General features: G+C 45.9%; 5 protein-coding genes, 3 long non-coding RNA genes and 1 pseudogene across 16 annotated transcripts; 5 read left to right on the forward strand and 4 right to left on the reverse strand.

The window, feature by feature from the left end:
- Positions 1–17,281: 17,281 nt before the first annotated feature.
- LOC112879883 (UDP-glycosyltransferase 85A1-like) lies at positions 17,282–19,043 on the reverse strand. Its single transcript, XM_025944345.1, has 2 exons — positions 18,401–19,043; positions 17,282–18,331 (listed from the first exon to the last, which is right to left on the reverse strand). Exons 1-2 carry the CDS (start codon positions 18,891–18,893, stop codon positions 17,385–17,387), a joined length of 1,440 nt encoding a protein of 479 aa, XP_025800130.1. The 5' UTR covers positions 18,894–19,043; the 3' UTR covers positions 17,282–17,384.
- An 18,175-nt stretch (positions 19,044–37,218) lies between these two features.
- On the forward strand, positions 37,219–39,792 carry LOC112894859 (7-deoxyloganetin glucosyltransferase-like). 2 transcript variants are annotated; one of them, XM_025962697.1, is made up of 3 exons: positions 37,219–37,894; positions 37,971–38,930; positions 39,165–39,792. In XM_025962697.1, exons 1-2 carry the CDS (start codon positions 37,402–37,404, stop codon positions 38,915–38,917), a joined length of 1,440 nt encoding a protein of 479 aa, XP_025818482.1. In that variant the 5' UTR covers positions 37,219–37,401; the 3' UTR covers positions 38,918–38,930; positions 39,165–39,792. The 2 variants fall into 2 exon arrangements, with proteins under 2 accessions (XP_025818482.1, XP_025818474.1); XM_025962689.1 differs by lacking the exon at positions 39,165–39,792 and having other exon boundaries at positions 37,223–37,894; positions 37,971–39,086.
- Positions 39,793–58,667: 18,875 nt separating this feature from the next.
- On the forward strand, positions 58,668–60,587 carry LOC112901162. Of its 2 annotated transcripts, XR_003230257.1 has the most exons (4): positions 58,668–58,965; positions 59,051–59,149; positions 59,555–59,631; positions 60,214–60,587. It is a non-coding gene; the product is annotated as an uncharacterized LOC112901162 (long non-coding RNA). The 2 variants fall into 2 exon arrangements; XR_003230256.1 differs by lacking the exon at positions 59,051–59,149 and having other exon boundaries at positions 58,675–58,965.
- Positions 60,588–90,368: 29,781 nt separating this feature from the next.
- Positions 90,369–92,122, forward strand: LOC112886853 (annotated as a pseudogene).
- A 318-nt stretch (positions 92,123–92,440) lies between these two features.
- LOC112886862 (microfibrillar-associated protein 1-like) lies at positions 92,441–99,606 on the reverse strand. Of its 6 annotated transcripts, none has more exons than XR_003227451.1 (7): positions 99,450–99,606; positions 97,800–99,017; positions 97,286–97,425; positions 95,923–96,047; positions 93,689–94,500; positions 93,352–93,458; positions 92,441–92,825 (listed from the first exon to the last, which is right to left on the reverse strand). XR_003227451.1 is itself a non-coding variant. In XM_025952899.1 (4 exons), exons 2-3 carry the CDS (start codon positions 98,969–98,971, stop codon positions 97,311–97,313), a joined length of 1,287 nt encoding a protein of 428 aa, XP_025808684.1. In that variant the 5' UTR covers positions 98,972–99,017; positions 99,450–99,606; the 3' UTR covers positions 92,441–92,825; positions 97,286–97,310. The 6 variants fall into 6 exon arrangements, 2 of the variants coding, with proteins under 2 accessions (XP_025808684.1, XP_025808663.1); XR_003227450.1 differs by having other exon boundaries at positions 93,352–93,512; XR_003227449.1 differs by lacking the exons at positions 93,689–94,500; positions 95,923–96,047.
- A 3,857-nt stretch (positions 99,607–103,463) lies between these two features.
- On the reverse strand, positions 103,464–106,902 carry LOC112872444. The gene is made up of 4 exons (XR_003224665.1): positions 106,619–106,902; positions 104,659–105,567; positions 104,028–104,207; positions 103,464–103,890 (listed from the first exon to the last, which is right to left on the reverse strand). It is a non-coding gene; the product is annotated as an uncharacterized LOC112872444 (long non-coding RNA).
- Positions 106,903–111,224: 4,322 nt separating this feature from the next.
- On the reverse strand, positions 111,225–111,704 carry LOC112879128. Of its 2 annotated transcripts, XR_003225964.1 has the most exons (3): positions 111,671–111,704; positions 111,479–111,544; positions 111,225–111,333 (listed from the first exon to the last, which is right to left on the reverse strand). It is a non-coding gene; the product is annotated as an uncharacterized LOC112879128 (long non-coding RNA). The 2 variants fall into 2 exon arrangements; XR_003225958.1 differs by having other exon boundaries at positions 111,286–111,544.
- Positions 111,705–112,830: 1,126 nt separating this feature from the next.
- LOC112895761 lies at positions 112,831–115,943 on the forward strand. Its single transcript, XM_025963755.1, has 4 exons — positions 112,831–112,917; positions 114,234–114,766; positions 115,238–115,318; positions 115,887–115,943. The coding sequence occupies exons 1-4, from the start codon at positions 112,881–112,883 to the stop codon at positions 115,941–115,943; spliced, it is 708 nt and encodes a 235-aa protein (XP_025819540.1). The 5' UTR covers positions 112,831–112,880.
- Positions 115,944–122,104: 6,161 nt separating this feature from the next.
- Positions 122,105–123,636, forward strand: LOC112874459 (probable xyloglucan endotransglucosylase/hydrolase protein 12). The gene is made up of 4 exons (XM_025937784.1): positions 122,105–122,388; positions 122,521–122,621; positions 122,765–122,958; positions 123,039–123,636. Exons 1-4 carry the CDS (start codon positions 122,211–122,213, stop codon positions 123,439–123,441), a joined length of 876 nt encoding a protein of 291 aa, XP_025793569.1. The 5' UTR covers positions 122,105–122,210; the 3' UTR covers positions 123,442–123,636.
- The last annotated feature ends 20,188 nt before the right edge of the window (positions 123,637–143,824 follow it).

The raw sequence follows: 143,824 nt of genomic DNA on the forward strand, positions 1-143,824 counted from the left end.
CGGAGTGAACGAGGAAGGTCTCGACTGTGACCAAACGAACGAGGACCAGTTCTGCGTGGAAGGGAGATATCCATCTTGTCACCCCTAAGGACCGAGTTGATGTGTCATCTCACCTAGCTTCCTGTCGTGCAAACCACTTGACCGTTGTATGGGCAACGGCTTAGCATAAATCCCACTAGTTAGTCTGGTAGCCATCAGGAGAGCTGAGAGCAACGGGTGATCAAGGAGAAGGGATAAGCTCTGTGTGACTTATGCCCTGGTTAAACCTCGGAGGTAGGTCGAATGACCCCTTGACGGATCCCGTGATGGCTAGTCAGGTCTAGCTAAGGTGGGTAATGGCTTTGATGGGGTCTGCACCAGCACTAAGGTGTTCGTGCTGTGGTACCCCACCTGTGGGTAAAGTTGCACACCTCTGCAGAGTTAAAATCTATTCGAATAGCCGTGCCCACGGTATTGGGCAAGTTATGGTGTGGTCACGTAACTAGTGTTTCTCTCTGGGAATGGATGGGCTGGTGTGAGTTGTTTGGAAAGTGTCCGGCAGTTGTGCCGTGTGCTACGGCGGACGGGGAGTCCGGTAGCATTTTCAAACCTGGATCCTGTGTGGATCAACACTGTGTGCTCCTTGGTATAAGAAATCCTGTTTTGAAAAGTGCTTTTAAAACGAACCCCTGCATATAACTGTGTTTTCCGCAAATGAACCGTAACCTTATCCTTGGATTATCCTGTGCATTAAATTCTATTATACCCCCCCCTTCCGTGGGTGTGATTGGACTTGCTGAGTACGTTTGTACTCACCCCATTCTTACTTTTACAGTGGAAGACCCAGACTACGTCCCCGAAGACAACGAGTAGGGTTTCGTCCTGCACCCAGTCTTGCCTGTGGTTGAGGCCACCGTTGGATTCCGCATGGCGCAAGACTCTGATGATCCTCTTTTCGTAACGAGTGTAGTGGTGTGGGTTTTAGTTGTAATCCTCGCGATAGTGGCGCTTCACTGCCCATTACCGCGAAGAGTTGTACGGTGATGTACCACCTGTTGTAATAAAAGTGTTATCAGCCTCCTGGGACTGATAAATTAACGCTTTTAAGTCTTCCCTGATGGGGGGGGACGCTTCAGGTGGTATCAGAGCCGTAGGCTGGCCGTAGGACGTGACCCTAGGAGCGAAACCCCATTTCAGACCCTAGAACTTGTCCCGGTTTAGAAACTTTCTGCACAAACACTCACCACTGGTCTTTGCCTTGTTCCATATGGCTAGCAATGGATGGGTTAGCGGAATCTGCCACGCAGAGCCCGGCCTCCCCAAGTTACTATTGCTCAACCTGGAACGCGTTGGGATTATGGAACCACCGGAGTATGCCTACCGTGAGTACATCGCCGGAGGCACCCTTCGGTGCGACATGATGGTTTTTGTGGAGAAAAGCACCCGCTACCCTGACGTGGATCCTTGGTTTATCTCCACCACTGGCTTTCGCTTCCCCGATACCTATCGAAAGGCCGCCCGTAAAGCCCTGCGACGGCTGCGTGTGCTCTACAGGCGCCACCTTCAGCGGACCCCTATGGGATTTTTCCCACCCGCTGAGGGAAGAGGACGCACTTGGATTGCACGGATGAGAGGACTTGGACGAGAAGAAGAAGACCTAGAAGATACGGTCTCCCACCTGTCCATCTACCTTGCTGGCTTGGATGCACTCTACCGCGAACAGGCGGCACAACTGAAGCAGCTAATCCATGGGATCGAAAAGATAACCCAGGAGCTGGAGGAACAACGGACAAGAGCCGCAAGCGCCGAGTATTCCTTAGCCGCCCTCCAAGCCCAGATGCAAGAATACGAGAACCGCAACGGAATAGGTGGATGGATCGAGGAAGAAGAAGAAGAACCCATGGAAACCCATTGGGATAAGGGTACTCAGACCGAAAACGAGATGGATCGGTTCCTTCCAATAAAGAAGCGCTCTATCAGGGCCGAGGAAGAATCCCCATGATAGGATTAGCACCCCTAGCTAAAACCCTACCCTAATGACCACGCATCTATGAAAACTGTACCACCCCTGTTGTAATAATAAATATCGTCCACTCCCTTTTGCACCTGTACCAGGTTGTTTACCCTGTTTCTGTTTCAGATGGCTGGGGAAGGATGGACCCAGGGCGATTGCCAAGCTGCACCTGGATTTCCCAGCCTCTTAATCAACACCCTGGAGAACCTTGGCGTTACAGAACGTCCAAGGTACTACAGCCGAGAGTACGAGCACCATGGTACCCTCCGCTGCAGGGTGATCCTGGTCATCGCCAGGAGCAACCGCTACCCCGACATCCAGCCTTGGCGAGCGACCGCCACAGGATTTAGACACCAAGATACCTACCCCCTGGCCATCAGAAAAGCACTCCGTTATTTGTGCCGGATTTTTGAAGAACATCTCGCCCCCACGCCAGCGAAGTTCTTCCCGCCGGCCATCAGGACCCCAGTCTGGGAAGCACGCATGAGAAACCTGGAGCGACGTCGCAACGAAGAAGGCCCCCTGTACCAAGTGGCTACTTACCTAGCCGCCCTGGACCAACTCTTTGATGAGCAAGCTAACCTTCTGAGGGAGCAGACCCATCGAGCCGAGCAAGCAGAGCTCGCAGTGAGACTGCAGCAGATCCGAGCCGCCCATGCTGAGGCAAGAGCCGCAGCCACGGTTAGCAGCGAAGCAGTAGCCCAAGAGAGCCTCAGACAAGCACGAGACTGGCGTATGCAAGATTGGACCCGAAGTGGAACGCCAGTCCCGGCAATTGGGGAAGACCATGTTTTACTCGGGACACCCATCATAGGATGGGGGACACTCTTCAGAAACACACAAGCCCCACCCGAGAACCCTGAAAGTTCCGCTGCTGCCGCCGAAGAAGATGCTGCAGCGCAACCCTCGACCAATGGAAACCCAGAGGACGGCGAGCAAGGATCACTCACGCTCCCTGCCCCAGAAGAAGGCTTGCCCCGCGAGTGAAATGACCGGCGCCACCCTAGTAATGTGTCCCCAGCCACTTTTGTTGTGGTACCTGATCCCAGACGAGTAGTACGATACCTAGCCTTACCCTAAGTTGTAACCCCCTTGCAGTAATAAAATGGTTTGTGCTTGTTGTTTGTGATGTTGTGTGCTGGTTTGTTGTGTGCTGATTATTTATATGAGTACCGGCAGGAGGTAGATTCTGCCTTATATATATACGAATTAAACAACTTAAACATCACATAATCGTAACCCTAGTTTACCCAATCAACAGGTGACCCCCCGGAACGTCGCGAGGGCCTCTCGTGGCCGGAACCCCGTAGCCGCTAGTGTCGGAGCACATCCCGTTGAACAAGATCTTCCCCAAGGAGAACAAGAAGTAAGCCAGAACCAAGGGGGAAGTCAAGAAGGAGAACAACTACCACCACCCCCACCCCTCGGAGACCTGGCGCAGATCATCCATAACCAGACCCTCATACTGGAGACTCTGGCGAATGCCCTCATTAACCGGCAGCCACGAGGGCAGAATATGAACGACAAGCTGACGGCCTTTCTAAGGACCAAGCCACCTACCTTCGCCGGATCCTGCAACCCGTTGGATGCTGACGACTGGTTGCGAGTAATTCAGAGGAAGCTCAAACCATTCGAATGCCAGGACCGGGATAAAGTCCTTCTGGCAGCCCACCAGCTCACCGGAACAGCATTATCCTGGTGGGAAAACTATTGTGCCGCAGCCGAAGATGCCTCTACCATCACCTGGGGAGAATTTGTAAGGGAGTTCCGCCGCTACCACATCCCTTCGGCCACTATGAAGCGCAAGGCGGATGAATTCCGCGCACTACAACAAGGAAGCATGTCGGTGGAAGAGTACACCCACCGGTTCATAGAATTGGCCCGGTACGCGCCGGAAGAAGTGAATGACGACGATAAGAAGCAAGACATGTTCAAGAAGGGGTTAAGCCCAGAACTTCGGACCTTGCTTACTCCCCAGATCTATCCGGACTTCAACACCCTGATGAACAAGGCTATCCTCACAGAAAGGGCCAAAGCTGAAGAGAGAAAGGATAATAAACGCAAATTCCTGGAAAGTAAGGCCCGCCAACAGGACCGCTTCCAAAAGCCGAGGAACACCAACTACACTGCACCAAGATCTCAGGCCCCAATGCAGTATAGGACTCAGTCCCAAGTGACAGGATCACAGGCCCCGCCTAGGAGTCAGAATACCATGAGGGCCCCGAAGAGCAATGCAAGTCAGGCCGCTCCCGACAACAACAATGTTAGGTCATGCTTCAACTGCCGTGAGACAGGACATTACATTGCCAATTGCCCTTATGCCAAGAACAAGCCGGCTACATCAGCCTTCTCCAACTCGGTGAATGGACCCAGACCAGCCCTGTCCGGCGCCAACCGAGTGCCCGTCCGCAACAATGACAACAGTCAGCAGACGAAGCAATCCCAGCAATCATTTGGACGAGCCCGCGTCAATCACATCGATGCGCAGGAGGCTCAGGAAGCTCAGGGAGTAGTGCTCGGTGAGTACCTAGTTAACTCAGCCCTGGCAACAGTACTATTTGATTCGGGAGCATCGCACTCGTTTATATCCTCAAGCTTTGTGGATAAACACAGAATACCTACAGTACTACTAAAAACACCCCTATTAACCCGGACGCCTGGAGGCGACATCAATTGTCAGTTAGGATGCCCACGGGTAAGGATCAACTTAAGTGGGGTAGAATTCCTAGCAGATTTGGTAGTACTTAAGTCTGGGGGAATAGACGTAATCCTTGGGATGGACTGGTTAAGCCGACACAATGGTCTCATAGGCTGTACTGACAAAGTGGTACACCTAACAAACCCCGAAGGAATACAAGTGATCTGTCATACCCGGGATAGTAAGTTTGACCCAATGGTGTTTAGCATGGAAGCCGAGCCCTTAGAAGGAGTCCCGGTAGTAAACGAGTACCCAGATGTTTTTCCCGAGGAACTTCCCGGTATGCCACCAGACAGGGATATAGAATTCGTCATCGACCTTATTCTTGGAACCTCCCCCATAGCTAAGAGACCCTATAGGATGGCAGCCTCTGAGTTAACAGAATTAAAGAAGCAACTAGAAGAACTGCAATGAATTGGCTTCATTAGACCAAGCTCATCGCCATGGGGAGCCCCAGTCCAATTTGTCAAGAAGAAAGATGGGAGTATGAGGTTGTGTGTAGATTACCGGGCACTTAACGAGGTCACCATTAAGAACAAGTACCCCCTCCCCAGGATTGATGACCTGTTCGATCAGCTAAAAGGAGCCAAGTACTTTTCCAAGATCGATCTAAGGTCAGGATATTTTCAGCTTAAGATTAGAGAAAGTGACATCCCTAAGACAGCTTTTGTCACCCGCTACGGGCAGTTCGAGTTCACCGTAATGTCCTTCGGACTAACCAATGCCCCTGCCTATTTTATGAACCTCATGAACAAAGTATTTATGGATGAGCTGGATAAGTTTGTCGTAGTCTTTATCGACGACATACTTATATACTCCAAGAGTATTCAGGAACATGAGCAACATCTGCGGGTAGTATTGGAAAAGCTGAGGGCACATAGGTTATATGCCAAGTTCAGCAAGTGTGAATTCTGGCTGGAGAGAGTAGCTTTCCTTGGTCACATTTTGACCGCGGAAGGCGTAGCAGTGGACCCAGAGAAGGTCGAAGCAGTTTCCAACTGGCAGCGACCGACTAACGTTAGTGAAATCAGAAGTTTTCTTGGATTAGCCGGGTACTACCGGAGATTTATTGAGGGATTCTCCAAGATAGCCCGACCCATGACGGAACTTCTTAAGAAGGAGAAGAAGTTCGCCTGGATAGAAAGTTGTGAAAGAAGTTTTCAAGAATTGAAACAAAGGTTGACAACCGCCCCAGTGCTGACCCTACCGGACATTCATCGGGATTTTGTCATTTATTGTGATGCATCCCGACAAGGATTAGGGTGTGTACTGATGCAAGACGGGAAAGTCATTGCATATGCTTCCCGTCAACTCAGGACTCATGAGCAGAATTATCCGACCCATGATTTGGAATTAGCAGCCGTAGTGCATGCCCTTAAGATTTGGAGACATTACCTGATTGGAAATAAGTGTGAGGTTTACACCGACCACAAGAGTCTGAAGTATATCTTTACCCAGCCGGATTTAAACTTAAGGCAAAGAAGATGGTTGGAGTTGGTCAAGGACTATGACTTGGAAATTCATTCTCACCCCGGGAAAGAAAACGTAGTAGCCGATGCCTTAAGTCGGAAAAGCTATGGACCCGAGGATGACCATCTACGCGAGGAAATGGCACGATTAAACGTGCACATTGTTCCTCGAGGTTCCAGCCAAGTGCTAAACGTTCAATCGACACTAGAGGATAGGATTAGAGAAGCCCAAAGCTCGGATCAGGAGTTAATGAAGATCCGCAAGCAAACTGCAGAAAACAAAGCGCCAGGTTTTAGAGTGGACGATAAGGGAACGTTGTGGTACGAGGATAGGATTTGTGTACCCCAGGGTGGAGATTTCCAGCAGTTAATCATGGACGAAGCCCATAACTCGGCTTACTCCATCCACCCAGGATCCACCAAAATGTATATGGACATAAAGCAAAAATATTGGTGGAATGGAATGAAAGCGGATATTGCCCAATTTGTGGCTCATTGTGACACCTGCCAAAGGATCAAGGCTGAACATCAAAAGCCGGCAGGATTATTGCAACCCTTGCCTATTCCGGTTTGGAAATGGGATGAGATAGGAATGGACTTCGTAGTGGGTCTACCCCGAACACAGAAGGGACACGATTCCATATGGGTAATAGTGGATCGACTCACTAAGTCGGCTCATTTCATACCCGTACGAACTAATTACGGTGGAGAAAAGCTGGCAAAGCTTTATGTGGAAAACATAGTAAAGTTACATGGAGTGCCTAGCAGAATTGTCTCAGATAGAGGAACCCAATTCACCTCTAGATTTTGGAAAAGCCTGCATAAAGCCATGGGCACTAAGTTGGATTTTAGCTCCGCATACCACCCCCAGACGGATGGTCAAACCGAAAGGGTAAACCAGGTCATGGAAGATATGCTGAGAGCATGTGTCCTGACCTATGAAAATGATTGGGAACAGAGTCTACCTTATGCAGAATTCTCGTATAACAATAGTTACCAAGCCAGCTTGGGCATGTCGCCATTCGAAGCTCTCTATGGAAGGAAGTGCAAAACTCCCCTGATGTGGTCAGAAGTTGGAGAACGTGCCCTAGTAGGACCCGCACTTATAAAAGAGGCAGAAGAAAAAGTAGCGGAGATCCGCGAGAAATTGAAAGCAGCTCAGTCCCGACAAAAGAGCCATGCAGACAAGAAGAGGCGGGAAATAAGTTTCGACACAGGCGATTTTGTTTATCTCAAGGTCTCACCCATTCGAGGAACACGAAGGTTTCAAGTACAAGGAAAATTGGCCCCTCGATACATTGGACCGTATCGAGTTTTGAAGAGAGTCGGAGCCGTGGCATACCGACTAGAGTTACCAGAAGAAATGTCAGATATACACCCAGTGTTCCATGTTTCGCAATTGAGAAGGTGTTTAAGAGTACCCGAGGGAGAATATGTGCCAGTGGAAACAATAGACCTACAGCCGGATTTGCGATACCAGGAAGTGCCGGTCAGGATTCTAGACACTGTCACTAGGAGGACCAGAAACTCCGAAGTACGGATATGCAGAGTTCAATGGAGCAGACACGGAGTAGAGGAAGCAACCTGGGAACGCGAGGAGGCTCTAAAGAAGGAATTTCCCCATTTGTTCGGGAGCCAGCCGAATCTCGAGGACGAGATTCATTTAAGTGGGGTAGGTTTGTGACGCCCCAGAAATTTCAAATTTAAAACTACGCGTTAAAGTGTCCCGACTAAAAATTTATTCGTCATAAAACCCTAACCCTAACCGGAACGCTGTCCCGTTCCGCATCGCTCGCTGACTTGCCGCTCACGCGCGACCGCCCGCCGCGATTAGCGCCGGCGCTCCTCGGCACCCCGCGCGCACACCCCGGCCGCGCGCTAGCCCCTGCCGTGCCACGCACGAGCCCTCGCCGCGCCGCGCGCGAGCTCCTGCCCGGCCGCGCCGCGACGCACGCACGCGCGACGCGTGACCGTGCGCCGCGACGCACGCACGCGCGACGCGTGACCGTGCGCCGCGCCGTGCCGACCGCCAGCCGCACCACGCCCCTGGCCCGCGCCAAGTCGCGCCACCCGCGCACGCGCGCGCCCGCGCGTGCCCCGCGTGCCGCGCCGCCCGCCGTGCCGCACGTCGCCTGCACACGCACGCCGAGCTGCGACGACGCGCCGCCCGCCGTGCCGCATTCCGCCCCACCGCGCACGCCATCGCTTCCTTGCTCCTGTGCCGGCACAGCTCCACGTACGGTACCTCAGCGCCCTCGCCACCACGCCGCTCCACGACGTCCACGAACGGCCAAGCGCCATTAATGGCCGTCCCGAAGCCGCTCCGCCGGCCACCACCCACCCGCCCGCTCGGCCGCCTATAAATAGGCCCCGAGCAGCCGCCACCTCCCCTACGGCCTGCACTGCCACCGCCCGCCCCTCCCCTAGCTCACAGCACCGCCGCCGCAAACGCCTCCGCCCGCCGCCGCTTGCTCCCGTGGGCGCGCTCCCTCGCTCCACCTCGGCCCAAGGTGAGGCCGGGGAAAGGATACCCGTGCCCCCCCCCTCTCTCTTTTCCCCCACCCCCGGACCGCCGCCGTGCCCTGACCGGCCGGATTGGGCCGCCGCCGGCGCCCTGCCCTCCCCTCCTCTGTTTTGCACGGGGGAGAGGAAGGAGAAGGGCATTTTGCCCATAGCCCCTCCCTTTTCCCTGTTTTTCCCCAAAAACCCCTCCTTTCCCATGAACACTCCCCTATTCATTCCCCTTTTGCAAAAGAGACCTCGTTCTTCCTATTAATTCAAATTGAACCCTCCAATACTGGAACCTAGATACATTTGACACTCTTTAGCATGCCCCGAGAATTTCTGCGATTTACAAAAAGGTCCCTGTTATTTCCAGATACCTACGAATAAACCCCTAGAGCCCTGTTCAACCACCCGAACCCTCTTTAGCTCGTCATTTTGTGTGCGAAACAACCTCCGATCGACCCGAAACTTTATCACGCCCTTTCTAGCATAGTTTTGGCCATGCCATTAAGAAACCACCCAAAAATATTACCCCTAACTCCGTAACTAAACTATTTCCGATTCGAGCTCAACGATGAAAGCTTTTAATTCTTTCGCTTGATTGTGTGTCTGTTTGTTTGCGTCGTAGGACACGGAGTGAACGAGGAAGGTCTCGACTGTGACCAAACGAACGAGGACCAGTTCTGCGACCCCGAGCCCGAGGGACAGTGCTTCGATCGGGACCTCCCGCAAGGGTTTGACGATGGCAAGTTCAATTCCGCCCTTTGATGCATGTTTTTGTCCTATTTTTTATAAACACAACCCGATGGCCTGCTTTATAAAATTGCATGGTTTTGCGTACCGTAACCATGGTAGGATAGCCACCCTTGTTGTGACAACCATACCTTGACCACCTGATTTTATAAAGAAAATGCGTGTGTGTGGGGAAGGGTAAAATGTGGATTTGAGAAACGAGTCGGACGGGATGGATGGCATTTCTGTGTGAATTGCCGTTGGTGTGCTCGTACCTGTGTGGTTGAGCGTGGAAGGGAGATATCCATCTTGTCACCCCTAAGGACCGAGTTGATGTGTCATCTCACCTAGCTTCCTGTCGTGCAAACCACTTGACCATTGTATGGGCAACGGCTTAGCATAAATCCCACTAGTTAGTCTGGTAGCCATCAGGAGAGCTGAGAGCAACGGGTGATCAAGGAGAAGGGATAAGCTCTGTGTGACTTATGCCCTGGTTAAACCTCGGAGGTAGGTCGAATGACCCCTTGACGGATCCCGTGATGGCTAGTCAGGTCTAGCTAAGGTGGGTAATGGCTTTGATGGGGTCTGCACCGGCACTAAGGTGTTCGTGCTGTGGTACCCCACCTGTGGGTAAAGTTGCACACCTCTGTAGAGTTAAAATCTATTCGAATAGCCGTGCCCACGGTATTGGGCAAGTTATGGTGTGGTCACGTAACTAGTGTTTCTCTCTGGGAATGGATGGGCTGGTGTGAGTTGTTTGGAAAGTGTCCGGCAGTTGTGCCGTGTGCTACGGCGGACGGGGAGTCCGGTAGCATTTTCAAACCTGGATCCTGTGTGGATCAACACTGTGTGCTCCTTGGTATAAGAAAACCTGTTTTGAAAAGTGCTTTTAAAACGAACCCCTGCATATAACTGTGTTTTCCGCAAATGAACCGTAACCTTATCCTTGGATTATCCTGTGCATTAAATTCTATTATACCCCCCCCTTCCGTGGGTGTGATTGGACTTGCTGAGTACGTTTGTACTCACCCCATTCTTACTTTTACAGTGGAAGACCCAGACTACGTCCCCGAAGACAACGAGTAGGGTTTCGTCCTGCACCCAGTCTTGCCTGTGGTTGAGGCCACCGTTGGATTCCGCATGGCGCAAGACTCTGATGATCCTCTTTTCGTAACGAGTGTAGTGGTGTGGGTTTTAGTTGTAATCCTCGCGATAGTGGCGCTTCACTGCCCATTACCGCGAAGAGTTGTACGGTGATGTACCACCTGTTGTAATAAAAGTGTTATCAGCCTCCTGGGACTGATAAATTAACGCTTTTAAGTCTTCCCTGATGGGGGGGACGCTTCACATGTGATGGTGGGGCATCTTGGGTCCTTCTTCTTCTCCGGGAGAGAATCGAGTATAGCTGCGCTACCCTCCTCTGTAAGCTGCACGACCTCGATGGTCGGCAGGCACCTCTTGTTTCCAAGGATATCCTTAAGATACTTGGCGTACGTGGGAACCTGCATAGCATTAAGAAGCGGTATGTTGACATAAAGCTTCTTAATTACCTCGACAAACTTGCCAAATTGCTTGTCGGCCACCGGCCTCCTTCTCCGTTCCGAAAATAGTAAGGTGGTTGTATCGTGGTACTCTTGGAAGCCCTTGGGACTTCCTCGATTTCTTCGTGGTTAGCAGTGGTGTTGGGCTCTTCGGCCTCCTCCTTACACTCGTCTTTAGCGTCGGTATCCTTGGTGGTTACGGTCTTCCACCGTGTACCTGCATCCTGCGGATAGGGTGGATCCTGCATGGACTTTCCAGTCCGCGTAGTCACTGCATTCACACTTTCCTTGGGATTTACTTCCGGTTGCCCAGGTAGCTTTCCCTCGTTATGGTTAGGGCAAGATGAGGCTAGCTAGGCCACTTGAGTTTCTATGATTTTATTGAAACTCAACTAATTTTTAATAACAGAGTAAAAGCTCTCCATTTGTGCAACCAGAGACTCCGAAATTTTATCATTAGCTTGAAACTTCTTGGTAATGTTATCAGTAATTTATTTCTGGCCATACACTAAGTCTTTAAGTGAGGGCTTAAAATTGTTACCTTGTTGTTGGCCAAAGGGGAGGTTGGGCTTGGAGTTCCAAACTTGCTGAGGATGGTAACCTGAGTTATTAGGATTATTGTTCCCAATGAAATTCACATTCTCTTGAGTCAACGGGCAAGTGTTGCCACATGTCTCAAATGTGATCCGAGACTCCATGATCTAGTTGACCTCCTGGTGTGGAGACTCCAGCTTTTTCATGAGAAGATCCATCTTAGCTGCCAGCATATCTACACCATCGATCTGGTGTACTCCTTTAGCACGGGCTGGCTGCCTATCTCCCTTTCAACTCTGGTTGGAGGCAATCTTGTCAACGAGCGCCTTAGCTCTTGCAACGTCGAGAGAGAGAGAAATGCTCCTCCCGCTGCTGCGTCTATGTGGTCTTGCGCTCACTGGCTCAGGCCATGAAAGAAGTTCTGAATGATCAGCCACTCTTCAATGCCGTGGTGTGGGTATGCTGTAATGTATTCCTAGAGATGTTTCCAGGCTTCTGGGATTGTCTCATCCTGGAGTTATTGAAAACTGGAAATCCTTTTCCCATAGGTGTTGGTTTTGCCCACCGGAAAGTACTTGACCAGGAGCATTAGAACAAGCATCCCAGGTGGTGAATGCATCCTTGTTGGTGTAGAACCACGTCTTTACTTTTCCAAGAAAAGAGAATGGGAATAGATGAAGTCGAATATTATCCATCGTAGTGCCTTTGGGGTTGATTGTACTACTCACTTCTAGAAAGATCTGAAGGTGAGCGTTAGCATCCTCCGATGCCTTACCATAGAAGGGACTTGCTTGGACCATGTTGACAAGTCCAGTCTTCAGCTCAAAGCCTTTAGTACCTTGGTCGATGTTCAGTCGTCCAGTAGGAATATGGCTGCTGGACGGGGCTAAAAACTGACGGAGTGTCTTCAGAGCCATGGGTGATGAAGCTGGTGTTGTTGAACCTTGGCCTAAGGAAAGTTTCTTCTAAGGTGGGGCGACTCTGCGTCGGATAATTCTCCCAATTCTTTCTAGATTCGGGTTGAAGTTATATGGTAGATCGAAACCGGTCATGCGCTGCTCTACATATATCACAAAGAAAAAGAGAGCAATGGTAAGCCCGCTAAAATTAACGGTGATAAATTAGTAAATTTTATCAAACTATTAAACGACATCATTAGCCAATTGCTTCCCTGGTAACTGTGCCAGAAATGCTTGTCAGGCGTTTCTTATCCCTAAGGCTAATCACAGTGGGGGGTTTCATATCCCTGTTTCCAAGAACGCCACATCATCTTGAGGGATGAATGAAACACTATGCCTCAGTGGAGAGTTTCATTTCACTGTTTCCAAAGCTAACCAGTGTAATTAAATGCTAGTTGATCTATTAGCACACGGGATCCCCCATGAAACAACGGCGGTCACAGTGATCGTTTCACGCCATTTCCAACATCTTGAAAATGAGTTAGCAGAGTGTTATGGGGATGAAACTGGTTCCTTCTCTTTCCTCATTAAATCAGTGCCACATCATCAAAAATGCTGATGTGTCATGATAATTAATGCCATAAAACTCTCCATGAAACCCCCATTGTGATTAGCCTAATAGAATATGTATTCCACAAGCGCACAGAATCACCGTTGTAGCATTCACCTTGGAGTATTCCAGGGTATCGTAAATTTCCTCGGGGAAGCACTATGGTTAAAGAGTATCGAAGAAGCGAATGATAAATTTTACCAGAGATATCAACCAACTAACTTAGTAGGGATAAACTAGATATGATAGATAAGATAATGGCCAAGCAATGATCGTCTAACATAGGAGACTCTAGACCTTAGAGCGGTAAGCAGCTGGGAGGACAACTAGCGAGAAAGACTCTTAAAACACTTCTAAACTAACGAGCTAGCCTCACTAGATTAAACCTTATTTCTGACTAGTTATTAGGAACAAGAGCTTACTTCAGCGCTAGAGAGAGGAAGGACTGCAGAAAGGGGTGGAGGGGAGTCCAACGGCAAACAACAACTACTGCTATGAAAACATCTGAACGTGATGGACTACAAGAAACGGACAGAGCTATCACCACCTGCCGCCTACCACACTGTTCTGTGGGTGGAACACACTTCCTAGCTAATACTAAGTCAAACACCACGTCTGAACTCGGTGTTAGGATTTCTCTTGAGGCCTTCAAGAGAAATTCCCTTCAACCTAGGGAACTGACTTGAGCCCCCTAGTCTGGGCGAGAAAACCTGCAAGGTAAGATTCTGATAAACAAGAAAGATAACAAAGCCTAAACTAGAGGAAAGGTCCTCCGCACATAAGCTGAATAACTTGGAAAGATAAATAAATGCGGAAAGTAAAGCTGACTCGAAATATAAAGAAGATAACTTATATGGATAAAATATCAAAGGGAAAGGTACAAGAGCTATACCAGACTTCCGATGACGACTCCGGAATCCCGAGACAAGCTCGACTTGACTCCAACTCCCAGACTACTAAACCTAACTCTAGAAAGTGAAATGAGTGAAGAGAACTCCTTCGGTATCCTTTACAAGCTGATGTGCACCTCTATTTATAGTGTGGAGGTGCTGAGGTGGAGGTCGGTAAAACGGTTGTGAATTTGGCGTGATTCCTAAGCCGGCCAGCCTGGAATGGTGGCCGCGCATCACCGCCCTTCTCCTGGACACTCCTGATGCTCTCCTAGTGTCGGTGGAGGTGGCATTTTTCTAAAGCAGATGTTCTGGAGGCCGGCCGGCCTGGTCAAGGCCGATCAGCTTGACTCCAGCACGTCTCGTCCCTCTGTTGCACCGATTTGATGATCAACGCTTGCATGTCATCTGGGAGGCGGTTCTCAGATCTTTACCCGAGTCTTGCATGCAGGTGGGCCCTTCAATCCATGGGTGAAGCCTTTCGGGTCATTGGATCAAACCGTCTTCAAGTGCACGATTCAGGAGCAAGGTAGGTGTGTTTCCTCACCCCTGGATCAGTGACCATGGCAATTCAAAGAGGTGCCAGGCCGGCTGGCCTAGGTGAGGCCGGTCAGCCTGAGATTCTTTCCTATTTTATCTCATTTTTGTTCATCTGTTCCTGCATTCACAACTCATTCAAAACTTATGGAACTTGTTAGAAATAAACAAAATATGTATGAAACATGGTGCAAAGCTCTATTTATTGTTGAAAAGTTGACAGTCACAATGTGTTTCAATGGCCGTCAACAATCACCTCTAGGTCTACCTGGATTATTTCCGGCTATAAACCAATAGCTACTTAAGATTTAAAATTGCCTTGATGTAGATTGAAAAAATTCTCCCTAAAAACTCTATTTGATTATATAGGTCATGTATTTGGCCTTCATATGATTTTTAAAAATCTCTAAATTTTTTAGTAGTTAATCTAAATCAAGTGCAAATCATTTTGTTTGGATCTGGCATCACATCTACCTAGTATCTCAAAATAAAAATTCTTCTTAAAAAGCTATATTTGATTTTTCACATAAGCTGATTACCCGTAAGATGATTCCAAAGTTCATAAACTATTTTGAGTATATGACCTAAAACAGTAGAGACGCAATGGAAAGAAATTGGTTCTACTGCACCGGTTTAGCAGTCACTTTATTTCCGAACTAGCGATGAAAATAGGACTTCAGTGCTGGTTCGAGCCATGAACCGGTTCGAGTCATGAACTGGGCGGGGATAGCCATGGAGAAAATAATATTAAAATTTTATATGGAAGTGACTACCGCATGATCAGCCAATGTGATTTTTAAATGAAATATGCAAAATGTGCATTCGCGATTTGAACCCACACCTTATAGGTCGGGCAAGACCTCTATATCCATTCACTATATAGTTACTTGTGATTACCCAACTGATGTTGTTCTTTATTTCATACTAACTTCTCCAAATCTTATATTACGTATTTGATATTTAGACATCGAAACAATCTAAATAAAAAGGTTGTCAACTAAAGAGCTTTAGATCTTGTCCAGCGCTACAACTTTGACGTTCACCTTGTTTTCATTTGAGGTCATTTTATAGGTGTGAGAATCTATATTGAATATTTAGAGATCTAAATAATCTCAGATAAAAAGTTGTGGTAGTCGAACTCTATAATTTTAGAATAAACTAAAGTTTATCTTCATTCTACTTAGTATGAAAACTCACATATAATCAACATATACCTACTTATACTTATCCCTATGAGCACCTTCGAGAGAGACGGAGCCGGTAGTTAAATTTTAAATTAAATCTAGAAAAATATGAGCATCCGTGCCAAGTCTAAGACTCGAATCCGGATAGATAGGCTGCACCACAAAGAACCTTACCACATGAGCTACCTTAAATTCGTCTGTCTACCTTCACCTTAACGAGGTTCAATAGTGATAGACGTCATACTCCATATATGTGAAGCAGGTTATTAGCTCAAGAATTTAGTAACTTTGCATTGGGATTCACCACACCATGATGCATGTGGTTGGATTCCTCCAAGCATATTTCGGAACTGTACAGCTGTTAAAATTGTCAGGGGCCAAATGCGTAAAAAAATATGGCATGAAAGTCATAGGCAGGAGCGCTGCCAAACCATTGAGAAGAGCAGGCTCGCCAGGGGGGCCGGCAGGGGCCATGGCCTCTCCTAACACGTAAGAAAATGTCTCATCGTCCCTATACGTGTTCTGCAAAATAGTTGCATGCTTCAAGGCAAATATGGTCAGGCATTTGAGTAGATTGATTAGCTCTTTAAGTGGTCAAGCCTCGAGAGTGTCTAGACTAAGGTCCTGTTTAGTATGGTTTTATTTAGTATGGTTTTAGCTTCTTTTATAATAGCTTCGGAAGCAGCTCCTCTGGTGAAGGTGGAACTGTTTTCAAAATCGATTGGTGAAATAGTTTATTCCGGTCGAAACTGGTTGAGGCCACGATTTCTAGCTTCTCCTCCCAAGTGTAAACCAAAATGAGCTTCACCGAGTGCTTTGTGTATGAAGCTGCTAGCAAAATATCTGTTGGGCACAGCTTCAAGTGAAGCTATCTACAAAGCTGTGCCAAAGAGGATCTAAATCAATGTATAGCATGCAGGAACCAAATATGCATTGCACATATACAATTCAGAATAGTAAGCAATTGTTATTTCTAAATCTCAAATTCAGTTTGTTTTGTCTTCTCAAGCACATATTGAATATGTGTAACGTGGGTAACATAAATTATGTGTTAATTTTAGAAGTATGATAAAATCTGAAAATAAGACATCTGTTCTTCCTTTTACAAGAACATAGGGGATCTTTTGACAAGCGAAGCTTTACTGATCTTAGAAGATTATTACATCAATCGTCAGTTTTGTGCACCATAATACACACCAGAACTGCGAGAAAAGGCTTTCAAAGACAACACAAACAAGAAATGGCACACCTGCACGTTGCCAATACAGCCAGTCAATTCTACCGGGAGTTGAGGAGGAATCGATTCCCAACTGAGACCACCAATTCGAAGTCTTCTAGTGCTAATCTTCCCTCTCTCTGATCCAATGCCACCATACCACCAAATCTTGACCGATTATAATAATCGGCCACAAACTTAATAACTCGCAAATCATATTTAGTCACGTTACTCACAATGATCTTGTCGCAAATTAGCCAGTAGGAGACATACAGAAAGCCTGCAGACTCCATCTGAAGATGAGCGTAATTATTGTGTAATTTCTTGATTTGCTCTTGCGGCCAGCTACGTCGTTTATAGTTCGTGTTCGGCCTCCTATACTAATTCCTGGCTCTGCCTCTGAGCAGGCTCAGCGGCGAACGTGTGTAGTATACTAATATGGGTCATGGGTGTAGTGCGGCTATCACGGTTCTAAATCGCCGAATTATGTGTATATTGCTAAAATTCCAATAGCTTTATTGGCGTTAACAAACACTTCTGCGTTGTACATGTTCCAGACTCGTCCAAACCCAACAATTACTTCTTCACCTCTTCATTGTTGCCGCTGCTGAGTTCTCTCACCATGCTCAGCAGGTTCTCAGACGAAGAGCCGCCGGGGCTGGTGGCCGTCTCCGCCTCCTCCTTCCTCTTGGCCGCCGCCCTCCTCATCACCTCGCTCCCCATGGCCTCCCTGACGTGCGCGGCGACCTGCTCCCTCCTGACCTCCTCGTCCAGCCGGACGCCGACGCCCCACACCTCGCAGGCGTACTTGCAGTTGGTGTACTGGTCCGAGAACCCCGGCCAGCACACCATTGGCACGCCGGCGGACAGGCTCTCGCACGTCGAGTTCCACCCGCTGTGCGTCAGGAAGCAGCCCACGGCCGGGTGCCGCAGCACCTGCTCCTGCGGGCACCACGCGGTCACGTGGCACCTCCCCGCCGCCGCAGCCGTGAAGTCCGGCGGCAGCACGGCCGGGCCGCCGCCGCGGACGAGGTTGTCCCTGACGCACCATAGGATCAGGTGGCCGCACGCCGAGAGGCCCCACGCGAACTCGGCCAGCTGCTCCGGCGTCAGCACCGTGTGGCTGCCGAAGTTGACGTACACGACGGAGCGCTGCTCCTGCGCTTCCAGCCACGCCAGGCACCCGGCGTCCTGCTTCCAGAGGCTTAGGCCGGTCGAGTCGGCGGCGGCGCTGTCGAGGTTCTGGCGGAGGAGGGAGCCCAGAGGGCCGACGGTGTACATGCGCGGGTACTCGGCCCGGAGAGCGGCGAGGACGTCGGCCTCGAGGCCGTCGAAGGTGTTGAGAATGAGGGCGCCGGCCGTGGTGCACTTGTTGGCCTCTGACTCGTTGAAGCGGAGGCCGAAGTCGTTCGGGTCGGTGGTGCGGAGGAAGCTGGAGAAGTCGCCGAGGCAGATCGGTGGCATGCCGGGGATCCAGTCGATGACCGTCTTCTCGAGGTAGCCGTTCGTCAAGTAGCTCTCATCTGCAACCGGAATCGATGAGTGATAAACCGGCCGAGTATGCTCATGGGAGCTAGTGAAAATGTGCTTACCCTTGAGTGGCAGGTATCCTCGTTCCTCGAGCTCCTGGAGCCTCATGTGCGTCATGAGCGCTGCGGCGCTGCCGGTCCAGAACACCATGGTCGGGATGCCGAGCTCCCGCGCCACGCCCAGCGCGAAGCTCATCAGCATCGTGGGCAGCACGCAACTGACCGGCGGCACGCCGGGCGTGGCGTTGAGCCGCGCGATGAGGTCCCGGAGCGGCGCCGCGCAGCGCGTGCTCGTGGACACGGCCAGGCCGCGGAGGTAGTCCTGCTTGCCGCGGTCGGCCTCGGAGAGCCCGTCCGGAATGGCCTCGAAGCGGAACCCCTCGCGGCCCCGCACGGCGCCGGCGCCCTCGGTGGCCTGCACGCGGCGGTGGTTGTGCTCGGTGTTGACGAAGGTGACGTAGACGCCGTGGCGGTGCAGCAGCTTGGCGAGCTGCAGCGCCGGGTTGATGTTGCCGGAGCCCGGGTACGGCACAACCACGACGTGCGGCCTCGCCATGGCCGCAAGGGATGTTGCACGCTTGATGACAAATTTTGGGCTCAATCGGATCGGATCGGGTCTGATCTTAATATCTTGCGGAGGATATAAAAATCGAAAGAGGTGGATAATAAAGCCGACGAGGAAATGGCCGTTCACGGTGCAGACGAGTGCGCTTACGCCATCGAAAGATGCTCTTGGGCTAACTTTTCGTTCGTCGCCGGCCGGACGCCTGGTTTTTAGTCTTTGGGCAAGATGGTGACGTCAAAAACGTCAGTGCATCGGCACGGCCGGCCGGGAAAACAACTGTAGGCGCCTCTATCTTCAGGGGCAACTTCTTCTGAGTGCTGAACAATATTTGATTATCAAAAATTTGAGTCGAGAGTACGTAATACGTGAGAATGTATCGAAGCATAGGTAATTAATTTCCTATCGATCTCCCATCGACCGCAGGGGATTGGCATTCCCCTCGCCAAGGATGGTACCTGCAGGTATTCTTGAGGCCAAATTGCACACTAGTCGTAGCAACTACACATGACATCTTTTAAGAAAGTGAACATTCAATTAATATTAAAAATTATATTAATACTATTAGGATCCAAAACTTTTAGAAACAACTCCCACTCAAAAAATTCCTGTGAACCCCTCGAACGGTCCTACTTGATAGCTAGATGGAGACAAAAGTTTTCAAATGTTGAAAAATAGCGCTCTTTCTAAAATACTGCTACCTTTCTAGCGCTATTTTTTTTAACTGTAAAAAATCATCCGCCTGTCCGTTTACCCAATGGCCACTCCCAATCTTGTTCGCCAATCTCGAGTGCTTGGCCCCTACCTAATTCTCATCAATCATGCAGAGTCGCAGACCTTTCTCCTCTGCCTCCCGCAGCCCCATCTTCTCAATGGGGGTGAGGTTGTATGTCACCATAGGCGACAATTCTACCATCACAAGACTCCAATTCCACCAACCTTCTTTAATGGATCGTCAGCCCAGTAGTCCGGTGCATGAACTATTTGCACGCATAGTGTGCTGCCATATTTTATTGACTGTTTTCTTTTAGTGTTGATCGTTCTGTGCAGGTGTTGATCCGAGGTGATCCGTTTTCCGCACAGGTGTTATCCGGAAGATATTAACCACTCCATCCAGTGTTTCTCAAACAAAAAATCAACATATTTTTGGATTGTTACGATGAACATAACAATTAATACCTTGGAACATTAACTGTTAGGGTTCAATGTTCTGTTCATTGGTGTCATTGTTTGTCAAACAAAATGCACACCTACAATAAAGTTGCTCGAATGAAACATAATAATTAATATCCTCTGGACCAATGAATATAACAATAATTTATCAGCCTTTATAGAGAAACCAAACGATGGAGCTGTTAACTCATGGAAAATCAATGAACGCATGTTGAAGAAGCAAGGAACATCATCAAATCAACTTCATGATGGAGCGATTGGCAGAAACAATTTTAGATGTATAGAGCAGAGAATTCAGTTGCCTACATTTAAAACTCAATTAGTATAAAATCTCACGGAAATGTATGAAACATTGAATCAAAATTACACCAAATGTTGATTCTTTTACAAGAAAGAAATTTACAAATTAAAACTTAAGTGTTTTTGATGAAAACTTCTCACAAAGTTTGAATTTGCCTTGTTGAATTTGCTGGTTACCAATTGAAATAGAAATTGCATGAAGAGCAATAACATCATACTGTAAAAATAAACATTTAATCATATGTTAGTTTTTTGTTCAAGGTTATATATAATATGTTCGTAGGTGTTATACAATATGTTCTATGATAAAAATTTTAGAACAAACTTACAGTTAAGAATACAACAATATTTGTACCATTAAATGTCTGCATAAGTTGAATAACGAAGATTCCATAATCCTAAGAATGAAGAAAACAAACAACTTCAACAAATGATTTATTTACCAAAAAAACTTTAAGGCTTATAAGAAAGTTTATTAACTTGACATGTATGAATCAGAATGAAAAACTCACCTGAACGAATGCTTTGAAACAGTAACATAGTTGACACCAAATTCAATGATGTTGTAGCTTAGAGAGTTATCATAGTTGTTGTTGAAGAATTTTCTGAAGTTGTAAATAACTAAATGGCAATTGATTTTGCCGACTCTGAATTAAAATCTGAATTAAGACTCATTGACTGTTGAAGAGAATTGAATCATTTGTTTATAAAAAGCATAAAAGGAGGACTATTTTGGAGGATCATAAGAATGAATATAAAGAAAAAGTTAATTACCAATCTAACATTATGGAATTGAAAGCCAACTGAATCAAGAAAATTGACCTTCTAAATATCAAAATTTAAAGATTCTTTCATAAAAATAGTCTGCAATATGACAATCCAAGTAATTATCAGTACTAATTGTTTTCAAATGCAAGACAAAATAAGACTAAAAATAATATATCCATGCAAACATTACTTTACTCAATGAATACGTTCATTGAGAGACAGCCCTCACCTCTGTTCGCGTCCCTCTCCTTTTCATCAAGAATATTGTATGTGTTGTAAACCTCTCAAATACGCAGTTTTAGTAACACTTTCATTTAGGCGTTAAACAATGAGAGGTTTTCATTAGAATTCTTTTCTAGAAGGATGTAGCATATTTGCTCACAAACTGGGGTACGAAGAAGCCCAGAAATACCTAAGCATTCAGTAAACAGCCCGAGAAAGAATGAGCTGATTTTGACTTTAAGAAAAATTCATGTTAATGCTCAGAACTCTTAGGATAACTTTTTTCTACAGTACAAGTTGAAATTCTATATGACAAACACATGTTTTTTCACTCATTTATAAATAAGGATTATTATATTCTCATATGGTCAAGATGAGCTCAAGAAGTCCAAGAATGAAAAGCAGCTTATGCTTATACTTGTGGACTCGTTAAGGGTGCCTTGGTAGCCATGTTCATGTGAAAAAGAACGACTTCCAACCACAAGTCTTTAATGATTCTTTATTTGCTAAATAGGAGTTGAGCTTGAAGCAAGTCAACGGTCATTGATATAATCGTTTTAAAAATATGTGGCTGAGTTTCATAGATTTGAGTCACTAGTCATTATAAAGAAAATAGTACGAACTACAGACCAACACCAGTTACTGGTTGTGCCTTTTGAGAAACCGTAGAGTAACTGGCCATTTGTTTTCATTATGATTTTTTTATGGTTGAAAGCGGTGTGTGCATCTTCCAAACTAAGAAACATGGTTTCATCTCAGTGAAGTGCAAGACATAGATTGTGGGCAAGTTCATATTGATGCAACATTGAATAAAAAGCAATAATATCTCCAAAAACATAGAGATACATGTCCAGTTTCTCGGAATAAATCTATTAGCACGTTGTTAACTAAGGAAAGACCAATATATTGTGAACTTTGTTAATTGTGGAAGCTATTAGAAGTAGCTTCAAAGATATGGGTTTAAGATAAATATCTAGGTGTAATTTGTTGAAATATCAAGCCCATTTAGAAAACATGGTATTTCCAAGGGAAAATTGGATGAAGCATACAACAATGCAAAGAAGTCAACAAAAAATACTTGAATTACAATAAAATTATCTGCATTTATCTATGATACCATTTTAATTCTGTATTTATACTTCTTAAATTTTCCATCAGTGAATTAGAGCCTAGACATCATAGTAGAAAGAAGGGTGAACATGTTTTGTTTCTAGTACGAGTGTTGACATCTTGAGTGTGAAAGCTAGAGATTTGTGACTGCGATGCAGCTGAATTCCAGAGTGAATGATTCTACATCCTGAGTTTGAAACGTATTGTTGTAAATGTATTTTGCTTCTTGGGAGCTGTTCATGAGCAATGTAAATGTATTTCTAGTGTGATATGCTATTGTTGATCAATGTAACAATTAATTATTGTATTTCTCTATATTTATCTAAAATGGTCTAAGATTGTTATGATCAATACACAATGGGTTCGACCAAGAGATAATTGGGCCCGGAAATAGGCTATGATTAAACTAAACTAGGCCTCAAAATGTGCTAGGCCCACATTACTTCGACTTAGCAATATATGTAGACCAAGCAAACACATGGTCTTTCGATAAATTATGATGATAAAATTTGTCGCAACAATAAAAAAAATGATAGATTTTTTATGACATATCTCTTGGACATAAAGAATTTCATACCCTATGTTTCGTGTGCTCTTCTTTTGATGAGGTCTTTTTTTTCTAAAAAAGGTGAGATTTCATGGTTCAAGGGATTTGTGGCCTGTGAATATAAATGGATGTCTAGGATTGTCCAAGGGAGGCAGTGAGGGCACCACCGAGCACAAGCATCAAAGGACCGGCAAATGAACAGGGATGGCAACTGGCATTACTATTGTGGGTGGAGGTCGGCTGTGGTGTCAGATATCCACAGATAGGGCAAAGACAACGGAGGGAAGTGGGCGTCTCGATAGAGTTCGAATAGTGTTAGTGCTGGATAGAAAAGAACAAGGCTCGGGGTAGACTGTCTGTGTTAGGAGAATGATTATTTTCGGAGAGTTTTGAATGGAGGTCACGGTGCCGTGGTGTTTGTTACTCCCTCCATTTCAAAATGTAGAACGTTTTAGCAAATTTAGATATATAGATTTTGCAATGCATCTAAATATATATTGTGTCTAGATTCATAGAAAAATTATACATCTAAATTTGCTAAATCGATCTACAATTAGAACGGAGGAAGTACATATTGGTTAGTGGGCGTTCTGTTTAAGAGTCAATTCCGTTCATGCCACTGAGAAAGTTCTCTGAACCCTCGTCTGCCATCGAAAATCTTAATGTGACCTCCATGCCACTGCTTCAAAATTTCGGACCCCTTCATGCCACCGTCGTCAACTGCACATGTAAGTACGTGGGTCCCACCGGACTTACATGTGGGCCCACGCTCATCCTGCGTAATCAGGCCTTTCCTTATAAGGTGCTGTTGTGTGAACTCAATCTCCTGTTTATCTATTCGTTCTCCTTTTAAGTAACCTTTCTGATGATTCTAAGTCAGGGCAAACAAGAGCTCCGTAGCATTTTCCATGAAAAGAGTTCACGATGGCATGCAGGGAATGTTAGAAACATAGGCAATTTCGGTCACATTTTAATTCTAAAACTATAAAAATAATTCAGCAATATTTTGATGACTACGGTGTTCATGTTAAAACCACTAAATAACACGAACAAGAAAATAAACGAGTTGATTTAGAATATACCCCAAGATGAGACCCTAGGCACCAGGTGCGCCGTTCCCGTAATTGGACATTATATCGGTTAGGGCTGTTCGATGTAACCGAACTAATTCGTTGCAGTGCATATGGCCGTCGGGAAGTAGTCGGGATGAACTTGATGTTCACTTGCGGAACACAACTACGGCAACCAGAAAGTAGACGAAGTAGTCGTTCAGCCACCGGGATGTAGACGTAGCAGCAGGAGGACGATGGCCACTAGGAAGTAGTCGTTCAGGAGCGAGCAGTCGTATGAAGATGCTCCCCAAAAACCCGATTGCTCGCTATCCCATGCAGGACCTTCAGCATGCTAAGGTTTCGGAGGCCTGCTCTCGCCAGTACTTTGCGCAATGCCAGTGATGGGAATGCAGAGAAACAGCTGAGGGAGAAGACAGAGGTCTCGTGAGCAAGGAGTACCTTGGGGTGTTCAGATGTGTATGGAATAAGAGGAGGGGCTAGTTTATATAGGCGCAGAGGTGCCTCAGGTTCAACGAACCTGGACACTCTAATGGCTTTGATGATTCAATTGCTGGTGCTATGAATCATAGTAACTGCCAAGGTTAATTCGTTGCCATTATTTACCAGTAACTGTCAAGATTTTATGTCTTAGAATAATCGCATTCAACAACTTCCTCATCGCATCGCATCGCATCGCAACGTAACGGCCGGACGAGCCGAGCCAAGCCAAGCCAAGCCCGAGCCCGAGCCCTCGGCCTAGCGAGGCGAGCGAGAGCGCGCAAACGTGTGGCTCGCCAATTCCCTTTTACTGGCTTCACAAGCGGTGTACTCATGGTCCACCATTTAAGTCGGTTGAGATCCTCCTCAAATACCCATACAATACAAGATTAAACACAAAAACTCCCTAGCATTTATTAGTGGGCTTTTAATTCTTTTTATTGTCAATGAATTAAATGAGCCAAGCCCATAAATTCCAACAATCCCCACCAAGAATTTCAAATCACATTAGAAATGCTCCCATGCCCTCTTTGATATACAAGTATTTGACAGAGACTGTTAAGTTGAACTTCCATCTAGAATAAAGGCTACACTTATTCACAATTGTACAATGAACTATACCCTGAATTGTCAGTCTTGTGCAAACAAGCTTGACCGGAACCCTACACTAGTACTAGGCTACATAAGCATCCCCGCGGTTTGGAGCTTATAAGTCATACTCCAGGTCTTTCTTAAGTTTATAGGGATCACCCACTTCTCATAGACTATGACCAATAGTCAGACTCATATAGGTGTGTTCCTTAAAGATGTTCTGTAGGACAACATCTTTGTTTCAAGAAAGCAACTCCCTTATTTGAAAGAAACCACTTGGAACATATTAAGGTATAAACCAACCTGCCATACAGATTAGAAGAGAAATGCATCTTTCAGCTCGAATGAGCCTTTTACAAAGGTTCTCTTCTCTCAGTCAGACTATGGTTTGTTTCACCATCCTACTTCACGGGATCTCCAATCATGTAGGATAGTTTACCACTATAGAATGACTCATGTGGGACTCAAGCCCAATTCTAAGGATGCATTGTCTATCATATTTCGTGAAAGACCCTTTGTGAATTGATCTGCCAGGTTCTTAGCCATCTGAACATAGTATAAGGCTATAACTCCAGAGTTTCTCAACTTCCTGATAGATTTAAAATGCCTCTTTACATGTCTTGATGACTTCATGTTGTCCTTTGAACTATTCACCTTGACAATCACAGTTTAATTATCACAGTTCATTAGGATTACGGTATCGGTTTTTCAACTATCGGCAAATCAATTAGGAGTTCACAAAGCCATTTAGCCTTAACAATGGTGGTGTCCAATGCTGTGAGTTATGCTTCAATTGTTAACCTTGTTAAGATGGTCTGCTTGCAAGACTTCCAGGAAACAGCGCCACTTCCAAGTGTGAACACATATCCACTGGTGGCTTTTATCTTATCAACATCAGAGATCCAATTTGAATCACTATACCCTTCTAATACCCTAGGGTACCCAGTGTAGTGAATTCCATAGTCCATTGTGCCTTTTAGATAGTGCATTACTCTTCCAAGAGCATTCCAATGATCATCTCCCGGGTTTGAAACAAACTGGCTCAGTTTGCTCATAGCAAACGAGACATCAGGCCTCGTGGCACTAGCTAGATACATCAACAAACCAATGATATGAGAGTATCTCAGTTGATCTCTCATTATCCTTTTGTTCTTCCTCAGAATTACGCTGGCATCGTAAGGTGTTGAGATAGGTTCAAGGTCACTATAGCCAAAGCGACTTAAAACTTTCTCCAAATAGTGAGACTGTGAAAGAGTCACCCCACCATTACTATCTCTTACCAGCTTTATATTAAGGATAACACCAGCTTCTCCCAGATCTTTCATTTCAATGTCTTTGACTTCCTTAATCACATTAAGGCTTGTCCCAAAAATCAGTATGTCATCCACATTTGTTGGGTTCGAATAGTCCTAACCAGACAGAATGATGGAAATAGGACCCAAGCTCGACGTAGTAACCTTAGAGTAATAGAGTGGAAGGAGAGCAAACCGAACAAGCAAGAGAATAAATGGCCAAAAGTCCGCTCCTCCAAGCCCTAGAGCTCTATTTATAGGAGAAGGAGGCGGTTGTTTATATTTATTTCATTGGTGGGGTCTAATATTAAAAAAAGGTCTCTAGGATTTATAAAGGAGTCCCTGAAACTTACAAACATGTCCCTGGATGTTGCAACTAAGTCCCTAGACCTCATAAACAAGCCCTTAGACCCCCTAACCCCCTAACTTAGCCTCTTTTACACAAAGGGGGATCCCTAGCCTTAGGTGATGGCCTAAGGCGCACCCCCAATAGTAGCCCCTCAGCTATTCGGTCTTGGCTGGCACAACGAGACCGAGTAGATGATGTTGTTAAAGAGGCATATCTACAATCCGGACCCCGGTTGCAAGGAATATCCTTTGTAACCTACACATGTGTGCCTCGTTAAAAACTTCATCCAAAAACTCAGTGGGAAAAAAGGGCATGGAGAAAAGAGCACGCATTGGATTTACGCAAGTGCCAACTTTATCCTATAGAGCCTTAATTGTGCGGGCAGCTTCGCTCTTGAGCTTCAACCGACAAGTGGCTCCATTTCCATGGTTTAGATAGTAGACCTTGCTTCAAAAGTTGATGTGGTCGAAGTAGTTGTAGTCGAAGGTGCTGCAACATCTTCAAGCCTTATCTCAAAAAGCACCAGACAAGACTCCGTCGTCTAGGATGGACTAGTTCAGTGCGCCCCCAGCCCCTCTTGGCTGGTGTTTGTGAGATAAGCTTAGCATGTAGCAGAAGTAGTCGTCGTAGATGATGTAGAAATTGAAGTAGTTGTAGCAGTGGCTGAAGGTGATGTAGTTGTCAAGCACTCGAGCCATTGAAGATGATGATGAGCCGGCGAGCCCCTTGAGACGGAGTAGGAGGTAAAGCCGAAGGTCCCGGTGAGCCCCTCGAGCCGAAGTAATGGCAGGGGCGACATAGGAGGTGAAACCGAAGGTTCCGGCGAGTCCCTCAAGCTGAAGTAACGTGGGGGCGACATCGGAGGTGAAGCCAAAGGTTCCAGCAAGTCCCTCGAGCCGAAGCAACATCGAGGGCGAAGTCCTTGATGATGTCGAAGGTGGAGACAAGTCAAAGTTGGGGCCGAGGGTGTCGATGTTGAGCACCTCGAGCCCAAGTGGTGGTGATCACTTTTCAACTCATCCTAGGAGCTGCCCTTCTCTACATGAGTGCGCAACCCCTTAGCCTGCAAACATAGGTTCTGATCCGGAATGTTAAGGTCCCTTTTTGGAACTCATGGTAGAACAAATTTAATTGACATCGGATTGCGATAACCGTAGACCGCCTCTTGATGAGAAGTTAGTGTTGAATCAGCGCATCACCCTCATCAAGCTCATAACCTCCTCTCGGCGATAGGCGCTCTATCGCATTCATAGCTGGAAGATTATAGGTGCACTCTGGGGGAGATAGACTAGGCGAAGGTTGGACGAGTTTCGCTACCATTGGATCAAGTCAACCAAGAACTATTTTTTCACGAGAATGTTAGTGTTGAATCAGGCCATTGCACCCATCACCCTCATAACCTTCTCTTGGAAAGAGATGCCCTATCACGCTTACAACTGGAAGTTTATGGATTCCTGAACACCGTATGACTGAACTTGAGACAATGCCTCAAATGAAGGTTAAGGAAACTTAGTTTCTTTATGAGGAGGTTACTGATGAACCATCTTGTTGCCCTCGACAAACTTATAACCTTCTCTCAATGAAATATGCTATGGCGCACTCAAGACTAGAAAATTAAGGGTGTCCCAGGTCCTTATAGCTAAATCAGAGATAGTACAAGTGATGAAGGTCTAGGAAGCTTCACTGCAATCGGACTAGGATAACCAAGATCAGCTTCATCATGAGAAGGTTATTGCTGAACCATCTTGTTGCCCTTGTCAAGTTCATGACCTTCTCTCAGCGAGAGAAGGTGCCCCAAGACCTTATAGGTGAACTCTGAAGATGATGCCCCTCACGAAGGTAAAGCAAGCTTCATATCAAAATAACCAGAAACTGCCTCTTTTCCAGGAGGTTAATGTTGAATCAACTTGTTGCACCCATTAGACTCATAACCTTCGTTTGGTGAGATAAGCTATATCACGCTCACAACTGGAAGATTATAGGCCCCCCGACACCTTACAGGCTGAACTTGAGACAGTGCACTGAACGAAGGTTAAAGAAGTTTCATTTCTTCATAGGAGGTTAGGGCAGGACCGGCTTGTTCCCCCTGTCACCCTCATAACCTTCTCTCGGCAAGAGATGCCTTATCTCACAACTGGAGGCTCCTCGACACCTTACAGGCTGAACTTGAGACAATGCACTGAACAAACGTTAAGAAAGTTTCGTTTCTTCATGAGAAGGTTAGGGTTGAATCAGCTTGTTGCACCATCACCCTCATAACCTTCTCTCAGTGAGACATGCCTTATCTCACTCACAACTGGAGGCTCCCCAACACCTTACAGGCTGAACTTGAGACAATGCACTGAATGAAGGTTAAGGAAGCTTCATTTCTTCATGAGAAGGTTAGGGCTGAATTGGCTTGTTGCCCCCATCACCCTCATAACCTTCTCTCGGTGAGAGATGCCTTATCTCACTCACAACTGGAGGCTCCCCAACACCTTACTGGCTGAACTTGAGACATGCACTGAACGAATGTTAAGGAAGCTTCGTCTCTTCATGAGAAGGTTAGGGCTGAAACATCATGTTGCCCTCAACAAACTCATAACCTTCTCTCATTAAAAGATGCCATATCGCATCAGGACACTTCTTAGTTTTAGAAGGCGAAGTCTCATTGTAGAGGTCATAAGCCTCTTAGCTCCTCGAAGCTAATCTTTTCTTTGCCATGCATGAAGATGATGTGTTTATGCAATGAGATGATTTGATGTATACTTTTGATGCGTATGAATGGAATGAATGCATTTGCATAAATAGAGCCGAAGGTTTTTTGGCCTCTTGTTACTTTCAAACCATGAGAGCCCCTTAGCTTTTTAGTGCTTATTGCACTTTTGCTTTTTAGCCGAAAGTGTTTTGGCTTCGATATCCTTAGGTTCAACAGCCACTTGGCTTTTGAGTGCTTATTGCACGTTTGCTTTTGAGACGAAGGTGTTTTGGCTTCAATACCCTTAGGTTCGACAGTCCCTTGGCTTTCGAGTGCTTATTGCACTTTGCTTTTGGGCTGAAGGTGTTTTGGCTTTGACACCCTTAAGTTCGATAGCCCCTTGGCTTTCGAGTGCTTATTGCACTTTTGCTTTTGAGCCAAAGGTGTTTTGGCTTCGAAACCTTTAGGTTCGACAGCCCATTGTCCTGCACTTTTAGATAAGTATGCAAAGTTTGCGGGGTATGGGAACTTTGCTAACTTAGTCAATCTGAGCATTCACAATACGATGGTTGATGTTTGCAACTCTTTGTTGCTTCGACCCAAGACAAACTGTGATCTTCTTCAGAGATCAATAAAGGTAGAAAGTCAATAAGGTAATAAACTTCGTTATGACCTTCTCCGAAAGCTCTGACCTTCTCTATAGATCAATGAAGGTAGAAAACCAATAAGGTTATAACCTTCTCCGAGAGTCAATAGAGATCGAAAGCCAATAAGGTGATAACCTTAATTATAACCCTCTCCGAAAGCCCTAACCTTCTCTATAAGTCAAAGAAGGTAGAAAACAAATAAGGTCATAACCTTCTTCGAGGGTCAGTAGAGATCGAAAACTAATAAGTTGATAACTTTCGTTATAACCTTCTCCGAAAGCCCTGACCTTCTTTATGGGTTAAAGGTAGAAAAACCAATAAGGTCATAACCTTCGTCATAACCTTCTCGGGGGGCAATAGAGATCGAAAACTAATAAGTTGATAACCTTTATTATAACCTTCTCCAAGAACCCTGACCTTCTCTATAGGTCAGCGAAGGTATAGAACCAATAAGGTGATAACCTTCTCTAAAAACCAAGTATGATAACTCTGCATTTTTAGAAGAGAAGTTACCCTCAAGAGAGGTGTAGTGAGTTGATTTCACTATGTAGAACAAGCTAGTTGGAGAACGATGAGCATAAGTATGCTAATACAATAATGGATAAATAATAAGCAAAGATCTTTAAAGGATACACCCTGCAGACAAGGGGTTAGAGTTCCTAACCATTGTATTGTATGTAGGTAGTAAAAATTTAATAATAATATCCCGAACATTTTGCGGATCCTCTTCTTTTCTTCATAGAGGTTTTGCTTTTGATTCAAATGAATGGATAAATGATTTAAATGCATGGTCTATATGAGTATGCTAAGGTGATAGGTAAAGAGCAAAAATAATGTTTACACAAACGAGCCATTCTTAAAAGAATTCAACGTCGCCGACCTAGGCATGCATGCACGAGCAAAATTGAATAGTCGTGTGCATTGATCACTTTATTCGTAATAACCTTCGCTCATCTCATGCGGAGGTAGCGGACGGTACCAGATGGGTGAGTGAATATATGAGAGGGTTCAAGTAAGGGAGTCCGAAGGTCCTGGTCACCTTCACAGGCTGAAGCGAAAAGGTCCCGGACACCCTTGTTACGGGAAGCCAAGTTGGACGATGAACATTTTGTCAAAGCATGTGCTGCGTAAAGTTGCCAGCGAAGGTGAAGTGCGGCCAGGTGCGAGCCGTCAATCTCATGCGGAGATAACAGACGGCGTCGGATGGACTAGCGAAGATGCTGATGATGTTCTTGTGGTTGTCTGGCACGGATGAATGATGTGCCTTTTGAAAGAGTTTGAACGTCCTTCCATGGTGTGGCGTGGATAGCTTTGCTGAGTAGTTGATGCATGGCTTATAAGTGCTGAGTAGTTTGAAAGAGTGAGTAGTTGGCCGATGGGCAGTCATCCATCCTCACGCAGAGGTAATGAGCAGCTTTGCATCGTGGGCACTGGCCAGGTTTGTTCCTGAGAGAAAAATCAGCAAAGGCCAAAGGGGACGTGCAGTTAAAAAATGGGTGCGTTCATATTGTAGCAAAGTTAAATGAGACCATTGGAGGGGATGGAGTCAAAGTTGTTTATTCGAGCTAAGATCATGGTGGGCGCCTCTGTTGGGTTCGGACGAGCCGAAACCAGATAGAATGATGGAAACGAGACTAAGCTCAATGTAGTAACCTTGGAGTAACAGAGTGGAAGGAGAGCAAGCCGAACAAGCAAGAGAACAAATGGCTAAAAGTCCTCTCCTCCAGCTCTAGGACTATATTTATAAGAAGAATGAGGTGGTTGTTTATATTTATTCCATTGATGGGGTCAAATGTTATAAAAAGATCCTTAGAATTTACAAAGCGGTCTCTAGAACTTACAAACATATCCCTGGATGCTGCAACTAAGTCCCTAGACCTTATAAACAAGCCCTTGGACCCCCTAACTTAGACTCTTTTACACAAAGGGGGTCCCTAGCCTTAGGTGATGGCTTAAGGCACACCCCCAACACATACAAGCACAGAATCACTCCTTCAACCCTACCAAAGCGATAGTACACATATTTGTCAGCTTCATTCACAACAAAACCGGCAGATATCAAAGTTCTATCAAACTTCTCATGCCATTGCTTAGGTGCTTGCTTCAATAACTTACATACCATTCCCTCTTGACCTTTTGATATAAATCCAACTGGCTAATCCATAAAAATCTCCTCCTCCAACTCTCCATTAAGGAAAGCTATCTTAACGTCCAACTGATAAACGAGAAGATCATAAGTGGTTGCCAAGGAAAGTAACACTCGAATTGTGGTCAATCGAGCAACAGGTGAATAAGTGTCCAAGAAATCCTCTCCTTCTTTATGGGATAACCCTGGACACAAGTCTAGCCTTGTACTTTTCAATAGTACCATCTGGCCTAAGCTTTTTATTAAACACCCACTTGCATCCTATAGATTTGCACCCATAAGGACGTTCAACAACTTCCTAGGTACCATTAGACATAATAGAATCCATCTCACTCCTCACTGCTTCCTTCCAATAGTCAATATTAGGAGATGAATATGCTTCTTAAATGGTTCTAGGTGTGTCATCCACGACGTATACAATGAAATTATCACCAAAAGACTTTGCACTTCTTTATCTCTTGCTCTTTCTAGGAGCCTCATTATTATCCTCCTCAAGATTTTCCACAAGTATAGGTTAATTGTGTTCTATTGCCTCAGTAGAGATATCATCCTTGATAAACTCTTGCCTAGATGAACTTGTTTCATCTCTCATGGGAAAAATATTCTAAAAATTTAGCTTCTCTGGACTTTATTATTGTACCAACATGCATGTCAGGTACTCCATATTTCACTATTAAAAACCTATAACCAACGTTGTGAATAACATAACCTAGAAAGACACAATCCACAATTTTAGATCCAAGCTTAGTTTCTGGGTTATTGGCACATTAACCTTAGCCAAACAACCCTATGTACATAAGTACGAAAGTTATAGCCTTTTCTTCTCCCATTCCTCGAATGGTGTTATCTCTTTATTCTTTGTAGGAACACGATTTAGGACATGACATCAGTCAATATAGCCTCACCCCATCATTCCTTGGAAAGTCATGCTGTATCGTGTGGTTCTTTCTTTTGGCAACCCCATTTGACTGAGGTGAATAGGGAGGCGTTCTCTCATAAATAATATCGTGTTCCTCGTAGAATGAAGTGAAAATATTTGAGAAATAGTCACCACCACAATCCGACCCAACTTGTTTGATGTTTTCTCAAGTTGATTTTCTACTTCAACTTTATGGATTTTAAATTAATGCAAATCTTCATATTTTATCTTCAACAAATAGGCGTAACAAAATCTAGTGCAATCATCGATCAAAGTCATGAAATATCTTTACCACCTTTTATCAACAAGCCATTCATCTCGCACAAATTAGAATGAGTTAATTCTAAATTTGCCAAATTTCTCGCCTTCACAGCCTCGTGAGACTTGCAAGTTTGTTTTGTCTCAACATGTAAATGAGACTTAGAATTGTTGACAAAGGTAAATTTTGGAATTAAACTCAAATTTGCTAATCGCATCATACAACCAAAAGTAACATGACAAGGCCTCGAATGCCAAACATTTGATCCATCAACGTTAACAACATTGTTCACAACTTTATTACAATCATCCGATAAAGAGAAACGGAACAAGCCTCCGCTATCATAACCTTTTCCAACAAAAGTTCCAAACTTTGATAAAATACATTTATTGGACTCAAAGACTAACTTATAACAATCTCTACACAGTAGAGAGCCGTTGACTAGATTCTTCTTAATGGTGGAGACATGCTGCATGTTCTTCAACTGCGCGCTCTTCCTCAAAGTAAGCCTCAAATTTACCGTGCCAACACCAAGAATACGCGCATGTGATCTGTTCCCCATCAACAAGGAGGAAGTCCCTCCGACCTGGTAAGAAGAAAATAAGGAAACATCAGCACACACATGAATATTAGCCCTAGTGTCAACCCACCACTCAGGTGAACAAAATACTGAAAGAACTTACCGTACCCCGATGTTCCTCCAACCTCGCTAACAACCATGTTGGCAGATTTCTTGCCTTTGCGATTCAGACACTGTGAAGCAAAGTGGTCCGGACTCTCGTACACAAAGCAAACTCCCTTCTTCTTCTTCTTCTTGAACGTGGTTGCCTGCTTAGTCTTTGTTTGGTTCTGCGGTGGCTTCTTCTTGTTCTTTTGGGAATTGTTATTTTGAACAAAATTATTGTTCTTTTGAACAAAGTTGGCACTAGAAGCTCCAACAACTCCTTTTCCACGTGTATCTTTTGCTCTCGCCTTCTCATCAACATCAAGAGTCCCAACGAGTCCATCAACGGTAAACTCCTGTCTCTTATGCTTTAGTGAAGTAGCAAAATCCCTCCAAGAAGGTGGCAACTTAGAGATAATACCTTTGGCCACAAACTTGTCGGATAACACACAAGGAGCCTATTTGCTACAATTCTTAAGATCTTTTGCCAGCGTATGTATTTCATGGGCTTGTTCTACTACAGAACGGTCTTTAACCATCCTATAGTCAAGGAACTGCTCCATTGCATACAACTCACTGCCGGTATCAGAAACTCCATATTGAGCCTGAAGAGCATGCCAAATCTTCTTGCCATTCGTGAGCCGGATATATGTATCCACAAGGTTTTCAGCAAGAACACTGATAATGCAGCCTCGGAAAAGGTTATTGGAACCATCGAATGCACTCCATTCCTCTGGAGTGAACTATTCGGGCTTCCCCTTTGTTACATGCATAAGGTTCATTGCTATCAACCATAATATAAGCCGCCCACGCCAACGTTTGAAGTTGGAACCATCAAATACATTTTGTCTAATTGATTGAGCAAAATTGGCGATCGAAAGCCTATCAACATAATCAGGTTTTTGATTGTTAGAAACTTAGGCAATTTTGAGCACATTTTAATTCCAAAACTATAAAAATAATTCAGCAATATTTCCATGACTATGGTGAGTGAAACATAGCATGTGCACGTGTTCATGTTAAAACCACTAAATAATACGAACAAGAAAATAAACCAGAGTTGGTTTAGAATGTACCCAAGCAGGACCAGTGCCGGAGACACCAGGTGCGCCGTTCAGGAGCGAGCGACATGTGAAGACGCTCCGCGCAGTGCCAGCGAGGTGTATGGAATGAGAGGAGGGACTGGTTTATATAGTCAATTGCTGGTGCCATGAATCAGTAATAACTGCCAAGGTTAATTCGCTGCCATTATTCTTCCGCATCTCAGCACGTCGCAGCACAACGCGCCCAGCGCAATGAGCAAGTGCGCGCGTGTGGCTCGCCAATTTGTACTCATGGTCCACCATTTAAGTCGATTAAAATCCTCCTCAAATACCTATACGGGATTAAACACAAAAACTCCCTAGCATTTATTAGTGGGCTTTTAATTCCTTTCATTGTCAATAAAGTAAACGGGCCAAGCCCATAAATTCCAACAGGGAAGACATCAAAACTTGTTTTCTTGTGCAACCAAGGGGTATAAGGTCGTCATTTCACGCTAACTTAACGGCACGAGACGACCAAGTTAACGACAATGCCATACATGGGTTTATGAACTTTCTCGTTTGTGAAGTAGTGGCGTAGAGGTCACATTGAGATTTTCGGTGGCAGGTGAGGGTTTGTGAACTTTCTCGCTTGTTTACCTTACATCTGAATTGGCAGCCCCTTTTTGATGTTATACTAGCTTACGCATTTGCCCTAGTAGTTAGCGATAGCTCTGCTAACTATATCCTAGTATTGTATCGGCTGAGTTGATCCTTTGGTTTAGACATTACTCCGGGAATTCCTATTCTTTTCTAGTTTAAAAGAGTAGCAATATATCTTTTCGTTTCTCTTATTTCCTTCAACAAAGCTTTTCATTCCGTTAGGACTAGACTTTGCCCAATAATTACACCATTTAGAGCATCTTCAAGAGTACCCAATATATTTAGTTCTAATAATACCGGATTGGGATCTTTCTAAAAAATTTTAGGCATAGAAGATACCACCCTCTCCAATAGTAGCCCTATATTTGGTTCCAAAATTTTGAAATATGCCACCTCGCTCATCGCAGGTGTGTCATCCTGAACTCAAATTCGTCAGGTACAGGCCGCTGCCATTGCCACTGTGAGCAGTGGATAATTTAATATGGTTCCCATTCAACGGTAATATAGCACCCATCCAACACGCACGCAATGTGTCATGCTAATTCTTGTTCATATATAAGCATTCTTGGCCAGGAGCTCTCTCTCTTCCCTGCTCTCCCTTTGTCGTGCCTTGCCTCCCTCTCTAGTATCCACGAGCTCATGTCCCTGCTGCTCCCTCTCGACGAGCTATTTATCCCTTGCTCTCCTTCTCTTGATGCGACGCAAGCTACTTCTCCATTCGAGGAAGCTAGCTAGCGGGCGCGGCCTGGAGGCGTGCATCCCGAGCGTGGCTTAGCTTGCGCCATCACGGGCATAGGACATCACGTGCAGGCGCAGGGCTCGTTGCTGGCAATGGGACCCTTGTTGTCGATGGCGTGCGCTGCGGTGTGCGACTGCCAGTTTCAGGACACAGAAGAGCAGCGCGGCCGAGACACAGAGATGAAGGTGTTGGACCAGCAGAGCGTAGGGAAGAATTCGGAGCTCGTTGTAGCGGTGGAAATATAGCTTGAGATGCGGTAGTTTTTGGGCGTACAGGAATATTGGAAGCTGGGATAGGCATATATTGGAGTTCGGATTTTTATAATTTTTCCCTAAACGAATTTTTGGCACTGTATTGGGTATTGTTGGATATACTCTTATATATCATTTATGTGATATAGGATTATAATCATAAGTATATCTCCTTCTTTATCGATGAAATAGGCACAATCCGTGCCCGTTCGTTCAAAAAAATAATTATATGTATTCATAACTGTCAATAAAATGATATTAAATGTATCAAAAACTTATTTATTAATAAAGTAACTGGGGTCAAATATTTATGCTAGCAAAATGAAAGAAGGCTTGCAATTTCAAACGGTGAAAATAGTCTAAAACAAATGGACTGATGGCTAATTTAATAATCTAACGTGCATCAGTAGCCGCCAGTGTAGTAGCACCATCTTGCCGAATGCTAATGTTACTTCGAATGAGATCTGGTGGAGTTTTTTTACAACCGCGCAATGCACCAATAGTTTTTTTTTTCCAATCTCCCAATCCAATGCACCGATAGGCCGGCAAAAAAAAATGCGAAGTGAACCTAGATAAGGATAAGCACTACGCTGTCTCAGAGTGTGATGGATCAATGGCGAGGCCGCACGCCGTGGTGGTGCCGTACCCGGGCGCCGGCAACATCAACCCGGCGCTGCAGCTCGCCAAGCTGCTCCACGGCCACGGCGTGTACATCACCTTCGTCAACACCGAGCACAACCACCGCCTGGTGCAGGAGACCGAGGGCGCGGGCGCCGTGCGCGGCCGCGACGGGTTCCGGTTCGAGGCCATCCCGGACGGCCTCTCCGACGCCGACCGCAGCAAGCAGGACTACGGGCAGAGCCTGCTGGTGTCCACGACCACGCGCTGCGCGGCGCCGCTGCGGGACCTCATCGCGCGGCTCAACGGCACGCCCGGGGTGCCGCCGGTGACGTGCGTGCTGCCCACGGGGCTGATGACCTTCGCGCTGTCCGTGGCGCGGGAGCTGGGCATCCCGACCATGGTGTTCTGGTGCGCCGGTGCGGCCTCGCTGATGGCGTACATGAGGACGCGGGAGCTCAGGGAGAGAGGCTATGTGCCACTCAAAGGTAACCACTTCCCCCAAATCATGCTTCTGTTGATCAGTGTCCACCACACACAGCAATTGACTCCGGCATACTGCAGATGAGAGCTTCCTGACGAACGGCTACCTGGACAAGACGATCATCGACTGGATCCCCGGCGTGCCGCCGATCAGTCTCGGCGACATCTCGAGCTTCGTCCGCACCACCGACCCCGATGACTTTGGCCTCAGATTCAGCGAGTCCGAGCCCAGCAACTGCACCAAGGCCGGCGCCCTCATCCTCAACACCTTCGAGGAGCTCGACGCCGACGTCCTCGCAGCGCTCCGCTCTGAGTACGCCCGTGTCTACACCGTCGGACCCCTGGGCTCCCTCCTCCAGCACAGCGCCGCCGCCGCTGACGACAGCAACGACTTGACCGGCTCAACCGGTCTAAGCCTGTGGAAGCAGGACGCCGAGTGCCTGGCGTGGCTGGACACGCAGGAGCCGCGCTCCGTCGTGTACGTCAACTTCGGCAGCCACACGCTGATGACGCCGGAGCAGCTGGCCGAGTTCGCGTGGGGCCTCGCCGCGAGCGGCCGCGCGTTCCTCTGGTCCATCAGGGACGGCGTCGTCCGCGGCAGCGGCCTGCCCCCGGCGTTCGTGGCCGAGACGGCGGGGCGCTGCCGCGTGACGGCGTGGTGCCCGCAGGAGCAGGTGGTGCACCACCCGGCCGTGGGCTGCTTCCTGACTCACAACGGGTGGAACTCGACGTGCGAGAGCCTGGCTGCCGGCGTGCCGATGGTGTGCTGGCCGGGGTTCGCGGACCAGTACACCAACTGCAAGTACGCCTGCGAGGTGTGGGGCGTCGGCGTCCGGCTGGACGCTGAGGTCAGGAGGGAGCAGGTCGCCGCGCACGTCATGGAGGCCATGGGGAGCGAGGAGATAAAGGCCTGCGCGGCGAGGTGGAAGGCGGAGGCGTCGGCGGCCATCTGCCCCGGCGGGTCGTCGTATGAGAACCTGCTGAGCTTGGTCAGAGCATTGGGCGGCTCACCCAATCCCAAAGCCTGAAGAGTCTAAGACGGTAAGACCCCAGATGTCACAAATTCACAATGTTTCTCCGCACTTGGCACCCTAAACATTAGTAATCCGTGTGACCATGATGTCATAACTAAATTAAGTATGGGTGATGCTATGCTCCTGGCGAAAATTAAGCAAATTTCTTATTACTGGATGTTCATCTGACGGCATCCGCTGCTGTTTCTTCTTCTTCCTTCTACTGGTGTGAAATGTTCACCTTCTTTTTTTTATTAAACAGGAGAGGAGTCCCTGCTGATTATATGAAAGTAATCGGTACTGGTAGCTTAAAAGGGAGGCGATGAATTAGACCAATTTAAAGCCTTAACCAATAGCTTAAACCAGTTAGCACAAAATATAAGCTAAAATATATTATCTAGATGTGCAGCTAGGGTGCTCATTCTAAAGAGTTTTGCAACCTATACCCAATCTTAACAAGATACTACACTAAGAATGTAAAGACACATAATATTACAATAAGAAATGCGGAAGCTTAAAGAAAAGGGATGAGGGGAAGTAAACTCACGACATGAAAATTTATCCCGTGGTACCAACAGGCACAAAGGCCACCTCTAGTCCACGTTGTTGAAGTACTCGCTAAGGGTATTGCTTCCCGGTTACCGAGTCTCTTCCGGGACTCTTCTTGACTCGCCACAAGGCTCTCGCTAAGTTCCCGATCAATTCGATGCCGTCTCCACTAAGGAGCTTCTCCACGAAGGAAAGGGTCTTTACGTCCTCCGCACAAAGCCGTCATTATCGGTGTTTTACCGCCTGTCCACCGAGGGGTATACCCGGGGTGGTAAGTTTTAGGTAGGGTGACGCTGAGATCTGGAACTCGAAGGTGCAAGCAACACAAGGTTTAGACAGGTTCGGACCGCGATGTGCGTAATACCCTACATCCTGTATGGTGGTTTGTATTGTCTTGGGTGTTGATGTTGTCTTTTGAGGTGGTCCCTGCCCGCCCTTATATATCCGGGTGACAATATTACATGAATCCTAGTCCGATACTAGCCTAGGAACCGTACTCGAGTACAACTCGAGTGGCTTCCTTCTGTATCGGTTAGTCCTACTTCGAATGCGAGTAGAGTACAGCATAGATAAGGTATAGGACATGTCCTATCCACTAATCCTGTATGAACTACGTTATGTACACAGTCCCGTAGTCCCGGGTCTGACAAGCCCCCGAGCTCTTCGTAGCTGAGTACTGCAGGCTCCTCGAGTACTTCCGAAGTAGTCTTCGGCTTCTTCTGAAGCTCCGTCTTGAAGTTCTTCTTCGAATACTTCCTTGGCTGCATCGAAGCTATGAGGTGCTCATGCCCCGAATTACTTCTTTGATATGGTGTGCGATGAAAAATCGCACTCCATATGGAGTAGCCCCCGAGCCTTAGATTGAATCGAAGAATCAGGCTGAGGGTCACAGTAGTCTTGAATCTTTCTTACTTACTTTTCGAATAAATTCAAAAAATAAATAGTCGATGCCACGTGTCCTGCAGCCCCGAGCCTTGAATCCAAATCTCTCAGATTTTGAAATAAGGATCCAATGGTCGTGGCATGCAGTGAAAAAATATTTCCATGATAAATAATTGGTGTAATGGTACAAATGATGGAAGTTAGATTTGGAATTCGAAAAACCCCTTTTTCGGGATAATTAACCCTGAAAAAATGGTTAATCGAATAATTTATCTAAAAAATCCACCAAATGACCCCTCGGCTTTCGAATATTCCCTGTGACGACTCTTCAGCTTCAACCGCTGGTTATTTAACCCCGCGGTAACCGGAAGTAAAAACCCGTGCTTTCAATCTTCAATCCGCCAAGAGTTTCTGAATCCCCAATCAGATCTGTGCTCCGCCTTCATCCCCTTTGTCAAGCCCCCAAACTAGCCGAATCCCTCCGCCCCTTCTCTACAGCCCCCGAGCAACTCGTGGCAAGCAGATCTAGAAATGGTGCCCAAGAGATCCAACGAGAAGGATGGGAAGGGGAAAGAGTCGCAGCCGCCATCTAGAGAGTGGACTTACAGTAAGTGCTCCAACAATGAACTCATGAATCTTGTTTCCGAGGGTTTGTTTCAGGAGAAAAGTCTTGTCAACTCGTGCCCCTCTTTTCGTGAACTTCTTCCCATGGAAAATGTGGATGAAATCGTCTCATTTTACCATTTTTCTGAATGGGGTTTGGCTCTCCCCTCTTGCTCTTTCTTCCAGGGCTTTCTTTATTTCTACGGGCTTGAGCTCCATCACCTCAACCCAAATTCTATCTGTCACATTTCTATCTTCATCCATTTTTGCAAAGCTTTTCTTGGAATTGAACCCCATTGGGATCTTTTCCGCTATCTCTTCCGGGAAAAGCTGCAACCCACCTCCAAAACTCCATCCGTTGTAGAGGGCGCCAGCATCCAGCTTAGACAACAAGCCGGCGACAGATACCTTTCCTACAAATTCCCCTCCAACATTCCTGGATGGAAGAGCCATTGGTTCTACATCGGAAACCATGTCCCCCAACTTCCTGAAAGATCTGGGAAACCCCGCGTCGTGAGGTCGGAGTGGAACACCGAACTCTCCAGAGGGGACATGGATCAGGTCGATGAGTTGCTAGCCATCATAGCAGCCCATAAAGAAATAGGAGTGACTGCCGCGTCCGTAATGTTTTTCTTCTTCAAACACCGGATCCAGCCAATCCAACAGCGCCATACGCTAGGCTTCGAGTACATAGGTGCTGAAGACCCGTCTCAGATGTGCACAGAGGAGCTGACTGACGATGCCGCGCTCATCCGGGTCAAGCGAGTGCTGCTGGACGTGAACGCAGTTCCCTACATCCCGGAGTTGTTTTCTGCACAAAATCCTCCAAAACCGGTAAGTGTTCGACTTCTTTGGAATAAGTTCTGTTTTTCTGTAGCCGCTGACTGAAAAAATCCTCTGCAGGGACACACAGAGTTGTACCAGAGTTATCCACAACAACTCGACATCCCCCGATCGGACCACCTTCTTCCCAGCGCCGCGGCTGAAGCAAAAAAAGCTCAAGCATCTGATGCTCTGCCCGGCGGTGAGACGATCGAAAGCGGGAGCCCCCTGGCAGAAAGGGTAACTGAAGGGAAGGCGAAGAAGAACAACTCCCCCGGATCATCCGTGCAGTTGGCCGAAACCTTGCCATTGGTCCCTCGGGGTCGTCGGGCAGTGCGCAAACGTAATGCGCACGTAGTCGAACCCCCCAGGTATGACGCGGCTGTTCTGTAGAGTTGTCAAATATTGGAGTTGTTGAATGCTTACATTGTCTGTTTTGCAGTCCTTCTGCTTCTCCTCCCGACCTCAAGCGCCAAAAGGTGATCGGGGCTGAATTCGTTGGGGATGATGTTCCAGCAGGTGGTGCCGCAGAAACTGCTGGGACGGACCCATCGACTACATCAGCAGGTGTTGTAACCGTTGCCATGGTGGGCACATCAACGGGACATCCCGCGCCCTCGGCTGGTGTGACCCCACCGCCAGCAACGAGTACCATGGTTGTAAAACCACGGGCACTGAGACTAAAGAAATTCGCCATGAAGAAATCTTCGCTGTAAGTGCAGATCCTTTTTCATAATGCATATTCTGTTCTTTTCGACTTGTTTAATGACATGACTGATTCTGCTTCATTAGGACTGCATCTGCCTTGGGGTTTAAGCCAAAGCCTGTCTCGGCTACTCCAGCCCTCGAGGGGGACACGATGCTATCCGACCCACCACCTCCTGAGCCCCAGTAACCCGAAGCCAGCGCCGGTGGTGATGAACAAGTCGAGGCCACTAATGCAACTCCTGCGGAATGCACAAGTAAGCGTCTGACCTCCCACGGCTAACTGCTTAGACCGCAGACTTCATGTACTGAATGCATTTCAACTTGCAGGTGCCCCACAACCATCAACTGAAGAAGCTGCGGGTACCTCAAGAAACCCTGAAGATCTGCTGGTGTCCGGAAGTGGATACAAGAACATCATCACCAAAGATCTAGTGGATGATCCTTTCCTGACGGTCAACAACATGCGATACTTCCAGAAGATCTCCAAGGAGATGTACAAATTTACCCTGGTAAAGCATGATTGCTCTTCTGCCATTATGCTTTGCCGAGTTGCTTGTCTTAGTCATTCCCCTTATGCAGGATGTGGCCAAACTCTCCCAAGAAAAATCCGAGAAGCTAAAAGCAGTCGTGAGCGGCCTCCAGGAACTCCGAGCAAAGGAACAACGTATATCAGAAGAACACCGAAAGAACATGTATCTTCATAGAGAACTCGACAAGCTGAAGCAGGAGCAGACACGAGAAACATGGCTTCTCAAGAACAATCTTCGCAATCTTGAGAAGTCCAACTCCAAGCTCCAAGAACAGCTCAAAGAGCAGAAAAAAGCGCACCAAGGCAAGTCCTTTGCTCGCTCGAGTACTTTCTCTTAGCAGTTTGTCTTGAGTTCTGAAAACTGTCTTCACCGCAGAGCTTAGGAAAATCTTAACATATAAAGAAGAGTTGCTTACTGACGTGAAGAATATGCTGTATCGCCGTACAGATGATGTCGAGAGGCTGCAGAAGGTGATCGCTGACACTGAATAACAGTTCATCGACTGCCTTCAGCAGATCAAGACGCTGGGCGAAGAAAAGGAGCAGCGCCAGAAGGAGCTGGAGGACCATAGGGTTGCCGCCCAACAGCTTGTTGATATGGTGGATCTGCAGGAAGGCGGCGAAGCAGACGGGCGATCCCTGCTGGAGCGACTCCTCGGAGCTCCGCAGAAAGTCCTCAGTTTCATCACCGAAGCCCCCACCACATGTGTGAGCCACACGCTATGTTTTGTAAAGTCCTTTTGGCCTCAGGCTCGACTAGAGGTATTTGCACAGGGTGCGGCTGCAGACTGCTCTGAAGAGCAGTTCAGCGAATACCTCCTGGAAGCTCGGCCTGTAGCTGAAAAAATAGTAGAAAGTGTAATACAGGATTGAGATATTGTAAAAACAAGTACTCTTCTTCTTGCAATATATCTGTCATTGACGTCTATACTCATATTTGCCTTGTGACTTCTGGATTGTCATGCATGTTCATAGGCTAAGTAGTAGACACTACCCCGGGTGCAACGACCCTAGAAGTAGTCGAAATAGCTCCTCATAGGAACCCATCCAACAAGTTAGATATAATCCAATCGAGCGGATCTAACCAGTTAGGAAAGAATGCGATCATCATCGTGTGACTGTCGTGCCTATGGCAAGAAGTCGAAACTACCTCGAGTGCAACGACTCTGGGCGTAGTCGAAAAAGCTCATCATGTGAGCCCGTCCAACAAGTTAGATAGAATTCGATCGAGCGGATCTAACCTGTTAGGAAAAACGAGATCATCATCGCAACGACTGTCATGCTCATGGCAAGAAGTCGATTCTTATAAAACATGAACGTGGCTACAGCCTCCGTATTTTAACAGAAAGTTTACAATCCGAATTCTGTGGCACATAGCCTCCAAATTGAATCGGAAGAAAACCGCCTAGGCGCTCGGAGAACAGCTATCCCTGCACGTCTTCTTATGGGTAAAACTTGCGCACATTCTGAACGTTCCAAGAATTTGGGACGTCCTGGCCCTCGGGGTATTGTAGTCGATAAGACCCCGGTCTTGTAATCTGCTTGACGACGAACGGTCCTTCCCATCTTGAGTTGAGCTTGTGTAAGCCGGACTCATCTTGGATGCGGCGTAGGACCAAATCGCCTATACTGAATGACCGTTCTCTGACGTTGCGGTCGTGATATCGCCGGATCCCCTGTAGGTATCATGCTGACTGAACAAGAGTGGTGCAGCGAGCCTCTTTAATAGAGTCAAGCTCTAGCTGCCTTGCTTCGTCAGCCTCGCCTTCATTGTACATTTCAACCCTTGGGGATTTCTACATGATGTCAGCTGGAAAGATTGCTTCGAAGCCTTAGACAAGAAAGAAAGGTGTTTGTCTTGTGGCTTTGGATGGCTGAGTCCTGAGCCCCCAGATGACATGTGGCAGCTCGTGTATCCACTTTCCTCCTTTCTTACTGTTTTCATCATAGAGCCCTTTCTCGAGGCCCTCGATTATCGTGCCGTTCGCCCTCTCGACTTGACCATTGGCCCTTGGGTGTGCAACAGAGACATACTTGACCTCGATGCACGCATTTTCACATAACTCCCAGAACTGGTTAGCCGTGAAATTTGATCCTACGTCCGTGGTGATGGTGTTCAGGAAGCCGAAATGATGCAAGATGTCGGAGATGAAATCAACGACTCTATCTGGCGTGAGCTTGGTTATTGGCTTGTACTCGATCCACTTGATAAACTTGTCGATAGCCACCAATATATGGGTGAAACCACCTGGCGCCATTGTAAAGGGCCCAATCATATCAAGGCTCCAACAAGCAAATGGCCAGGATGGTGGTATGGTGATAAGGTTGTGAGCTGGGACGTGAGATTGCTTGCCGAAGAATTGGCAGTTTTGGTATCTCCGCACGAGGTCCTCAGCATCGGATACTACGGTGGGACACCAGAAACCAGCTCTGTATGCTTTCCCCACTAGTGTTCTTGAAGCCGCGTGGTTGCCGCATACGCCATCATGTATCTCCCGCAATATGTCATAATCGTCTTCTCCTGTGAAGCATTTCATGAGCACACCTGATCGTGCGCCACGGCGGTAGAGTTTATTGTCGACTAGGACAAAATCTTTGCTTCTGCGTATAAGACGAGCTGCCGCTGCGCTTCTTGCATCCATCCCCACTGGTAGCCTTTGGTCCCGGATGAAGTCGATATAAGTTTCTTTCCAGTCCTCCCCAAGCATCATAACCTCCCGATCGGGCTTTTGAAGGCCCGTATCTGTGGTTATCTGATGTTTAGACTTGATAGATGGCTGCTTCAGCTCCTGAACGAAAACACCCGCTGGAACCTGTGCATGAGTGGATCTTAGCTTGGATAGTATATCTGCTCCAACATTATATTCCCGTATCACGTGATGAACCTCCAGGCCGGAACATTTATTTTCTAGCTTGCGCACTTTTTCTACATAGGCGTCCATTGTCTCCTTGTTGCAGTCCCACTCTTTGTTGACTTGCTGAACGACTAGAAGTGAATCGCCGTATACAAGTAGTCGCTTGATGCCTAGTGATATCGCCAAATGCAACCCGTGAAGCAAGGCTTCATACTCGGCTTCATTATTGGATACCTCCCAAAAGATCTGGAGGACATACTTCAGTTGTTCGCCTCTCGGAGAAATAAATAAGACTCCAACGCTGCCACCATCGAGCTTAAGGGACCCATCGAAATACAGGGTCCAGTGCTCTGGCTTGTCGACTGGGGTTGGAATTTGATTCTCTCTCGACTCAGCCATAAAATCGACTAGAGCTTGAGACTTGATTGCAATGCGTGGCTTGAAGTCGATTGACAAAGCCCCCAGTTCCACTGCCCACTTTGATATACGCCCCGTGGCATCTTGATTGTGAAGAATATTTGCCAACAGGAAATCCGTAATCACAGTGATCTTGTACTCGTCGAAGTAATGGTGCAACTTTCTCGATGTGATCAGTATTGCATATAAAAGTTTCTGAACTGCCGGGTATCGTACCTTAGATTCGGAGAGTACCTCGCTGACGAAGTACATGTGCCTCTGCACTCCAAACGCATGGCCCTCCTTGCTGCGCTTGACTACAATGGCGCTGCTGACAACATGAGTTGTTGCCGCAATGTAAAGTAGTAGATCTTCTCCCGGCAGTGGTGCTGTAAGGACAGAAGGTGACTATAGGTGTTGTTTCAGCTCTTGCAGGGCCCGCTCAGCCTCCTCCATCCACTAGAACTTATCTTGGCATTTCAGGAGTTTGAAGAAGGGTAGTCCTCTCTCCCCGAGTCGGGAGATGAACCTGTTCAGAGCTGCCATACATCCTGTTAGCTTCTGCACATCCTTGATTGTGGTCGGAGCCTCCATATCAGTGATGGCCATGATCTTCAAAGGATTGACTTCAATTCCTCGGTTGCTGATAATAAACCCGAGCAATTTCTCTGATGGTACTCCGAAAACGCACTTGGTTGGGTTGAGCTTCCACCAAAACTTGCGTCAGCTGCTGAATGTCTCTTCCAAGTCTGCAATCAGGTCGTCAGGATTCCTGGTCTTGATGACCATGTCATCTACGTAGGCCTCAATATTCCGATGCAGCTGATCAGCAAAGCACATCTGGATTGCGCGTTGATAGGTTGCTCCTGCGTTTTTCAACCCGAAAGACATAGTTTTGTAAGCATATGTCCCGAACGGGGTGATAAACGCAGTTTTTATTTGATCTTCCTCCTTGAGCGTGATTTGGTGGTACCCCGAATAGCAGTCAAGGAAGCAGAGAAGTACGCAACCTGCCGTCGAGTCGACTACTTGATCAATGCGCAGTAACCCGAAGTGATCCTTCGGGCAATGCTTGTTGAGATCGGTGTAGTCAACGCACATTCTCCATTCATTATTCTTTTTCTTTATAAGGACGGGATTAGCTACCCACTCTGGATGGATTACTTCTTTAATGAAGCCAGACGCGAGGAGTTTAGCTATTTTCCGTTTGATTGCCTCATGTTTGTCGTGAGCAAACCTTCGAAGGCGTTGCTTTTTGGGCACAGCCTGTGCGTGTACATTTAAACTATGCTCGATCAGTTCCCTAGGCACCCCTAGCATACCCGCTGGTTTCCATGCGAATATGTCTCAGTTAGCCCGAAGGAAACTGATGAGCGCGAGTTCCTATTTCTCCCCTAAGCCTGCACCGATGACGGCGGTCTTAGATGAATCGCCCTCCTGGAGCTGGATCATCTTGAGGGCCACGTCGCCGGTCGACTGGATGCTTGACTTGCTGGCCCTCCTCGTAGGGATTTCCAGCCCGGCTTGGGAGAGCCTTTGCGCGGCCGCGAGTACTTCTCCTGAAGTATCTGGCACACGCGTAGTCGAAGCATGCTGGATGGCCTCCTAGTTGCAATCATATGACTTTTTCAAGTTGCCTCGGAGAGTGAGTACCCCACTTCGTCCTGGCATCTTGAGAAGTAAATAAACATAATGCGGCACTGCCATGAATTTGGCTAGTGCCGGTCTGCCCAATATAGCATGATAAGAAGATTCGAAGTTAGCAACTTCGAATTTGATGAACTCGGTGCAGTAGGTCTCCCTCGTGCCGAAGGTGACTGGAAGAACCACCATGCCAAGTGGGTGCGCTGCATTACCTGGGACAATGCCGTAGAAGAGAGATTTGCTTGGGACGAGCATGTCCGTTAAGTCCAAGCCCATCTTTCTCAAAGTGCTGGCGAAGATGCGGTTGAGACCACTTCCGCCGTCGATGAGAACTCTGGTGAGCTTGACTTCTGCCACCACTGGGTCCAGAACCAAGGGGAATTTGCCGGGCTCGGAGAAGCTTGTCCACTGATCGTCACGTGAAAACGAGATGGGGACCTCCGACCACCGGAGTGGTCGTGGTACCTCCGGCTCGACGGACATGATTTCTCGGAGGAGCAGTTTCTGTTCCCTCCTGGAATTGAACTCTTCATCACCTCCGAAGATGACGTTGATGGTTTTAGAAGCATCTTGGAACTTCGCGTTGTTCGATTTGTCCCCCTGGTCGTCCTCTTCGGGCTCTTTGTCCGCTGGCTTGTTCTTCTTGCTGCCACCGGGATTGCTGAATGTCCTCTGGAGGTGGTAGCAATCAATTGCCGCATGATCAACACCTGGATGCCATGGGCATTTCTTCTGCAGGAGCTTTTCGAACTCCTCCTGCGTCGTAGTCTTCCTATCTCGCGAAGGACGATCCACAGCCGCGACGAGGTCATCTGGCTTGCGCTTTTGGGATGGACCCGAGTAGTCCTGCTATCTCTTATCAATACAATTGTTGTTTGAGCGCCTCAGGTTGCTATCATTGCGCCTCAGGAACCGCTCCCGCATCTTTTCCTCCTGCTCGGACCAATCGTGCATCATGTCACGAAGCCCTGCAATAGTTTTCGGTCTGTTCTGCCCAAAGTCCCTTTAGATGCCTGGGTCGGTGATGCCATTGTAGAAGCAGTCGATGATGTCTTCCTCCGAGCTATTCGCAATGGTGGCACGCACGTCGAAGAAACGGCGTGTGTATGACCGTAGGACCTTGTTGCGTTCCTGTTTGCACTGAGCAAGGTCGTGCACAGGTGATTGCCCCCTGGAAGTTGTCGTTGAAGACTTTCTTGAGCTGCTCCCAGGAGTCGATCGAGTTGTTGCTGAGGCTCTCCAACCACGTGAGCGGCGCAGGGTCCAAAGCCATCAGGAAGTAGATGACCTTGGTGATGTTGGAGCCTCCTGCAACTTCAATGGCGGTGGAGTAACAACGTAGCCATTGCTGAGGAGCTTGCTTGCCATCATACTTGGTGATCCCAATCGGCTTGAAGCCCTCAGGGTACTTGTAACTGCTGAACCGTGCTGTGAATGCTGGAAAACGATCACTGTAGTCGGTACCCTCTGTCTCGGCTACTTCACGCTCTCTGCGCCTGGAATCAATTATGGATCGCACATCGCGTCCTTTATTGATTCTCTGGCGCAGGTCTTCTGGAGGATTCCGATGATTGGCCTGTCGCGGTTTGCCTCCCGGAGGTGGCTACTGCCTCCCGCCAGTGGCCTGACTCCCGTGAGCGTTGTCGTTGTTATTGCTACGCTAAGGTCGAGGACGGCCGCCTGCCATTTGACTATGAGCCTGGCTGCGGCTTTTGCCCACGTGTTCTTCTCTGATGGTAGACGCCGGGTTTTGTTGATCGAGCTGAATCCATGCCCTCTGCGCGTAGCGAAGTGCTTGACGCAGGTTTGGATCATTACTGCGCTCGAGTATGGCAGTTACTCTGGTGATGTTGGCCACGGGAGTTCTGAAGCCCCACTCGCTCACGGCGGCGAATTCGGCGTCTAGCTCACAATGCATAGATCGCATGCGCTCATTGACCCTCCTTCGCCGGATTGCGCGGGCTCTGTTCCTGGCCCTTCATGCCTCACGATCAGCGTCGTTTTTGTCGCCGGCGTTGGCTGTGGCCTCATCTTCGAATATCATATCGAGTGCGATGATGGGTAAGTTGCCATCATCCTCGCCCTCCTTCGCCATCAGCACCTGGCGTGAGATGAGCTCATCAGAGCTCGCTTCGACTAGCTCGGTCGACTCCTCTGCCACGGTGGCTAATGGCCTGCCCTCCTGAAAAGGCAAGGGCTCAAGGTGTGCCACAAGTCGGTCTTCGTCCTCGAGTAGATCAGAGAGTTTCATGCCCTTCCAATGCACAAAACGGCCCTCTGGAGTGGAGGTGATCATCAGACCGTTGTGACCAAGACAATCCGCAGTCCCCCGACGTGCGGTAGCTTCGGGCTTTCTGATTCGGAGTAAATACTCCAAGTCCTTTTCCAATGCGGAGAGGGACTCGGAATTGTTGGCCTCCTGAGGTTCAGTGGCCGAATTGCGTAGACCGAATCGTGATCGGCTATGCAAGTCCTCATATTGGAACGAGTCCAACCCGAGCAAGGTTGTTGCAGCGCTGGACGGAGTCACGTCGAAAACAGACTCCTCCTCGGTCCTCGTAGCGGAGCCATGGATTGACAAGTCGTCGAGATTATCGACGATCGTCGAGGTCGCTATGAAAACTTGCTGCGAGAGTTTTTAGCTTCATGTCGACGAGGAATCGACAAAAATTGCCCGCACCATCTGCGACGCAAACCCACGAGCCGAAAACAAACGTCGTGCCCTGAGGGGGCACAGCACTGGTGAACTTGAATGATGCCATCGAGTTCACCGGTGGATCTTCAATGCGCACCCCTACCTGGCGCGCCAGCTGTCGGTGTTTTACCGCCTGCCCACTGAGGGGTATACCCGAGGTGGTAAGTTTTAGGTAGGGTGACGCCGAGATCTGGAACTCGAAGGTACAAGCAACACAAGGTTTAGACAGGTTCAGGCCGCGATGTGCGTAATACCCTACATCCTGTATGGTGGTTTGTATTGCCTTGGGTGTTGATGTTGTGTTTTGAGGGGGTCCCTGCCCGCCCTTATATATCCGGGTGGACAGGGTTACATGAATCCTAGTCCGATACTAGCCTAGGAACCGTACTCGAGTACAACTCGAGTAGCTTCCTTCTGTATCGGCTAGTCCTACTTCGCATGCGAATAGAGTACAATATAGATAAGGTATAGGATATGTCCTATCCTCTAATCCTGTATGAACTACGTTATGTACACAGTCCCGTAGTCCCGGGTCTGACAATCATCGCCGCTCCACACCAAGTCGGAGGGTCGATAACTTGCCGGCGAGCCACCAAGACTCCTAGGGGTCGGCACTCCGAGATACAACTTGTGGTTCACTCAAGAACCAGCACACAAGGCAGCAACGCCTTTCTCTCTCACTCGCTCTATAGCTAATCCTAGTACTAACACTCTCAAAGCTTGTGCTAAACCTAAGGACGTGATCAAGGAGCTCTTAGATGGCTTGGAGAACTTCTTCAGAATGTGGGTAGCTTCTCACGAACTCCAGCAGCCTCAAATGACCTGGGGTGAGGTCTTATATAGGCTAGAGATCCATTCCTAACCGTTGCTAGCTTTTCTGCCAAAAAGCCTAAAACGTCAGTTAAACCGGTCGCCACTGTCGGTTTAACCGGTTACACTCAGAATGTATGCTAGTCGTTGAACTCCAACATTCTCCTTCTGTTGATGTCATTGCACCGACGTCTTACACCAACGGGCGTCGGTTTAACCGGTCGTAGAGAACTTCTTGAGGCAGTTAACTTCTAAATCTCTCGGGCAATCTAAACGACAATTGCACCAATGGCTTCTCTGTAAGCGTCGATTAAACCGGTCATGTGGTCGGTTTAACCGGTCCTTCTGTCATTTCTGCATTTGATTATCATTTGAACTTCCAATGCACCGACCCGTTATTTTCATGGGTGTCGGTTCAACCGGTCCTTTGAATGTTTCTACCAATTGTCCAAATCGTCGCTGCGATCATTTAGACACCCCAAATATATTCTATCTCTAGTTTTTCGCTTTAATTTGGACGTCTTAACTGCGATTTGAACTGTCTTGTATATGGATTAGACTCCATCAATGAGACCTAAAAATCCTACAAACTTAAGCTTACAAACTCGTTAGTCCCATTGACTATGTTGTCACATAATCACTAAAATCACAATTATAATCTAATAGGCCATGTTCTTTACAAAGGAACAAAAGAACATCCAAACTCATCACGACACCAAGAAAGAAAAGAAAAAAATTAAGGAAGATTACAATAAGACCTCCATTGAGATATAGCAAGTTTGTGTTTGGCCTTTTCTCTTAGAATAACTAAGCTAAATTCTTTGCTCTTAGATCATTGCACTGTATTCAAATGTACCAACTCATTATGATGATAACATCCATGAAGAAAGGTGCACCGAGTTAAATCTTGAGCTGCTCTAGAGTTTGGAGAGCATCATCATCCCCCACCACCTTCATCATTTATACACTCGCCTTCCGCCGCTGGCCGCGACCCCTAAAAACTCTATTTTATTTTGCTCCCATACTATTGAAACCGCACAATGCTGATCATCGGGCGCACCAGCTCCTGGCGCTCCTGTCACCTCAGAATTGTGTCTCTTTGCTTGTTGGCCTGGGTTCCGAGTCTGCTTTAAGCTCAGCATCGTTAACTAATTAATTAATTAAAGAAATGGATCACTAATCTAATTTCTTCGTAACACTCCCATTGATCAATTTATTATTCTTATAGTCTTGTAAATAATAACACTGCCGTTGCCGGTCCCAAGCCCGCGATGAGAAAATGTGGAGGGTTGTGTTAGGTTTGGCGAACCAGCGTAAAAAATCAGCCACTCTAATGGAAATGAAACCCATAAGAAATTCTTTGGGGCGTAACCCTCTTAGCGACGCGCTACATCGGAACCCGGGTGTGGTGTTAAATGGGCAAGGGCCGGGTCGTCATCCCCTTAGGGGCGCGTCGTATCGTGATCCGGGTACGATGATAAGTGAGCAAGGGTCGGGTCGTCGCAGCCTCTGCGGCGCGCTACATCTGCGCCCGGGTGTAGTGAAAAATGAGCAAGGGTCTTCGCATTTCTCTCGACGGGTGCGAAGGGTAAGGAAGCTAGCCGAGCCAACTAGGATTCGTCTAGGTAGTTGGAACGTAGGGTCTCTAACAGGTAAGTTAAGAGAGCTAGTCGATGTAGCAATTAGGAGGCGTGTAAATATTCTATGCGTGCAGGAGACTAAATGGAAGGGCCAGAAGGCGAAGGAAGTGGAGGGTTCTGGCTTCAAGCTTTGGTACACGGGGACAAGCTCGGGTAGGAATGGTGTAGGCATCTTGATCGATAAGAGCCTTAAGGATGGAGTTGTAGATGTTAGGAGGCAAGGCGACCGGATTATCCTAGTGCGGTTGGTTATTGGAGATTCTGCTCTGAATGTGATCAGTGCCTATGCCCCTCAGGTAGGTCTTAGTGAGAGCTCCAAGAGTCAGTTTTGGGAAGATCTTGATAGCATGGTTAGTACCGTGCCTATCAGTGAGAAGCTCTTCATAGGAGGAGACCTCAATGGCCATGTGGGTGCGACTAATGTAGGATATGAGCGAGTACACGGGGGTTTCGGGTATGGTAGTAGGAACGAGGGGGGGGAGGATGTTTTGAATTTTGCGTTGGCCTACGACCTGCTGTTGGCGAATACCCTCTTTAGAAAGAGGGAGTCCCATCTAGTGACCTTCCATAGTGGACAATACTCGAGCCAAATCGATTTTATCCTTGCTAGGAGAGAGGATAGACGTGCCTGCTTAGATTGTAAGGTGATACCTGGGGAGTGTGTTGTCCCCCAACACAAGCTTGTGGTGGCGGATTTTCATTTTCGAGTACGTGCCCACCGGGACAAACGTGCCAAGATTGCGAGAACGAAGTGGTGGAAGCTTAGAGGGGAAGAGGCTCAGACGTTTAAGGAGAGGATGCTAGGCGAGGGGCCTTGGGGAGAAGGAGCAGATGTAGATGATATGTGGCTAAAGATGGCGATATGTGTTCGGAAGGTGGCCTCAGAAGTGTTTGGTGTGAGTAGGGGAGGCAAGCAGGAAGTGAAAGAGACTTGGTGGTGGAATGACGAGGTGCAAAGGGCTATTAAGGAGAAGAAGGAGTGTTTCAAACGCCTTCACCTCGAAAAGAGCGCAACCAACATCGAGGGATATAGATTAGCGAAAAGGTCTGCAAAGCGAGCTGTAAGTGTAGCGAAAGGTCAGGCTTTTGATGATCTGTATCAACGGCTAGGTACGAAGAAAGGAGAGAAGGACATTTATAGGATAGTTAGGACCCGCGAGAGGAAGACAAGGGACATAAACCAAATCAAATGCATCAAGGATGGGACAGATCGACTTCTGGTGAAGGATGAGGAGATCAAGGACAGATGGCGAGAATACTTCGACAAGTTGTTTAATGGGGAAAATGAGGGTCCTACCTTCGAGTTGGACGACTCATTTGATGATACCAACAGACGCTTTGTGAGGAGGATTCAGGAGGCAGAGATCGGAGAGGCTTTGAAGAGGATGAAGGGAGGTAAAGCGATGGGTCCCGATGGCATCCCTATTGAGGTGTGGAGATGCCTGGGCGAGAGGGCGGTAGTATGGTTAACTAAGCTTTTTAACCTAATTTTCCAGTCAAACAAGATGCCGGAGGAATGGAGGAGAAGTATATTAGTACCAATCTTCAAGAATAAGGGAGATGTTCAAAGTTGTACTAACTACTGGGGGATTAAGCTAATGAGCCATACGATGAAACTTTCGGAGAGGGTTATCGAGCATCGCCTAAGAGGATTGACAAGGGTGACCCAAAACCAGTTTGGGTTCATGCCTGGGAGGTCGACCATGGAGGCGATTTTCTTAGTACGACAGTTGATGGAGAGATATAGAGAGGAGAAGAAGGACTTACACATGGTCTTTATTGACCTAGAGAAGGCGTATGATAAAGTACCGAGAGACGTCATGTGGTGGGCCTTGGAAAAACACAAAGTTCCAACTAAGTATATTACCCTCATCAAGGATATGTACAAGGATGCGATGACTTGTGTTCGAACATGTGATGGCGATACCAGTGACTTTCCAATTAAAATAGGACTACATCAGGGGTCAGCATTGAGCCCTTATCTATTTGCTTTGGTGATGGATGAGGTCACAAGGGACATACAGGGTGATAACCCTTGGTGTATGCTCTTTGCTGATGATGTGGTGCTAGTTGATGAGAGTAGGGTAGGGGTTAATATGAAGTTAGAGCTGTGGAGACACACGTTAGAGTCGAGGGGGTTCAGACTGAGTAGGACCAAGACCGAGTATATGATGTGCTACTTTAGCCCGACTAGGCATGAGGATGGGGACGTTAGCCTCGAAGGTCAAGTGGTGGCCAAGAAGGATACTTTCCGGTATCTAGGATCAATGCTTCAGAAAGATGGAGACATTGATGAAGATGTTAGACATAGAATTTCAGCCGGGTGGTTGAAGTGGCGGCAGGCTTCGGGCGTCCTCTGTGACAAGAAGGTGCCACAGAGGCTAAAAGGTAAGTTCTATAGGACGGCGATTCGCCCAGCGATGCTATACGGTGCTGAATGTTGGCCTACAAAAAGGCGACATGTCCAGCAACTGAGTGTAGCAGAGATGCGTATGCTGCGTTGGTTCTGCGGGCATACAAGAAGGGATAGAATCCGGAACGAAGAGATTCGAGATAGGGTCGGGGTGGCACCTATCGATGAGAAGTTGATTCAACATCGGTTGAGATGGTTTGGACATGTAAAACGAAGGCCTCCCGAGGCGCCGGTGCGTAGTGGAGTTTTAAAGCGGGGCGATAATGTAAAGAGAGGTAGAGGTAGACCTAGACTAACTTGGGACGAGACGGTTAAGAGAGACCTTAAGGAGTGGAATATCGCTAAGGAATTAGCTATGGATAGGAGCGCTTGGAGATTAGCAATTAATGTAGCTGAACCATGACCTTTGTTACTTTTTGTTTAACCCCTAACTCTTCCTTTGGCTTGTGCACTTTTTGTGTTTCTTATTCTTGTTTTCTGTGGGTTTCATCTCTAGCCTACCCCAACTTGCTTGGGACAAAAGGCTAAGTTGTTGTTGTTGTTGTTGTTGTATAGTCTTGTAAATAATGGAATAACTTCTTAAAAACTCTGTGGAAAAATAAGAAAAAGTATGGATATATCATAGAAAAAACTTCTTTAAATTTTTTTGGGAAAATAGGAGAAAATATTAATATGACATATATGATTACTTGATAGCATATTAGCTCATTAAAAATCTATGTATGAGAAAACTTTGATAGGAAAAACTCATTAGAAAAACATGCAATTTTATAATCAGAAGATTATAAATATGTTTTATCAAGGTTTACTCCCCTGATACTTGCAAATCTTTAAGTCGTCTCATAATGGAATAATGATGTAAGTAACGACTTAGTAAATAAATCTGCAAGATTATCACATAACTTAGTTTCCAAGATTTCTATCTCTCCATTTTTCTATAGCTCATAAGGCTAGAATAATTTGGGAGCAATGTGTTTTATGATGTTGCTTTTTATATAACATGCATTTATTTATGCAATGCAAGCATAATTATCTTTATAGATAATTGTTGATTTTATGATTGAACCAATATCACATGACTGTTGTATGTGATTAATTATTCTGCAAAGCTATACATATTCATGGGAAGCTTCGTATAATGCAATTATTTTAGAATGATTAGTGGATGTGGCTAATTAGAGTTTGTTTGGATGATTTTCATGATATAGTCGTTCCACAATGTAAAACTACAAAACCTATCTAAGATCTGGCATTATGGGGATCAAATAGATAGCCAGCATCTGTATATCTAATTATAACTTTATCTTGGTCTAACTGATAGAATAAACCAAGATCTTGTATACCTTAGAGTACTTAGAGATATCTAAAGATATTCTTAACTCCTGTCCAATGACGTTTTGTTGGAGCTGCGTTATGTCTAGCTAGTAAGTTTACCACAAATGCAATATCAGGTTTGGTGCAATTTGTGATATACATTAGCGCTCCAATGGCACTAAGATATGTAACTTCTGGTCCCAATAATTCTTCATCTTCACCTTAGGTCTGAATTGATTCTTATTCATATCAAGAGATCGAACGACCATAGGTGTCTTTGATGGATATAATTTATCCATATTAAATTTTTGAAAAATTTTCTGGATATATACAGACTGATATACTAATATCCCTGATGCGAGATGTTCAAGCTGAAAGCCTAACTAAAATTTGGTTTTACCCAAATCTTTTATTTCAAATTCCGTCTTTAGATGGTTGCGTGCTTCATCTATATCTCGTCTATTTCCAATAATATTGAGATCATCCATATACACAGATATGATAAAAAAAATCCACTTAACGATTTCTTGATGAATACACATGGGCAATCATCATTATTGGAAAAATCTTTATGTAGAAGGAATTCTTTTAGTCGGTTGTATCACATTCTTCCTGACTGTTTCAAACCGTATAGTGACTTTTGAAGCTTTACACAATACATGTTATAAGAATGACTCTTATTCGGAATATCAAGCCCTTCAGGAACTTTTATATAAATATCCGAATCTAGTAACCCATAAAGATATGCGGTCACTACATCCATGAGATGCATGGATAGACCTTTCTGAGCTGCCAATGATATTAAGTATCAGAATGTTATACCACTCATAACTAGAGAATATGTTTCATTGAAATTGATGCCGGGTCTCTGCATGAACCCTCGTGCTACAAGCCCCGCTTTGTATCGCACCACCTCATTGTTTTCATTCCTTTTACGGACGAAAACCCATTTTGATCCCACAGGGAAAATGTTATGAGGAGTAGGTATAACCGATGAGAATACCTCTTATTTTTTGAGCGAGCACAATTTTACCTTGATTGCTTCCTTCCATTTGATCCAGTCGGAGCGCTTGATGCACTCTGCCATGGTCTTAGGTTCTGGATCAGGTTAAAGATCACTTGTAATTTTAGAGGAGAAATTAACGTCGACAATTGCAGTTATTCTATTAAATGATTCTCCAGAATTAATATAATTGGTGGAAATTTCATTACCCTTTGTGACTTCTCAATATTTCCCAAAGTATTAGAGTCAAGATTTTCCGATGTCCTAGCACTTATATTTATGTACACAATTATGCTAAGTATATGGTGTATCCATTGAACATCCATATTATTTGGATTTTCAATATCCAACTGATGTCATACAATAGTCATTAAAGGAACTCAGCGGCATTATCCATCCTGATGGATTTTATTGGATTGTCCGGATAATGTGCTCTTAATTTGATAATTTAAACAATGAACCTTGCAAAAGCACTGTTTCTAGTGGATAATAAACGTGCATGGAACCATCTTGTTGATGCATCGATAAGTACCATGAAGTATCTAAATAGCCTGGTTAATGAATAAATAGGATCACAAATATCGGTTTGAATGCGTTCAAGAAATGTTCAACATTTATCTTAAGATAAGAGGGTTTTAGGATTAATTTTCCTGTGGCACGTGCAGTGCACACAAAATCTGAAGGTTTGAGAAATTTTAAAGTATTAATGTGATGATCAAGTAAATTGCTGATAATTTTTCACATCATCCTAATTTCAGGATGACCTATAGGATCATGCCAAATCTTGAAGATATCAAATTTTAAAAAATTATCTACGGGTTTGATTTTCCAGGTTCTTATGCGAGCCCGCAAACCCGCCCCGCAGTCCTTTTTTGCGACACATGCGGCCCAGCTGCAAATTGTTTGTGGGTCATTGCTGCGCACGTTACCAAGCCCACCGGACAAGAGGAGAAACCCGCGAGAACCCGCATTGTCTCGAGAACCCTATCGCATAGGCCACCGCCGCCTACCACCGTCGCACTCCTCCACGGCTCCGCCCATCTTCTGGAGAGCGCACGCCCTCCCGCCGCTCTCGCCCCGGCCACCCGCTCGCCACCCCCACAGCGCCGGCGGCGCCGCACAGGTCATCTCCGCCCCTGCTCGCCGGCACCTGAGGCCTCCAAGATCCGGCGTGTTCTCCTCCTTCCCCAAGGGCCCAAGGTGAGTACGGGATTGCTCATCCAAAATCCCATATTGAAATCCTCAGATCCTGATATATAGCGTCAATTTCATTGTCTGCACGAAGATTATCTCATGAATCAGAGGGCAATAACCTGATCTTTTTAGCCTCGCCACGCAAGTAGCCTTGCCTTTTGTTGCATGCATGTGCAGGGCATACTGGGAGGTAACACCTTCAATTTTGTATCATGGGTAATTGATCTGTAGTGGTAATTTTAGCAGTGCAATCACACGACTGTTTCTGACTACTTGGATTTTAGCAAAATCTGAATCTGAAAATGTAGGCTTGTAGACTAGTAATGCCATGGAGTTTGGGAAAATATTTCTGCCTAAACGGATCTAAGGATTTAAGTTTCTTTATAACTCCACCGGTTGCAGACCCAGATAACATTGTTGCAGAACCTATAGTGTTGAACTATGGTTTCCCACGTTTCTGAATTTTAGGTGTTTTGTGTTGCACATTTTTGAAACCTGCAGCCTGACATTATTTCATTTTAATGTGGATTTTATAATCAGTAATTCTAATAGCATGCTTGTTAAAAAATATGTTCATTTCTTCGTCTTATTTCAGGGCAGACCATACCAACTTCAAGATTGCAGAAGATGATACTAGCGATGGCGAGGATCAGTTACAATAAAAACTAACAGGTATTTTCTTCTTGAATCTATTATGCAACAGAGTTACTTCTATGCTATGTAGTGAATACTATGCCCAGTTCTTTGAATGTTTGCTTGAATTCGTTGTTTCCCATTGACCTTGATTAAATTTTCTAAGATAGCATCTATGTTAGTTTGATGTATTTCCTACATGCATGTCTCCTAAAATTTGCGTGTGAAAAGGTTCAGTGCCACAGGCACAGTCATGCTCCTGCTAAAAGGCTGATGATGGTAACTGGGAAATGCTAGAATATTTTATTGATCATGTATTTTGGTCGCATATCTACAGCTTGATTACTACACTGGATTTGGGTAATATACACATTCTTTTATTTTTCAATCCTGTTCATTGATAAGAATCACTATTTGGAGCCATCACGACTCATGAAGTGCAATGCTAATAATGCAAATCTGTTCATTTCTGTTCTCTGCTGTCTTGTTCTGAACCTAAGAGAAACCATTGCCTATCTATACGCCGCTTGCATATTTTGGTAGGCTAATCAGTAGCAGTTTTGAAATATGGTAGGCTGTTAATCCAGTTCTAACCAACACTTCTCTGTTTCAACATTTCAGATTTGAAGAAACAAGGTGTTTAGAGGGATATAATACTTCTATTAATATTATCACAGTACTGTAATAGACTTTTAGTTAGTATTCAGAAAACCCTATGAGATATCGAGTTGAACTGCTGCATGAAGGAACGTGAGATCAGGCCTACCGGCCTTATCCAGTTTTTGTTGTATATATCTGGAGCTATCTCTAGGATCTTGACTGGCTCATGTCTATGTCATCACGCACTTGTAGCTGTTAGTTAACTTTTCTGTTTCATTGGCCTCTAATCTCATTCACTCCAGAGCAAGTTAATCTACTGAAAATAGTGTTCATGTCATATCTGTAATTTGTTTATCCTGAATTGGTTGATAATTATTTGACAATAGAATGCACTATTCTGTTTTGGATTATATTATAATTTTTCTATATATTTTTATGATTTTTTAGAAGCATTAGGCAATGTTTTTCCTACTGAGCATACACGTGAGGCTTTGTCAAGGGAAAAAGCTAGCTAAGCTCTAGCTTGCGGGGCAAGCGGGTCAAGCATATTTGCCGCAAAGTCCACGAGATGCTAGCTACTGCAACGGCAGAATTTGCGGACCGTCACAAACCCGCTTAATATATTTGCGGCGAGCGTGGTGGCCTTGCGGCTGTCCGCAACAGAAACGGTTCCTCCGACGTCCGTCCCCATGACATTGGTGGGCTCACGCGTCAGTGTCCAAGGCGGACGTCACGGAAGACTCGTCCGTCCGCAACCCGCTCCACCTGCAACGGAGAAGAAATTTTGTCGAGCAGTTGCTTGGCATATCATCATTTGTGGTGATGGATAGATATTCGTTCTTGTTGTTATTATATGTTTTGATATGGAAATCATTACGACGGATATCACTCAATAGGGTTGAATCAAGATAGAAGAGTGCATCCTCGATTAGAGTATCCATAGAGAGAATTATTATGGCTCTTCCATAGAGAGAATTATTATGGCTCTTCCTAAACCAACAATCACAGCATTGCGATCCGCGATAGTTGTGATATTTCCTTTACTGGCAGTGAGGGTTTGGAAATATTTAATTTCCGTGAGTACAGTGTTAGTGGTAGCACTATCCACTGGACAAAATTCTTCCTCCATTTGGATTATCCCCGTAGGATAATCTATAATGATTGAGTCAAAATATATTAATATTAACTCAAAAATTATATAATATATATTTTATTGGTCAAGTATTATATGTCTTTACAATACATTATTGTATGTGTTACAATACTTTTTGACAACAAATATTTACAACACAACATAATATTACATGACTATAGCTAGATAATCAAGTTTTGGGGTGATAAAGACTAGTTGGTGTCTCCAAATATGTCGTTGGATTGGAATTTTATGAGCATATCATCAGTGCTGAATAAGTCGTCCATCTGCGGAGAGATCTTCTTATCATTATTTTCCATAGGAGTATCTTTGGAGCAATTGGCGTAAGTAGGTTGAATAGTGAAGTGTGCTTCATACTTGTTCCCTTTAACTTGTTTGCCAATAGATGCTGGTAGAGTTCAACCAAATGCTTGGCAGTGTGGCACTTCTTAGTGATTTGGTTGCGATAACCACATCTTTGCAAACTTGGAGTTGCCATGGTGAAAATTTTTCTTGGAAGTGCCTTTGCCTTTGTGAGAATCCTTGTTTTTCTGATAATGATGCTTATTTTTGTTGTTCCATTTTCCTTGAAATTTTTATTGAATTTCTTGCCACCAAATTTCTTTTGAGTGTTCTGACTATTATAGTGAACTTTAGGCAGAGGTGATGAGCCCACAGCATGCATTTGATGACTCTTCGTTAAGAGTTCGTCATGTTTTTCTGCCTGGAGTGAGTCATATATCAAGTCAGAATATTTGGTATAGTTGTGGTGGCGGTATTGCTGTTGCAATATCCTATTTGTAGGGAGAAATGTAGATAAGGGATTTTCAATCTTGTCTGCATTATTAACAGGTTTATCAAAAAATGGAGCTTGGAATAAATCTTGTGAACGGTAGAGTTATATTCTGCAGCAGATTTGAAGTCCATAAGACGAAGTAGAGACCACTCTCGTTTTGCTTCGGGCAAAATGATTGCCTTTTGTTGATCATAGCGTTCTTTGAGTGCAACCCAAAGTGCTCTAAGATTCTCTTCCATCGTATATTCATTCTTGAGATCTGGGTGAAGATGGTGTCTCAAGAAGTATAATTAGGTATATTTGGCTTCATTTGAAAAAGGGGCTTATGGATTTGGCTCTTCAATTGTATTATTGAAGCCTTTTGCTGTTAGCATGATTGTTACATCCATAGCCTAAGTCAGATAGTTGCTACCATCTGCTGCAAGTTCAACGAAATTTTTGTTGACTAAATGAGCTATTTTTCTACATGAGAGATCATGTATAGGATTAATTTACTATGGTAAATTAAATAATATATGGTGCGTAAATTTATGCAAAATAATAAGGTCAAGATGATTCTTGCATCATAATTTAAGGTATATTGAATTGAATAGTGCAACTATTTTGTTTGTGCGGGAATTAATAACTCGATAGTCATATTTTATACCAATTTCATTGTATAGAATATTTTGGATATAGACATTGTTGACCTAAGATGTAGACCTCTCAGTAATGGGCAAATAACTTGCTGCCTAAAAGAATGATCTCAGAACAAATAAATTTTTAAAAAATTTATTGCAGCCTATGCCTAGGTCTCCATCACCTTGTGTTTTTCCAAAATTCAAACTTATATACCTTAGTTTTGATTTTGCATATTACTACGTGATGTAGAATATAAATCAAGTGCCATATTTGTAAAGATACAAATAAAATAAATAGCACATGAAAAAATTATTCTAAAATAATATTTGCATAACCAATGTGAAATCTGCGGATCTCAAAATGTACAATTATTGTGGTAATCGTAGCATCCATATTACATTGGTGCTAACATCCGAACCTGATGGTCTAGATAGCTATTTACAACATTTATGTAAATCCAGAATAGTCGGAGGACTAAATGTAAGCATCTAGGTCCTCAAGGTATGTTTCGGTGATTAATGACAACCATTATTGTGACTAATGAGTTTGTGCAGCTTAATAGATCATTATCGCTCATTTGGTCATAAGTCAAAAGAGGCCCCTAATTTTCGTTATTCAAAAAAGGCGATCTCGGCATTCAACTCAATTATATGTCAAGACTAAGGATCTTTCTAGTCCTAAGTGTCATAAGGTTGAGAAGGACACTTAGGTTAGTATAGGTTTTACAGTTTTGCAGTGATCGCACTATTAAGAGGGGTTAAGGCTAAGTAACTTGAGCATGGACATGGTCATTTGCAAATGGATGCACACAATGGTCACTCAGGTTTCTAGAAACTCAAATAAGTGGTTCTCAACTTATATCTCAAGAATATTTGGATTTCATTCAAAACTCAAATCAGAAAAGGCAAATCAGAAAAAATCCTTAACACCGGTTTAACCGACGCTCTCACTTTTCTATATGTCGGTTAAACGAAGTCAGCAGAGTCTGGACAAAGTCAATACACCGGTTAAACCGACGTGTTTGAATTTAACGTCGGTGCATTTGTCCAGAGTTGGTTTTTCCAGGGTCTTTCAAGCTCTATACACCGGTTAAACCGACGATGTTTGAAATGAGACGTCGGTGCAGTTGTCCAGAGACTTGGTTTTTCAGTTGATCAGTGGACAACTACACTCACCGGTTAAACCGATGATACGTCGGTTAATCTGCCCAAGTTGTAACGGCTAGTTTTCAGAAGGGGCAGTTTACATTCATCGTTTAAAACGACGATGACTATTGGAGGTACGTCGGATTAACCGGCGCTACGCAGCTTTCTGGCAGCTTTTTCTCCAACGGCTCTATTCGTGTGAGCTGCCTATATATATACCCCTCCAATGGGTCATTTTGCTACTCTTGACACCAGGCAACATCCAAATACTCATACTATAGTCAAGAGCCACCTTGAGCTTCATCATTTCACATTCTTGTTCATTCAATCAATCAAGAAGCAAGATTAAGGACTTGAGTAGAGAGAAACTTGTGTGCATCCGTTCTTGGTGATCGGTTCTTGCTCAAGTGAAGGCCTTAGCTTGTTACTCTTGGTGATTGGCATCACCTAGGCGATCTTGGTGATCGAGGTGTTTCTCGCGGAGCTTGCCAAGGATTGTGGGAGCCCGGAGAAGAAGATTGTACGTGGCTTGATCTCCACCACGCCGGGATGGTGAACGGAAACTCTTAGTGAGCGCCCTTGTCTCCGTGACTTGGGAGGTGACAAGACTCTTTGTGAGTGTCACAACATGGATTAGGGGTGTGTGCCAACACATCGATACCACGGGAAAAAATCCGGTTGTCTCTTGTCCACTCTCTTTATTCAAGCATTTTCTTTCATGCAATTTACTCATTTGCTTGACTTAGAGATCATATCTTTGCTCTATCTTGCTAGGCTTTACTTCTCTTTTTATCTCTCTTAGCTTGTGTTGGTAGCTTAGTTAACCGGTTGGTGAATTGGTGCCTTACTGGCATTGCATAGGTTAAAGTTGCTTTTCTTTATTTTAGAAATTGAAAAAGGCCCAATTCACCCCCCCTCTTGGTCCATCAATCATTACAATTGGTATCAGAGCCTCGTTGCTCATTTGGATCATTAGGCTTCATCGTCTAGAGCTATGGCTAAGATGGGTGGTTCGCCGCCTCACTTCGAGGGCAAGAACTTTGCTTATTGGAAAGTTCGCATGGCCGCATACCTTGATGCGATTGCCCCCGAAGTGTGGTTGGTAACTAAGACCGGGTACACCGAACCTCCCACCACCGAACAGTTAAAATGGAATGCCAAGGCTAGAAATGCAATTTTCGAAGCCATTAGTGAGGAAGTCTTTGCTAGAGTTAATGGCATGGACTTAGCAAGTGATATTTGGAAGGAGCTCATTGAAATTCATGAAGGTTCCACTAAAGTTCGTGAGCAAAAATATCACTTGTTTAGAGCTAAGTATGATTCCTTTAAAATGCTAGCTCATGAAAATTGCAATGATATGTATTCTCGCTTGAATATCATTGTCAAGGACATTAATGCACTTGAAATATCCAAAATTGACAGTGCCTCCATCAATCGCAAGATTCTCATGCTCCTCCCGATGACCAAGTATAACATCATCAATGCTATGCTTCAAAAGGAGAATCTTGACACAATGGAAGTGGGAGAACTTGTGGGGGAAATTCGCGCTCATGAAATGAGTATTCTTTGTATGTCCGAAGAGCCAACTTCGAGCAAATCAATTGCTCTAAAGACCAAGGCAAACAAATCCCGCAAGCTCAAGATGATCAAGCAAGATTCAAGCTCAAGCAATGAAGGAGATGATCATCATGAAAGCTCATCCGATGTTGAAGAAGATGAAGAACTTGCTCTCAAGATAAGAAAGTTCACACGCTTGAATGACAAGATTAATAAGAAGGGTTTCAACTTTGACTCTAAAAAGGGAATGTTCTGGCCAATGGATGTCAAGAACAAAATTTGCTACAATTGTGGAGTAAAAGGTCACATCCGTCCAAATTACCCCAAGCCGGACAAAAGAAACAAGGATAACAAGAGCAAGCATCGCCATGATTCAAGCGATGATGAAGAAGAAGAAAGAAAGAACAAAAACAAGAGATTTGGAAAGAAGAAGACCCATGACAAGAAGACCAAACTCTTCCCAAAGAAGAAAGGGCATACCAAGAAAAGCTTCTTGGTGGAAAAATAAGAATGGGTGACCGATGTCTCATCAAGCCAAGGTTCAAGTGATGAAGACGACATCGTCACCATCGCCCTCACCAATGAAGAACCACCACTACCTCCGCCTCCTATGTTCCTCATGGCAAAAGGTAACACCAAGGTATGTGAGGTAGATAGTGAAGATGATAGTGATGAAGAGTTTGATCCTAATAAACTCACTAACCTCATTAATGAGTATACATCCGTCATCAAGAGGGAAAAGGGCAAAGTCAAAATTCTTGAGAGCACTCATGCCAAGTTAGAGCTTGCCCACTCCGACTTGCTTGGTAAGTACAATGACTTGCTCAAAAAGCACAATGAGTCACTTGTAGTTGCTAAGCAAGTTGAAGAGAGCCACAAAAAGCTCAAACAAGAGCATAGGGAGTTGACTCACAAGTATCAAGAACTTGAATTTGCCTATGAAGCAATTGACCCAAGTCTTGAGAAATTTGCTCATGAAACTTTTGAAAAGGTCAATGCTTCTGCTTCATGTGATGACCTACTCATTAATGCTAATGCCACTAATATTGTGCCCGAGCTTGCTCCTTCTAGGGAAAAGGAATTGATGGATCAAGTGGCAAGCCTCAAGAGTAGTGTGGAGAAACTCTCAAGAGGAGAATACATCCACAAGGAGATTCTCTTCAACAATGCCCGTGACTATGGGAAGAGAGGTCTTGGTTCATTTCCGGAGCCAAACATAGCTACTACTTCTTCTCCGGAGATCAAGATTAGCTTCATCAAGAAAGTTGGTTCATATTGCCAACATTGCCAAGTCACCGGGCACCACACTAGGGAGTGCACTTTACCATCACGTCCTCTTCCTAATTTACCCAAGAATTACTCATCAATGTTTCAAAATAACCATTTTCTCTTGAGTAAAGTGAAGGGCAAGGTGAAGGCCAAGTTCATTAGCAAAATTGCTAAGGAGTCAAAGAAGAAGCTCCCCAAGCAACTTTGGGTCCCAAAAGCTCTTGTCACACATGTGCAAGGCCCAATGCTTGTTTGAGTTACTAAAACTCAAAAGTGAATTCTCATGTGTGTATGTGAACTACAAAGCCGGTGGAAAACATTGGGTACTTGATAGCGGTTGCTCTCAACACATGACCGGCAATGATAGCATGTTCACCTCTCTTGAAGACCCCGGCGATCATGAACATGTCACCTATGGTGATAACTCAAGGGGAAAAGTCTTAGGTTTGGGTAGAATAGCAATTTCAAAAGATTTATCTATTTCAAATGTCTTGTTTGTAGAAACACTTAGTTTTAATCTTATCTCTATTGCTCAATTATGTGATCTTGGACTAACGTGTGCCTTTGACAAGAAAGGTGTTGTAGTAACTCATGAAAAAGACAAGTCATTGGTATTCACGGGGTTTAGGCATGGCAACATCTATTTAGTAGATTTCTCTTCAAAGCAAACAAGCACCATGACATGCCTCTTCACCAAATCATCTCTTGGGTGGCTTTGGCATAGAAGAATTGCTCATATTGGTATGAGCAACCTCAAGAAAGCCCACAAGAGAGGGATGATCACTGGCATGAAGGACGTCACCTTTGACAAGAACAAGTTATGCAAAGCATGTCAAGCTGGGAAGCAAGTTGCAACACATCATCCCATCAAGACGATGTTGTCTACCTCCAAGCCACTCGAGCTACTACACATGGATCTCTTTGGTCCAACTACATACAAGAGCATTGGTGGTAACCTCTATTGCCTAGTAATCGTTGATGATTTTTCACGCTACACTTGGGTCATGTTTCTAGGCGATAAGGGTGAAACTCCGGAGATCTTCAAGACATTTGCAAGAAAAGCTCAAAGGAAGTACAACTCCCCAATTGTGAAGATCCGGAGTGACAATGGCACCGAGTTCAAGAATGCGAAGATTGAAGAATGGTGCGATGAAGAGGGAATCAAGCATGAGTTTTCCGCCACCTACACGCCTCAACAAAATGGAGTGGTGGAAAGAAAGAACAAGACACTCATCACCCTAGCAAGAGCAATGTTGGGTGATTATGGCACGTCCGAGAAGTTTTGGGCGGAAGCAATTAACACGGCATGTCATGCATCCTGAAAGCATCTAGGCCCCTAATTCGTGTTTTGGTAATTAATGACAACGGTTTGTGGATTAACAATTCTTTTTGAGAAAATGAGTATAGCTTGATCCACGGATGAATGAGAGTTATTTGCGAACGTGTGGATTTTTGGAGACGATGAGAAAAGTTTGGGCTCAAGGCAAAGGTATAAAATAGGGTCTTTTGAATTTTACCGGTCACAAGGTGTTTAGTGGATGATAAGTGACCGGATTTGTTGGATAGATAGCCGTACTATCAAGAGGGGTCATGTATTCGTGCTTGACGGGTCTCTAGTGCCATTTTGCTCAAAATATCTAAGTGCATGCATGAGGGCTAACTACGCTTTGCCGGGTTTTGAAAAAGAACATGTTTGAGTGCTAACTGCTCAGGCGCGGACGGTCCGCCCCTTGGGTGCGGACGGTCCGCTACCGTTTCAGAAGGCTTAGTGGAAATATCTTGTAGCTGGCGGACGGTCCGGCTCTCCTGGGCGGACGGTCCGCCACTCTAACTCTCCTTCATTCCAGAAAGGGTGTTCTCTGGTCTGTCTAAATAGTCTGGTCCGCGGACGGTCCGCCGCTAGGGCGCGGACGGTCCGCAGGCTCTCTGATAACTTGATCCAGAAATATTGCTGTCTCTGCCCGTTCTTCTAGGATGAACGGCGGACGGTCCGCTACTTGGGGGCGGACGGTCCGCGGGCTAATTTCTGGTCTGTTCCAGAGACTGTCATGTCTCTGGAGTTGGAACTCCTAACTGCGGACGGTCCGCCGCTTGGGCGCGGACGGTCCGCCAGGGCTGTAACGGCTAGTTCTGACATGCATTTAATGCTCTCTGACTCTCTGGTTTATAACGGCGGATGGTCCAGTTTTTGAAACCGGACGGTCCGCGATCTTGCAGAAAAGACTGTAACGGCTAGTTTTTGATGGGATGTCTATATATACCCAATGCCCGGCCTTTGGCTCTCTCTCTTGGCCATTTGGACTGCATTCTTGACCCTCTAGTGCTAAGACATCCCTCTCTCTCACACACTTGTTAAGGATTTGCATTTTTGAGAGTGAGAGTGCTTCCTAGTGCATTGCATCAAGAGTTTGAGCTTTGTGGCACTAGGGAATCTTCAAGCAAGGATCATTGGCTTGTTACTCTTGGGAGTTGCCGCTCCCTAGACGGCTTGGAGAAGGTGATTTCGTGGAGCTTCTTGAAGGAGATTGTTGAGAAGCCCCGATTTCGTTTGTGAGAGGTTTTGTGCTCACCTTGCCGGAGTGGTGAAGAGCAACTCTAGTGAAATCGAGGTGTGGAGCGGTTCCTTGTTTCTAGCCGGCTCAAGATCAAGAGGTTCTTGATAAGTGGAGCGGTTGATTCTTGGAATCCACCTCAACGTGGATTAGGGGTGACCGGCAAGTCATCGACACCACGGGATAAATTTGTGTGTCAAGCTTGGTTATCTTTCTTGCTCAATTTAATTATTGTTTTATTTCGAGTAATTTACTTTACTAGAGCTTAAATTGTATTTTGTCACCCTAGATTGCAAACCTTTCTAGAGATAGTAGTAGCTTGACATAGGGCTTTCTCTTGTTACTAACTAAATTTCTCTAGTGTTGTTGGTTTTAGTTTTAAACCGCCTATTCACCCCCCCTCTAGTTGGTGTTCTTGATCCTACAAGTGGTAGCAGAGCTAAGTACTCCATTAATTGCGGATTTAACCATCTTGGAGTAGAACAATGACTAGTGATAATGGAATTCATGTTGGGAAGCCGCCGTTCTTTGATGGGAACAATTATGATTATTGGAAGACTAGAATGTCGGCTCATATCAAAGCTATGAGTAGAAAGCTATGGAGAGTGGTTAATGATGGATATATCATTTTGGACTCAAAAAATTTGACACCCCTAGAAGAAGAAAATGAGATACTAAATGATCAAGGGGTCAATGTGCTCTTTAGTGCCCTTGGTGTGACCGAATTTAATAGAGTCAAGAGTCTCACAAATGCACATGACATATGGGAAAAGCTCATGGAAATTCATGAGGGCACATCAAGTGTGAAGGAGGCTAAGTTATATTTGCTTAAGGGCAATTTTAGTGAATTTACCATGAAGAAGGATGAGAGTATAGCCGAGATGTTCAACCGGCTAAATGATATTGTGAATGACCTCAAGAGACTTGGATTTGAGGTACCGGATGCGGATTTCAACCACAAGTTTCTTAGATGCCTTCCGGAAAGATATGATACAATTGTGACCTTGCTTGTAAGGTCAAATGTGAAGACCGCAACTCCCACACAAATATTGGGAGAAGTTCTCACTCATGACATGTTCAAGAAATCTCAAGATGAAGCTCATGGTGGAGAAATTGATATGAAAAAGAAAAGTGTGGCATTCAAAGCTCAAGATAGCAAAAAGGAAGAAGAAAGTGAGTGCCAAGAAGAAGAATCGGATGAAGAGATGGCTCTCTTTGTCAAGAGATTCAATAGAATGATGAACAAGAAGAACTTTGGCAAGAAAGGTCAATCATCAAGAAAAAATCCTTTTATGGACAAGACTTGCTTCCAATGCGGTGAAATGGGCCATATTAGTGTCAATTGTCCAAACAAGAAAGATGACAAGAACAAGAAGGACAAGAAAAATGATGAAAATAAGAAGAAGAAGTTCATCAAGAAGAAGAAGAATGGTCAAGCTTATTTTGTTGAGTGGGATTTCGATGCAAGCTCCAATGATGATGATAATGATGATGATGACAAGTCATCCAAGGGAGTTGCCGGGATCGCCATCAAGGAGGCTCCATCACTCTTCTCCACACCACATTGTCTTATGGCAAAGGGTGGTGCAAAGGTACAACAAGATGATGAACTTGATGAACTTTCATATGATGATCTTGTTGAAATGCTCAATGATGCCGATGAATTCATGACTAAAGAAAAGGCCAAGTTAAAGGAATTGAAGTTGAAGTTTTCTTCTCTTCAAGACTCCTATGAGGAGCTAAAGACTTCACATGAGAATCTCAAAGAAACTCATGAGAAGCTTGAGGAAGCTCACAATGCCCTACTTAATCATGAAAGAAAAGCAACATTGAGCATTGGTGTGAGTTGTGACTTAATTGATGATAAACCTTGTGGTTCTAGTTCTACTAGCTCTTTTTGCACCAAAATTGATGACTCGTCTTGCAATGAATCTCTCATTATGGAAAATGATTTGTTAAAGAAAGAGGTTACTTGCTTGACTAATGATTTGAGAAAGTGCTATGATAGTAGAGCCATGTTTAATCATTGTTGGGCAAGTCAAAACTTCACCTTGAACAAGCAAGGGTTTGGATATATTCCTAAGAAAGGGAAGAAGGCTTTTGTGCAAACCAATACTACCTTTGTGAAGAGTAGTGGTAAGTCATATTGTGAAAAATGCAAGAAGGTTGGTCATGTTGAGAAGAATTGCACCAACATAAAAGTCATATCCTTTGATTCAAGTTACATTCTTATGAGAAATTCAAATGACAATGTTAGTGCAAAATTTGTTGGAATACCTATAGATGGTGCTAAAAAGAATACCAATTGGGTACCAAAAGTCTTGGTCACTAACGTTGAAGGACCCAAGAAAATTTGGGTACCTAAAAAGGTTATCTCTTTGTTGTAGGTAAACTACAAGTCCGGAGGAAGACATTGGGTACTTGATAGTGGATGCACTCAACACATGACCGGAGATCCAATGATGTTTTCCTCTCTAGATGAAAATGTGGATGGCTATAGTGATATTATCTTTGGTGACAATAGCCTAGGCAAAGTCAAAGGAGTTGGTACAATTTCAATCTCAAGTGATCATTCTCTTTCAAAAGTTTTGTTGGTTGATTCTCTCAAGTTTAATCTCTTAGCGGTCACTCAACTTTGTGATTTTGGATATAAGTGTAGTTTCACTAAAGATGATGTTGTAGTGACTAGCTTGGATGGAAAAAATCACATCTTTACGGGATTTAGATATGAGGATGTATATCTTGTGGATTTTGCCACTAAAGAGGCCAACTTGTCTACATGTTTGTTCACTCAATCATCTTTAGGTTGGTTATGGCATAGAAGAATTGGTCATGTTGGCATGAAACAACTCAACCGTCTCATAAAGCATGATTTAGTAGTTGGTTTGAAGAATGTGAAGTTTGAGAAAGATAAGTTATGTAGTGCATGTCAAGCCGGGAAGCAAGTTGCAAATGCACATCCAACTAAGAGTGTCATGTCAACCGAGAGACCATTGGAATTATTGCATATTGATTTATTTGGTCCTACTACTTATAGAAGTATTGGTGGAAATTGCTATTGTCTTGTGGTAGTGGATGATTACTCAAGGTATACTTGGGTTTTCTTTCTTCATGACAAAGCCGATACTTATGTCATATTCAAAAATTCTTGACAACGGCCGAAAATGAATTTGAACTCAAGGTGAAAAAAGTGAGGAGTGACAACGGAAGTGAATTTAAAAACACAAGAGTTGAAGAATGGTGTGATGAGAAAGGAATCAAACATGAATTTTCAACCAAGTACACTCCGAAACAAAATGGTCTTGTTGAGCGGAAAAATAGAACCTTGATTGATATGGCAAGATCAATGCTCTCCGAGTACAATGTTTCCGATAGCTTTTGGGCCGAAGCAATCAACACGGCTTGCCATGCGTCAAATAGATTGTATTGCCATAGATTTCATAACAAGACCCCGTATGAGTTGCTCATTGGAAGGAAACCAAATATATCATATTTTAGAGTGTTTGGTTGCAAATGCTATATTCTCAAGAAGGGAACTCGGTTGTCAAAGTTCCAAAGCAAATGTGATGAGGGTTTTCTTCTCGGGTATTCATCTTGTAGCAAGGCTTATCGGGTCTACAACAAAACACATGGTATTGTTGAAGAAGCATATGATGTTGAATTTGATGAAACAAATGGGTCTCATAATGAACAAGAAAATCTTGATGATGTGAGAAGTGATGGTTTAAGAAATGCAATGAAAAATATGTCAATTGGTGATGTTAGACCAAGAGAAGAAGATGAAAGTGATGATGGTAATTCTATCTCTATTAGAGTTAATCCTTCAACCTCTATTTCAAATAATCAAGCACAACAAATAGTACAAGATTCTAGTAACGATGATTCTCAAGTACAAGATCAAGTTGGTTCATCAAGTACACCTTCTCCATCAACTCAAGAACACATCGCTCTTCAAAGAACTCATCATATTCTTGCAAAGGATCACCCCGTGGATCAAATCATGGGTGATATTAGTAAGGGTGTCCAAACTCGATCTCGCATTGCTTCATTTTGTGAACATTACTCTTTTGTATATTTTCTTGAACCTAACCGTGTAGATGATGCATTGAGAGATCCGGATTGGGTGAATGCTATGCATGAAGAATTGAATAATTTCACCCGTAATCAAGTTTGGGACCTAGTTGAGAGGCCTAGAAATTATAATGTTATTGGCACTAAATGGGTTTTTAGAAACAAGCAAAATGAAGATGGAATGGTTGTGAGAAACAAAACAAGATTGGTGGCTCAAGGCTTCACTCAAGTAGAAGGTTTGGATTTCGGTGAAACGTTTGCCCCCGTTGCTAGACTAGAAGCTATTAGAATCTTATTAGCTTATGCTTGCTCTCACAACATAAAACTTTTTCAAATGGATGTGAAAAGTGCTTTCTTAAATGGCAAGATTAGTGAAATTGTTTTTGTTGAGCAACCTCCCGGTTTTGAAGATCCCAAGAAGCCAAATCATGTATATAAGCTCTCTAAAGCTCTTTATAGTTTGAAGCAAGCTCCACGAGCTTGGTATGAAAGATTGAGAGACTTTCTTATTTCCAAGGGATTCAAAATTGGTAAGGTTGACACTACCTTGTTCACTAAAACCATTGGTAAGAATTTGTTTGTTTGTCAAATTTATGTTGATGACATTATCTTTGGTTCAACTAACCCAAGTTTTTGTGAAGAATTTGGTGAAATGATGTCTAGGGAATTTGAGATGTCCATGATCGGTGAATTGAGTTTCTTTCTTGGACTTCAAATCAAGTCAATCAAAATATGTGAAGGATATCTTGAAGAAATTTGGTATGGAAGATGCAAAACCAATCAAGACTCCTATGGCCACAAATGGACATCTCCACCTAGATGAGGGAGGTAATCCGGTTGATCAAAAGCTTTACCGTTCTATGATTGGTAGTTTGCTCTATTTGACCGCATCTAGGCCAGATATCATGTTTAGTGTTTGCATATATGCACGATTTCAAGCCGCACCTAGAGAATGTCATTTGACCGCCGTCAAAAAGATTTTGAGATACTTGAAATACACTCCTAATATTGGTTTATGGTATCCCAAGGGTGCTCACTTTGATTTGGTTGGATTCTCGGATTCCGATTATGCGGGGTGCAAGGTTGATAGGAAGAGCACTTCCGGTGGTTGTCAATTTCTTGGAAGGTCTCTTGTCTCTTGGTCTTCAAAGAAACAAAACTCCGTGGCTCTCTCAACCGCGGAAGCGGAATATATTTCGGCCGGAAGTTGTTGTGCACAATTGTTGTGGATGAAGCAAACTCTTCTTGACTATGGTGTGAAATTTGATGAAATCCTCTTGTTGTGTGATAATGAAAGTGCCGTGAAGATTGCTACTAATCCGGTTCAACATTCAAGAACCAAGCATATTGATATCCACCATCATTTTCTTAGAGATCATGTGAACAAGGGTGATATCAAGATTGATGGTATTGGCACAGATGATCAATTAGCCGACATATTTACTAAGCCCTTGGATGAATCTCGGTTTTGCAAATTGAGAAATGAGTTGAACATCATTGACTTCTCAAATATGGCTTGAAAACTAGCACATGTGGCATATGGTTCTTCCATGTTTTTCTTTGTTTCATTTTTCTGAATTTTTGAGGAATTTTTGAGCCGTTTATGACTTTACATGATTTCACTCGATTTATTTTTGAATTTTTATTATAACTTGCTCATATGAGAGTTTGGAAGGTTTTCATGCAAAATTTGAGATTTTTAGATTTTTATATGAGCAATGATCCCATATTGAAGTTGGAATTGTCAAAATTGGCAAGAATCTGAACAGATTGATATTTGGTACCGCGGACGGTCCGCGGGTAAGAGGCGGACGGTCCGCCGGTCATGAGAGTTGTTCACCAGAGGCACTGCAACTTATTTTGGGCTGCAGAAATTTTGAAGCGGACTGTCCGCGGGTAAGAGGCGGACTGTCCGCGGGTCATGTGAACTGATCACCAGAGGGACTTCAAAGTTATTTTGGGTCGCAGTGTTAAGAAGCGGACGGTCCGCGGGTGAGGGGCGGACGGTCCGCCAGTCATCAGGTTTGATCACCACAGGCTCTGCAGAGTTGATTTCAGCAGTAAAATTTCAACGCGGACAGTGCGCCTGTATGTCGCGGACGGTCCGCCACTGGACAGAAAGATGGGGCCGACCAGACTTGGCTTATATTAGGATGTCTCTTTCTCTCCTCTCACCAACCCGAGACATTCTCTCCAAAAGCTCTCTCTCTTTCTCTATCAAGCACGTGGGGAAGACTTCAAGGTCAAGGATTTTTGGCGTGATTCGTGGACAGTCCGAGCACATCCCCGGACTATTATCGAGATTCTTCATCATGTCCTCTCGGTATTTCGACGAATCCCTAACTCTTGTTCTTGGATTCTTCATTGGAAAGAGTTAGGGTTAGTTGCTCCGATCTATTTTTGGGCCATGGATTCTTGCAAATAGTTGGGGCACTTTGTTCCTAGTGATGAGGAGATGGTGTAGTTTTAATTCGGTTGGTGGATTTGAATCTAAACTCATATTGTAGATGAATCAAATGTTGGGGCGACTGCTGTGTTCATGCGCTGAACAGATGAGTCACGGACGGTCCGCGGTCAGTAGGCGGACGGTCCGCTTCTGCAAGCGGACGGTCCGCTAGTGTCACGCGGACGGTCCGCCAGTGGCAATTTTTTTCAGCAAGATTCAGAATTGACTTATATGATTATGGATTGGAACTCTTAATTTTGTCATTGTTCTTATGGTCAATTCTTGATCTCAGACCACCTCGGAAAATTCTCAAGGCATTCACATCAAAAATCAAGAAGGCTGGGACATCAAAAAGGCAAAGAGACGGTGATAACTCCGATGACTCGGACTATGATCCTAATCCTAGTGAGATGGCCGCAGCATCCTCAGTTGGTGGTGTTGGTGATGAATCTTCAGAGGAGGAATTTGAGGATTTTGAAGATGATGTTACTGTTTTGATGGGGTTAGATCTTCCTAGCCGACAGTGGACTGCTGAGAGCTATGCAAATGCTAGAGCGGTGAATCAGTTCGACATGCCCTGTGACACCAACATCCTCTTTTTCAGAACCAAGGTACAACAAGATGCTTACTTCGGTCATTTAGTCAAGAAGACTGTGTTCAAACATCAAACCATTGACCTGGGGTATATGAGATCACATCCGGTCATGACTGATCTAGTGGACAGATTTGAGGAAATGGGGTTAGCAAATTTTCTGCAACATAGATGTGATTGGAATGAAACAGTCATACGCCAGTTCTATGCCACTCTAGAGATTGATATGGTAGCTGGCATATTTAGATGGTCCACTGGGAAAAGAACATATTTTGCCATATTTGCTCAGTTTGCTGCAGCTAATCAGTTGGACTATGATTTCATCACTAGTGAGCAAAGCATGAATGTAGTCTTGGAAAATCCTCTAGATGAGAATGACTACCCCATGTACTACGAGCCGGCACATCTTGGTATAGCCAGAAACTTTGGGGGAACTCAGGGTATGAGGCATCATCCTGCAGTAATCAATAAAATTGCAAGAGTCACATTCATGCCTAAGAGTGGAAACAAGGACAAGGTTAGAGGGCTCTATTGGAATGTGATCTCTCATATCATGAATAGGAATCAAATTGATGTCATTGCTCTCATTATGGATCAGCTTGCAGATTTAAAGCTCAATATGGAGATGAACTTATACTTTGCTCCATACATTATGTCCATCATCAAGGCAACGACCTCTTTCAGAGGCATATGTGAGTGCAAGCATACTCCTTTTAGGCCCTTCAAGAACGATCATGCTTTTCTTATGAGGCCGTTGACACCTTTCCCTGGAGATGCTGAAGCACAGGGGCATGGTGGTGATGAAGATAGTGACGATGATGCTCACATAGGAGCAGCTGCAGCTCAGCATGACATGCCACCACCACCCCCTCCCGTACAGCAGCAGTGGGCTCCTCTAGCTGGCTATTTTGATCCGTATTTTACATCCATGCAGGAAAATCTCTCCTCTCAGATTGCCGGGTTGACTAGTTAGATGCAGAGTCAGATGGATCTCAACTTCCAGAACATGCAGCAGCAGATGTTCCAGCCCATGATGGCTCAGATGCAGGGTGTTCAGGAGAGTTTACACTCAGATATTGCAGCTCTTGACTCCCGTTTTGAGGATTTGCCTTCGTCTGAGCAGTTTGAGCAGCTCGAGCATAGGCAGCAGCATTTAGAGCAGCGCTTTGACACCTTCAGCACAGCCTTCACTAGGTTTTCTGACCACTTCTACTCAGTATTCCCGGCTCCAGTGCCGCCTCCAGAGTTCTACCCGCACTAGCCGTTCTATCCACCGCCTCCTCCTCCACCGCTGATGGTTTGATCCTTTTGGAAATTGATGCCAAAGGGGGAGAAGGAGCTTTGGAGTGCTTTGATCAAGGGGGAGCTCATGGATTTCTCATGGAACTCATTCGCTTTTGCTTCCGCTTGCCACTAATATTTTAATTTGTGTTGAACTCTATTGGATGGACTTATGTTTTATATCTTGCGTGGATTTGGCTTGTCATTTGTGATGAACTATGTTGATGTATGCTACTTCTATTTACTTATGTTAATCTTGTGGTTGAGAGGCTAGGGTAATCAAGCTAAAATTCATGTCATATATATTGTGTATCTTGCATGCCTCAATTTCCACTTGTAGGAAAAACTCCGTCAAAATGTTCATATATAAATATGTGTGCTCTGGATATTCATTCAAATTTATATGCACATATCAAGGGGGAGTTCTCTCTACTCATCGAACTTGGTGAACTTATTCATACAATATTCTAAAATTTTCAAGAAAAATGAGTAAGTTTTTCCAAAGTTCAATTTCAAGTTCACCTTATGCCTAGCGTATGAAGTTGACTTGAACACTTTTATCACTCCAAAACTTAGTGTTGTCATCAATTACCAAAAAGGGGGAGATTGAAAGCATCTAGGCCCCTAATTCGTGTTTTGGTAATTAATGACAACTGTTTGTGGATTAACAATTCTTTTTGAGAAAATGAGTATAGGTTGATCCACGGATGAATGAGAGTTATTTACGAACGTGTGGATTTTTGGAGACGATGAGAAAAGTTTGGGCTCAAGGCAAAGGTATAAAATAGGGTCTTTTGAATTTTACCGGTCACAAGGTGTTTAGTGGATGATAAGTGACCGGATTTGTTGGATAGATAGCCGTACTATCAAGAGGGGTCATGTATTCGTGCTTGACGGGTCTCTAGTGCCATTTTGCTCAAAATATCTAAGTGCATGCATGAGGGCTAACTACGATTTGCCGGGTTTTGAAAAAGAACATGTTTGAGTGCTAACTGCTCAGGCGCGGACGGTCCGCCCCTTGGGTGCGGACGGTCCGCTACCGTTTCAGAAGGCTTAGTGGAAATATCTTGTGGCTGGCGGACGGTCCGGCTCTCCTGGGCGGACGGTCCGCCACTCTAACTCTCCTTCGTTCCAGAAAGTGTGTTCTCTGGTCTGTCTAAATAGTCTGGTCCGCGGACGGTCCGCCGCTGGGGCGCGGACGGTCCGCAGGCTCTCTGATAACTTGATCCAGAAACATTGCTGTCTCTGCCCGTTCTTCTAGGATGAACGGCGGACGGTCCGCTACTTGGGGGCGGACGGTCCGCGGGCTAATTTCTGGTCTGTTCCAGAGACTGTCATGTCTCTGGAGTTGTGGAACTCCTAACTGCGGACGGTCCGCCGCTTGGGCGCGGACGGTCCGCTAGGACTGTAACGGCTAGTTCTGACACGCATTTAATGCTCTCTAACTCTCTGGTTTATAACGGCGGACAGTCCGGTTTTTGAAACCGGACGGTCCGCGATCTCGCAGAAAAGACTGTAACGGCTAGTTTTTGATGGGATGTCTATATATACCCAATGCCCGGCCTTTGGCTCTCTCTCTTGGCCATTTGGACTGTATTCTTGACCCTCTAGTGCTAAGACATCCCTCTCTCACACACACTTGTTAAGGATTTGCATTTTTGAGAGTGAGAGTGCTTCCTAGTGCATTGCATCAAGAGTTTGAGCTTTGTGGCACTAGGGAATCTTCAAGCAAGGATCATTAGCTTGTTACTCTTGGGAGTTGCCGCTCTCTAGACGGCTTGGAGAAGGTGATTTCGTGGAGCTTCTTGAAGGAGATTGTTGAGAAGCCCCGATTTCGTTTGTGAGAGGTTTTGTGCTCACCTTGCCGGAGTGGTGAAGAGCAACTCTAGTGAAATCGAGGTGTGGAGCGGTTCCTTGTTTCTAGCCGGCTCAAGATCAAGAGGTTCTTGATAAGTGGAGCGGTTGATTCTTGGAATCCACCTCAACGTGGATTAGGGGTGACCGGCAAGTCATCGACACCACGGGATAAATTTTTGTGTCAAGCTTGGTTATCTTTCTTGCTCAATTTAATTGTTGTTTTATTTCGAGCAATTTACTTTACTAGAGCTTGAATTGTATTTTGTCACCCTAGGTTGCAAACCTTTCTAGAGATAGTAGTAGCTTGACATAGGGCTTTCTCTTGTTACTAACTAAATTTCTCTAGTGTTGTTGGTTTTAGTTTTAAACCGCCTATTCACCCCCCCTCTAGTCGGTGTTCTTGATCCTACACATCCAACCGAGTGTATCCTCACCGACTCCTCAAGAAAACTCCATATGAGCTCATCACCGGGAGAAAACCAAATATATCCTACTTTCGAGTCTTTGGTTGCAAATGCTTCATCTATAAGAAAAAAAGGCTCGGTAAGTTTGAGAGTAGATGTGATGAAGGTTTCTTTCTTGGTTATGCATCAAACTCCAAAGCATATAGAGTATTCAATCAAACCTCCGGGTTAGTTGAAGAAACATGTGATGTGGAGTTTGATGAATCTAATGGCTCCCAAGAGGAGGTTGTTGGCTATGAAAATGTAGGTGATGAAGAGATTGATGAAGCTTTGAAGAATATGTCCATTGGGGATATAAAGCCGGAAGAGGTGTATGAAGGCAATGATCAATGGGGAGGACCTTCCTCATCTACACCAAGCACCTCCACGGCACCCCAAGTGGATGAAGATCAAGAAAAAGTTGATCCACTACCTCAAGAAAATGTGTCAACGCCAACACCCCAAGTCCAAGAACAAGAAGAGCAAAATGTTCCACCACAAGCACAAGTCACCCATGATCCACCCCAACAAGCATCCACGCAAGTACCGCTAGTGAAGCATGGTCGCATCTCCAAGGATCATCCAATTGGTCAAATCATTGGTAGTCCTTCCAAAGGAAGGAAGCGCTTGAGGACTCGAATTGGGTGATGGCCATGCAAGAAGAATTGAACAATTTCACCCGCAATGAAGTTTGGGTCCTCGAAGCTCCTCCGAAAGACAAGAACATCATCGGCACAAAGTGAGTCTTTCGAAACAAGCAAGATGAACATGGGGTGGTAGTACGCAACAAAGCAAGACTTGTGGCAAAAGGGTTTTCTCAAGTCGAAGGTTTGGATTTTGGTGAAACTTTTACTCCGGTCGCAAGACTTGAAGCTATCCGTATTCTTCTTGCTTACTCTTCACATCATAACATTAAGTTATATCAAATGGATGTGAAAAGTGCATTCTTAAATGGCGTTATTAACGAACTTGGTTATGTTGAGCAACCTCCTGGGTTTGAAGATCCGAGGAATCCTAACCATGTTTATAGGTTGCACAAGGCACTCTATGGGCTCAAACAAGCTCCAAGGGCTTGGTATGAGAGGCTTCGTGACTTCCTAATCATGCAAGGCTTCAAGATCAGGAGGGTGGACACCACTTTGTTCACAGAAGACGTCAACGGGGATCTTTTCATTTGTCAAATTTATATTGACGATATTATCTTTGGCTCAACTAATAATTTGCTAAGCCATGAGTTTGCTACCATAATGTCTAGGGAATTCGAGATGTCCATGATTGGCGAGTTGACCTTCTTCCTTGGTTTTCAAGTCAAACAAATGAAGGAAGGGACATTCATCTATCAAGAAAAGTATACTAAAGATATCTTGAAGAAGTTCAAGATGGATGAGTGCAAGCCAATCAAGACACCCATGGCAACCAATGGGCATCTCGACTTGGATGTGGACGGTAAACCGGTTGATCAATCCCTCTATCGTTCTATGATAGGGTCTTTGCTTTACCTTACTGTATCTAGGCCCGATATAATGTTTAGTGTGTGCTTGTGTGCCCGCTTTCAAGCTAACCCAAAGGAATCACATTTTTCTGCTGTGAATAGGATCCTTCGGTATCTCAAGCACACCCCTAGCATAGGCTTGTGGTACCCCAAAGGCGCCAGCTTAGATCTCTTGGGATACTCGGATTCGGATTTTGCCGGAAGCCGTGTGGATCGCAAGAGTACCTCCGGGGGTTGCCACTTGCTTGGGCGTTCTCTAGTTTCTTGGTCGAGTAAGAAGCAAAATTCCGTGGCTTTGTCCACCGCGGAAGCGGAATATATAGCGGCCGGTGCATGTTGTGCCCAAATCCTATATATGAAGCAAACCCTTTTGGACTTTGGTGTGAAACTAGGTAGAATACCACTCCTTTGTGACAATGAAAGTGCCATAAAAATTGCCAAGAATCCGGTTCAACACTCTCGCACAAAGCACATTGATATTCGCCATCACTTCCTGCGTGATCACGAAGCCAAGGGGGACATTTCCCTTCAAGGTGTGAGATCCGAGGAGCAATTGGCGGATATTTTCACAAAACCTTTAGACGAGAGCACTTTTGTTAGGCTAAGGAATGAGCTTAATGTGTTAGATGCGGCAAACGTCATGTGAGTTGCCATGTCATATAGAAAAATGCATACATATAGGACACTTGTCTAACCATGGTAAGATAGTGATGAGCAAGGGTTTAGCTAGAGGTGGTGGTCCACTTGTTTTCCTCTAGGCTTGTAGAAAGGCTCATCATGAAGAAGCTTCCCGTGGGTTCAAACTTGACAAGTAGAATTTAAATTATTGCTATGCATTTCTTGTCATATAGATGTGCACTTCATGTTTACCTTACTTTCGCATGTGGTTGTAGCTTGCATTATGATTGCATGCGTAAGGGTTACAAAGGAGGTCACTTGATGAAAATGAGACTTGTTTCATTTACAAGATCTTAATTCATGAAAAGTGAAAAGAGTAAAGTGTTAGGTGCGCTATTGCCTAATGAGCAATGTCATGATGAGTTTGAAGTCTTCCTTCTTCAATATTCCTATGACATGGCTCATACATTTTATTTGGCGCTTTGTCTCTCTTGCGGCTTTTCCTTGTGTTTGAAAAGAAAAATTATCTAAGCTAGTGAGTTATCCTATTTGCTTTGAGGGGTAAAGTCGCCTATGCAAGTCCATTAACTTGAGTTTATTTGAATTTTATAAGTTTATTGGACTTAGCATAGAAGAGTGAGCTTAGTGAGGGTTTTTGGCTTCACCGGTTATACCGACGCTCAATGGATCTTTACTCATCGGTTTAACCGGTGTTACTAAGTTTCAGCATCAGCTCAGTCAATTCAAGTGTTCAACCGGTATATACAAATTATGGAGCATCGGATCAACCGGTAAACATATCACAGATCTGACCCAGTAATCAACCGGCGTTTGTGTCGTTCAACCGGCGAGTTCATTTATCGGATCATCGGTTCAACCGGCGTTCAGATGCAGATTTGGTGGAATCTCGGGTAAACTACACCGACGCAATCAACCGGCGTTCGAACCCTAAGCATCGGATCAACCGGCGATAAGAAAATCTGCGGGGTCCACCTGTCATATAACTCTCTTGCCCGCTCACAGCCGCCCGCTTGTCTTCGCTTTCTGTCGCCCCCTCGCCTTCGCCGTCGCCTACGCCCCGCGCCGCCTTGTGCCGCCCGTGCGCGCCGCCGTCCGCCGCCCGCGCGCCTTGCACCGCCACCCGCGTCGCCGCCCGCGCGCCGTCTGCACCGCCACCGCGCCGCCGCCCGCGCGCCTTCTACGCCGCCACCGCGCCGCCGCCCGCGCGCATTCTGCGCCGCCCCGAACGCCTTTCACCGCCACCGCGCCAGCGTCTTGCGCCGCACGCATGCCACTGCGTCGCCCTCGCGCATCCACGCCTCGCACGCCAAGTGTTCGGTGTTTTGCCCGAACCATCGCGCTCGCCCTAGCTCGCAACGCCGCGTCCTAGTCACTCTCAGTTGTCGGGATGGGTCGTGAGAAGAGGAAAGGGAAGGAGATTGTGGTCGAGGAGCCCGCTCGCAAGCGGACTCATGCAGCGAGAGAGGTCGAGAGGGCCGAGATGGTGGCCAAGGCTGCAGAGGAGCAGGCATCAGGCCGTGCTCGCCCGTTCGCGATCAGGGATACGCCAGCCAGGGGCAGAGGTCGAGGTCGAGGTATGGGCAGAGTCAGAGGTGCCAGGGCCACCAGAGCCACGACTGCGGTAGCAGCAGCAGAGTCAGATCAGTCACTTTCAGCTGCAGAGTCAGATTCAGATACAGAGGCAGAGCAGTCTGAGCAGTCACAGAGGCAGGGCACACAGGAGTCACCGACTCTACGACGTTCTGGCCGCACTCGGCAGACGTCCCCAGCAAGCCACACTTCACCAGCGATCGAGCGTCACACTGGACCGAGGACGCGAGGAGGTCACCAGCCACAGGAGCCTCGCAGGTCCGCAGCAGCAGCAGCAGCTCGTAGAGCAGAGGCCCTAGCGGCCGAGCGCGCAGTGTTCCGCATGGACACTGTTGTGCGTCTGGAGCCAGGTGTGCTGCTCCAGAACTTGACCAAGGCCAATGCGGCAAAGGTCAAGAGGCTCAGGTGGAGTGTTCAGGAGGAGGACTGGTTTCCCGTGACCCGTGACAGCAGGGTCGACCGTAGGTTCTGGACGCTTCTTCAGGCCAGTTTCTACGAGACTTACCAGAGGCGGGGCCACAGGATCTTTCCGCACAGAGTGCTAGATTGGGTGTTTCTGAGGACAGCCGCAGGGGGAGCAGACGTTAGAGAGCACTTCGCTCACTTCAGGGGCCTGCCCAGGTTACTCGAGATTGAGCGGAACAAATACATCGAGGACTGGGTTAGAGTTTTCTATGCCACAGCTTGGATAGCCCCATAGCACAGAGCAGTACACTTCATGTTTGGAGGCCAGGTCTTTGGTCTGTCCAGGGCGACATTAGCAGGGATTCTCGGAGTTGACTTGGTCGACGTCTCCCTGCACGAGATGGTTTACGGAGATGCAGATCCACCGCGCAGAGCCATGATTGGCTGGATTGCACCTTCTCACGAGGCGATCTCTCAGTGTTTCCGCCAGTCGTTCCCTGCCTCCTACGCCAGAGTTCCCAGCCTGCTGACCCCAGAGGCATACGCAGTTCATATGGCACTCCGGAGGACTCTGCTACCGAGGAGTGGCTACCCAGAGGGGTTCACAGGTCTGCAGCAGCTCCTGCTTCTACACATCCTTACTCACGAGCAGTTTGACATAGTTGACTTCATCTTGGCTGAGATCGAGGATGTTATCACTGACGGGATGGGTGTTGTGCGTCAGTTTCCATATGCTCACTGGATCAGCTATATCTGCTCTATGATTGTACCAGCTGAGTCACCCGTCAGTGCAGTCTACCGTCAGGACGAGGTTCCATGGTTCCCAGTCTACCGTCCGACAGCACCACAGGACCGGAGGAGAGGCAGACGGGCCGATAGTGCTGCCATGGCACAGTTGTCACCCGAGGCACAGGCTCGTGTGGCACAGGAGGACGAGGCACTGCTAGCCGCCGAGGCACAGCTTCCCGGAGGAGAGGATGAGATTCACTGGTCTGAGATTGAGTCAGACTCCTCCGAGGACGAGGAGTACTTCCCTGCACCAGCCCCAGCTAGTCACGACCACGAGGCAGGAGGGTCCAGAGAGCCAGCCCCAGAGTCAGCCGCTGCTGCTACAGTTTCAGAGTCCCAGGTGTCTCAGCCGTCTGAGCTCACCGCACTTCTACAGCAGCTCGTGACTCAGCAGAGAGAGGATCGGCTTGCACAGGAGGAGGCCAGGAGAGCCCATGAGGCTCAGCTTGCTGCCATACAGAGGGAGGCCACCCGAGAGCGGGCCGCGACCGAGGAGCGTTTTGTCGGGTTTATTGATAGAGTATCTCAGAGGACAGACGCTCAGTTCCAGCAGATGCAGCAGGGCATGATGGCGATGTTCGGGATGATCTCACAGCTTTACTCTCACACCGGACTCACCCTGCAGCAGCCAGGACAGCCAGGCCTTCAGGGTGTTGGAGCACCTCCGCTTGCCGTTACACCAGCTCCAGCCCCTACTGCAGCTCCAGCTACCTCAGCGACTCCGGAGACCACGTTCTCGATGTCCGCACTACTTGGGTCTGCGGGTCGTCCATTCTTCTCACCACTGCCAGCGACTTCACTCTTCCAGGAGTCACCTCCAGCAGTGCAGACAGTCGGCCTCCCCGTCATACCACAGACACTACCTTCAGGGGGAGGAGGAGAGGGTTCCTTGCTTCAGCAGTCGACACAGCCGGCAGCTTCAGCACTTACTACTTCAGATGTTGACACATCTTCTGCTGAGCCGGTCACTACTTCCACGGACCCTCTTCTAGGCAGTGCCAGCACGAGAGCCTCGACGACAGCTACACCTCCAGTTAGTTCAGCCCCAGCAGGCAGTTCTGACCAGCAGCTCCCGTCCATCACCGAGGATCCACCGTCCGACGATGACGACGATGATGACCCGGACCATTTCCTCGCCGTACCGCGACAGCCGGATCAGTAGCTCGCCTCTTTTGGTGCTTTGATGCCAAAGGGGGAGAGGGAGTTGGAGTCAGGGGGAGGGTAGAGTTAGAGAGAGCTCATAGTTATCAGGACTTTGATGTTTTGTATGTTTTGTATCACATTTGGTGTTAATTCATGGATATGTACATTTGTCACTTGAGTATGCTGTGGTTTGAGACATATCTATGGATTTCGTTTGAGCCGTTGAGCTCTTTGGTTCCTTTCTTTCGAGTTTGCTTGTGTTTATTCTTGCCCTATCTTTCATGCTCTCTCGTTATTTATGTTTGTGTTGTCATCAATCACCAAAAAGGGGGAGATTGTAAGCATCTAGGTCCTCAAGGTATGTTTCGGTGATTAATGACAACCATTATTGTGACTAATGAGTTTGTGCAGCTTAATAGATCATTATCGCTCATTTGGTCATAAGTCAAAAGAGGCCCCTAATTTTCGTTATTCAAAAAAGGCGATCTCGGCATTCAACTCAATTATATGTCAAGACTAAGGATCTTTCTAGTCCTAAGTGTCATAAGGTTGAGAAGGACACTTAGGTTAGTATAGGTTTTACAGTTTTGTAGTGATCGCACTATTAAGAGGGGTTAAGGCTAAGTAACTTGAGCATGGACATGGTCATTTGAAAATGGATGCACACAATGGTCACTCAGGTTTCTAGAAGCTCAAATAAGTGGTTCTCAACTTATATCTCAAGAATATTTGGATTTCATTCAAAACTCAAATCAGAAAAGGCAAAATCAGAAAAAATCCTTAACACCAGTTTAACCGACGCTCTCACTTTTCTATATGTCGGTTAAACGAAGTAAGCAGAGTCTGGACAAAGTCAATACACCGGTTAAACCGACGTGTTTGAATTTAACGTCGGTGCATTTGTCCAGAGTTGGTTTTTCCAGGGTCTTTCAAGCTCTATACACCGGTTAAACCGACGATGTTTGAAATGAGACGTCGGTGCAGTTGTCCAGAGACTTGGTTTTTTAGTTGATCAGTAGACAACTACACTCACCGGTGAAACCGATGATACGTCGGTTAATCTACCCAAGTTGTAACGGCTAGTTTTCAGAAGGGGCAGTTTACATTCATCGTTTAAAACGACGATGACTATTGGAGGTACATTGGATTAACCGGCGCTACGCAGCTTTCTGGCAGCTTTTGCTCCAACGGCTCTATTCGTGTGAACTGCCTATATATATATACCCCTCCAATGGGTCATTTTGCTACTCTTGACACCAGGCAACATCCAAATACTCATACTATAGTCAAGAGCCACCTTGAGCTTCATCATTTCACATTCTTGTTCATTCAATCAATCAAGAAGCAAGATTAAGGACTTGAGTAGAGAGAAGCTTGTGTGCATCCGTTCTTGGTGATCGGTTCTTGCTCAAGTGAAGGCCTTAGCTTGTTACTCTTGGTGATTGGCATCACCTAGGCGATCTTGGTGATCGAGGTGTTTCTCGCGGAGCTTGCCAAGGATTGTGGGAGCCCGGAGAAGAAGATTGTACGTGGCTTGATCTCCACCACGCCGGGATGGTGAACGGAGACTCTTAGTGAGCGCCCTTGTCTCCATGACTTGGGAGGTGACAAGACTCTTTGTGAGTGTCACAACATGGATTAGGGGTGTGTGCCAACACATCGATACCACGGGAAAAAATCCGGTTGTCTCTTGTCCACTCTCTTTATTCAAGCATTTTCTTTCATGTAATTTACTCATGTGCTTGACTTAGAGATCATATCTTTGCTCTACCTTGCTAAGCTTTACTTCTCTTTTTATCTCTCTTAGCTTGTGTTGGTAGCTTAGTTAACCGGTTGGTGAATTGGTGCCTTACTGGCATTGCATAGGTTAAGGTTGCTTTTCTTTATTTTAGAAATTGAAAAAGGCCCAATTCACCCCACCTCTTGGTCCATCGATCCTTACACTAAAATAGAATAATCTAGGCCTCAAATATAAATAAGCAGAACAACATATACAAAATATGTAAATAGACAGAAGTCTGGGGGCCTTTTTGCAATGCTGCAAAGGAGGGAAAGGGGTTGGCTCGGTGCTGTGCAGCCGGCTCGTCTTGTCGGCTCCGGCCTGTAGGCGGCTCGGCTGCTGCGGTCCATCCTTGCTTGGCTTGCCTTGGCCTGCGGGCGGTCGGGTGCCTGGTTGGCGGTCGGCCCAAGCCAGCCCAGCCGAGGGTGGCCCGTATAAAGGGCCTGGCGGGGGAGCGATTAGGGTTGAAAACCCTAAGCTGCCGCCTCCTCTTGAGACGACGCTGCCTGCCCGATGCGTCGCCGCTGGTGTGTGCCGCACTGCCCGCTGCAGCGCTGCCATCGCATCTTCCTTCCTGCGCTGTTGCTTCCTCTTCTTCCCTTATCCACTTGCCCTGTTGCCTCGGTTCGCCCCGAGTTCGCCGGCTGGTCAGTTCTCGGAGGAGAGCCCCAGGGCAGCGGGGCTCCATGTGCCATGCCATATCCCTGGTTGGCGGTCGATGGCCACCATACGGCCAAGGATGCGGGTGGGTGGAGGTGGCGGCGAGGATGCGGGAACTGCGGGCACCTCCCATGTCGCAGATGCGGCCTCTGCCGGTGGTGCGGCCATGGAGGGGCCACCAGCGTTGAAGAATAGGGGCGCATTCCGACGAGCCACCATTGTCCCAATGGTGAAGCTTGGGTGCGCCCCTGGAGCGGCGATTCCGTCGAACTGGGTATAGTGACGGTGCTAGGGCCGACCTGAGGGCTGAAGTCGACGTTGCCGGCCGCTGCCGAAGAGTTGGGGGTCAGGAATGACCCCGATGCCGAATGTGGTACAACCCGGACGGCGAAGGGGGAAGACTAGAGGGCGGCGAGGGTGCTCCTCTAGTGGCGTGGGCGTCGAAAGACGCTGTTCTGCTGGTGGCGTCGCCATTCTGGTACGCTCGGAGGAGTCACTGGTGGTGCTCCGTGAAGCTGCTGCAGCGGGTGTGGAGGGACCAGGCCACTAGCCTTGGTTCAGTGGTGGTGTCAGGCTTCCTCGTCGATGGCGAGGCATCCAGCAGCCACGTCCACCAGTGAAGAGTCGGCCTCGACCACCATTGATGCGATGGTGACAGTGGCAACATCGGCATCCGCTCATCTAGTGGTGGCGACCATGAAGCGGGAGGATGAGGAAACCATCATCGGTTGCAAAGAAACGTAAGAGTGCAGGATCCATTCTCACCCAGGGAGCGAGAGGCCTTCTGGCCTCTGTTTCTTGCTTTGCGCCCAGTGGAGAGTCGCGTGCGTGATAACGTGTTAGAGTGAAAAGTGAAGGAGAATGAAAGTGACTTGTATTGTTGTATTCCATTGATGGTGAACCATTGTTTATATACATGCCCAAGGGGCTAAAGGGCTGAAGGGACACACCCCTTCTGGTTGGCCCTTTCATGATTAGTAAGCTACTTAATGATATTATCAATCATTAACTGATTAATTAATTATAGAAATTGATCACTAATCTAATTTCTTCATAACACCTAGTGTTGGAGCAACGTCTTGGTATTTATGGCCTATTGAGTGGTGCAGCTCGCATTTGTTGAGTGGTTATTTTTTCATTTGTTGTTTTGCTCAATATATACTTCCATCTTCTTTTTAGTATAATCACCAGCTCTCCTGCCTAGTTGTTTTAAAAAAATAATCCTAAAACCCTAACTGATATGGAGACAACCCGATCATCCCGATATTCTTGGTGTATGAACACAGAACCACGTGGTGTGGTAAAAGGATAACTATTTTACCATCTAACATCATTTGACCAGCAAGCACAATCTTGATTGATTGATTGCCATTGACCCCTCGCTTCTCCGATGGAAGCGCAAGCGCAATTTTCGACATGGAGAAGCAAATAAGTAAATCAAATGATAATTTAAGTTTAAATTCACATGGGTGTACATCCCAAACTTATGTAGTACTTAGTTTATCAAAAAAGGAAACTTATATGGTGCCTAGGGCACCTGAAAATAAGGAATTGGACTCTTTACAGACTTTGGACCCAATTTGTCTTCGTTTTTCATTCTAAATTGGCACAACCAAGAGAAACCCAGGGCTGGACTCCATCTATCACATTGTAGCTAGGTGTGGTATGACAAGCAGTCTCAAATTCATAGTCTTTGCTGAACCTACCCACACACCAACCTGTCCATCACATCGAACATTCAGCCCCACTGAACACTCCGACAGCAAACCCGCATGTGACACCTTGGACTCACGTCCTTTCCATGGTGTATCCCACTAGTCTTCCATTATTCCAATCCGCAAGATATTAAGATCAGACCCGATCCAATCCGATTGAGGCCAAACTTTGTCATCAAGCGTGCAACATCCCTCGCGGCCATGGCGAGGCCGCACGTCGTGGTTGTGCCGTACCCGGGCTCCGGTAACATCAACCCGGCGCTGCAGGTCGCCAAGCTTCTGCACCGCCACGGCGCCTACGTCACCTTCGTCAACACCGAGCACAACCACCGGCTCTTGCGGGTCACCGAGGGCGCCGGCGCCGTGCGGGGCCGCGAGGGGTTCTGCTTCGAGACCATCCCGGACGGGCTCTCCAAGGCCGACCGCGGCAAGCAGGACTACAGCACCGGCCTCGCCGCGTCCATCACCGCCACCTGCGCCGCGCCCTTCCGGGCCCTCGTCGCGAGGCTCGACGGCGGCGGCGAGCCCGGCGTGCCGCGGGTCACGTGCGTGCTGGCCACGATGCTGATGAGCTTCGCGCTCGACGTAGCGCGGGAGATGGGCGTCCCGGCCGTGGCGTTCTGGACCGGCAGCGCCGCCTCGCTCATGGCCGACATGAGGCTCCGCGACCTCAGGGAGAGAGGCTACTTGCCACTCAAAGGTATCACCAATTCCAAGGCACGCACCACGTTTGTTAACCTCTGCTTTCACCATGCACAGACACTGATCGGTCGATTCGCCGAGCGTGCAGATGAGAGCTACTTGACCAACGGCTACCTCGAGACGACGGTCATCGATTGGATCCCCGGCATGCCGCCGATGAGCCTTGGCAGCTTCTCCAGCTTCCTCCGCACCGCGGACCCGGACGACTTCTGCCTCCACCTCATAGAGGCCGAGGCCAACAGCTGCGCCAAGGCCGGCGCGCTCATCCTCAACACCTTCGACGCCCTCGAGGCCGACGTCCTCGCCGCGCGCCGCGCCGAGTACCCGCGCATCTACACCATCGGGCCCCTGGGCTCCCTGCTCCGGCGTGGCGCCGCCGCCGCCGAAGACTCCACTGACGGTTCGTCCGGGCTGAGCCTGTGGAAGCAGGACGCCGGGTGCCTGGCGCGGCTGGACACGCAGGAGCCGCGCTCCGTCGTGTACGCCAACTTGGGCAGCAACACGGTGCTGTCGACGGAGCAGCTGGCAGAGTTCGCGCGGGGCCTCGCCGCGAGCGGCCACGACCTCGTCCGCTGCGGCGGCGGCGGCGGCAGCCTGGCCGCGCTGCCTCCCGTGTTCGCGGCCGAGGCGGCGGCGGGGCGGTGCCGCGTGACGGCGTGGTGCCCGCAGGAGGAGGTGCTGGGCACCCAGCTGTGGGCGGCTTCCTGACGCACAGCGGGTGGAACTCGACGTGCGAGATCATGGCCGCCGGCCTGCCGATGGCGTGCTGGCCGGTGTTCGCGGACCAGCACACCAACTGCAGGTACACCTGACCTGCGAAGCGTGGGGCGTCGGCGTCCGGCTGGACGCCGAGGTGAGGAGGGAGCAGGTCGCCGAGCGCGTCAGGGAGGTGATGGCGAGCGAGGAGATGCGGAGGAAAGCGGCGAGGTGGAAGGCGGAAGCGGCGGCGGCCGCCGGACCCGGCGGGTCGTCGTACGAGAACCTGCTGGCGATGGTGAGATCGCTCAGCAGCTCATCCGATTCGTCACAAGCCTGAAGAGCTTATCAGACTACGCTTCGATTAGTTGAGAAGCAAGATGCGTTGATCTGAAACGGCCGTGTGTGTTCCTCATTAACAAGAGGTTAAGAAATAATGGAGTACTTAATGGATTGGAGACTTGTTTCTTTTTTCCTTTCAAAACGGAAATCTGATCTCCACGGGAAGACACACTGTTCCTCATCACATGGGCCGAAATTTTTTATTCCCATGAGAAGACAGCGTCTACTGTTCCTGGCCAAATAGGCCGCAATTTCTGATGCCAAAGTCGGTATATGAAGTCCAACAATGGCGACGCAAAAAGATATAAAGGCCGCAATTTCCGATTTCCATGAGCAGACAGTACCTACGTGCACTCCATTGGTGCTCTGTTTTCCCATAGGCCATGCTGCCATGGCCATCCACTGTGTTGACTTGTAAATGCTCATGGGCCGGTATCACAAGAGTAAACAGGGATGAGCAGTGCACACAGTTTTCAGTGTTTCGCCATATATAACCAAAAATAGAAACATCTTGCGTTTGAACAAAGTCTACTAGTCGATATGAAAATGCAGGGTATTATTATCCACTGTTACTGGTGCTGGTGGCCTGGTGTTGGCGTTGCCTTCATCGTCTCTATTGTTCCAATCAAAGATACAAAGAAAGCACGGCCGCTGGACAATACTGAATCGATCAAACCTGCTCATATTTCCCTTTCAAGCAACATGGATAGATCAAGGATAAGTGTTTGATAACAAGGACAGAATGCAGTTGGCAGTGGCAAAACCATGTGGCATGTTTTCGTGCAGCCACATTGTTTGCCTCACCGGTCCCTCCAGCTCAAGCATAGAAAGGAGCAACTTGCAGCCCCAGATCAACGAAGTAGTCGTTGTTCCACTTCAACTCAGCAGCTCGTCACTCCCATCGCATTCAGGGTCGACCTAGAAGAGAACATCAGTCATGAGTCACAAGACACAAGACCACAACCATCCTCGCAACCAACACATATAACCACAAACATCCGAAAACACACCAGTGTCAAAATACCCTAGAAAGCAGGTCCATTCTCCTGTTGGATGCATAGCATCCAGAGCATGGTCACAACAACATTGAGCATGGAAGTGCAAACAACAATACTCAGGAATTGCAGGTCATATTCGATAAAAACAGTATGGCAGATAAATGTAACATACTTCAGATGGTATTAAAGATACAATCAATTAATGACAATGGTGGGTGGTGGGACATGGCATTGAACAGAGATAGCATCATGCCAGGTCTCCACGTAGCAGTTTTCAGATGCCCAATATTAGTTCAGAGCCTGATTAGGGCCAATTAATCCATGGAGTGTAGAGCAAAGAAACAAACACCATGAGGACATCAAGCATATCGCTTTAGATCTTTCTTTTTTTTTTTTGCTGCTAATAGGAGGGCCAAAAAAGATGAAAGAAAAAAGTGTGAACATACCTGTGGTCTGGAAGCATAACTGACAATCTCTTCTTATCAGCTCTATTCAGCAATCTGAACACCTAACAATCTCCAGCTCAAAAGAACATGTGTATAACCAACATTGCCTGATAAATTGAAATTCCAAGAATGATGTTCTGCTTCACATGTATTTCTATCCACTGAAACAAACCACAACCATAATATTCACGAACTATCTCAAGAATATGCTCTTGAAATATCAAACATTTGCCAATATTAGATACAAAAAGGCACCACAATAGTATTAAAAAGGATGCCCCTGATAATTTTTTTAAAAAAAATGAAAAAAATTCCAGAGTTCTGTAAGAGAGCATACCAGTAAACTGAGGGGTAACAGTACCAAGTGTCAATTTTGAGAAACGGAGGGGAGCCAAATCAACTGACCTGTACTGCTCAAAAGCAGGCTCCCCAAAAGTTTTAATGAGCTCTGATGCTGCCAGGCGTCCAGGCTGCACGCGCCACTTCCAGCCGTGCTTTGCCACTTGTCCGTATGGGAGAGCTTTGCGAGGCCACAAAATGCGGATGGAGAAGGATACCGGAGGGTGGTTTAATTTTCCCCAATGTTGCCGCAAGCACTCAGAGTCTGCTGTACTAGCTACCTAGCTTGGGAATTTTCAACGAATGACTAGCCTTTAAGTTTATGGAGTTTCTGAATATGCAAACATGTCTGACCACCAAAAGCCCACGGAAACACCAAATAATGGAGTGGCTCACATTATTCAATTTCCATAAACTTGGGTGGGATTTTTCACATTTTTTTCACCTATAACCGCTTATGAGCGGAACCAAACAGGGCCCATGTAGAAAGAGACAGAACTGAAACATTGACCTGTGCCAGAAGGCTACCCGTACTCCTATGCCTGCTACATAGTTCAATTAAATGCAATTTTCAAAGTCCTAGGTGCAGATGAGTATGATAACTCATGTATATCTGAATCTGATTGAGTTCAATTCAGCCCCATTAGCATACAACTTAATCAATTCACTCTATTATCGCAGCACAGAAATATCATTCTATGTCTGCTGAAGCAATTCAATCAAGCACTACTCTCCCCCGCTCTCATTGTTTGGAGAACGCATAAAGTATAACACTAACAGCTGTACGCATCAGTAAGCTGACAGGAAAATCTACAACAACAACAACAACAACTTAGTCTTTTATCCCAAGCAAGTTGGGGTAGGCTAGAGATGAAACCCACAGAAAACAAGAATAAGAAACACAAAAAGGGCACAAGCCAAAGGAAGAGTTAGGGTTGAAACAAAAAGTAACAAAGGTCACGGTTCAGGTACGTTAATTGCTAATCTCCAAGCGCTCCTATCCATAGCTAATTTCTTAGCGATATTCCACTCCTTAAGATCTCTCTTAACCGTCTCGTCCCAAGTTAGTCTAGGTCTACCTCTACCTCTCTTTACAATATCGCCCCGCATTAAAACTCCACTATGCACCGGCGCATCAGGAGGCCTCCGTTGTACATGTCCAAACCATCTCAACCGATGCTGAATCAACTTCTCCTCAATAGGTGCCACCCCGACCCTATCTCGAATCTCTTCGTTCCGGACTCTATCCCTTCTTGTATGCCCACAGAACCAACACAGCATACGCATCTCTGCTACACTCAGTTGCTGGACATGTCGCCTTTTTGTAGGCCAACATTCAGTACTGTATAGCATCGCCGGGCGAATCGCCGTCCTATAAAACTTACCTTTTAGCCTCTGTGGCACCTTCTTGTCACAGAGGACGTCCGAAACCTGCCGCCACTTCAACCAACCGGCTGAAATTCTATGTCTAACATCTTCACCAATGTCTCCATCTTTCTAAAACATTGATCCTAGATACCGGAAAGTATCCTTCTTGGCCACCACTTGACCTTCGAGGCTAACGTCCCCATCCTCATGCCTAGTCGGGCTAAAGTCGCATATCATATACTCGGTCTTGGTCCTACTCAGTCTAAACCCCCTCGACTCTAACATGTGTCTCCACAGCTCTAACTTCATATTAACCCCTGCCCTACTCTCGTCAACTAGCACCACATCATCAGCAAAGAGCATAGACCAAGGGATATCACCCTGTATGTCCCTTGTGACCTCATCCATCACCAAAGCAAATAGATAAGGGCTCAATGCTGACCCCTGATGTAGTCTTATTTTAATTAGAAAGTCACTGGTATCGCCATCACATGTTCGAACACAAGTCATCGCATCCTTGTACATATCCTTGGTGAGGGTAATATACTTAGTTGGGACTTTGTGTTTTTCCAAGGCCCACCACATGACGTCTCTCGGTACTTTGTCATACGCCTTCTCTAGGTCAATAAAGACCACGTGTAAGTCCTTCTTCTCCTCTCTATATTTCTCCATCAACTGTCGTACTAAGAAAATCGCCTCCACGGTCGACCTCCCAGGCATGAACCCAAACTGGTTTTGAGTCACCCTTGTCAATCTTCTTAGGCGATGCTCGATAACCCTCTCCTAAAGCTTCATCGTATGACTCATCAGCTTAATCCCCCGGTAGTTAGTACAACTTTGAACATCTCCCTTGTTCTTGAAAACCTAACAAAATTCAAATCTGATCACCCGAGTAGTTAGTTTCTTATCACTTCGACCTGTCACGTTGCATTGCATAAGGCTCATTGCCACAACTTTCAGAGCTAAAAGCTGATCATGGACCAGCCTCCCTTCCAGGACACATACAAAGCAGAATCAGCAGAAACCATATTAGGCATAAGTTATGAAGAAAAGGAATTCTAAAATTAAAGCTAAGCCAAAGCATTCTGATCCTACAGTTATGCGCGTAGCCAATTGATTCGTTAATGATGTTCCATGTGAAACTAAATCACCCTTCTGACAGTATTGCAGTTAGCTTCCAACCAATTCAGATAAAATATACCAAAAGGTAAAAGAAAATCTTACATTCCTTCAGGGTTGCAAAAAATACTGAGGTTAGTTTAACCATACTGACCACTCACCAATACTTTCTATTCTTAGACTTACTAATAATGTGAGTTTTCATCTTTCGGTTTTTCTTCCATTCAATATGCTGCATACTTGAAGCCTTAAAAATGTGATGCATTTACGAATTTGCAGCCAAGTTGACAGCAGCAAACGTAGCAGAACAATAGGTGGAAGTGCAGATGCAACCTATCCTTACTTGGCATCCTTCCCCACCATAATCTGCTACTCTTTTCTATTAAAAATAGAATTGTATTCAGAACTTACTGATAATTTGTCCAAATCGATTTCACATATATTCTGGTGTTAAACTTTACTAGATACATACTTTGTACTCCATCTTATATAACAAACAAACAGAATTGTCTCATGCCAAATATTATTCAGAATACAAAATGCATATAGAAGTTCATTCCATTATACAGATCAGTATTACTAGCAAACTCATTTTTTCCGTTTTATAGTGGATTGTGGAGCAATTCATTGTTTTTATCAACAAGCAACACCCCGAGTACATCATTTCAACACAAATCTCTGATTTTCTCATCAAAGGAGCATCAAAACGAGAGGCACACCCACAAACAATCAAACATACATCACAGCAAGCACGTACGATTACATGGGGTAGCACCTCAATGTCATATGGTACACCACAGTGTCACAACAATTACTTAGTATGGTTGAATAAGAAAACCAAGGTTTAGTAAACAAAGAAAATGGTTAGTGAAAGGTGAAATTGAAGATTCCCACAGGCATAAGGCAACAAATATGCAAATATCACAAGAAAGTACAATCCTAATGACCATTCATGGATCATTATGGGACATTTCAACTCTTAACAAAAGAGAGCACATTGTCACAGGGTTTATGCAGTCAAAATGAAAAAGAATGGCATCTACATAAGGATTGTTTGCACTTCTTGTCTAGGTAGTGCCTGTATGGCAAGTAAGGCTGAGAGTAGTACCAGCCTACCAGGTCAAGCCAGCATCTCATTTTGCATCCCAATCCTTCAGCTTCTTACTCCCCTTTGGTTTAGCAATAGGTGCATTCATGCCTGCCATTTTTGCATTATATTTTGCTCGGAGAGGCCCATTTGTAGCCCATCTGAAAGTTCATTAAGAAATTAGTCCAGAATCAACACATACATTTTCCTTGTTAAAAAGACCAAGATAGACCCCAGGAAACATACAGAACGATTCAACTGATATATGTGTACTAAGATTTAAGGTTTTGACAAACTATAATATATAAGAAGTGCAGTCAATTCTGTGTCAAAAGCTACAACAAATATGTCAGCTCAAAAAATAAGAGCAGGACGCCCACTGGACTTCCTAATTAAAAGAATCAAACATATAATATTTTCCTTCAGGTCGTAATTATTTACTTGAAAATTAGCAACCTCTATTGAAAGCACATGGAAGAAAATAAAACAAGTCAACTGAAAAATATCAATAATGATGCAACAGACGAGTACTTACGGTGCATTCCAATCTGTAGTATCCTCATTAACAAGATGTGTCCACTTTGTTCTGCCACTGCGCCCAAAGTGTTTAACTTGCATGACCTTGGGCAGGATGCTCTTGTCCATCTTATCTTCCCCAGTAGGTTCAGAGAAATCGCGGGTGTAGATATCCTCTTTACCAGCTGACTGAATAACATCATCAGCACTTTCCTGGAAGAAGGCACCTTTGTGGTAATACTTTTGCATAAACTTCCACTTTTGTTTGGTCTGCCGAAGCAGCTTTGGATTCTTCCGCTCCCATTCTCTACGCTCCTCCTCGGTCATATTCCTGACCTTCTCAATCTCCTCCTTCTCCTTCAACCTTGCATCTCTTTCCTCCCTGTCCCTCTTAATTCTTGTTATTTCTCTATTCTTCCATGATTCATACTCTTCTGCTTCATTCAACTCATCATCTGTGTCAACATCCTCAATGTTGGCCTCTTCATTCAACGCCTTCTCAATGTGCTCCTCCTTTTTAATCTCTTCAACCACAATCTGCCTAGTCTCAATCTTCCTAGCCTCCAGCTTCTTCTTGACCAGCTCCTCAAGCTGGCGCTCCTCCTCCTCCAGCCGTTCACGCTCCGCAATGGTGTCTCTCTGTGACTTTGGAATGAAGACAGGTTTCACCATGGCCATGCCCGTCTGCTCATCCTCAGAGTCCGTCTCATACTCAGATTCCTCTGACTCCTCATCCTCCACCGGTTCCTCATCTTCCTGAGGAAGTAGCTCCTCCTGCTCCCTTAAGAGCTGCCTCTCCCGTATCCTCCTCCTCCTCTCCTCCTGGGCCTCCTCGTCCTCCTCGTCAATATCAGCTTCCTGCCTCTCATTCTGCTCCTCAACAGTTGACACAATCTCAGCCTGCCTTATGCGGCGATGATCGGCCCTCAGCTCCTCCTTGTTCTCGCGGGTTTGTGCGAGACGCCGGAGCCGGCGGTCATCCTTTGTAGGGATGTCACCATCTTCATCCTTTGGGAATGCCTTATCAAGGGAGACCCGTGCCGTCCGGAGGTCTATGTCCTCTTCGGCATCGTCAGCCCACTCAGGCGCCTTTCCTGGCCAGTACCGCTTGACTTTGGTCTGGCCAATCTTGCCGCGGAGCTTGTCGCGCACCGCGATGGCCGCATCACTTACACCGGCGGCCACGGACATCGTTACAGTTGGTCACCAATTCCCCACACCTTGGTGCCCAAACAGCCTGCAATGCACACAGATCATGAAACGACAGCAGTACCATTTGGGTATGCCAGTGAAGAATTGGTGCAGCTCCACACAGGAGAAAGCGAGCTTGACACCAGTTTTCTTTTTTTTGAAAAAGAAATCAAATTGCGCCCGTAATTTGGATACCAAATCATATTAATCTTGCGGGCTGAGGAACAAGAAACGTAATCAAATCACGGATGGATAAATTGCATTATTAGACTAGCAGGGCAGGGTACCACGCGGCAACTAAATCAATAGCTAATTGAACGGACGGAGGTGGGGAAAGAAGGCAAGAAGCTTTGTATCAGGTAGCTCGCAATCAAGGAAAACAGAAGAATAATTTTTTTTCACGAAGAAAACGAACCCCTAGGGATGTCCGGGGTTTCTATCACTGCGAGGAAGGCAGGTTAAGGTTAGGGTCTCTTACCAGCGGCAAAAGAAGGAACCGATCCCAAGCCCCTGATGGATCTCCACGCCGCACCAGTCGAGGAGAGGCGGGGTAGAGAGCGACGCTCTCGACGAGAGGAGAACGGCGGCTTCCAGAGGTAGGGAAGACGGAAGAGGGAGACGGGGTGTTCTATCTTTTCTTTTCCTCTTTTTTTGGTCGGTTTGTAGTCATGGGCTAACCTGGGCTAGGCTGTACCATTGTAGTCATCGGGCCCTGAAAGTTCTGTGAGTTTTTGATGGGCCGGTGGTTGTATGGACCTCTTTCTTATTATTTAGGAACTTCTCTTTTTTCCTTTTTTTAATACTCAGTAACTTCCAAGTATCCAACTTAAATGCCGGGACAGGTCCAGTATTGATGCATGGGACGGGTCCATTATGCATAGGTATTCAGCTGAATACCTAAAAGTTTTGATAAAAAAATTTATATACATAGTATAACATGTATATATATCAAAAATAAAAAATAACATCACAAAACAGGATTCCCAATCTCATATTGCCTCTGGTGCTCAAATATCTCATTTTAGTATTTAATTATATGCTATAAATCTATACTTTATATTATCAATTTTTTTCACCCTTTGAAAATTTTGAATACCCAGATTCTAAATTCTGGACCCGCCCCTGCTCAAATGGGCGCTATTGGTGGTTACACGTTACTGCCAGAGCAGCGGTCGCAGAAGATATCATGCGCTGGCCCACGGTCACACTTTCCAAGCAGAAAATGTACAGGAGAAGGATGTGAAGTAAAATAAATTCTTAACTTTTAAATAAGATGTTCAAATCAAATTCAGATTGCACCTTTGAGATCCTTATGATGAAATTATTAAAATAAGATCTTAGTTAACTATATTTAAATACTTTTTAAGGTGGAACATTTTTTATTGAAGAGGAATAATTTTATCGTGAAGCTAGAATCATTGTTCCGGTTAGAACAATTTTGATTATGGATGTGGAACAATTGTTTCAGTTAGAAAAATTTTATAAAATTGTGGATGTTGAACAATTGTTCCAGTTAGAATAATTTTATAGTTAGAATAATTGTATTGTGGATGTGGAATAATTGTCCCAATTATACAATAAAATTGTTCTATATCTTAAAAAAATATTCTAAAAAATTTCATCCAAATACTATTAAGTCTGGACTTGCTATCTATAAGAATTCTAATGGTGAAATCGAAATTTGATTTAGATACCTGGTTCGGAAGATACAAATATTTTTACTTTGAATCCTTGTTTGCACGTAACCCAATCAATACATGCAACACAACTCTCCGCATGTGTGTCACGTCCTCCACCGCTGCGTGCACAAGCAAGCGCTCTCCGTTGGGCCTCAGCATGCACGAATCAGACGTCTGGGCCGCTGTATGCGCGCGTCAGGCTTGCGCTGGGCCTTCTGTGACAGATCGACAGACAGTAATGCGTGTGACCTATAATATTATAATATTGGCGACTCAAATGGCTGCATGTTTTTTTTTTCGGATACAGGCACTTAGTATTGTAGCAAAATCCGTGTATGTATTATTAAAGAGGTGAATATAAATCCGTGTATTTTTATAGACAGTTTCGAAGAAGCGGACGGTTTTGAAGAGGCGGATTATAAAACATCATCCATCTTCCTCCCCGTCACTCTTTACCCTTGAGCATATACATCTCCACACCACCGGATCAGCCAACCGCCGGCTGCACTTGACATGGACCCATTTGTCGGGCAGGTTGATGCCACGGAGCAGAAAGGCCACCAGCAAAACATCGGGTCCGCAAGGTAGTAAGAGACAATTACTCCCTACAATTTCATAATGCTTACCATCGACACGGCCACCAATCACTGTTTTCATAGAAAATTGTATTGAACACATGTTGAAACTAATACTGAAGAAGAAATTAGCCATACTATTTTAAAAAGTTAATTTTGAATGTTCAAAAAGATAATGATGATCAAAATTGGACTGCAGATCGTTTGCAGAAAAGAGGTCTTCCACACTCGGAACACCGCCCGCTTTGCGACCAAGACGATGAGATTGCCCAGCACATTCTCACTTCTTGTATTTCTGCAAGGCAATTTTGGTTCTCAATGCTGCAGCCCTTGCACTTAGCGCATTTGGTGCCTACCAGTAGGTCTAGTTCTTTTGTTGATTGCTGGAAAAAGGCAGAGAAGAAGGTTCAGCGGCACCACAGAAGAGGTTTTAACTCGTCATGCATCATGGGAGCCTGGATCTTGTGGAAGCATAGAAATGCTTGTGCTTTTGATGGGGTGGCTCCAAACCTGCGGACATCCATTCAAAACATTGAGGATGAGTCCTATCTTTGACAGTTTTCTGGAGCTAAATGGCTTGCCGCCCTGGGCTTCGAAGTGGTGCCAGATTAGTTTGGTTGATCTTGTTGGTCTGATCCTATGTGTGTCTTTTTTAATAGTTTCATCTAGACACCTACGTCCTCCACTTTGATCCGATGTGTTTGACAAAAAAAACTAGACTGTATTGAGTATTGACTACCACTATGGAAAACTGAAATTCGTGAGAGGAAATCGTCAAACACTCATGAAAAACTATTTTATTTAAGGTATTCTGTGGATCCTCATGAAAATGATCATTTTCATGAAAGTGTTCTAAAACAGTCACGAAATAGTTGGATACTCACTAACTTTGCACTTCGGGGGCTTAAAGTTTTTGGCAGCCCGCACCTCCTATCCTGCTATTCCCTTGCACTCATCACCCCTGACATGCGTTGTTCGTATTTGAAAATTTAAGTGTATTTCTATCTATTTACTGGAATCACTTCATATTTGAACATTGGAAAAGGATCATTAAATTACAAACAAAATATATGCCACTACATCCATACATTTCAATACCACATGCAAATTCAGAAGAAAAATTCAAATATTTGTATACTTTAAAGATATCGTTGGATGGGCAAGAAATGGACGTGTAACATATCAGATCATGTGAAATTATCTAGCATTAAAGATGCGCGGATAAACTTTGTACCTTAATTCTAAGAGAATAAATTTAAGACTATATTAGTATAACCAATAGGCCAGATAACATAACTAATTCAGAGGTCTTTTTCATTCAAATAAAATCTGTTCTGAACTAAAGTTATGTACATATAGGTATTGTTGATTAAATTTTCTTGGTCATTTTTCTTAGGTCCAAGTACTAATTTGTTCTCATTTCATGTAATAGATGAATTGCACTACGAGACCATTCAGATTTAAATAAGTATATAGTGGATAGATTTATTTGGTATTTTCCTTAGCTTATACATTTTTGTCCTGTTCATGTGACAAGAAATTTTTCGTAATTGACCCTAGTTTATTGGTTTGAGTGTTGTAGAGATATTTTTCTACACAGCTTGTGCTTGATCTTTCCAACATGTACGTGTCTTCTTTTTGCAAGTTACCTGTTCATCATGTGTAGGCAGGGCGAAGCTATCTGTAAAATAACACTGGTGCACTGCTTATGGATCATTAAATTTTTGTAAGAAATATATGGTGGATTTGGATTTTGTTAGCGGTAGTATTATTATTTTTTTACCCTGTTGCGATGGCATCATGATAAGTCAACGTGGCTTAGCCACTGTGTGTAGGCTCTTGCCAAGATGACATGGAAACTGACAGCAGCAACGACAAAACTACAATTCCATGGATGAAGAGTGCTGCAATGACTTGGATGATGAGGAGGGTTGTGATGACATGGACGACTAGCCCTATAGGTCAAATGTAGGATCTGTGTGCTCCTTTCAAGTGGATTTCTGTTGTATAATATTTAGATCATACATGTTCATGGATGTGCATGTGTTGATGTGGCACGAACTCTCACGAAAATGATATTATTTTTGTGGGGGCATGAACACTCATGAAAATAAATACGCCCCCTCTGGTGCTTTTGTGGCAGGTTGCATGTATTTCGTGGAGATTTCTACATCAACACAAAAATGAATTTTCGTGAAGGTTATAGACATACATGATAAACATGATAAACTTTCGTGTATTCTTTTTCTTGACATTTGACCTTCACCAAAATTATCTTGGAGACCTCGAGGTAAGTGGTCGCCAACACAAATTTGCAACCATGAAAAAAAGACCCTGGTGGCTAACTGTCCTGAAAAATGGTATTTTCATGTACCTCAATTCGTGTGCGATATACAATTATCATCTAGAGCACTTGGCCAAGAGACCTGCAAAGGGGACCAACCCGAAATCATCTAGATTTTGGTGAGTTTAACACTAGCGTCTGGCAACCTCCTTGCAATGCCCCACATAAGTTCAACGAGTAGGTGTTCATGATCATGCTCGTACATGACCTCTATCAACTTCAGCATCGGACATCGAAAAGTCTTTCGATCCTGGCTTTTCAGACAGATGCTTCTCCTCTTGATACCCACTCAAGCCCAGAATCTAAGCAAAAGTTTTGGACCTAATACAAGACCCATGTTATATAACTGTAGCAAAGACTGGAAGACATGGCAAGATAGATAAGATAGCAGACCCATGTTATATAACTGTAGCAAAGACTGGAAGACATGGCAAGATAGATAAGATAGCAGTATGTACCATGCAACACCACAAAGTAAGCTTCTCCAAACAAGGAGCGTTCTGAAGGAAGCTTCCTAGATCCTCCAATTTGCGTCCCATATCACAATCACATTCATCATCAAGGAAGCATCTTTTTAGTGACAAGGGACGCAAGTTAGGAAACATTGGGAATTTATCTGAGTTCCTATCGAGCATTGCCTGAGACATATGAAGCAAAGCTATGATTAGAGTTAAACACCAGTCATCCATAATAAAGCACTTGATAATTTTTTCCACTCTAATCATATACACTCCCTCCGTTCCAAAGTGTAGGTCATTTTGACTTTTCTGGATTCATAGATTTTGTTATACACTTAGACATACAATATACAATATATCTAGATACATAGCAAATACTTTGAATCTTAAAAAGCTAAAACGACCTACATTTTTAAACGGAGGGAGCAGGGAATAGCAAGTATCGGCTAGTTAGCAAACTTTTCCCTAAACAAAGTGGGCTGCATAGGTATACCAAAAGGAAAAGTTAATCACATATCCTATTCATGGAAATTCAGCACTGAAAACATGTGTGCAATATACAATTATACAAGCTGGAACCTCTCAGGAATGAAGATATAACAGAAGCACTAAGCATTTCAGAAAGATGTACCATTGTCTTGTAGTGGGTCAACTCTAAACTTGTCACGTTGAACAGTCCACGAAGAAGACTGCGTTGATGCTTCACAGGGAAATATTCATTGAACTGAATATGAACTGATGCTTTGACAAGCAAAGTTGCACTGCATACAGAAATACCATTTTGATAGGCAGCGCCTGGAATCGTCAATTCAAGGGATTCAAGATTGGGGGTCATGATAAGCATTGGCTGACCAGCTTCAAGATAATTGAGATCATAAGAGGTGTTAATTAAGAACCAACTTCCTCACCGTGGACGACTTAATGTCTCGAGAATAATTCAAGCAACAAGTAAGCTCCAAATCTTCTAAGGCAGGACAACCAGAACCAATCAGCTCAGAAAAATGGCTGTCCAATTTTAAATTGGAAAGACGGAGTCTTTTGAGGCGAGAAAGACCCGAACTTAGGTGAGGCAACTTGAAGGGAAGATCATCCGCATAGTAAGGTATTTGAATCTCAAGCACGGAAGGGCAGTACTTATTCCAAGCCAAATCCATCTATCCACATATTGCTGGCTAGAATCATGAGCATAGATCTGGAACTTATCCAAGTACACAGAATTGCGATGAAATAAGAGCAGGTTGGTGGTGAAATCCACAAAATCATCCCAGTTCTCCTTGATCTGGCGGCATGCCCCAACGCCGAACTCCCGCTCATCAATGTTGATGTAGGGCATAGAGCACCATAGGTCCCTCCATCGCCGGGACAGCACACAAGTCTGCACAGCATGCCATGCCGGGAGGAAGGACAGGATGATATGGAGGACGCCATCAGGCAGGGCACTTAACAGGTCACTGGTGCTGGCTCCGGAGGGTCCACCTGCACAGGCACGCTTTGCTGTTGGCTCCAGGAGCATCTCCCCTACATCAGCAGTAGTGGGAACCTACAAAGTTGAAGATAGGCATATGAAGTTACCAAAGTTAGTTTCAACACATTGAACAACTGGCCAGTGACTAGAAGAAATAACTATCGAACACTACATTTAGAATAACTTATTCTAATGGTAAAACCTTTCGACTCTCAAACAAACAGGGGATCAGTTAAAAACGACAAGCACAGTGGAATAATAGTTCTTGTTCATTTGTTATATACATATGTATTTATCCCACAAGACTGAATAAACTCGTGGTACATCAATGGTCTGATCAGTAGCTAAAAGTAGATATTATTATCTCATCACTAGTAGTATCGAATGTTTCTAGAACCGCCCTTGTCACAGCACTTAAACGTTGCTTAGTGCATTGGCCCAGTCCCCCTAAACAGACTCAATAATTTCTTTCAGGGGTCGTTCCTCTCATTTCGAAGGAATTGAAATCTACTTAATAAATTAGGCTATTTAGCTTAGAATTTGATATCCCACCACTTTCCAACAACTTTCCAAAGTTTAGATATAAGTCTATCCTAAATTCATAAGATGAGAGATAGAAATTGATTCTATACGTAACCGAGCTACATTTCTATTCCGTAACTTATAACACGCTCTTCGGCTCACTCTTCCATAGTAGAAATATAGCACGTAAGTATCTCACTCGTATGGCCAACAATAACATACAAATATATTCGGTATATAATCATATCATCTTAATATATTTGTATCTAAATTATAATTATTAGAATGAAATTTAATTCTAAAATTCCATACGGGGCCTTAGAGTTCTTAAACTTTCTCGCTTTGTCAGTTTTGCTCAGGATCGACGCTGCAAAAGTAACAAAATCCGCAGGTACCAATATCCTCCATGTTCTAAAAAATTCCAAATGAGTAAATTCATCCACTCTCTGCAGTATCCACATCGGTAAGAATGAATCGGTACATGCAAGCAAAAGCATAGGCACTCGCCCCAAGTACTTCCCAGTTACAATTTGCCCCCAATTCAACAAATCAAACAGGTAAACTTAGGCTCGGGCTGACGGATCGGGGGACAAGGGGCACGAACCTGGTTCTATGACAGCTGAGCGCTCCCCTCCCGCTCGCGCATTGGCCGCCGTCGGCCCTGATTGGCACCGGCTGGCCGCCGCTGGTAACCGACGGCGGGGGACCACAAGCTGCGGGCCAACGGCGCGGCTGAATCCCGTCCGCTTCCCAACTGTTCTTGATGCAGGCGGCGCGATTCGGGCTCCTGTGGCTGCCTGCTGGCGCGGGTGGCGCAAACCCTAGGGCCCTGACTCCTCGGAGCTTACGGAGAGAAAAGAACCTCAGCGAACCATAAACCTCTCTGGAGTAAGTTGAAAAAAAATATTGTAAACCAGGTATAAACCTCTCTCGAGTAATTTTGAGTGTCTTCCTATAATATGATTTTGTTACAAAAGTCCACCTACTAATTTAGCGTGTTTTGGTTTCCTCTCTTCGAATTCGTATCGTGACATACTCGTACCTGATAATGTGCTTTTACAAAAAGACACTATGATTTTTATTCTTGTTGAGACTTGAGAGAGGTGTGAGAGAGAAGATCGAATTGTTAACGATAGGTTTTGTAACAAAATTGATAGAAGCTGAATCATGTTTTAGTTAAGTGAAAAATAGAATTGCATAGGTCGACGAACCTGTTTGGGTGAAAAATATCTCATCACACATGAAAGAAGAAATATGCGTAGATCATGAAAAAAGATAAATAAAGAAAGAATGCTTATTTAAACTTTTCTTTACGAAATACAGATACCCACGTCCAGGTACTCATAGAAACTCATCTGTGTACTCACAGAAACTCATCCGTGTACGAACGCTTAGGTATGCGAGCAGGGCAGGCTGATGCTTTCCTCTCAATACAAACTCAAAACTTTGGTGGTAATACAGGATCCATGTAAGCACCGACCCTTAATGAGAGATATATGGCAAGATAGATAAAACAAAACGTATGTACCATGTTATGCCGCAATAATGTAAGCTTCTCCATACAAAGAGTACCCTAAAGAAAGCTCCCTAGATCCTTTAAGTCTGCTGTCAAAATACTACTCGCCGTCAAGTAAACAACCTTCCAGTGACAAATCCAGCATGTTAGGGAACACTCTGAATTTATCTGAGTTCTCTTGGAGCAACAACTGAAATAATCCGCATATCAAACCAATTTGAGCTAAAACATACGTCATCCATGTGAGAACCGCCCAATTTAATATCATTTTAAGCGAAACCGTCGGTCCTTAGCATGAAGATGAGAGTTAACTCGCGCTCGCACCAATGGCGCGCCACGGGTTAACCCATATCTAAATTCCCAAGAACCAACTTAACTTTTCGCCGAAAATAATATTAAACCTGGTAGTCCCGGTATGTGCTCCAACACATGCCCAAGATCACACATATGCACATACCGTCACCAGCTCATACATCACCATTGATCCACAAAGAGCAAATTTTAATACAAAGTTAGGCCATTAACCATTACAACAATGACATAAGGGAAGGTTTCAAATCTGAAATTTAAGGTTCAATAAAGGATACAAGCCTTGGGCTCACAATAACATAGAAGAGATAAGAACCATAAAGCTTAATGTTTATCATGATAACCCCAAGTACGATACGCAGCGGAAAATATAACGATAGATAATATTAATGGCGTCTTGCTCAAGGACACCATTGACCATATTGGCCTATTCCTCGCCCGCGCCGGGTTCGGCGGGGTAGAAATGGCCAAACACCATTTCCGGCTCACCTGCAACTTAGTATAATAAAGCAATATGAGTACAAAGGTACTCGCAAGACTTACGCGAATAAATAGATCAAGGAAAATGCATATGAAGGCTCACAAGAAAGGCTTTAGGGTTAAGTAAATTAATTAAGCATGAGCTCCCTAACTCCACCCTCTAGCCTCCTAGCATTTTAATTAGCTTGCCCAACCCACCTCAAATTTTAGTTAATTAGATAACTCAAATCCTAAGCATCAACAAGAGGGAACGTAACATGCAACCAACCATTCGACCAACACTTCTACGAAGATTTCGTAGGATAAAGAGCTTGCTCATAACCGAGAGCGCGGCAATCCGAATTGATTCATCAACCTTGCAAGGGTGTACAACTTTACCCACACGACACAAGGACCATGCGACTCACCCAACCGATCACGTGGGGTGAGGGGGTACTCGCATCAACCTTTCCCGACAAGTTGTAACCGTTGAACATCACGCCTAGCTTGCGCGGAGAGTTATCTAGGTCCACCGGGGACACCCCTAAGCCTCTCTACAAAGCCCTACGGCCACGCATCTAGGACCGTGCATCAACGATTAGAACTAGAGGGTAATCGGTTTATCCACCCCATGAATGGATATGTGGTAGTACGATAAGTGCTCAATTTCCAAGATCATCCACGGACGGTCCTTAATCGGTTCAAGCGGACTAAACCTCCGAGACTCCTTTCTCTAGGCCCTACCTTCCGCTCAAACCTCAAAACCACACTTCCAACTAGACCGATCCAAACCATCAATCCGACACCGGACAACACGTTTAAGATAACAAAATGTGGGTGAAGCAAGTGATCCTATTCCAATTTTCCCTACAAGATATCTACCAATTCTAGGCACGACTAAGCATTTAGTTAAATGAGTTGCATCTAGCTAGGTGTTCCAAGGGCATGGATATACAAAATCAAGAGAGGACATTGTATGAAAATAGGGACAACAATGCAATAGATAATTATTTAACATAAGCATAGATACCCAAGTGAAATAACTAAATTTAAGCAAGTTAAATAGGTCAAGGAATCATGCTTAGCTGCTTGCCTTGGTTCTCTTCTTGCTCAATAACACACTCGGCTCCCGGCTCGGTCTCAACAGGTGCGTCCTCCGGCGTCTCGGTCACTATAATGCATGAATGAGATGTATGCATTAGGATGATGCCAATGATGTGAAAATGAGATGATATGCAATGACATGGTAATAGAAGAAAAAGTGTCACATCAACGCGAAAGCAAAGCTACCATGGCACCACAAGCTCGATTACAAATTTTAATACTAGGACCGAGGCGAACTTTGCTTAGCAAGACATCTACAAGCATAAATCATGATTTAATTTAGGCACACAGGGGATCTCACAACAAACTCATGAGAGTTGAAATTGCATCAAGAGCATATTTGTGGAATTACTTATGTTATTTATAATTTTCAGCCGTTAAACTCAAGTTAAATCTTAAAAGATACTCAAAGCATCTCTATAAATTCTCAATTAATTACTGGAGGCAAAGGACATGATAGAAAAAGTAATAGAAGTGGTTTTATCATTTTATCTATTTTCTATCAAAAGTTATTCATTTTACAAGTTTGCAGGCAGCAAAATAATAAGTGCATTAAAACCCTATCAAACAGGACAGGAACAGATACATAAGCTGGACCATGAGATAGAGCATTTCACAAGGAACACAACAAAATTTAGTTTGACATTTTTAGGGCACCACAAAATAAGTTAAGCATTTAACTAGATCTAGTAAGAATAATTTATAACTAAGTTTACAGAGCTTTAACATGTCTAAACTTAATTTATCTAAGTAGATCTATTACAGAGGATTCAAACAAAACAAATTTTATAATTTTTGGAGATCTACAACAATTTCTACGCAATTTACAAGTTCACACATGAAATAAAGGGGGGAGGGGAAGGCAGAAAACGCTAGATCCACCCGGATCTAGCGCTCCTGGGCACCGACGAGTGGGTCCAGGCTGCCAGCCCCGGGCCGGGCGGAGTAAAGTGCGCGTCGGGGAGGGGCTACAGGTGGAGGGGGAAGGCCGGAAAAGGCTCGAATCGGGCGAGGGGATGGAGGAGATGCTTCATGCACGGGGAATCGGGCGGAGGCTTACCGGCGGCGGTGGATTGCGGCGGCGCACGGAAGGGAGAGGAAGAGGCGAAGGCATGCGGGTTTGGCCGGGGAGAGAAGGGGAAACAGGTGCGGTTTGAAGTGGGGAGGGGAGAAGACGGGCGGGAGGTTCAGGAAACGAAGGGGCGGCGGCCACGCTGGACGGGCCAGCGGCCGCCGGCGTGCGCCACCGCACGGGCGCCCAACGGGCGGGCGCAGAGGCGCGGGAGGCGCGGAGGGGGAGGCTGACGCGCGGGCCCGGGCGCGCGGAGGAGAGAGGGAGGCCGACAGGTGGGGCCGGGAGAGAAGAAAAGACCCGAAAATGAAAAGCCAAACTTCAAAAAATCTAAACTGGTATTTCCTGGGCTCCAAAAATCATCAAATTTTTACTGAAACAAGATCACACTACCAAGAATATAATGCAACAACAAACACCCAAAAATACGCCAAAACTTGCCCACAATAAATCATCCAAAACTGCAGTTTTCAAACTTTCCAAGAATTTTATGGCTCGGCAGAAACATCCAAAAATTTAGTAAAAATATCTAAATCATCATTTGAAATCTAGTATTTGAATAAAATATTTGGGGGCACAGCGACATAGCAATTTTTAAACTTTCTTCACAACTTACACATTAAATCACACAAGAAAATGGATGATCATTATGTAATTAAGTGCATATGATGCTCCCTAATGCTTGGATGATGCTCATGATGATGTTTTAAATTTTTTTTATCTTGTGCTATCACATTTTGGGTCGTGACAATCCACAGCAAAGCACTGGAGAATTTTCTCTGAGCTCAGACAGAGTATAGCAAGTTTCAGCTGGATGGAAACTTCTCCCTCAATGAAACATGTTGCATAGTAGGCACACCTAATGGCAAAAGCGAATGACTACCTCACTAGAGGATATTTTCAGAATCGAGCACTTGTGTGCAATATCAAGATGTCTGAGTAGGCATCTAATGAGAAATGAAACCAAACATTAAGAGAACTATCAAGCATGTCTAAAGACATACCAGTGTGTCAAAAATTTTCAGTTCTAAACTTTAACGTTGTAGAGGCCACGCCAAAGAGCCATCCGTCTTCAATGATCGAGTTGAGGGATTCAAGAATCAGCACCGTATAAAACAATAGAAGTTTAGCATCATAGACATTGTAATAGTTATGTATCGAAAATAATTGGAGCAACCAGTGAGCTTCAAATTTACCAGCGCAGGACGGCCATTCTATTGCACATATGAGGGACTGAGTCCTTTTGAGGAGGGACTGTCTTTTTGAGGGGACAATGGCATGAAACCAGCAGCAACCTGAAGGGCACATCGACTGCGTACTGCAGTATCTCAATCTCAAGCATGGAAGGAACAATGACGAATCCATTTCTCCACAGGGTGCTGGCCATACCTGTGAGAATATATATATATATATATATATATATATATATATATATATATATATATATATGCTGAACTTATTCAAGGACACAGAATTTGAATGGAATAATACCACGTTGTTGGTAAAATCTTGTCCCACTACACCTTGGTCTCATCGTAACCCCTGACATCAAAGCTCCTCTCATCGATGTTGATGAAAGGGACAGAGCACCAGAGGTCCCTCCACCGCCACAACAGCGCACTCATCTGCACAGAATGCCATGCTGGGAGAAAAGACAGGATGATGTGGAGGATGCTGTCCAGCAGGGTGCTCCGCAGGTCAAAACTCAGCAGAGCAGACTTTTCGGGGCTGTCTGCTGAGGAACAATTCGCTGTTGACTCTAGGAGCATCTTCTCTTCTTCCACACATGTGATTATTCTAAAACCTCAGCATTGGTAGTCCTTGGAACTTGAAGATAGATGTACACTACCAGATTTGGGATTTTTGCCTAGAGTTACGATAAAAAGGCTGACAGGGAGCTAGTCATTTCACCTACTGTTTTCCATCTGGTCGGCTAGTGTTGGTCGGCAATTGGTCGTCGTTGTTTTGTGCTAGCTCTCAGTAAAGACAAATGCAAAGCCTAATCCCCTTCGGCCATTAGGCCCAAAATGATTCCTAAATATGCTTCCTCGTCGGCCACTTGCAGGAAACTCTCGGTAGATCTTGCAATTCGTGTAGTGTCGTAATTGTTAGTTTGATCTCATCCCGGATCGGTCGGAGTCCGTTACGCGCCCTGATCGGGGGCGCACAGCCAAGCCAATGGCATGTGGACCCCCGTCGCGCAGCGCCAAATAAAAGCAAGAGGTGGGGGGGGGGGGGCGGGGCGCGCGGTACGAGGTTCATCACATCGCCTGTAGCCCCATCAAAAACCCTAGCCCAATCCGATCTAAGGGGCGCTGAGGTGACGGGAAGCACCGCCGCCTCTGCACCGCATCGCCGCCGCAATCTCATCCTCGACCTCGACTCCGGCTCGGCTTCATATCCGACATGGCCAACAATGGCGAATCCGGCTCATCGACCGGAGGTACGCCATATCTCCCTCTCTCTGTTTCACTCTCGGTTAGTCCTAAGTACCATCATTGTTTGGCTAATCACCGAGCTATCTAGCACTTAGTTGATCCCTAAGTCTTACAATGGTATCAGAGGGCCTAACTAAGTGTAGTTAGGCTCGGGTAAGAACATTGAACAGCAATTAGAAGGAGAGGATTTCGTATCAACTCGAAAGAAGGCAAGAACAGAACGATTGAGCCCCTTTCGGGGTGAAAGAACCCAAGCACCCCGTGCTAAACCCTAACCCTAACCCTACCCCTAACCCTAACCGGGCAAAAAATGAGACTTACTTCGCCACCGGGAGCTCCCTGCTCCACGGGATAGCAACGCCGAGGCTCAGAAGCCCCGGCGGACCACCGTCGTCGAAGGACCGAGACATCCCGAGCTCGTTGGGCTCGCGGATCTCCACCGTGCCGTCGCGCGCGGGCCAGCTGGCCACCTCGAGCCCACTCGACGGCGGCCCGCTCACGTACAGGCGAGCGCACTCGCCGGCGAGGAGGCCCGCGGCGGCGCCATCGCCTTCGGTCGCCGTCACGAGGAGGAAGAAGGAGAGGTCGAAGGGGAGCGGGCGAAATGAATCTAGGGTTTGAAGGGGAGGCTGCGGACCGGGGTTTTTGTTCCGGCCGCAACGGCCGGACGGCCGTCGGATCTGATCCGATGGCCGAAGGGAGTTCGGAGCAGCTGGGCTTCTTTTGGCCCAGGTGGGGCACCGCTTTCCCGGCCTAGGCCCAGGTTGCAGCCTGGTGCGCGGGTCAGCGCCCCGCGCGCGGTTGACCGCGTTTGGGCTGGGCCGCACTGGGCCGTGATGGGCCACCATGTGGGCTGGACCAGATAAACAGTAGCTTTTTCAATTAAGTAATTTTTTTAGAAACCCTTTTAGCCATTTCTTGTATGGTTTCATCTCTATTTTATTTTGCACCAACGTGATAAATTCTATAGAGAGATAGTAAGTCAGAAAGTTTCTGAAAGTAAGCATAGTTTAATTTTTCCGCTGCAAATTTAATTAAGTTCTATCCTTTAATTATTTTAAAACCAACGGGACATTATAATTAAAGGAGTCAGTTTTATGTTTTCTTCAGTTATAATATTGTTATTTTCTGACCAACGTTGATAATAGCAGTATTATAATTTTTCAGTAAGTTTCCATGCATTTGTTCTAATTTTGCCCAACGGTGATTTAGAATTAATGCAGCCAGTTAATTGTATGTCTTAATATTGACCAACGTTGAATTGAGATATGCAATTATTGTTTTATAAAGCAGTTCTCACTTTCCTTGATTTAAATTTCAGGATCTAATGCAATGACTTTCATTAATGCTATACCGCCGTTGGATGGTTCCAACTACGGGATATGGGCACAGAAGCTAGAAGTGGCTCTCGCACTGTCAGATATTGACTTAGCTATCACCTCACCGTGTCCCGTTAATCCCCGGGAACTGGTGAGGGACCCGGATGAGAGCTCTGCCGCTTGGCAAGCTCGCCAGAGAGAACATGCAAATGTTCAAATGAAGTATGATCTTGAGAGAGCAAAATGGAACTCTTCCAACAGAAAGTGCTTGATGGTCATCAAGAGTTTCATTATAGACAGTATCAGGGGAGCGATCCCAGATTGCGCCACCGCAGTTGAGTACTTGAAGAAAGTTGAGAGTCAATTTGTTGGCTCTTCAAAAGCTTATGCGCAAACTCTGATTCAGAGGTTAGTAAATGACAAGTACACTGGCGGTGGTGTGAGAGAGCACGTACTGAAGATGAGCAACATGGCATCTAAGCTCAAACCTATGGACATGGAGCTTCCTCATGCTTTCGTTGTCCATTTGGTTCTGGCTTCCTTGCCAAAAGAGTTTGAAACCTTTGTTGTTAACTACAACATCAGCCCAGAGACATGGGACCTAGAGAAGCTCATCGCGATGTGCGTGCAAGAAGAGGAAAGACTTAAGGCCTCGCATGGTGACACGCTCAACTATGTTAGGCACAACATCAGAAACAACTCTTCTGATAAATACACGAGGCCACAAGGGAAACCTCAGTTCAAACGAGGTTCCACTTCTTCTTCTTCTTCGACTCACCCAGGCAACGGTGCAAAGAAAGATCAACCGCACATTGAGAAAGATCAATGCATGTGGTGTCACAAGACAGGACACTACAAGAAAGACTGTCCAGACTTTTTAAAGCATTTAATTAAGAAAGGTGAGGATGTTATCACATTTATAGATGAGACCCTATACGTAAGTTATTCTAAATCTACTTGGTGGATTGACTCAGGTGCAACTGTTCATGTTGCTAATTCCTTGCAGGGTATAAGTACAAGGACAATGCTGCAAAGAGGGGATAGATGGCTGAAAGTCGCCAATGGAGTTAGAGCCGATGTTGAAGCAGTTTGTCAACTCACGTTAGAATTAGAGAACGGCTTTAGACTCCAGTTGCATAATGTTCTTTATGTACCCTCTTTGTCTAGAAATTTAATTTCAGTATCATGTTTGGCAGATGATGGTTATGATTGCCATTTTGGCAAAGAACAATGTGAGATTCAATTTAATAGTCAGTGTGTTGGTCTTGCCATCCGACAAGACAAACTTTATATGTTGCCTATGCATGAGACTGTGAATTCTGTTAGCAATACTACGAGTATTGAACGTACGACTAACGACGCAAGCAATAAGCACAAACGATGCGATAACGAAAATTCAGTGAAATTATGGCACTGTCGTTTAGGCCATATTTCGAAGGGGAGAATTGAGAGATTAATTAAAGAAAATATTCTCCATCCGTTAGATTTTTTAGATGAAGAACATTGCATCAATTGTGTTAAAGGAAAGTACGTTAAGAAAATAAAGAAAGGAGCCAAACGCAGTTCAGGGGTTTTGGAGATAGTGCACACAGATATCTGTGGTCCATTTCCCATAAAGTCTGTAGACGGTTATGATTCGTTTATAACATTTACAGATGATTATTCGTATTATGGCTATATTTATCCAATTAAAGAAAGATCAAAAGCGTTAGATAAATTCAAGATTTTTAAGGCTGAAGTAGAAAATCAGCAAAATCTTAAGATAAAAGTAGTAAGATCTGACCGTGGAGGTGAGTACTACGGTCGACACACCCCGTATGGCCAAATTCCTTGACCCTTTGCAAGGTTTCTATAGGAAAATGGAATAGTAGCTCAGTACTCTACACCGGGCGAGCCTCAGCAAAATGGAGTCGCTGAAAGACGTAACCGTACCTTAATGGATATGGTGTGAAGTATGCTAAGCTACTCCACGTTACCGATTAATTTATGGATGGAGGCGTTAAAAACCGCTATTCATATTCTTAACCGCATACCGAGTAAGTCGGTGCCTAAAAACACCGTATGAGTTATGGACAGGGAGAAAACCCACACTAAATTATTTACATGTGTGTCCAGCTGAGGCGAAAGTATTTAATCCAGGTATTGGAAAGTTAGACCCTAAGATAGTAAGTTGCCATTTTGTTGGCTATCCAGAAAAGTCGAAGGGTTATCGTTTCTACTGTCCTAATGGATATACAAAGTTCGTAGAAACGAGACACGCTGTCTTTTTGGAGGATCAGATGATGAGGGGGAGCTCGGTAGCTCGAAAGATTGACCTTGAGGAGAAGCGCGTTTTTGTACCTACTCCGATGATCCAAGATCCATTTTTCGTGTTGCCTGTTGCTGCTTCACCTACGGTGTCAGCACTTGTTGTTAGTTCTCCAGCTGCGGCGACGAGTCAGAATCAGGAACCTGTCCTTCAGGATCCGACAGAACCGATAGCCGCACATGAGGGGGAGCAACAGCAGCCCCAGGTAGAAGAGGTGCCGATAGCTGAGGCACCGAGAAGGTCTCAAAGAAGAAGAAAGCCCGCTATTTCGAACGATTATGAAATCTATAATAGCGAGGAAATTCAGATAGAGGGTGACCCCACTTCATTTGAAAAAGCCATGAGAAGCGTTCATTCATCTGAATGGTTGGAAGCCATGAAAGATGAAATGAAATCGATGAGTACCAACGATGTTTGGGATCTAGAAGAAATTCCTAAAGGAGCAAAAATAGTAGGCTGTAAATGGGTCTACAAGACAAAATGTGACTCATGCAAGGATATAAAGATATAAAGCGCAACTTGTGGCGAAAGGTTTCACACAAAGAGAAGGGATAGATTATAATGAAACATTTTCTCATGTTTCATGCAAGGATTCCTTCAGAATTATAATGGCGTTAGTGGCACATTATAATTTAGAGTTACATCAGATGGATGTAAAGACGGCATTCCTCAACGGGGACCTTTATGAGAATGTTTACATGGCACAGCCAAAAGATTTTGTCGTGGAAGGAAAAGAAAAGATGGGATGTCGTCTAAAGAAATTCATTTATGGATTAAAGCAAGCCTCCAGACAGTGGTATTTGAAATTCGATGAAACCGTAAGAAAGTTTGGTTTCAAAGAAAATGAGGAGGACAACTGCATTTACGCAAAGTTTAAGAATGGAAAATTCGTTTTCCTTATTCTGTATGTGGATGATATTCTGCTTGCTAGCAGTGATATTGATCTGCTATTGGAGACAAAGAAATTCTTGTCCTCAAAGTTCGATATGAAAGATTTAGGTGAAGCCTCATTCGTTTTAGGAATTGAGATTCACCGAGAAAGAAGCAAGGGGGTTTTAGGATTATCGCAGAAAGCATACCTAGAAAAGGTACTAAAGAAGTACGGTATGCATGCGAGTAAGCCAACACCTGCTCCTATAGTCAAGGGCGATAGTTATGGGAAATTTCAGTGTCCCAGAAATCAGTATGAAATCGATCAGATGAAAGCGGTACCATATGCTTCAGCTGTCGGAAGCCTACAGTATGCTCAAGTATGTACGCGCCCTGACTTAGCATTTGTCACCGGGGTACTTGGCAGATTCCAGAGTAATCCAGGGATAGAACACTGGAAAATGGTTAAGAAAGCCTTGCGTTATGTGCAAGGAACGAAAGACCTCATACTAACATACAGGAGATCTGAATCCCTAGTGATAGAGCGTTATTCAGACTCAGACTTTGCGGGAGATAAGGATGACAGAAAATCCACGTCAGGCTATGTGTTCACTCTCGCAGGTGGAGCTATATCGTGGAAAAGCTCCAAACAGACAGTCACTGCATCATCTACGATGTATGCAGAATTCATAGCTTGTTACGAGGCATCGGGGCAGGTTAAATGGCTAAAGAAATTCATACCCGGATTAAGAGTGGTTGACAGCATAGAAAAACCACTAAAGATGTACTGCGACAATGAGCCTGCAGTATTTTACGCTCACAACAACAAGTCAAGTGGAGCTGCCAAACACATTGACATAAAGTTTTATATTGTTAAAGAGCAAATCCAGGATCATACAATCAGTCTTGAGTATTTGAGCACAAAGAAGATGTTAGCGGATCTGCTCACAAAAGGCTTACCACCCAATGTGTTCAGATAACACTTAGCCGGCATGGGTTTACGGGAAAGCCTATGATTCCTGGACAGTAAGGGCCCAAAAGTAAGGTTCTGTTTCAAACAGAAAAGTGTGTTGTGGCTGTTAATCCAACAGTAATAACTGTTGAGACGAGGCATGCTCGATGCACTGATCTGAATGAAATCGGACGTAAAAAGTGAGTAAATGAGTTGAGATCAAAGGGGATAATGTTAGTTTGATCTCATCCCGGATCGGTCCAACGACCGATCCGGAGTCCGTTACGCGTCCTGATCGGGGGCGCACAGCCAAGCCAATGGCATGTGGGCCCCCGTCGCGCAGCGCCAAATAAAAGCAAGAGGGGGGGGGGGGCGGGGCACACGGTACGAGGTTCATCACGTCGCCTGTAGCCCCATCAAAAACCCTAGCCCAATCCGATCTAAGGGGCGCTGAGGCGACGGGAAGCACCGCCGTTTGCACTGCATCGCCGCCGCAATCTCATCCTCGACCTCGACTCCGGCTCGGCTTCATATCCGCCATGGCCAACAATGGCGAATCCGGCTCATCGACCGGAGGTACGCCATATCTCCCTCTCTCTGTTTCACTCTCGGTTAGTCCTAAGTACCATCATTGTTTGGCTAATCACCGAGCTATCTAGCACTTAGTCGATCCCTAAGTCTTACAATAATAACTAAGAAGTTACCAGAGTTTCAATATGTTGAAGAAATGATCATCATCTACAAGAAACAACTACTGAATAAACCATTAAACAAGAATATGCTAAACTTTTACTTCCAAACAATGAAGTTCAGGTGAAAACAGCAACTGCGGAAATAATGTTTTTTGACTTCAGGAATACTACATATGATGCATCCATCTGAAGAAGCAATCAACAAAATCATGCTAAATCAATGTTAAGCTCAGAAATATAACAGGACAAGGCCTACCAAATGTGTTCAAAGGTGATTCAAATTTAATTGTTTAAGGGAAAAACTAAATACTGTATGGTTATGCAAAAACTCAACGTTAGATGTGAAAAATATCTTGTCAAAGAGACGTGCAATAAATTAACAGAGACAAAATTTTAATTATTTTAATTATTTATATTTATAGAGATAAAATTTTTATTAATTTATTATTTATGTTACATAGATAACCATGGCTTTTAAGCCTTATTGCTACTATTGCTTTTTAGCCTTATTTTATAAGCTACTATCTACATAATATAAAGAATAAGAACTTTTGAAAAAAATATTTTCTGATTGGGTCCGTTATACCCCTCATATTGGACCCTCCTATCAGGATCGAGGAAGATGGGAGAAGTTGTAGACCTAAGAAATTGCGAGTTGGAGAATGTTTCTGCCAAAAAACATATTCTTTGTCTCCCGCAGGACGTTGCCTTTGTCTCCCGTCACATCTTTTATAGTCCATTAATGTTAGAAAATTTAACATTGTGGTCCGTAAAATTTAACTTATGAATAGAAAAATGAACTTTGTAATTCATGAGCATGAAATTTTTTACATATTTGCTAGGATTTAAAAAAAATGTGCATGCCGCACATGCACTCTACTTAATTCCATGGTTTGCCTTATTTTTAAAGCTTCATTTATTCTATGACTTTGCCTTATTATTTTATTTGTGGTTATATTAACCTTATTCCATGGCTTTGCCTTATTTTTAAAGCTTTATTTATTCTTTGGCTTGCCTCATAAACACGAAATTTTTTTACATCTTTGCTAGGATTTAAAAAAAAAACATGTGCATGCCGCACACGTGCACTCTACTTAATCCCATGGCTTGCCTTATTTTTGAAGCTTTATTTATTCTATGACTTTGTCGTATTATTTTATTTGTGGTTATATTAAACCTTATTCCATGGCTTCCCGCAAGTTCCAGCGCTCATCCGCACTCGAGACCCGCAGCTCTGGACCCTCATATTGGACCCTCCTATCAGGATCAAGGAAGATGGGAGAAGTTGTAGACCTAAGAAATTGCGAGTTGGAGAATGTTTCTGCCAAAAAACAGATTCTTTGTCTCCCGCAGGACGTTGCCTTTGTCTCCCGTCACATCTTTTATAGTCCATTAATGTTAGAAAATTTAACATTGTGGTCCGTAAAATTTAACTTATGAATAGAAAAATGAACTTTGTAATTCATGAGCATGAAATTTTTTACATATTTGCTAGGATTTAAAAAAAAACATGTGCATGCCGCACATGCACTCTACTTAATTCCATGGTTTGCCTTATTTTTAAAGCTTCATTTATTCTATGACTTTGCCTTATTATTTTATTTGTGGTTATATTAACCTTATTCCATGGCTTTGCCTTATTTTTAAAGCTTTATTTATTCTTTGGCTTGCCTCATGAACACGAAATTTTTTTACATCTTTGCTAGGATTTAAAAAAAAACATGTGCATGCCGCACACGTGCACTCTACTTAATCCCATGGCTTGCCTTATTTTTAAAGCTTTATTTATTCTATAACTTTGCCGTATTATTTTATTTGTGGTTATATTAAACCTTATTCTATAACTCTAGCAGCATATTCTTGAATCTCTATCTTCGCGTTTTAGATATTTGATTGAGGCATGGCCATGACAAGTTAGCTATTCCCACAAGTTTTCTTTCGATATTTTTGTTTTGTTTTTACATTTAGAAAATTGACAGAAACAATATAAAATGATAAAATTCATAAGTAACTAATAAATTGAAATCAGGAAAGAAAAAAAATACCAAAGAATCCTCAATATCTTAGACAAGCTCCAAGAATGCATGTGACATGACTTGACACAATTAAATAGCATTAACAAAGATACCTTTTTCCAATAGTCTCAAATTTCGAAAATGTAAAATATGAACAGGCAAAACATGTTATCTTTAGTTATATGTACCGGCAAATTTTGTGCAGTTAACCCAATGCAATGGCCGAAATTAAAATAAATATGCGGAGTTACTAGTAGTGTACAGTAGCTTGAAAATTTAACTAGCCTCTATGTTGAAGTTGGCCATCTTGTTCTTCTGCGTGGTTACTCGTATTGGAATGCTGATGATGGCGGGTTAGCTATTTCCCCAAGTTTTCTTTGGAGATTTTGTGCTAATTTTATTTATTTATTTAGAAAATTGACAGGACCTTTTTGTAAACAATTGCACCTTAGATCACGCAGATTATTAAACAATATAGGCACTTTACTAAGCCTGTCATCTCATGCATGACGTTGTCTCTTGTGTGTTTTCCCTTGGTACGTGCTGCTCAATCGCCTCCGGTGCGCACAATGATTCCTGCCGGGTGCCAGATGTTGGAGAACAATGATGCACGCCGCTGGAACTGAGAAAAGGGCACGCATGGTGGATCGATGCCAAGACGTCCGGCGCAAGTATGCCCAGGATGTCAGGCACGTTGCCAAAGTGAACTTCTGTGTCGGTCCTCGCGACTACGTGTCCATGGCAGCACTTGCAGCTTCGCCTTTTCTTTTTTCACCCTCTCCTGGTCGATCATTCCACACGGCTCCATCGATGCTTCTCCTGCTACGTGCGTCCGTGACAACTTTAATTTGAAAGATGGGTTGTTTACGTGGCTGGCCTACTACATGGGATCAACGGCTACAAAATAAACAAGTCCAGCCCATCATTGATAAAAAAAACACACCATCAAGTGAAGTGTATGCGACTTGTATGTCTGCCTCGAGACACTATATATAACTGTCCCCCTGGTTCACCTCTTCATCGAAGCCATAGCAGAGAAAAGGAAAAGGCAGCTAGTGATCACAGGATCAGAGATAGACTTGCTTGGCTGATCGAGCTGAGCGAGCTCAAGAAAGCCTCTCGAGTGAGCTTCCAGTAGAATAATGGTCATGGGAAAGCAAGGAGCGGCATTGCTTGCGGTGATCTTTGCATCTGCGCTTGTTGGCCTCGCGGCCGGCGGCAACTTCTACGAGGAGTGCGACGCGACGTGGGAGCCCCAGAACTGCTGGGCCTACGACGATGGCAACAGGCTCTCCCTCGCCCTCGTCAGCAACTCATCAGGTCACATAACAACCGATCACTTGCTAATAATAATATAATGTTACTGGCTTATGCTTTGAGATATCAAGATCAATCGTCTGATCAAGACTGCGTTGATTTAAACACTTGTGTGCAAACAATTGATCACTGCAGGCTCGATGATCCGGTCGAAGAAGCAGTTCGTCTACGGGACCGTGTCGACCATGATCCAGCTTGTCCCCGGCGACTCCGCCGGCACCGTCACAACCTACTACGTGAGTGACAGAAACCAAACCAATAATCCCATATCGATCTCTGCGTTCAAGCACCGTGCTCATTCCGAAATGTATCAAATTGAACTCACCAAAGTTTATCTGATGAAAGCTTGCTGCTTCTTCCCTTTTCCATGCCCGTGCAGACGTCCTCGCTCGGCGATAACCACGACGAGATCGACTACGAATTCCTGGGCAACGTGACCGGCCAGCCCTACACCATCCACACCAACGTCTACGCCGACGGCGTCGGCAACAAGGAGATGCAGTTCAAGCCCTGGTTCGACCCCACCGCCGACTACCACAACTACACCATCTCCTGGGCTCCCTGCATGATCGTGTAAGCAGATCGATCACAAACAGAAAGTACGTAGCTGCTGCGGCGAGCAAATCGATCGAACAATGCATATACATTTGCAGTTGGTACATCGACGGCGTCCCCGTCCGTGCGTTCCGCAACTACGAGGCGAGCCACGGCGTGGCGTTCCCGACGAGCCAGCCGATGTACGCCTACTCCAGCATCTGGGCGGCCGAGGACTGGGCCACGCAGGGCGGCCGCGTCAAGGCCGACTGGTCTAAGGCGCCCTTCGTCGCCAGCTACCACGGCATCGACCTCGACGTCTGCGAGTGCTACGGCGGCGGCTGCATTGCCGGCTGCGCGGCGGGGTTCGGCGGCTCGGGGCGCTACTGCGGCCTCAGCGCCGCGCAGGTGGGGAAGATGCAGTGGGTGCAGAGCAACTACAGGATCTACGACTACTGCGCGGACCCCAAGCGGTGGATCAACGGCCAGAAGCCGGTCGAGTGCGACCTGGCACAGTACTGATGATCAGCCTAAGAGGCTGCTGATCAAGAAACATTTATAATCAAGAGAAAATCATACAATAGTACTGTGAGAGCATATCCTCCCTTTGAGTTTCAACTTATTTGTATTGGTCGTCTTGTGCTTTGGGTTTACTCTTGTATGGTCACTCATATATATGAATTTTGGGAATAATAATTAATTTATTGTTTTATTTTATATCAGTCACGGGTTAATTCGAAGTATCTGTGGACTGGACAGTGACAGTGATAATAGAGCCGTAGCCTTGTGCTTCGTTCATGGCACTTTTGTCGAACGAATTATGAGTCTAGCACGTTCCATGATCGTTTCTCTGAATGAGCCTGTAAACAAAGCATGCATGTAGGACTAAGCTGCTAGCTCTTTCTGACCAATTCCATTTCGGTATATAATACAGAATCCATGCAACTAAACTTTTCAAACTGTGAGTATCAATATCATTTATTGTTGAAAGCGTTTTCCTACTTAAATATTTTAGTGTATTGACGACTGAAACTAATAAAGTTTGACAAGCTTTGGTGAGTTGTGAGTGCAGGAACACATAAGGCAAAAAGAGGCCAAAATGGGTGAAAACCCAAGCCTGGCAGGCCTTGCCACTTCATTTTCACACCAGGTGATCGATCCACGCATTGAGATAACATACTGACGGGTCCAGGGATCCGGGGTCCCAGCGGGCCCATCTCTCGTTGACCAGTTCAAGGTCGTGTCTGGAACAGGCACCCGTCCGTATGAAGCAACAACTTCATCTAGGCTGTCTCGGCCCACAAAACCCTGACTGACAACTCGGTCGGGATGACTAAGGACCATATCCTCGACTGTGGGAATGGTCGGAAGCTGGATCCATACCAAAGCGCCGACCGGGGGGCTCCGACTGGGCTTCGCCTTACATGTTCCCGCCTCCTCGACCGGTAGGCTGGTCGGGAGGCCAGGCTCGGCTTACCATTGGGCCCCAAAAGTAGGTACAAAGGATAACATGAGCCTCGGGGTCAACCTATTGTACACGGCCAACCACTCCCTCGACAGGGTTTATAGTCCCCTCTATTGTGGCAGTAGGACGCTACTATTCTACCTGCATGTACTTGTGAAAGGACGGGGCGAAATGTCATCATGACGCGGCCAGAACGCCCCCCCTCTCCCACGACGGAGTGGTCGGTGAAGGTGCCAGGGATGGGGCGTGATAGCCGTACCGTTACTATCAACGCCCCCATGACCGCTGACCGACGGAGCATGACGCGCAGGGACAAGACAAGACACTTGCCCCACGACGCATGACTTGGAATGTGGTCACCGGAAGACTGTGGCTGACAGGATGGGAAGGCCTGACTGACGAAGCTAACGACCCCGACTGGCAGGGTCGGGAGTCCTTTCTTTCTACCCTCACACCCTTAGATCTCTTGTAATGGAGCCTTCCTTGGACTATAAAAGGGAGAGTCTTCCACCTAGGAAAGGAGAGAGAGAACTCATCACCTTCTCCACTCGAAAGCTTGTAACTCCCCAAACTCTTCCAAGAACCTGGGCTCAAGTAATACAATCGACTGACCCCTGACTGGACGTAGGGCATTTTACCTGAACCAGTATAAATCTTGAGTCACTGTATGTTAGACCACATCCGATCACGACGCGCGATACACACTTCAAGTAGGTTTAGCTGCCGGCCATTTCCAGAACCGACAGAATGGTGCCGTCCGTGGGGCAGACATCGTGCGTCCACCGTCCCGGCGATTGGATGGCCTCCATGTCCGGCACCTCCAACCTTGCGAGCCTGGACGGTACGATCCGCTTTGATTCGCTAGAGTTTCCTGTGGCCCCACGCATTGGGCTGTGGGAACCTCCCATCTTCGCGCCCTTCTAGGCCTTTCGCTTTGGAAGCCTGGATTTCGTTGCCGATCATCTCAGCACGCTTCGTCTCTGCGAGGAGCCCACTACTCTGACATTGCTCGAGGGAGACACTCCCTCGAATAGGCCGCTAGCCGACCTCGACACTGAGGCGCTGGCGTGGCGCATCGAGCTCATGCTCGGCGTAAACCCCTTAGTGAGTGATGTGGACTTGGTCTTGTTCTCGCTGCACAACTTCTTCCGGCAACTTTCCAGGGAGACCCCACTGTCCCCGCCATGCTCACCGCGTGGCCAGTTCTCATTCGGCCTCACGAACGCCGTAGGTGTACACGCCAAGGAGCTCTCGAGAACCATGCCGCTACCTTTGCTCGCAACCAAACTTGTGGGCAAGACGGGGTACAGCCCCCCCTCGTTCCATGATCTTCTCTCCGATGATGACCTCCTTACTGAGGGCTCCAGCATTGGGGATATATCGTCCCTTGGCTGTCTCGTGCTACGAGTATGCGTCATGGCGGATGTACAGGGGCCACAGCCAGTCCCGATGGAAACTGGGGACACACACACCCCGCCAGACCCGCGCGTGCAGGCCTTGGCTAACGCCTAGGCGCACAGCGAGGACCTACACCAGCGGCGGGAGCACCGGCTGCCTCCCGCGTCGATGCACCCACAACGCAACTTCGAGCCCAATGCTCGTGACATCATGGGCAGCGCATGGGCCCGCGCATGTCAAGTCCAACAAGCCATCATCGCGGATGCCAACGGCCCCCCACAGTTTGCGCAGAGCGGGCAAAACATCACCACCGCGGCGATGCTCCTATGCAACCTACCCGAGCCTGCAGACCCTCAATAGTAGGAGCTCCACCGCAACATCCGGACATTGGTGGAGCGTGTTGCTGTACAGCAGGCGGGAAGCTCCGCGTCACGCCACCGGCATGTGACCTCCTGCCCAGTCGAAGGGGTAGGCTCACAGCAGCCAAACCCCTTAGTCCATCAGCGGCAAGGGCTTCCACCCTGGGCGGGTTGTGACGCTGCGGCTGCACCTCGTCTCAAAGTGGTGGTCGCTGCACAGTGCCACCTGGTGCGTGGCCAGCTCGAGCCCAACTACGACTCACGCTGCGTCATCCACTCATGGCAATTGGCCCGCCGTGATGCTAATGTTGACCGGGCTGCCATGGTCATGGCCGAGGCTCACCAGCCCGAGGGGTACCACGAGGAGGTGCCTTCCAGGCGAGGTGACTGACCATGTGACCAGGATTGTGACCGGAGTCCCAGTTCGAACGGCCCGAGCCCACGGGCCTTCGATGCCACGTCCAGAAAGCGCCATCCCGCCACGCTTGTGACCACCCACCAACATCACCAAGTACACCAGGAAACGAACCCCGCTGTATGGCTGGAAGATTTTCGATGCGCCTGCTGAGCCGGAAGGGCGGATGATGACTACTTCATCATCCAGTACCTCCCCATCTGTGTTGGGGTGAATGTTCTAGCATGGCTCGAATTCCTACCGCCCAACAGCATTCGGAGTTGGGCGGAGCTCAAGCAGGTCTTCGTTGAGAACTTTCAGGGGACATACGTGCGCCCCGGAAACTCCTGGGACCGCAAGAGCTACGAGAAGGAGCCTGGCGAGTCCGTACAGGACTACATCCATAGGTTCTCCAGGTAGTGCAATTCTCTACTTGACATCGTTGACGCAGACGTCATCAGCGAGTTCCTCATAGGAACCAGCTGCAAGTCCCTCATTCACAAGCTCAGCTGTCGAAAGCCGCACACCACCCACGAGCTCCTGGGCATCACCACGAACCATGCCTTCGGCGAGGTGGTGGTCGGGGCGGTCTTCACTGATGTCCGGACCATGGGAAAGGTGAAGCGGGTGGAGTAGGATGAGGGTCCCTCCACAACGCAAGAGAAGAAGAAGAAGAAGGATTGACATCGTCCCAACCCCAATACGATCACTGCGGCTGACCGAGCGGCAAGCGACAAGGCAACAACCACCATTTCGAGCAACTCCTAGAGAAGCCGTGCGCGAACCATGGCTACCCCGTCAAGCACAAGCTCAAGGATTGCGAGCTCCTCAAGCAGATGTTGGGTCAGCCCAGCAGGCGCAAGGGCGGCGACCGCGACAAGGAAGCGCTCAAGGAGCAGGGAGCGCCTCCCAAGGATGGGAACACCTTCCCCGACTCGGATGGCTGCCTCATGATCTTTGGAGGTCCTGAGGATGACTGCACCAAGCGCCAACACAAGGTCCACCTCCAGGAGGTATGCGCCGCCAAGAGCTCAGTTTCCAAGTTTCTCTGCTGGTCGAGCACTTTGATCACCTTCGACCGGGGTGACCACCCTCCCAACGTTCCCCAACCAGGGAGCTACCCTCTCCTTGTCGACCCCATCATTACCAACAAGCGCCTGACCAAGGTGCTGATGGACGAGGGTAGCAGCCTCAACATCTTATATGTTGAGACCTTCGATGCCATGGGCGTCTCATGGTCCAAGCTCCGCACTTCCATCTTCCCCTTCTTGGGATCATCCCAGGCATGAGGGCTTACCCTTTGGGGAACATAGAGCTACCGGTCGCGTTCGGCGACAGCAGCAACTTCAGCACCGAGACCTTGATCTTTGAGGTAGTGGATTTTGAAGGATTGTACCACACCATCCTTGGGCGTTCGTGCTACGCCAAATTCATAGCGGTCCCCAACTACACCTACCTCAAGCTGAAGATGTCGGGGCCCAACAGCGTCATCACGGTCAGCGGCTATTTCGAGCAGGCTTATGCCTGTGGTCACGAGCACTTCGAGCTTGCCACAGCCATCGCCAACTCTGCCGAGCTCTAGAAGCTTCACCGGACGTTGGCGGAGTGCGGCCCCGACTTCAACGAGTCGACTTCGTCTAGCGCCTTCCGCCCGACCGAGGACACCAAGGCGATCGGCATCGATCCCAATGACCTGACCAAGACTGTGCGGATCAAGGCCCAGCTTCCTGCCAAATAGGAAAGCGCGCTCGTTAATTTCCTACATGCCAATCATGATGCCTTCGCATGGAAGCCCTCTGACATGCCAGGCATTCCGAGAGAGGTTGCCGAGCAAGAGCTTCGCATCAAGCCGGGTTCCAAACCCATGCACCAACGCCTGTGTCACTTCAATGATGAGAGGCGCCGAGCCATAGGCGAGGAGATCACCAAGCTCCTGGCAGCCGGTTTCATCAAGGAAGTGTACCACTCCAACTGGGTTGCCAATCCTGTCCTTGTAAAAAAGAAGAATGGGAAATGGAGAATGTGTGTTGACTATACTGGCCTTAACAAGGCATGTCCCAAGGATGCTTTTCCTTTATCGTGTATAGACCAAATAGTCGATTCCACGTCAGGATGTGAAATAGTAAGGCTATCGGTTCGTTGTGCCTTTGGGCTTGCCTTAACGCTTTACTTCTCCATCTGAAGGGTGGGAGACCCGGGGGCGCTAGGGTAGTGATCTCGCACACAGGCATGGTGCCCGGGTATGCGGGATCCTTCGGATATGACTATGCTCCATGGTGTTGTAGGGGTAGATGGCAGGTGGTGACAACACTATCCGTCTGCTATGGCAGCTTCACTGTGGTTAGTGTAGTCCCCCATGTTCGGGTATGGTGTAGGATTTCTAAAAGATGTAACGGGACTGGATGTACTCCGGTGCGGGACATTCTCCCCAGTATCCTGAGCCATAGCTCAGATCCCTAACCATGTATCTCATGTAACACTTGCTTGTATGAATGGATGCTTTTAGGACATTCTTTGTATGCCTATTCTCCCACTAACCTTTGGTTTATTCGTTATTCTTTATCTTGAGATCGGCTCGAGTGTGTGTGTCACATTACCCTCATTATCATTTATCATAACTTACCCCTTGTGAAATATAGTCTATATCTTATTTGTATCGTCCTGGTTATGTACCTAGTAAACTCTTTTACTCATGCCATCCCACGGGAAATTATAAATAATGATACCTAAATACTCTTCGGGTGAAATGCTACAACGGTATATCCGTGCGCTTGCGGATCCAATCTGTAATCATTAAGACATACCACCACGGCATTTCTTGGTGCCATCGCTAAGGACTAACAATCCTGGTGATGATGGTAAGAAATGCCAACAAGCATTTCTAGTGTCGTTGCTGGGGAACACAAACCTGGTAGCAATGTTAAGAAATGTGAACAAGCATTTCTGGCACCGTTGCAGGGAACACAAACCTGGTAGCGATGTTAAAAAATATCAACACGCATTGCTCATTCTAGTTCTCTGCGCACTCAGTGTAGAATCAGAAAAAGAGGTGTGGTTGGCACACAAGTGTGCACCAACTACTCAAGCATGGCAAGAGCAAAGCAAACTTTATTTTACTCAATTAAAAATGGAGGTGCTACTGGAATACAATTGATTGGAAACAAAATTTGAAAGGGAAAATTTCAGCACCTAAACCTAAACTAAACTATCCTAACACCAATCTAATCCCTCGGGTCTGGGGCCCTCTAGAGTTCCTCGTTCCTAGTCGCCTTTGCAAGGTGCTTGATCTTTGAGCATATTGCCTTGCGAAGGGTGTCGACCTTTTCATCAAGGGCTATCCTCTCGATCTCAGACTCCGCCACGTGCTCATCCATGTTGTTGAGTTTTAGATTGAGTGTGGCAAGCTGCTCCCTTAGCATCCTGATGTCGGCGCCCTCCTACTCCTCGTTGCTATCAGTGTACGCCCAGATCTCTGGAGGACCGAGGATCACTGGTGGCGAGCAAGTGCACTGCACCGAGTCCGGGTTGGAGTCAATGGACTCCCTCTCCTCCTGATCCAAAGGAGGGGAGAGAACCTTCCTGATCCTAACCTTTCATCCACGCACACATTGGCATGGCGGACTTGGGCTTGCGGGGGTGTAATTCGATGACTTCGGTGGCACCATCTGCACGGTGGCGACGTGCGCAACATGCCCTCCTGAAGAGGATGGCATGAGACGCTTGCCAGTCACCTTCCTGGGGAAAAGAATCCCCATACTTGGTCGGTTCGGCGTACGTGCGTGAGTGCGTGCATTGGCCCCCGTCCCTGGACTCTGGATAGGGGACCTGCCGTGACATGGAGATGATCAGGCCAAGGGCGAGGCCAGCTGACCTCATCCAAGCCAGTCAGCCTGAGGTGTCCTCCTCTGGCCAGTTGGCGGCAAGGAGAAGGCCTTGGCCATCGCCACCGGCTCGATGATCCTGACGCTGCTTGATGACGCGCGAGTTTGGTTTGACTTTGAGGGTGTCGAAGGGGATTTGTTGGCCATGGAAATCGATTTTGGAGTTTTGTGAGTGGAGTGTTCGGCCATGGTCGAGGATTTCAAGATTGCACAGAAATTGAAGGTGGGAGGAATGAGAGGCTTGGAGGAAAAAGAAGCCGAGGCCTTTCGGTTTAAAACAACTCACCTCGCCCCAATTCTCTCAGGATTTTGAAAAGGAGATAGGATAGAGTCCATACAAATTTGAATTTTTGAAATCAGGCTTGGAGCTTGGCCGGCCGGCCTGGGGGGGCCGGCTGGCCCCACCTTGTCAGGTGTGGGTCCCGATCTTCTGGAACATCCTCTCTCTTGCTTCTACTTCTGATGTTTGGGTGCATCAAGGCTAGGAAAGGAAAGGGAAGAAAGGGAAAAGAAATCTAGCCTAAGATACAACACGTTTAAGTTCCGACGATGACCATAGATGAGGGTTGTAGTTCGGATAGCTCGTAGACGTCTGTTTCTTTGAGTTCCGGTATTTCAGGCTCAAAGAATATTTTCAACCATTGGCCATTGGCCTTGAAAACATCCCCGTCATCATCCTTGAGGGTTATAGCGTCGTGATCGGCAGCATTATTTACTATGTAATGCCCTTCCCACTTACTTCTAAGCTTACCATGACTAAATAAACGAACGCGAGAGTTAAAGAGTAGTACCTTATCTCCAAATTTGAAGTGTTTGATGTTGATACGCTTGTCGTGCCATCTTTTCATCTGCTCCTTGTAGAGCTTGGAGCTATGGTAGCCTTCTCCCTCCATTCATCCAATTCAGCCAATTTGCCTTTTCACTCCGGCTGATTGGAGATCCATATTCCACCTCTTGATCCCCCAGTGGGATTTGGACTCAAGTTTAACTAGCAGATGGCAAATCTTGCCATAGACCAGCTGGTATGGTGTCATTCCTATCAGCATCTTGAAAGCTGTTTGATAAGTCCAGAGTGTCTTGGGTAACTTGCTCCTCCATCCTCTCCCTGTGGCATTAACTGTTTTCTACAGAATGTTCTTGATTTGTTTGTTTGACGTTTCTGCTTGGCCACTCATCTGGGGCTGGTATGGAGTTGCAATCCAGTTATCTACTGCGAACTCACTGAGACACTTCCTGAATATCTTATCAATGAAGTGTGAGCCTCCATCACTGATCACAACTCTACGAACCCCAAAGTGAGGAAATATGATTTCCTAGAGCATTTTCTTTGAGTTCTTTGAGTCGGCCGCAATGTAGGGAAGTGTTTCAACCCATTTGGACACGTAGACCATTGCCACCAAGATGTACTCACACTGCTCTGACATAGGGAACAGACCCACGAAGTCTAAACCCCATACATCAATAATTTCCACTTGAAGGTTGCTCTTCAGTGGCATAGTGTCTCGGGAATTGATATTCCCATGTTTCTGACATCTTGGGCATCACTGCACAAACTCTTTAGCATCACCATCCAAGTTTGGCCAGAAGAATCCACTCTGCCAAACCTTAGCATGGGTCCGGAATGCTCCATAATGCCCTCCATATGGTGAGGAGTGACAACGCTCAAGAATCTAGTGGGTCTCACATTGCGGGATGCAGTAGCTGAGTAAACCATCAGCAAAGACTTTGAATAGATAGGGTCATCCCAAAGGTGATATCTGCTATGGTGGATTAGCTTCTTTCTATCTTCTCCCGGAGGTATATATCCAATCACCATGAAATTCACCAAGTTTGCATACCATGTACTGGTTGTAGTGACCCTCAGAAGAGTATCATCTCTCAAGTAGTCATCAATCGGTAAATCTGATCCTTTTACCTGCATCCTTGAGAGATGATCAGCCACATAGTTATCTACTCCTTTCTTATCTCTGATTTCCAAATCAAACTCTTGGAGGAGCAGAATCCAACGAATGAGTCATGGCTTAGCATCCTTCTTGGTCAAAAGGTACTTTAGTGCAACATGATCTGTGTATACTATCACCTTAGCACCAACCAAGTAGGATTTGAACTTGTAAATGGTAAATACCATTGCCAAAAGTTCCTTCTCCGTTGTCGCATAGTTCAGCAGGGGTCCGGTCAACATCTTGCTTGCATAAGATATGGCATAATGCTGTTTATCCTTGCATTGACCTAGCACTGCACCAATGGCATAGTCACTTGCATTGCACATGATCTCGAATGGAAGATTCCAATCCGGTGGCTGTACGATTGGTGCAGAGATGAGTGCCTTCTTGAGGGTGTAAAAGGTTATGAGGCAATCTTCATCGAAGTCGAAAGGAGTCTCTTTGGTAAGAATACTTGTCAAAGGTTTGGCTTTATGGGAGAAATCCTTGATGAATCTCCTATAAAAGCCAGAGTGCCCAAGAAAACTTCGAACTCCATTGACATTTGTCGGGGGTGGCAACTGTTCAATCACCTTGATCTTAGCCTGATCCACTTCTATACCTCTTTCTAATACTCGGTGTCCAAGGATGATTCCTTCATGGACCATGCAATGAACTTCTCCCAATTAGGAACTAATTGTGTTTCATGGCACCTCTTGAGAACTTTGTCCAAATTCTCAAGGCATTCTTCGAGATCTTTCCCTAAACTGAGTAGTCGTCCATGAATACTTCCATAATATTCTCAATCAGGTCAGAGAATATCACCATCATACACATTTGAAATGATGCAGGTGCGTTGCAAAGACCAAATGACAATCGCCGGTATACGAACATGTTGTAGGGACAGGTGAAGGTAGTCTTACTCTGATCATCCGGATGAATAGGAATTTGATGATAACCAGAGTATCCGTCGAGGTAGCAGAAGAATGAGTGTTTTGCCAACTGTTCAAGCATCTCATTGATGAAGAGGAGAGGGAAGTGATCTTTCTGGGTAGCCTTGTTGAGCATCCGGTAATCGATACACATCCACCATCCAGTAACTGTCCTCTGAGGTATGAGCTCATTTCTCTCATTCTGGATAATTGTCATGCCTCCCTTCTTCGGAACAACTTGAACTGGGCTGACCCACGCACTGTCTTGTACAGGGTAGATGATGACCATGTACAGTAGTTTCAGAACCTCTTTTTTTACTACCTCCCTCATCGCATCATTAAGCCGTCGTTGATGCTCTCTTGACAGCTTATGGTCCGGTTCTTTTGGAATGCTATGAGTGCATAGGTTGGGGCTGATTCCCTTCAAGTCTTGTAGAGAATACCCAATGACTGATCAGTACTTCTCCAAGACTGCAACGAGCCGCCGAGTTTCACTCTCTGTCAGCTTATCACTGATAACAACTGGTGTGCTTCTATTGTTGTGGAGGTAGGCATACTTCAAACCAGGAGGCAGCGGCTTTAGCTTAGGAAGAGGAGGGTGCTATTTCTCTTCTTCCATGAGCTTACTCTTGCCGTCTGTGGCAGAACCAACCTGAATTATACCGGCTCAAGTACGCGAGTCCACTCCCGAGGGCTCCAACGTGCTTCAAACGGTATAATCCCTTGGCCTGTCGGGTAACGTCCCGATAAACCACCGATACACAGGATCAATAAGGTTACCTCACACGAAGGTGAGTCCAGAGATACAATCACCATCACAATTTACATAATAGGGAATTACATTACAAGAGTTTATGAAAGTAGTACAAAGTTTCAAACCTAGAGAAAATAATACAAACCGTTTAAGCTATGATCTTTAGCAGCGGGAAACATACGCGATGATCTACAGCACGTCGACAAGACGGATGTCATGCTAAGCCCAGACACGACATCACTCGGTATCACCAATGTTGGTCGGGGACGGATCCCATTCCACGGACCAATCTTCTGGAAGAGCATAGGGCCAAGACAGGGAAGAGTAGGATCTTCAAAGGCTTTACCTGAAAAACATAAAACTAGCAAGGCTGAGTATACTACTACTCAGCAAGGCTTACCCGGGATTGGGTATACTTTAGCCCATAACTAGACTTATGAAGGCATTGTAAAGGCTTTGGGTTTATTTTCAGCTGAAAAGCAACAAAGAGTATGAACTATTTTCAAGTTTTAGCTTTCAGATTCTAGCTTGATTAGCCATTCTAGGTTAGCACCTATACTAAACAAGCATGATTGATATTATCATTCACCAAGATTATCTCATTAACAGTTACACTTCTTACTCAATGTGGTAAAAGGGATAAGCAATCTCAAGCATCGTGAGAGGCGGACGATTCGAATCGAATTTTTAACCTTGCAAGGTAAACCTAACACACACGCTTGGGATTACCGGCAGGGCTTTCCGAAGCAACCGTTTACCTTTCATTCCGACTCGCGGGCAGGCCACCACAAGCGACTTGCAGGACCGTACGCACATCACTCGTGCAGGACATACGTCTGTAGCGCGACTACAAAACCCGTATTCCTGTCTGCCATGCAGAACGTACTCCCACAGGTCGGTGCGTGAAAAGAACCAAATAGATCGAGTGGTGGGAATATACCCACTTGCCGGGCCGATCGGTTACTAGGCTTACCGCTTTACCATATTTCGCGGCATGTGGCTAGTACTGTTCAAACGCTTAGCCACCACTACCATACATTTCGGCCTTAAAACTTTTATCAAAACAGACAGGGTAAACTTCCAGGTCATGATACAGCACATGACCCTGTCCGTCATCCTTAAAGTGGTTGCAGGTAAATAAACATGCAACTCCTATATCGCGCGAGTGACAGGAAATCACTCGACTTCTACCGGTCCTATTAGCGGAGCATCTATCCGACAAGGACTCGGGAGCATTACATTGGATTCCTAGGATTTATGCATCTAGGGTTTCACCTCAATTCCTAGACCTAATGCAAGATATAATATAGATAGATATAGATTGCAGTGTAAATAAAGTAGTGGGATATGTCCGGGGCTTGCCTTTACTGGTGGGTCTGAAGTCAGAAATGTCAATATCTTCCGAACTTTGGTTCGGGGCTTCAGTCATTTCCTTGATGACGTTCACTTGATCTTCAGGAATATCCTCCGCAGACTCCTGGGAGATCTCGTAGGTACCGTTTGTAGAAGTAGTCGTATCTACATGCAATGCAACATTACATTCAAATGTATATACAAAACTATTTTACTTCACAATAAAGTTGCAATCCAACATTCACGTAACATACTACTCATATAACAACCAAAAAGATCTGAACTAAATCTAGACAGAGCTTTAGGGGGACAACTAACTAGAATCGGCTACTCGTTGAAGATTACAACAGAGCCGATGGGAACAACATGGATTTAGCCGATTGATGAGTGCATTGGGTTCTTAGATGATCGATGAAAGCATCGATTACTTTGGCAAAAGGATGATTCCTAAAGCAGTTGTGTCTTAACCGAGATGTGCTTAAGTGTTATCCTAGGTAACTAAGTGTGGTTGCATCGACTTGTTTACGTTAGCACCATAAGTGGGTGACGTATAGCCGATTGGAGTGTGGTTGAGGATATATGACCGATAGATATAGATAGCCAATCTCTCAATCGATAAATCGGCGGATAGAAGTGTGTGGATAAGGATAGGAAAACTAAGGATCGATCGGCCATAACCGATATGGTAAACGACTAGAATCGGCTTGGTTCGGCCGATGGCAATAACCCTAAGATCGTGGGTATCTTTCCGATACGACTTTGCGCAGTCGATGTAGGACAGAACAAAAGGATTGTATCGGCAGTAGCCGATACTAGAAAGGTAACAATCGTATCAGCTAATCAGCCGATGGTAGAAGTATCGACTGACAGCTGTTACGCAGAAACATCATAAGCTCAAGAAAACTGATGTTTAGCGGCTGAACTGATAGCCAACGCCAAAGTATAATCGCAGAGATGTTTTGGCTATGCAGCAGACATACAAGAACTAACGGGGATCCTTATACGACAAAAAAAAAACTTAAAGAAACAGCAATCAAGACGAGGACAACGTCTTGACGGTAGAGATATGAGCGTTCGTGTGATGGATTAACTAATTACCACACTTTTCCGCTTGAAACATACATCCTATGATTTATCTTTCAGCTAAAACACATGCATACAGTATATGGTACAAACAAAGCATTCATTCCCTAATATTTAACCTAGACCACAGATCAAGACTTTCAATTCAAGAGCATAACACAAACTTGTAAATGTTCACTGATCTGAAACAAAGAAAGTTTTGAAGATTTTACAAAGGACACCCTAGAACTTTCTAAAACATAGCAATCAAGTCCCTGGTCCGGGAAAACAGTTATCAGGAAATTAATGACGATATTCCGGCGAAGGAATCGCCGGCATTAGAAAGGTTCAGCAGGTCAGGGCAAACCTTGGTTACGGAGAAGAACAGACGGAAAGTGATTTTCCGTGACGAACAAGATTGGCGATGGGAAGAGCTCGATGAGAGGGTTCACGAGCTTTCTTGAGGTGTTGTGGTCTTGCTCGGCGATCGACGAGAGAGAAAGATGTTGCTGGATATCGTGGACTCCTGGGACGAGATGATGGAGCCGAATGGGTTCGCTATACCGACTTCTCCGCGAACCCTAGGGTTTTTCCTGCTCACGAGCTGACCCGGCCACCGGTGGAACACTTCCGCTCGCTCTCGCGAACATGCCGGTTCAGTTCCGCTCGGACTTCCGTATAGATCAAGAGAGCTTGCCGTACCTAGCTGCACCTAGCTCCTTCGAGCTCGTCGTACCAGGTCACTGCCTCCGCTTCGTCGCCTTTGTTTCGCCATCTTCCTTCCGGCTCGCCGCCCCTCGTGCATCTTACGAGCGAGCGAGCTCGCTTCCTCGACACGGCCACTCTTGCGTCCTCAGAGATCTCCGTGGCGTGGTTAGGGTCGATGTCACCGTGTACCCGTATCTCGTGCAGAAACCCTTCACCATAACTCCTCCTGCGCGTGCCGTTGCTCGGCACGTCGTACTCCAGCATCGCCCGCTCATGCCCATGGGTCCGCTCTGCTCCGACCGCCCAGCACTTGCACACATCGCCAGCTTTCGCGCGTCATCGCGCGCACGCTCGCGCGACCCGCTCGGCATCGCTCGCGTCCGCTCCTGCACCGTCCGCGAACCGCTCCAGCGCCGCTTGGCTCGCGTGCCACTCACGCGTCAGCGTTACGCCTCTCGCGCGAGCCGCGTCCACACCCGTGCCTGCGCGTTCCTGCTCGCGCCATTTCCGAGCCGACACGCTGCTTCCATTGCGCTGCGTTCCAGCTCCCGCTCCTAAGTTCGGCTCACGCGCGTCTCCGCTCGCCCGGACTGCCTTCGCACCCGAGCCGTGCCAAGCTTTGCACGCCACCAGTGCTCGCCGTGCGCCTGCGCTACTGGCCCTCGCCACCCGAGCCAGCGCCGTCCACCGCTCGGGCCGAGCCACCCCCTGCACCTGCGCACGTCACTCGCCTGGCCACCATCTTGCACGCGCCTACTCCTGGGCCAGTCCCCACCCGAGCCCCGCTCTTGTACTGCGTCGCCTACCACGAGCCGCCGTGCCGCGCGCCTGCTGCTGCAGCTACCCACGCCGGCTCGCCTCCAGCTCCCGCGGTCCGCCTGCGCCACGCGCCTGCGCACAGCCGCGGTCCACCATCAGCGCCTGCCGAACCGCCGAGCGCCTGCCTCTCGCGATGCCTGCGCACGTTCTAGCGCCACACCCGAGCCCGGCGCCGCCAGCCGCCCGCACGGGCCGTCCTCGCTCCGCGTGGGCCGCAGCCGCCCCGCATCCGCTGCGCCGCCCGCCTGAGCCCGCTCGAGGCCGCCGCCTGCGCGCTAGCCACGCGGCCGCGCGCCGCTGGCCAGCAGTTGGCCTGCCTTCCGCTCGGGCCGCTGCTCCGCCTGGGCCCGCTCCCACACGCCGCGCGTCCCGCGCGCCGCGAGCCGCCGCCCCTCCCGCGGCTGGCCGCCCGAGCCGCGCGCGCTCGCGCGCACCCGCGCCGAGCCGCGCCGCCGGCCGCGCAGCACCCCGCGTGGGGCCGCCTGCGCTGGCGCCCGCAGCTGCTTGGGCCGGCCTCCGCCTGAGCCGCGCCTCCATCTGCTGTGTGAGGAAGGAAACAGAGAGGGATGGAGGGGAAAGAACCGGTGTGGACCAGAGAAAAGAAGCGGCGTCGGCAGAGGATAAGGGAGCACCAGAAAAACAGAGGAGAAGAAGGGATAGAATTCCCCAAGGACTTATACGCAAATACCAAAAACTGCAAGGGCCTCACTGTAAAACAAAATTTCCCGTTGATTTAAAACCCAAATGAAGAAATGCCCAAAATGAAAGTTGTACGGTTCTTCAAACTCTACAACATTTCTTTAGGGCTCAAGTTCAAAAACTCAAAATTTACATTTTTATATGTGAATCTTTGAACAAAAGTCGGATTTGAATTGCTTTTGTCCTAGAAATGTAATTCATAAAATTTCAGGACTTAAATGCAAGTATTTATGACATGTCATAATGACGGGATAGACTCGTCATGATGACTTGCACTTTTACACTTTAGCCCTGAGTAATTTTGAAAGTTACTTTTGTAAATGAAACATTTGCATAAAAGGACTTGTACTTTCATAGAATTACATAAACACCCTTATTTTTACCATTTTACCCTAACTTTTTACCCACTTCAACATATGCATTTCAAATGCAACTTTTGGGTAAATAAATATATATTTTTACAAGAGATAAAATAAGGAAAACATGTTTACAAAACCACCTTTCACTTATTTTAAAATTATCCTTTCCCAAATACATTTTACAAAAACATCCCTAGGTTTTTCTATAATTACAAAAATACCCTTTTTATTTGCACTTTAAATTTTCAAAAGCTTCACATAAACACACATAAGCTTTATACAAACAAACACATATTTCACACTAACAAAATACATGCCTAGTTTACAAACACACGAACTGTCACAGCCCTCCCCCCTAAAAAGAATCTCGTCTCGAGATTCGGACGAAAGATTCTTAAGGAAAGAGAAGCAAGTCACAAATTAAAAGTGGTAGGAAGCAATCACACCAAAGAATCTTGAGGTTGAGGATAAAAGCCGTTGGAGTATGACGAGATGAGTATGACGAGAGCATGAAGAGATGGTACATAGATGAGTTTAACAAGATAAGAGATTATACATAAGGATGATAAATGTCGATGACATTCATTACAAAACTCATGGATAACAAATAAGGATGGTACAAGGGATTGACAAAATGATGTTTGAATTATTCTTGCTCAGAGTTTATTATCTGAATAATTTTAGATGATGTTGATTGCAAAACATGCTTATTTATACCGATGCAATTAAGGAAAAATGCTCCAATTCAGAGCACAATGCTCGATATACAACCATGAATGTAATGCACTATTTGAGATGTATGTTTGCAATGATAGTGCAACATGAGGATGAGGGATCCCATGCACGACCGAAATGATGCATATGACACAATGCAATTACCATGATGTTGACCAAATGATGCATACACTTGATGCAAGGATGATGATGCTTGCAATGTATGCACGTATGAAATGCATGAAGTATGATGCATATCCTCATGAGTTAATGATGCATATGACTCGCATCCTACAACCGTTCTTTCATAACTAACACCTGGGTAGTCCTATATCCTTAGACAAAGATTAGAAGTTAGGACACTAGTAAGGTTGCAAAAAGAGAGATTGCAGTGGGGTTATGTCACATAGACCTAGTCACCAGTGCGCTCCTAATGGCTCAATCATATGGCTGCAGCGCACATGAGGCCTTAGATTCCGACACGGCAACATGATCATGTGATTAAACACCACCACAAAAGAGGAATAGCAACCCTATAGTGCCAACAACAGCAAGATAGGTCTTAAGAAGCCGAAGATAACCTAAAGCTGTACAGGAGGCACACTCGTTAGTTAGTCTACGGATTGTCGATGACGATGCAATACCATGCACTGGCCAAAGATGATATTGTGTTATGATGCATGACTTTTGCTCGTAAAATTGTATGCAAAAAGTAATTATTGTCATACATCTTTTAAATTTATCCAAAAATTATCTGAGCAAAAATTGAAGGTACAACTTTCAGATGTTGTAACCGGAATAGCCAACAATATAAGGTACAACATCATGAAAGGATGGATAAATCTCTGAATGATGAATTGAAGAGTTTGCTGATGATTACCAAAATGTAACCATCAAAGGAAGGAACTCAATGGTTCTGCCGAAACAGATTTAAAACAAGATCAAGGATTTGATTTAGCGGTCGAGCTAAGATCGACGATAAGGTCCAAACATGACCTAACTGATTTGATTCACTAAAGACTTTCCCAACTCTAGGATAGCCTATCAGATTACATTGGCTCCCACAACACAAAGTCTATACAGGCATTTAGATACAAGCAACATATTTCAATACAATCACATAACAAACAAGACAATCAGGTCAATCCACGATAACATGATGCATGCACGTTCTACACGTCCTCACAAACAAAAATAACTGCCAAGTAATCTTGGTCTTACGTGGTTAAGTACGGTGGCATCATATAAATACGTCTCTCCCTATATATATACTAGTCGTTCTTACGTTCAAGCTTACGTAACGAGGTTAGCATACCTGCAGAAAATCACAATATATATATGTTGAACCTTTCATGCCAGCATGTCATGAAAGCGTCCCCAATCATTACTGTTCACTATAGAAACAGCATCTGTACAATTACCGCCGTACAGACAACGTTAACATACGTTATCGAGATAACGTATTCACGGGGGTACCGCAAAATGCGGGGGTATGATCTGCGATCGCCATACCCTGCGCCGAACCATCTACTCCCAATGTAGTCAACCGAAGTTGTTACATTGGCAGCATCTCAAGTAGGCCACTGCTTGAGAAACAGCGTTCGGTTCGCATCACCGACGGGAAGGCCAAGCTCCCTCAGTTGGCTGAGGATCCTTACCTTCTTACCTCATCGTCGAAGGTGTCGTTACAGAATGTAAGATTGAGTTGTGCATGAATTTAAGTTTTGACAGAAAAGTAATGCTGGTAGTTAGGATTATACATATATATAGCCACCTCTATTTCCCTCATAAACATTACTCTAGGGCTTTACGTACTAAGCATAATCCTTAGCGAATCCAACGTAGTTTTGCCAAATACTCTATTGGTCAAAATTTTATACTGAAAATATTTTTAAGGTAAAATGTATCTCCAGGGTAACCTTATAGCTCTGATACCAGCTGTGGCAGAACCAACCTGAATTATACCGGCTCAAGTACGCGAGTCCACTCCCGAGGGCTCCAACGTGCTTCAAACGGTATAATCCCTTGGCCTGTCGGGTAACGTCCCGATAAACCACCGATACACAGGATCAATAAGGTTACCTCACACGAAGGTGAGTCCAGAGATACAATCACCATCACAATTTACATAATAGGGAATTACATTACAAGAGTTTATGAAAGTAGTACAAAGTTTCAAACCTAGAGAAAATAATACAAACCGTTTAAGCTATGATCTTTAGCAGCGGGAAACATACGCGATGATCTACAGCACGTCGACAAGACGGATGTCATGCTAAGCCCAGACACGACATCACTCGGTATCACCAATGTTGGTCGGGGACGGATCCCATTCCACGGACCAATCTTCTGGAAGAGCATAGGGCCAAGACAGGGAAGAGTATGTCAGACCCGGGGCCACGGGGCTGTGTACATTAAGGAGTCCGTATTGGACTAGGGGATAGGACATGTCCTGTACCTCATTTATGTTGTATCCTACTCGCATGCGGAGTAGAACTAGTCGATACAGAAGGAAACTACTCGAGTTGTACTTGAGTACGACTCCTAAGCTAGTATCAGGCTAGGATTCATGTAACCCTGTCCCCCCGGATATATAAGGGCGGGCAGGGACCCCCTCAGAACATAAGATCACCAGATCAACATCAAGGCAATACAAACCATCATACAGGACGTAGGGCATTACGCATATTGCGGCCTGAACCTGTCTAAATCTTGTGTTGTCTGCACCTTCGAGTTCCTGATCTCGGCGCATCCCAACCTAAAACCTACCACCTTGGGTATACCCCTCGGTGGGCAGCCGGATAAAACCCGACAGCTGGCGCGCCAGGTAGGGGGGCGCATCAGAGATCCGCTGGAGAACTCGATGGCAGTTTTCAAGTTCCCCAGTCCCGTGCTCCTTGAGGGCACGACCTTTGTTTTTGGCTCGTGGGTCTGCGTTGCCAACGGCGCGGGCGGTTTCCGTCGGCACATCGCCGGCGATATCTTCAAGCCAAAAACGCTTGCCGCAAGGCTCGACGACTTTGTCGACAATCTCGACGAGTTGCCGTTTTCTGACTCTGCCAGGGAAACCGAGGCAGCGTCTGTCTCCACTGATCCTCTTTCCACGTTGGAAAAGGACTTGGACTCTTTGCTCCAGGCCGGAGGCTCCGAGGCCACCGCATGTCGGGAGGCCAAGGATCACCTGGCCGCTTGCGGGTTGATGATCACCTCCACCCCCGAAGGACGAATTGTTCATTGGGGGGGGATGGACTCGACCCACCCACTCGGACATGAAGACCGATTGGTAGCCCATCTGGAGCCTTTGCCTTTTCAGGAGGGCAGGGCATTAGCTGCCATATCCGAGGGTTCTACTGAGCTAGTCGAAGCCCCTTCCGACGAACTCGCAGCTCGTCAAGTCCTGATGGCGGAAGAAGGGGACAATGACGCCCTCATCCCCATTGGCGCACTTGATGGCATATCGGAAGACGAAGACACCGCAGAAGCCGAGAACGAGAACGACGTCGAGCGCGACGCGCGACGTGCAAGGAACAGAGCTCGTGCGGTTCGCAGAAGGCGCGCCAACGAGCGCATACGTTCCGCACAGCGTGAACTCGACGCCGAATTCGCTGCGGCAGATGAACGTGGCTTCAGGACTCCTGTGGCTAACATTGCTCGGGTAACAGCGCTACTCGAGCGAAGTAACGACCCCAATGTCCGACAAGCACTCGTCTACGCCCAACGGGCGTGGGTTCAGTTGGACCAGCAGGCTCCGGCATCGCTCGTCAGGGACGAACACGTCGGAGACAGCCGAAGCCAGGCCCCAAGTCGAACCACGGGTCATCGCCCGAGACCCCAACGCAGCAACTACAATGAAGGCGCGGGTGGAAGCCAGATCACCGGTGGGAGGCGACAGCCACTTCCGGCAAACAACCCGAGACAGCCCAATCCTCCGCGTCGCCAACCTGATCTTCGTCAGAAAATCAATGAAGGGCGCGATGCCCGGTCAGTCCTCGACTCGAGGCGACGGGAACGCGAGGTAGTCGAGCGAGACGATGCTGACTGCAGCGATCGTTTCCCCGCGTTCACTGCAAGATTCAACAACTACAA

Source organism: Panicum hallii, chromosome 1 (genome assembly GCF_002211085.1).
Source record: "Panicum hallii strain FIL2 chromosome 1, PHallii_v3.1, whole genome shotgun sequence".
Taxonomy (NCBI): domain Eukaryota; kingdom Viridiplantae; phylum Streptophyta; class Magnoliopsida; order Poales; family Poaceae; genus Panicum; species Panicum hallii.

Coding starts and splice junctions, on each gene's coding strand:
- LOC112886862 (XM_025952899.1), bottom strand. CDS start 98,971: ATGTCCGTGGCCGCCGGTGTAAGTGATGCGGCCATCGCGGTGCGCGAC. Junction 97,426..97,799: donor ACTACAGATTGGAATGCACC/GTAAGTACTCGT, acceptor ATGAACTTTCAG/ATGGGCTACAAATGGGCCTC.
- LOC112879883 (XM_025944345.1), bottom strand. CDS start 18,893: ATGGCGAGGCCGCACGTCGTGGTTGTGCCGTACCCGGGCTCCGGCAAC. Junction 18,332..18,400: donor AGGATACCTGCCACTCAAGG/GTAAGCACATTT, acceptor TTCCGGTTGCAG/ATGAGAGCTACTTGACGAAC.
- LOC112874459 (XM_025937784.1), top strand. CDS start 122,211: ATGGTCATGGGAAAGCAAGGAGCGGCATTGCTTGCGGTGATCTTTGCA. Junction 122,389..122,520: donor CCTCGTCAGCAACTCATCAG/GTCACATAACAA, acceptor TGATCACTGCAG/GCTCGATGATCCGGTCGAAG. Junction 122,959..123,038: donor TGGGCTCCCTGCATGATCGT/GTAAGCAGATCG, acceptor ATACATTTGCAG/TTGGTACATCGACGGCGTCC.
- LOC112895761 (XM_025963755.1), top strand. CDS start 112,881: ATGGCCAACAATGGCGAATCCGGCTCATCGACCGGAG. Junction 112,918..114,233: donor ATCCGGCTCATCGACCGGAG/GTACGCCATATC, acceptor TTTAAATTTCAG/GATCTAATGCAATGACTTTC. Junction 114,767..115,237: donor TCGTTGTCCATTTGGTTCTG/GCTTCCTTGCCA, acceptor AATTCCTTGCAG/GGTATAAGTACAAGGACAAT.
- LOC112894859 (XM_025962697.1), top strand. CDS start 37,402: ATGGCGAGGCCGCACGCCGTGGTGGTGCCGTACCCGGGCGCCGGCAAC. Junction 37,895..37,970: donor AGGCTATGTGCCACTCAAAG/GTAACCACTTCC, acceptor GGCATACTGCAG/ATGAGAGCTTCCTGACGAAC.